General features: G+C 42.3%; 1 protein-coding gene across 5 annotated transcripts; it reads right to left on the reverse strand.

The window, feature by feature from the left end:
- Positions 1 to 3902: 3902 nt before the first annotated feature.
- On the reverse strand, positions 3903 to 79724 carry LOC106578301 (liprin-alpha-3). Of its 5 annotated transcripts, none has more exons than XM_082965570.1 (32): positions 79458 to 79723; positions 77329 to 77563; positions 74856 to 76094; positions 65406 to 65507; positions 64719 to 64883; positions 64484 to 64558; positions 64299 to 64358; positions 63992 to 64117; positions 61058 to 61150; positions 59585 to 59637; positions 59043 to 59136; positions 58626 to 58760; positions 58315 to 58398; positions 46545 to 46676; positions 46349 to 46411; positions 45775 to 45854; positions 40708 to 40852; positions 36035 to 36228; positions 35501 to 35558; positions 34528 to 34667; positions 32371 to 32492; positions 31553 to 31731; positions 20845 to 21045; positions 20614 to 20676; positions 20102 to 20128; positions 18012 to 18187; positions 14210 to 14307; positions 13825 to 14000; positions 9811 to 9879; positions 6382 to 6544; positions 6167 to 6234; positions 3903 to 5023 (listed from the first exon to the last, which is right to left on the reverse strand). In XM_082965570.1, exons 3-31 carry the CDS (start codon positions 75180 to 75182, stop codon positions 6182 to 6184), a joined length of 3453 nt encoding a protein of 1150 aa, XP_082821696.1. In that variant the 5' UTR covers positions 75183 to 76094; positions 77329 to 77563; positions 79458 to 79723; the 3' UTR covers positions 3903 to 5023; positions 6167 to 6181. The 5 variants fall into 5 exon arrangements, with proteins under 5 accessions (XP_082821696.1, XP_082821695.1, XP_045557947.1 ...); XM_082965569.1 differs by having other exon boundaries at positions 3903 to 4850; positions 35312 to 35558; XM_045701991.2 differs by having other exon boundaries at positions 35312 to 35558.
- Between the last annotated feature and the right edge of the window lie 64455 nt (positions 79725 to 144179).

The following is a 144179-nucleotide window of genomic DNA, read 5'->3' on the forward strand; positions in this document are numbered from 1 at the left end:
TGATTTGGATAGAAAACACGCTAAAGTTTCTAAAACTGTTTGAATGGTGTCTGTGAGTATAACAGAACTCATATGGCAGGCCAAAACCTGAGACGATTCCAAACAGGAAGCGCCCTCTCTGACCATTTCTTGGCCTTCTTTGTCATCTCCATCCAAAACAAAGGATCTCTGCTGTAACGTGACACTTTCTAAGGCTCCCATAGGTTCTCAGAAGGCGCCAGAACGTTGAATAATGACTCTGCAGTTACTGGCTGAAAAACAGTAGCGCATTTGGTAAGTGGTCGATCTGAGAACAATGAGACGGGCGCGCGCATGCACGAGTCCATTTTACTCTCTGTCTTTGAACGAAAACAACGACTCCCGGTCGGAATATTATCGCTATTTTACGAGAAAAATCGCATCAAAATTGATTTTAAACAGCGTTTGACATGCTTCGAAGTACGGTAATGGAATATTTTGATTTTTTTTGTCACGAAACGTTTGAGAAATTGAAGTAATAGCATTTCTAAGGTATTTGAATATCGCGCCACAGGATTCCACTGGCTGACTAGGGTGGGACGCAAACGTCCCACCTAGCACAGAGAGGTTAAACACTCAATTAGTATTTGGTAGCATTGCCTTTAAATTGTTTAACCTCTATGAATTCGTCCCACCTACGTAACAGCCACCTGAATTCAGTGGCGCGATTTTTGAATCGTTTGAAATACTATTACTTCAATTTCTCAAACATATGACTATTTTACAGCTATTTAAAGACAAGACTCTCCTTAATCTAACCACACTGTCCGATTTCAAAAAGGCTTTACAACGAAAACAAAACATTAGATTATGTCAGGAGAGTGCCCAGCCAGAAATAATCAGACACCCATTTTTCAAGCTAGCATATAATGTCACAAAAACCCAAACCACAGCTAAATGCAGCACTAACCTTTTATGATCTTCATCAGATGACACACCTAGGACATTATGTTATACAATACATGCATGTCTGTTCAATCAAGTTCATATTTATATCAAAAAACAGCTTTTTACATTAGCATGTGACGTTCAGAAAAAGCATACCCCCCGCAAACTTCCGGGGAATTTACTAACAGTTTGCTAAATTACTCACGATAAACGTTCACAAAAAGCATAACAATTATTTTAAGAATTATAGATACATTACTCCTCTATATTCTAAGTACATAGCCCAGCCATCACAGCTAGCTATTTAGACACCCGTCAAGATTAGCCTTCACCAAAATCCTATTTCCTATAAGAAAAATGTTCTTACCTTTCCTGTTCTTCGTCAGAATGCACTCCCAGGACTTCTACTTCAATAACAAATGTAGGTTTGGTCCCAAATAATCCATCGTTATATCCAAATATCCTCTGTTTTGTTCGTGCGTTCTAGACACTATACGAATGGTAAATAACGGTCGTGCGCATGGCGCATGGCGTAACAAAAAATGTCTAAATATTCCATTACCGTACTTCGAAGCATGTCAATCGCTGTTTAAAACCAATTTTTATGCCATTTATCTCGTAGAAAAGCGATAATATTCCGACCGGGAATCTGCAATAAGCTAAACAGCCGAATGAAATTTCTCCACGGGGGCGAATCGTGCACGCGCCTCATTCAATGGTCCTCTGATCGGCCACTTGGATAAGGCGATAATCTGTTTCAGCCAGAGGCTGCCTCGTCATCGTTCAGGTTTTTCCCGGGTTCTGAGAGCCTATTGGAAACCTGGGAATTGTCACGTTACAGCTAAGATCCTTACTCTTCAATAAACAGATGCAAGACGCACGACTCCTTGTCAGACAGGCCACTTCCTGCATGAAACCTTGTCAGGTTTTTGCCTGCCATAGGAGTTCTGTTATACTCACAGACACCATTCAAACAGTTTTAGAAACTTTAGGGTGTTTTCTATCCAAACCTGAACAATAATATGCATATTCTAGCTTCTGAGTTGGTGTAGGAGGCAGTTAAAAATGGGCACATATTTCTTCCAAAATTCTCAATACTGCCCCCTAGCCCAAACAGGTTAACTTGGGACAAATGTTTTGGGTAGCCATCCACAAGCTTACCACAATAAGTTGGGTGAATTTTGGCCCATTCCTTCTGACAGAGCCGGTGTAACTGAGTCAGGTTTGTAGGCCTCCTTGCTCGAACACGCTTTTTCAGTTCTGCCCACAAATTTTCTATGGGATTGAGGTTAGGACTTTGTGATGGTCACTCCAATACCTTGACTTTGTCCTTAAGCATTTTGCAACAACTTTGGAAGTATGCTTGGGGTCATCGTCCATTTGGAAGACCCATTTGCGACCAAGCTTTAACTTCCTGACTGATGTCTTGATGTTGCTTCTGTGTGGCTCAGTTGGTAGAGCATGGTGTTTGCAACGCCAGGGTTGTGGGTTTGATTCCCACGGGGGGCCAGTACGGAAGAAAAAAAAAAATGTATGAAATGTATGCATTCACTACTGTAAGTCGCTCTGGATAAGAGTATCTGCTAAAATGTAAATATCATATCTATGTCATTTTCCTAGCTCATGATGCCATCGATTTTGTAAAGTGTACCAGTCCCTCCTGCAGCAAAGCACCCCCACAACATGATGCTGCCACCCCCGTGCTTCACGATTGGGATGGTGTTCTTCGGCTTGCAAGCATCCCCCTTTTTTCCTCCAAACATAACGATGGTCATTATGGCCAAACAGTTCTATTTTTGTTTCATCAGACCAGAGGACATTTCTCCAAAAAGTACGATCTTTGTCTCCATGTGCAGTTGCAAACCGTAGTCTGGCTTTTTTTATGGCGGTTTTGGAGCAATGGCTTCTTCCTTGCTGAGCGGCCTTTCAGGTTATGTCAATGTAGGAGTCTTTTTACTGTGGATATAGATCATTTTGTACCTGTTTCCTCCAGCATCTTCACAAGGTCCTTTGCTGTTGTTCTGGCATTAATTTGCACTTTTCGCACCAAAGTACGTTTATCTTTAGGAGACAGAACGCGTCTACTTCAAGTCTGGTTCATCCACCAAACTTGTGGAGGTCTTGGCTGATTTCCTTTGATTTTCCCATGATGTCAAGCAAAGAGTCATGGAGTTAAAAGGTAGGCCTTGAAATATATCCACAGGTACACCTCCAATTGACTCAAATGATGTCAATTAGCCTATCAGAAGCTTCTAAAGCCATGACATAATTTTCTGAAATTTTCCAAGCTGTTTGAAGGTACAATCAACTTAGTGTATGTAACTTCTGACCCACCGGAATTGTGATACAGTGAATTATAAGTTAAATAATCTGACTGTAAACAATTGTTGGAAAAATTACTTGTGTCATGCACAAAGTAGATGTCCTAACCGACTTGCCAAAACTATAGTTTGTTAACAAGAAATTTGTGGAGTGGTTCAAAAAGGAGTTTTAATGATTCCAACCTAAGTGTATGTAAACTTCCGACTTTAACTGTAGATCAATTCTCTAGTAGGAGGTGCTGCCCAGCCTATAGTTTGTTTCTGCTAGTGGATATAACGTTGAAGATTTGACCTTTCTAAAAGGTAATAATTCAACATACTAATTCATTTTGACCTTTCAAAAAGGTACTAATTCAACATATTTTATACAAGGTTTGTCTATGATGAAAACTGGTTACAATGATGACATAATCCTGTGATTGAAAAAACTGTTTACGTTAACTTTTTTAAATCCAATGTATTTTCCATGTAGATTCCATGTCACAATATGTTGACAAATTACGTTGATTCAACCAATTTGTGCCCAGTGGGAACCTGATACAAGGGAAGGATAAAAAAAATAAAAAATCAAGAACACATCAAGTTCCTGTTGACCTTCCATAGGAAGGATTACATAACCTTATTTGGAAGAGGAATTATAATGCAGAACAAAAAATTAAACACTTAGTTTCCATCCATTTTTACAGGTATTTTTTAATTACAGCTTTTACAATCATTATTGTTATAATATTTTCAATTATCATCACTACTCTTCATTAATTTAAATCATAAGTTGTTTTAAAAATGTACATATACTTGTATATCTTAAATGTCCATAATTTAAAACACATTTACTTTAAACAAAAATTACAGTCTTAACTAAGTATTAAATGAACATACAGTTCAGACACACACCATTAAAAAAATTACACAAATAAAACACACATTTTACAAATTACCCGTACCCACGCTTTCATGTCATTACATGATTGATATCATTAATCTCACTCTAAAATGTTTTTGTTTTGGCATGCATATTAACAAACTTTTTTGTTGTTGGAACAGGATTTTGTCATAACGCACTTCACTCATTGTCCATTGTGCACCTCATGGTGTATGTTATGGCTTAAGAACATGATTCCATTCCCTCATATACTCTCCCTTCATAACTGTTTATAACCCTTATAACTTATTTCGTAACCTCCCTCTCCCTCTGTCCTAACACAGTGTTCCTCAACCTCTGGTCCATGGACCGACCAGTTCCTTGGATGATGCTGACTGGTCCCTCAGATGGTTAGCTGTACCTGATTTAGTCAGTTCTCAAGTGCTTGTTTTAATGTAAATGGTTCCCCAAGAGAGAAGGACCATAACTTGTGGGTCCTTAGGAAAGACCTTATCTTGCCTGTCCATGTTACAAAAAGGTTGAGAAACACGATCCCAATACTATGTTCTGAGATTTTAACAAATAGGGTATGCATGTTCTCTAGACAGTCCCAAAAAATCTGGGTCATCATTCTGTTGATCAGAATAGGAATGCAGTTTTACATCTCAAAGAAAGAGTCATTATGTCAGTCATTTCACACTCACAACTGAAGATGGGCGATGGAGTCACTTTCTACAGCATCAAACAGCTTCATGCCACAACTGTAGAGAGAGAGACATGGACATTCACTCTATTTTCACATCTTTTCATTCTCTCACATTGTCCTTGTTTCTTGAAGGATTCCAATTGAATTCTTGTTGTATGTGTTCTATTCTCCATTTTGTTGATGATCTTCATCTTATTGTTCTTAAACTGGGTAGATTTGTTTTGGACCCTAAAACAAAGACATGGTTGATAAATAATGAAGCAACCAAAAAATAACTACATTTCAGTATGGGTCGGCTCTTTTCTGAAATGTGTTTGGATGACGGAGAAGACTGAAATGACAAATGTGTTCTGATGACAGGACTGAAATATTTTTGGATGATGGCTCACTGAAATTAGTGGAATGTTTTTGGATAACTGATCTTTTTTTATTTTACTAGGCAGGTCAGTTAAGAACAAATTCTTATTTTCAATGACGGCCTAGGAACAGTGGGTTAACTGCCTTGTTCAGGGGCAGAACGACAGATTTGTACCTTGTCAGCTTGGGGATTTGAATTTGCAACCTTTCGATTGCTAATCCAACTGTAATTTCTGAAATTACATGTTTAGGTGATTGAAATTCAGACACTTACAGAAGGTGACACAAGCACCATTCTAAATGTAAAAAAGTTGATGCTTTGTTGAGCCAGGAATGACCATTGACTACTTTACAACCAGTGGTGGAAAAAGTACCCAATTGTCATACTTGAGTAAAAATAAAGATGCCTTAATAGAAAATGACTCAACTAAAAGTGTAAGACACCCAGTAAAATCCTACTTGAGTAAAAGTCTAAAAGTATTTGGTTTTAAATATACTTAGGTATATTTTTACAATTACATTAAATGTTATACTTAAGTATCAAAAGTAAAAGTTGGAATCATTTCACATTCCTTATATTAAGCAATCCAGATGGCACCATGTGCTTGTTTTTATAATTGACAGATAGCCAGGGGCACGCTCCAACACGCAGACATAATTTACAAACAAAGCATGTGTTAAGTGAGTCCGCCAGATCAGGGGCAGTAGGGATGACCAGGGATGTTCTCTTGATAAGTGTGTGAATTAGACCATTTTCCTGTCCTGCTAATAAGCATTCCAAATGTAGCAAGTACTTTCAGGTGTCAGGGAAAACATACGGAGTAAAAAGTACATACTTTCGATAAGAATGTAGTGAAATAAAAGTTGTCAAAAATATAAATAGTAAAGTACAGATACCCCAAAAAATGACTTAAGTAGTACTTTCAAGTATTTTTACTTCAGTACTTTACACCACTGTTTACAACTTTTTGTACACGTTTATGATATTATTTGGCAATTAAGTATTTTTCTCACCTGGTGTGCTTATCTCTAGCAGGAATATGTTCTCACTGACCCTGACTCACCCCTGGGCCCGGAGTTCACTGAAACAGATAGCATTACGATTTTAAATACCAGTCAATGACACGAGATTTCCAGTCAATAACACTGAAATGATTGGTAAGCATGGAACCAATGACTCAAATAGCAGGTACCCAGGGGGAAGGAGATGAAAGAGACGACCACCTCACCTTCACTTTGGACTTTCCTCAGGGTGACGGAGGGCGTGGAGATGGCGGAGGCACGGAAGTTGGCGGGTAACGTTTCCGAGGAATCAGAGGTCACGCCCCGGAGGTCCTTCTCTCTGAACATCTTTCTCCACGAGGGTGAACGAGTGAACGTCTTAGTGCCATCCTGTCAACGAGACAATATTGTATGATGATACAAGATTTACCAAGTGCTAGTCAGAAGTTTACATACACCTTAGCCAAAAACATTTAAACTCAGTTTTTCACAATTCCTGACATTTAATCCAAGTAAAACATTCCCTGTCTTAGGTCAGTTAGGATCACCACTTTATTTTAAGAATGTGAAATGTCAGAATATTAGAGAATTATTTATTTCAGCTTCTATTTCTTTCATCACATTCCCAGTGGGTCAGAAGTTTACATGCACTCAATTAGTATTTGGTAGCATTGTCTTTAAATTGTTTAACCCCTGTGCGGCCTCCGTCCCGTATGCGGGACAGACATCCAGCGAAAAATCCTATCTCCATTAGCATAACAACATTTAATAATTAAAAAAATAAAAATAAAAATTCAAATTATATCGTTTTATAGATACACCTCTCCTGAATCGAACCACGTTGTCCGATTTCAAAAAGGCTTTACAGCAAAAGCAAAACATTAGATTATGTTAGAGGAGTATATCGTAAAAGTAGCCACATAGCCATTTTCCGACCAACCACATGCATCACAAATAACCAAAAAACAGCTAAATGCAGCACTAACCTTTGACAATCTTCATCAGATGACACACCTAGGACATCATGTTACACAATACATGCATTCTTTTGTTCGATAAAGTTCATATTTATATATAAAAACAGCATTTTACATCGGTGCGTAACGTTGACTAACTATTTTCCCTCAAATGCATCCGATGAAACAGAGCTACAATTTACTAAATTACTATTCGAAAACATTTTTAAAATGTAATATTGTCATTCTAATATTTATAGATGAATATCTCTTGAAAGCACCTGTAATGCCAGATTTAAAAATAACTTTACTGGGTAATCATACTTTGCGATGAAAGGGGATGCGATACTCTGAAAAATAGGCTAACGTTACAGGTCAGCGCCATCTTGGAACAATCGCATATCACATCTAGTCTTGTATACTATTGTCAATAATCCCTTACCTTTGGTTGTCTTCATCAGAAAGCACTTCCAGGAATCCCAGGTCCACAACAAATGTATTTTCGTTCGAAAAAGTTAATCCATTATGTTCCATTAGCTTGTTCTTGTTAGCGCGTCTGAAGGCTGATCCAAATCCTCCGTCGGTCACGGGCCAGCCATTTCGACAAAAAGCATTTTTTCCCCATTTAGGTTCGTTCAAACATGTCAAACGTTGTATAACACATCTTCAGGGCGTTTTTCAACTAGAGAGCCAATAACATTCGAGGTGGACGATTGCATTGTTTCAAAACGTTTCGAAAGGGGAGGGTAACCAGGGGCGCCGGCGTCATAATGGTGATGGCCCTCTCCGTGTGACCACGTTCCACAGCGTCTCATTCATTCAGTTTTCACAGTAGGAGTCTCAAATCACTTTGTAAAGACTGGGGACATCTAGTGGAAGCAATAGGAAGTGCTCAATGAACCATAGCTCACGGTGTGATTAATAGGCAACGTGATGAAGTTGAGTTCGCTATTCAGAATTCCACTTCCTGTTTCGATCTGTCTCAGGGTTTTGACTGCCATATGAGTTCTGTTATACACAGACACCATTCAAACAGTTTTAGAAACTTTAGGGTGTTTTCTATCCACAAGTATTAATTCTATGCATATCCTAGCTTCTGAGTTTGAATAGGAGGCCGTTTAAAATGGGCACGATTTTTTAAAAAAAAATCGCTTTAGCGCCCCCCATCCTAGGGGAACGCCAAGAGGTTTTAACTTGGGTCAGACGTTTTGGGTAGCCTTCCACAAGCTTCCCACAATAAGTTGGGTGACTTTTGGCCCATTCCTCCTGAGAGAGCTGGTGTAACCGAGTCAGGCATGTAGGCCTCCTTGCTCACACGCACTTTTTCAGTTCTGCCCACAAATTTTCTATAGGGTTGAAGTCAGGGCTTTGTGATGGCCACTTGAATACCTTGACTTTGTTGTCCTTAAGCCATTTTGCCACAAGTTTGGAAGTATGCTTGGGGTCATCGTCCATTTGGAAGACCCATTTGAAACCAAGCTTTAACTTCCTGACTGATGTCTTGAGATGTTGCTTCAATATATACACATAATTGTCCTGCCTCATGATGCCATCTATTTTGTGAAGTGCACCAGTCCCTCCTGCAGCAAAGCACCCCAACAACATGATGCTGCCACCCCTGTGCTTCACAGTTGGGATGGTGTTCTTCGGCTTGCAAGCATCCCCCTTTTTCCTCCAAACATAATGATGGTCATTATGGCCAAACAGTTCTATTTTTGTTTCATCTGACCAGAGGACATTTCTCCAAAAAGTACAATCTTTGTCCCCATGTGCAGTTGCAAACCGTAGTCTGGCTTTTTTAATGGCAGTTTTGGAGCAGTGGCTTCTTCCTTGCTGAGTGGCCTTTCAGGTTATGTCGATATAGGGCTCGTTTTACTGTGGATATTAGATCATTTTGTACCTGTTTCCTCCAGCATCTTCACAAGGTCCTTTGCTGTTGTTCTGGGATTGATTTGCACTTTTTGCACCAAAGTACATTCATCTCTAGGAGACAGAACGCGTCTCCTTCCTGAGCGGTATGACGGCTGCGTGGTCCCATGGTGTTAATACTTGCATACTATTGTTTGTACAGATGAACGTGGTACCTTCAGGCGTTTGGAAATTGCTCCCAAGGATGAACCTGACTTGTGGAGGTCTACAATTTTGTTTCTGAGGTCTTGGCTGATTTCCTTTTGATTTTCACCTGATGTCAAGCAAAAGGGGCACTGAGTTTGATGGGAGGCCTTGAAATACATCCACAGGTACACCTCCAATTGCCTAACATGATGTCAATTAGCCTAACATGATGTCAATTAGCCTATCAGAAGCTTCTAAAGCCATTAGAATTTTCTGGAATTTTCCAAGCTGTTTAAAGGCACAGTCAACTTAGTGTATGTCAACTTCTGACCCACTGGAATTGTGATACAGAGAATTATAAGTGAAATAATCTGTCTGTAAACAACTGTTGGAAAAATGACTTTGTCATGCACAAAGTAGATATCCTAACCAACTTGCCAACAGCATGTGGGGAGAAATACAAGCACATGGTTCCCAGTTAATGTTGGTAGAAACAAAATGCCTTTCTTCATGAGCAATAGCCTTCGGCAGGCAACTATCCATCTACCATTTCATAAAGATTGTAACGCTTGCTTGTATGAGTCATTAACATTGAGCAAAACTTTATTGATGTTTTCATTGGCATTCTTTTATTATTATTTTTACCTCATCTGGTCTTCTCTCAGTTCCAATGGAGATGAGAGCATTGTACTCCTTCTCCAGCATCTGCCTCGCCTGGGAGAGAAAGAATGAGTGTTAAGATTATCAAGGGAATTTATTGATTACATTGAATTACAAAACAGTTGTAAATGAAGTAGGTTGGTGATTGTGGTGAACGATGGTTGTTCTGATTAGACTACGATAGTAGAATGGGGAATGCCTGTGCTCTGATTGGATAGCGGTCAGCCCGTCGGCATGGCTGGATTTTAGAGAACATTTTAGAGGACCCCATCTTGGCTGTGTAGAGACTTTTTTTTAAATTTAAGGACATTTTCTGCAATTCTACAAGTTTCTCAATGGAGTTGAAAGAAACTGTGTCAGTTTTAAAGGTGTGATATGCAGAAATCGCATCACCATTTCCTGGTTAAAAAAATTCTTATAGTTTGCCTAATTTCAATTTGTGTGACAAAATAAGCAACAAAAACAAATATATGAATCATTGTACCATTTAAATTGCTGTGAAAAATATTTTAACTAAAAACATTGTATTTTCAGCTTGTTTGAAGCTGGTGTACAAAAGTACCAAAGTACGAGAGTAAAAGATGCAAAAACTAAACATAAGAATGGTAAGCATAGAATATGCACAATGAACACATCTACCGCTTCTTAGACTTGCTTTCAATGAGAATGACAGATCTATAACTCACATTTCTATATGAATTGAAAGGTGAAATGAAAGGTCACCCAAAAAGTTACATATTGCAGCTTTAAAGTAAATGCCTTAGCTTTTATTTTGGTGATTGTTAGTTCTTAAACATATTATTAAAATATATATTTTATTATCTTTGTCTGGTTTTAGTCATTTAAGTTTACACTGAAAGCATTTTTCCATCATAAAATAAATATGAAAACTTCGACGGCCCGTCCAAGGATTTCCATGGCAGAAAAATCTCTGGTGGTGAGTACTTGCATGTTCTGATTGGACTACTGTACACACATGCTGGGTTGTTTGTATGATCCAACTGCTGGGTTGCAGGCATTGGGCCACTTAGTTGGGTTGTTTACTTTAAAAAGAGCAAGGTTGGGTTATTGATGCTGATAGACCGTAGGCGTGGCTTAGCAGGGGCGTGGCTTTCAGGAAGTTTTTGGCCACACATGAGTGCAAATGTGATTCCGGTTAATCTGAACACTAATGCTTTTATAGCTTTAAGGGTTACACAAGTGTATGAGTCAAAAGCCTATGCATATCCGAATGTTGGGATAGTTACCACTTTGTTACAATATTAAAATACTATTGATATTAATTTCATATTAGAATATGGAAAGATTAAAAATATTCAAGGAAAATTGAAATTTGCAGTGTACAAACTTAACATGATGAACAGGACTAACATTTACTCTCACGGGTGGGCAAAAATAACTGCCTGAAAGCCACGCCTGCAAATTACCTATGGATTAGAATAAAAAAGGGTTTGTGCTATCCTTGGGATGTCCCTACCCTAACCTTAACGATTTTAAATTTCAACTGCCATGGGGTGACGTCAGCGTTGGGACGTCCCAAGGATTCCTGATAGCAAAGACCAATAAAAATGTGAATAGCAGCAGTCTTACCCCTAACCAATTCTGCCATAGTTTTTTTTACGCTGTTCTTAATTTTTTTTGTACATAATGTCTTCACCATCATTTCCTATGACCAAAAACAGCTTACTCATTCACTGTATTTATTCCTCGAGTCTATTTTAATTTTCTATTTTTTATCCTTAACTCTGCATTGTAGGAAAATAACCATAAGTAAGCATTTTACTGTTAGTCTACATCTGTTGTTTACGAAGCTTGTGACAAATACAATTTGAATGGATAAAGCCATCGATAACGGGACACCATTCATTCCTATGTGAAGACTCAATAGTGCATTGAAGCCAAATGAAGTCGGTTAAGATGGCGTCTCATGGAGACATACCATGCACAGTTTGAGCTACTCCAGGAAGTGATGTGGCAGGCTAGCTCAGTGCTTCACCTCTCACTGAGTAACTCAAGTTGAAGGCTGACCGGGGTACTGCAGGCTGCCATTAGCAACTAAATTATAACTTCTTCTGTGTGCGATTTTAAAATAATAACTTAAAGGACATAGGCCAGTTTATTAAGTACACCATCCACGGTCACGGAAATTATTATTTCTACAGACAGTGAGTCACGTGGCTGTGCCTTGCTATACAAAGCAGGCAGACAGGCATCAAGGCATTCAGTTACCATTCGATTGAATGGGCAAAATGAGTGACCTAAGCGACTTTGAGCGTGGTATGATCGATGGTGCCAGGCGTGCTGGATCCAGTATCTCAGAAACAGCCACCCTCCTGGGCTTTTCACACACGAGTGTCTAGGGTTTACAGAGAATGGTGTGACAAAAAATAAATAATCATCCAGTCAGCGGCAGTCCTGTGGGCGAAAACAGCTCATTGATGAGTGAGGTCGAAAGAGAATGGCAAGAATTGTGCAAGCTAACAGGTGGGCCACGAACAGGCAGGCAAATAAATGCGCAGTACAACAGTGGTTTGCAGAACGACATCTCAGAACGCACAACTGGTCGATCCTTTCTATGGATCAGCTATTGCGGCAGACGACCACAACGGGTTCCACCACTATCAGCTAAAAACAAGAAGTGGCTCCAGTGGGCACACGATCACCAACACTGGACAATTGGACGGTTTCTGTTGTGTCATGTTGATGGCAGAGTCATGATTTGGCGTAAGCAGCATGAGTCCATGGTGTACTGGTGTGGGGAATGTTTTCATGGCAGACATTAGGTCCCTTGATACCAATTGAGCAACGAATGTTTTCAACACCTTGTAGAATCCATGCACCGAAGATTTCAGGCTATCTGGAGGCAAAAGGTGGTCTGACCCGGAAGAAGACGGGTGTACTTAATACACTGTCAGGTGACTGTACATCTGGTGTATTAGAAGCTATTATTGGTACCATGACTGTGTTCAAAAACTTTACACAAACATTTACCACGAAGTTTGAAATTTTTCCATTCACTATAACGGGATCCTGTTTTCTGCTAACGATTCCTGCAGTACCGCGGTTGGCTTTGAACTTCCGTGGCTTCAATGAGAGGGGGCAGTCATTCACCCCTGGGTCAACCCAGCATGAAAGTGATGGTTAAATTAGCCTATGTTTGTGTAATCCAAACATATTGGGTTATTCACACAACACAACTGGCTAGGTCAAAATAACCCAGTGTGTGTTCTGTCCAATATTTACCCGAATATCCGAACAGAGATTATTCCATTACTTGTGAGAGTATATCTTTTTTTATTTCAAAAATGTATTATACTTTTTATTTTTATTAAAAGGCTTTGACTAAAATTGTATTATCTATGTGACATTGCTACATGCAAGGAAAGACCATGACATTGCAAAATGTTTATAAAACAGTTTTGATGACAGTTTTTATGAGTGTGCCCATAAAAAAAGACTTACCGGCAGCCTACACACTTTTCACGCGTGTAGCTTGTTATTGTCAGTCAATCAAAACAGCTTTACTGTCAGAGGCTCTATGTGTAGCAGTGAATGATCATCCAATAGGTAGGCTGTTGTTTAATATGAATGGAGTTGTTGGCCGGGGAGCGCAGCAAAATAGCCTCAATTAGCCTTGCTAGCTAGCTGGCTAACTTAGCTGGCTAGTGTAGCTAGCTAGCTTCTTTACTTCAATTTGATGCAGTCAAGACAGACACTACCAGATGAGATGATAAACTTGTTGCTGCAATAGGTTGTCTAACTTGCGCGAGTTGGTTTGGCTACTTTCTCTCTCCGTTCTGTGCTGAAATAAGCAGAGTACACCTCTTGAGTCGCACGAGCAAGTCCCCATTGAAGTTTAAAATGTATTTAGACTATCCGGATATCATGATATTATTCGAATAGTGAAATTATTTCAAAAGCCCATCCCTAGCATTGGGTTAGCAAACTGGGTCGTTTTTAACCCAGCATTTTTTGGAGTGTAGCAGGAAGGGAAGGTACCTGTGTGTTCTGATTGGGCATCTGGAGGAGCAGGGCTAGGTCGGTGTAATCAAACGTGTCATCCAGGGCTAGGAGGGCCCCATGGACCCCACTCTCTGTGAGATTATCTGCAAACTCCTTTAGCCCAATGGCCTGGACCCAACACATCACTCGATCATTGGACCATACCATCACATCTAGGAGGCGAACAGAAAGAGGCAGCTACTGTAGTACAATAACAATCAAGTGGGGTTACAAATACAGTGAACATTTGCATTTGAGAGACAAAGAATATGGCGACGTTATAGCCCAAGTTACCCGTTTTATTTGCAAGACAACAATCATTGGCAATATCAGACGAGCCCCCAAATACGTTATGGTTCAAGATACCTGTACGTATGCTCACCTTGGTTCTGATGTTGGTTCTCATCCCTCCTCCTTTCAAGCTCCTTCCTGTCATAGTTCAAACGCTTCAAGCACATGATGCCATAATGCAGACTGACCCTGAGAGAGAGAAAGAGAGGGAGAAAGAGAGCGAAAAGAGCATTATTGTTGATGTCCTCACAACCAAACACACAAACACATTAAAAACCCTGATGCAGAGAATCTGGAGAAAAGAAAAAACGTGAGAAGGGGAGACCAGGGTTGGTTGTCACAGTGCTAATTACTCCCAATCTAAATGTCACTCAATATTTTTAAGGTTAAAATATGTAAATTCTTTGAAAGAACTCAAGACACCTGGTCAATTCATGTCAACATGACATGCATCCAGTAACTAGCATCTTAATTAGCATGGGGGGGTAGTGGTTGGGGATGGTTGTCACACGGAATATGGGGTTGGTTGTCACTATCAACTCCATTATAGTAAATCCAAAGCTCTTTTGTGCATGTGCTATAAAGAGCTCCCTTTGTTGCCCCTCTCTCACACATTTGTTTCTGTCACACACCCACATGTGCAAAGACACGCATACACTCACACATTTACTAAAAAGGTAATTTGTTATTCTCACAGCCTAAAATGATGAATTTTGTTAGCCTTTCTTTGATCGAATGATATTCCTATTTTTTTTGTATGCTATATTGCTTTATTTCCTGTAACAAAAGGTATACGCTTCTAGCAAAAACCAACCCCATACTGTGTGACATCCTCCCACAATGGGGCTGGTTGTCACAAGTGGACAGTGTTTGATGGCTTATGGAATAAGATATGAGGATAAAAATGGTCCCCCGTTTCAAATCAAGTCCTTGGTCTTTCTCCTGATATTGAAAAAAATTATTGTAAGATTCACTACATAACCAAAAATATGTGGACACCTGCTCGTCGATCATCTCATAATATCATTCCACTAGATGTTGGAACATTGTTGCAGGGACTTGCTTCAATTTAGCCACAAGAGCATTAGTGAGGTCACGCACTGATGTTGGGTGATTAGGCCTGGCTTGCAGTTGGCGTTCCAATTCATCCCAAAGGTATTCGAGGGGGTTGAGGTCAGGGCTCTGTGCAGGCCAGTCAAGTTCTTCCACACCGATCTCAACAAACCATTTCTATATGGACCTCGCTTAGTGCACGGGGGCATTGTCATGCTGAAACGGGACTGGGCCTTCCCCAAACTGTTGGCACAAAGATGGAAGCACAGAATCGTCTAGAATGTCATTGTATGCTGTAGCGTTAAGATTTCCCTTCAATGGAACTAAGGTGCCTAGGCCGAAATATGAAAAATAGCTGCTCCAGAGTCCAATGGCGACAAGCTTTACACAACTCCAGCCGACGCTTGGCATTGTGCATGGTGAGGCTTTTTCATGAAAACCCATTTCATGACGCTCCCGACGGACAGTTCTTGTGCTGACGTTCCAAACTGCCTCTGGAAGCAACTTGGTAGTGAGTGTTGCAACCGAGGACAGACCATTTAAACGCGTTATGCACTTCAGCAGTCCCGTCCTGTGAGCTTGTCTGGCTATCACTTCTCGGCAAAGCCGTTGATGCTCCTAGACGTTTCCATTTCACAATAACAGCACTTACAGTTGACCGGGGCAGCTCTGGCAGAGCAGAAATTTGACGAACTCACTTGTTGGAAAGGTGGCATCCTATGACGGTGCCACGTTGAAAGTCAATGAGCTCTTCAGTAAGGCCATTCTACTGCCAATGTTTGTCTATGGAGATTGCATGGCAGTGTGCTCAATTTTATACACCTGTCAGCAAAAGGTGAGGCTGAAGTAGCCGAATCCACTAATTTGAAGAGGTGTCCACATACGTTTGTATATATAGTGCATACTGGTGCTAAGAAATACACACAAGAGTAAAACGTGTGACAACCAACCCCTTCTCCTCTAGAGAAGAGGAACAAAAGAGATGATGATAAGAAATACATGTAAAAACCATTGAAATATGTACATTGAGGGAAAAAAGTATTTGATCCCCTGCTGATTTTGTACGTTTGCCCACTGACAAAGAAATGATCAGTCTATAATTTTAATGGTAGGTTTATTTGAACAGTGAGAGACAGAATAACAACAACAAAAAATCCAGAAAAACGCATGTCAAAAATGTTATAAATTGATTTGCATTTTAATGAGGGAAATAAGTATTTGACCCCCTCTCAATCAGAAAGATTTCTGGCTCCCAGGTGTGTTCTATACAGGTAACGAGCTGAGATTAGGAGCACACTCTTAAAGGGAGTGCTCCTAATCTCAGCGTGTTACCAGTATAAAAGACACCTGTCCACAGAAGCAATCAATCAATCAGGTTCCAAACTCTCCACCATGGCCAAGACCAAAGACCTCTAAGGATGTCAGGGACAAGATTGTAGACCTACACAAGGCTGGAATGGGTTACAAGACCATCGCCAAGGAGCTTGGTGAGAAGGTGACAACAGTTGGTGCATTTATTCGCAAATGGAATCTCCCTCGGCCTGGGGCTCCATGCAAGATCTCACCTCGTGGAGTTGCAATGATCATGAGAACTGTGAGAAATCAGCCCAGAACTACACGGGAGGATCTTGTCAATGATCTCAAGGCAGCTGGGACCATAGTCACCAAGAAAACAATTGGTAACACACTACGCCGTGAAGGACTGAAATCCTGCAGCGCCCGCAAGGTCCCCCTGCTCAAGAAAGCACATATACATGCCCGTCTGAAGTTTGCCAATGAACATCTGAATAATTCAGAGGACAACTGGGTGAAAGTGTTGTGGTCAGATGAGACCAAAATGGAGGTTTTTGGCATCAACTCAACTCGCTGTGTTTGGAGGAGGAGGAATGCTGCCTATGACCCCAAGAACACCATCCCCACCGTCAAACATGGAGATGGAAACATTATGCTTTGGGGGTGTTTTTCTGCTAAGGGGACAGGACAACTTCACCGCATCAAAGGGACGATGGACGGGTCCATGTACCGTCAAATCTTGGGTGAGAACCTCCTTCCCTCAGCCAGGGCATTGAAAATGGGTCGTGGATGGGTATTCCAGCATGACAATGACCCAAAACACACGGCCAAGGCAACAAAGGAGTGGCTCAAGAAGAAGCACATTAAGGTCCTGGAGTGGCCTAGCCAGTCTCCAGACCTTAATCCCATAGAAAATCTTTGGAGGGAGCTGATGGTTCGAGTTGCCAAACGTCAGCCTTGAAACCTTAATGACTTGGAGAAGATCTGCAAAGAGGAGTGGGACAAAATCCCTCCTGAGATGTGTGCAAACCTGGTGGCCAACTACAAGAAACATTGACCAACGTGATTGCCAACAAGGGTTTTGCCGCCAAGTACTAAGTCATGTTTTGCAGAGGGGTCAAATACTTAGTTCCCTCATTAAAATGCAAATCATTTTATAACATTTTTGACATGAGTTTTTCTGGATTTTTTGTTGTTATTCTGTCTCTCACTGTTCAAATAAACCTACCATTAAAATTATAGACTGATCATTTCTTTGTCAGTGGGCAAATGTACAAAATCAGCAGGGGATCAAATACTTTTTACCCCTCACTGTTAACTAAGCAGAGGACACTAGATAAGATGCCCTTTGGTATTGTACATTTATTATTCCCATCCCACTACTCGTCTTTGCTGTTGATGATCAGAATTGTATTTGTTTTCACGCAGCACATAAATTAAGGAAGCAGATGTGCCAAATCAATACCAAGATTTTGGCATGAATCTGCTTCCATACATGGAATGCCCTTCGATGACAGCAAAGATTTATTGAAACTATTTGAACCAACCTGTGGAAGCTGTCCACCATTTTAAGCTGTCCTCTAAGCTCCTTCTTGGTGAGGTGGTCCAGCATGCGAGCGTCCACCAGAGACTCCATGAAGTAGGAACGGTACTGGGGCAGACCCAGGCTGGGCAACCACTCATTCCCTACCCACTCATGATTCATGTCCCCGTAGGCCAGGATCTAGGGGGGGGGAGAGAAAAGGGGTGTTGGGATACAAAACATAGGAGGGGAAAGAGGGAGGTGGGATAAGAAAAAGTGGGTAAGAGAGAGCACCAGACAGTGAGAATCGATGTCCTCTGAGAGACAATTTATTTAAATTTACTAAATTTCCTTCCAAAATCTTATCTGAGAATAGATAAAAGAATTTAAAGGAACATTTGGATTTGGGATATACAGTTGAAGTCAGAGGTTTACATACACTTAGGTTGGAGTCATTAAAACTCATTTGTCAACCACTCCACAAATTTCTTGTTAACAAACTATAGTTTTGCAACTCTACTTTGTGCATGACAAGTAATTTTCCCAACAATTGTTTACAGACAGATTATTTCACTTATAATTCACTGTATCACAATTCCAGTGGGTGAGAAGTTTACATACACTAAATTGACTGTGCCTTTAAACAGCTTGGAAAAATCCAGAAAATAATGTCATGGCTTTGGAAGCTTCTGATAGGCCTTGAAATACATCCACAGGTACACCTCCAATTGACTCAAATTATGTCAATTAGCCTATCTTCAAATTCAGTGCCTCTTTGCTTGACATTATGGGAAAATCAAAAGAAATCAGCCAGGACCTCAGAAAAAACAATTGTAGACCTCCACAAGTATGGTTCATCCATGGGAGCAATTTCCAAACGCCTGAAGGTACCACGTTCATCTGTACAAACAATAGTACGCAAGTATAAACACCATGGGACCACGCAGGTCATTCCGCTCAGGAAGGAGACACGTTCTGTCTCCTAGAGATGAATGTACTTTGGTGTGAAAAGTGCAAATCAATCCCAGAACAACAGCAAAGGATCTGGTGAAGATGCTGGAGGAAACAGGTACAAAAGTATCTATATCCACAGTAAAACGAGTCCTATATCGACATAACCTGAAATGCCGGTCAGCAAGGAAGAAGCCACTGCTCCAAAACCGCCATAAAAAAAGCCAGACTACGGTTTGCAACTGCACATGGGGACAAAGATTGTACTTTTTGGAGAAATGTCCTCTGGTCTGATGAAACAAAAATAGAACTGTTTGGCCATAATGACCATCGTTTTGTTTGGAGGAAAAAGGGGGATGCTTGCAAGCTGAAGAACACCATCCCAACCGTGAAGCATGGGGGTGGAAGCATCATGTTGTGGGGGTGCTTTGCTGCAGGAGGGACTGGTGCACTTCACAAAATAGATGGCATCATGAGCTAGGAAAATTATGTGGATATATTGAAGCAACAGCAAGACATCAGTCAGGAAGTTAAAGCTTGGTCGCAAATGGGTCTTCCAAATGGACAATGACCCCAAGCATACTTCCAAAGTTGTGGCAAAATGGCTTAAGGACAACCAAGTCAAGGTATTGGAGTGGCCATCACAAAGCCCTGACCTCAATCCTATAGAAAATGTGTGGGCAGAACTGAAAAAGCATGTGCGAGCAAGGAGGCTTACAAACCTGACTCAGTTACACCAGCTCTGTCAGGAGGAATGGACCAAAATTCACCCAACTTCCTGTGGGAAGCTTATGGAAGGCTACCCGAAACGTTTGACCCAAGTTAAATAATTTAAAGGCAATGCTACCAAATACTAATTGAGTGTATGTAAACTTCTGACCCACTGGGAATGTGATGAAAGAAATAAAAGCTGAAAGAAATAATTCTCTCTACTATTATTCTGACATTTCACATTCTTAAAATAAAGTGGTGATCCTAACTGACCTAAGACAGGGAATGTTTTACTTGGATTAAATGTCAGGAATTGTGAAAAACTGAGTTTAAATGTATTTGCCAAGGTGTATGTAAACTTCCGACTTCAGCTGTATGGTCTGTTTGCAATGTGATATAATCAATATAGTTTTGCTGATCCTAACAATGATATTAACGACAAAAACAACTCACCTGGTCCCAGCTGAACTCCTTCACTTCCTTCAGTGGAGGCAAAGGAAAGAGAAAAAAAGGATAGATATGGAGGGAGAGGGAGGGAGAAGGAACGATTGCCAGAATGGTAAATGGCAGGAGGCATTATGGAGAGGAGAAGATATAAGGAAGGAGGGGCGGAAGGAGGAATAGTTTGTTAGTGAAGGAAAATTAGTTGGACAAACACTAAATTCAAAGAGAAATTGGGGGAGTAGTGGGGGAAAGGTGCAGCAATACATGCCTAATCAGAGACAAAGACAAAGAAAACAAATGATAAATGGCATTTCATTCAGCATAGTCTCAAGTTGCCTGATGATTTTAAGCCAGTTAAATGTGTACCATACAATCTTATACAGTTTCAAATTAATACACTATCGTTAGATAATTGAGTTGAACGAAATGTCTTCATTTGTTGAACATAGATTTAATCACTTTTGAAATAAGATACTTTCTAGGAGAATTTAAAGCAAATACAAAAATACAAAACAGCTTACTGGTTTTATGGCAGCGGTCAGTGACTCCATTTCTGCATGAGTCATCCAGATATTACTGGTCGACTGTGATGTCATTGAGGACAATTTGAGATTGAGATTGGAAAAGAATAAATGATTACAGTTTGAATACATTTTCACTCAGACATATTCAAACTACTGGATGTGTAGCAAGTATGTTACTGAACATATGCTAATGTTTGTGTGCAGGGTATTACGTATTGTATCACTTACAGAGTGTGTGCTGGCCGGTGCCGAGGGGCTGGTGAGGGACACCATCTCCTGAATTGCCAGGCGCAGTTTAAGGCGGTGCAGGGGGTTACTGATGCCAATCTCCCGCTGGATCTCTGTGTCCGACAGGTTGGACATAATGGCACCGCTCTTCACATTGGCACGACACGCAGCCACATACCAGGCGGGCATGCCCACCCACAACTAAGACGAGGGAGACAGAAAATGGGAATATTTACACACATAACCTGCCGATAAGGCTGAATTGAATTAAATAATATGTTCATCATCATGTACAATAACAGTAAAGAAGTTGACACACCTACTCATTCAATGGTTTTTCTTTATTTTTACTATTCCCTACACTGCAGAATTATAATGAAGACATCAAAACTATGAAATAACAAATATGGGATCATCTGGTAACCTAAAAGGCGTTAAACATATCAAAATACATTTTATATTTGAGATTCTTCAAATAGCCACTCTTTGCCTTGATGACAGCTTTGCACACTCTTGGCATTCTCTCAACCAGCTTCATGAGGTAGTCACCTGGAATGCATTTCAATTAACAGGCGGGCCTTGTTAAAAGTTAATTGGTGGAATTTCTTTCCTTCTTAATGCCTTTGAGCCAATCAGTTGTGTTGTGACAAGGTAGGGGTGGTATACAGAAGATAGCCCTATTTGGTAAAAGACCAAGTTCATATTATGGCAAGAACAGCTCAAATAAGCAAAGAGAAACGACAGTCCATCATTACTTTAGGACATGAAGGTCAGTCAACACTGGCTCTCCAGAGTTACCTCTGCTGCAGAGGATAAGCTCATTAAAGTTAACTGCAACTCAGATTGCAGCCCAAATAAATGCTTCACAGAGTTCGAGTAACAGACATCACTTAATGCAAGATGGCGCCAACAGAGATGGTCGCCTCGCTTCAGGTCCTTAGGAAACTATGCAGTTATGTTTTTATAATGTATTAGTTTATGCATTATTTCTTACATTGTTAGCCCAGGAAATCTCAAGTGTTATTACATACAGCCGGGAAGAACTATTGGATATAAAAGCGATGACAACTTACCAACATTACGACCAGGAATAAGTCTTTCCTGAAGCGGATCCTTTGTTCGGAACCTTCACCCTGGACATGGAATCTTATCCCAGAAGCTGACCCAAAACAACGCGGTCGCCGCAGGAGAGGCAGACGGAGCGGCCTACTGGTCAGACTCAGAAAGCGAGCACACCATCCACTGCTCCCAAGCATATTACTCGGCAATGTCCCAATCTCTAGATAACAAGGTAGACGAATTTAGGACGCAAGTTGCCTTCCAGAGAGACATCAGTGATTGTAACATTCTCTGTTTCACGGAAATATGGCTCACTCGGGATATGTTGTCAGAGTCGCTACAGTCACCCGGTTTCTTCATGCATCGCGCAGACAGAAACAAACATCTCTCTGGTAAGAAGAAGTGCAGGGGTGTATGCCTTATGATTATCGACTCATGGTGTAATCACAACAACATACAGGAACTTAAGTCATTTTGTTCACCTGACCTAGACCTTACAATCAAATGCCGACCGCATTATCTTCCAAGAGAATGCTCTTCGATTTCGATTATAGTCACAGCCGTGTATAGCCCCCCCCCCAAAGCAGATACCTCGTCGGCCCTGAAAGAACTTCACTAGACTCTATGTAAACTGGAAACCATACATCCTGAGGCTGCATTTATTGTAGCCGGGGATTTTAACAAAGCTAACCTGAGAACGAGACTTCCTAAATTCTATCAGCATATCGAATTCGTGACACGAGCTGGTATCATTCTGGATCATTGCTAGTCTAACTTCTGTGATGCATACAAAGCCTTCCCCTGCCCTGCCTTCGGCAAATCTGACCATGACTCCATTTTGTTGCTCCCATCCTATAGACAGAAACTAAAACAGGAAATGCCCATGCTCAGGTCCGTCCAACGCTGGTCTGACCAATAGGATTCCACGCTTCAGGATTGCTTCGATCACATGGACTGGGATATGTTCTGGATAGCCTCAGACAACAACATTGATGTATACGCTGACTCGGTGGGCGAGTTTATTTGCAAGTGCATCGGAGATGTCATACCCACTGTGCCTATTAAAACATGTCCTAACCAAAAACCGTGGATTGATGGCAGCATTTGCGCAAAACTGAAAGTTCGAAGCCCCGCTTTTAATCATGGCAAGGCAACTGGAAACATGACCGAATACAAACAGTGCAGCTATTCCCTCCGCAAGGCAATCAAACAAGCAAAGCGTCAGTATAGAGACAAAGAGTCACAATTCAACGGCTTAATCACGGGGCGTATGTTGCAGGGTCTACAGTCAATCATTGATTACAAAAAGAAAACCAGCCCCGTCACAGACATCGACGTCTTGCTCCCAGACAAATTAAACAACTTCTTTGTTCGCTTTGAGGACAATACAGTGCCACTGACATGGCCCGCTACCAAAGCCTGTGGGCTCTCCTTCTCCGTGGCCAATGTGAATAAAACATTTAAACGGGATAACCCTGGCAAGCCTGCCGGCCCAGACGGCATCCCTAGCCGCGTCCTCAGAGCATGCGCGTTTACGGACATATTCAATCAATCTCTATCCCAGTCTGTTGTCCCCACATGCTTAAAGACGGCCACCATTGTTCCTGTTTCCAAGAAAGCTGAGGTAACTGAACTAAATCACAATCGCCCCGTAGCACTCACTTCTGTCATCATGAAGTGCTTTGAGAGACTAGTCAAGGAGCATATCACCTCCACCCTACCTGATACCCTAGACCCACTCCAATTTGCTTACCGCCCCAATAGGTCCACTGACGATGCAATCGCCATAACACTGCCCTAACCCATCTGGACAAGAGGAATACCTCTGTAAGAATGCTGTTCGTTGACTACAGCTCAGCATTTAATACCATAGTACCCTCCAAACTCGTCATTAAGCTTGAGACCCTGGGTCTCGACCCCGCCCAGTGCAACTGGGTCCTGGACTTTCTGATGGGCCGCCCGCGAGTGGTGAAGGTAGGAAACATCTCCACCCCGCTGATCCTCAACACTGGGGTCCCACAAGGGTGCGTTCTAAGTCCTCTCCTGTACGCCCTGTTCACCCATGACTGCGTGGCCATGCATGCTTCCAACTCAATCATCAAGTTTGCAGATGACACTATAGTGGTAGGCTTGATTACCAACAACGACGAGACGGCCTACAGGGAGGAGGTGAGGGCCCTCGGAGTGTGGTGTCAGGAAAATAACCTCTCACTCAACGTCAACAAAACAAAGGAGATGATCGTGGACTTCAGGAACTCCCCCATCGATGGGACAGTAGTGGAGAAGGAGAAAAGCTTCAAGTTTCTCGGCGTACTGACAATCTGAATGTTCCACCCACACAGACAGTATGGTGAAGAAGGTGTAACAGCACCTCTTCAACCTCAGGAGGCTGAAGAAATTCGGCTTGTCACCTAAAACACACACATTTTTACAGATGCACAATCGAGAGCATCCTGTTGGGCTGTATCACCGTCTGGTACGGAAACTGCACCACCCTCAACTGCAGGCTCTCCAGAGGGTGGTGCGGTCTGCACAACGCATCACCGGGGGCAAACTACCTGCCCTCCATGACACCTACAGCACCTAAGGTCACAGGAAGGCCAAAAAGATCATCAAGGACAACAACCACCCGATCCACTGCATGTTCACCACGTTATCATCCAGAAGGTAGGTCAGTACAGGTGCATCAAAGCTGGGACCGAGAGACTGAAAAACAGCTTCTATCTCAAGGCCATCAGACTGTTAAACAGCAATCGCTAACATAGAGAGGCTGCTGTCAACATACAGACTCAAATCTCTGGCCACTTTAATAAATGGACTTAATAAAAGGTATCACTAGTCACCTTAAATAAGGCCACTTCAATGAAGTTTACATATCCTACATTACTCATCTCATATGTATATACTGTTCTGTACCATCTACTGCATCTTGCCTATGCCTATTAGTCAATTTAAATAATGCCACTTTAATAATGCTTACATATCCTACATCACTCATCTCATATGTATATACTGCTCTATACCATCTACTGCATCTTGCCTATGCCGCACAGCCATCGCTCATCCATATATTATATGTACATATTGTTATTCATCCCTTACGTGTGTGTGTGTATAAGGTAGTTGTTGTGAATTTGTTAGATTACTTGTTAGATATTACTGCATTGTCGGAACTAGAAGCACAAGCATTTCGCTACCCTCGCATTAACTTGTTAGGGACCCCTTTTCTCCATTTCCGCATGAATGACATGCCCATAGCAAACTGCCTGTTGCTCAGGCCCTGAAGCCAGGATATGCATATTATTGGTATCAGTTGAAAGTAAACACGTTGAAGTTTGTAGAAATGTTAAAATAATGTAGGAGAATATAACAATAGATATGCTAGGAGAAAATCCAAAGAGAGACCATCAACTTAGAAATGCAAGAGAAAGCTCATATTGTAAAATGTCTCCCTGGGAGCCATACAAAATATTTATTGGCATTTCTTTTTTTACAAAACACCATGCTACATGGGGGCACATCATGGGGGCACATTGTTAACCTGTTTGGGATAGGGGGCAGTATTTTCACGGCCGGATAAAAAACATACCCGATTTAATCTGGTTACTACTCCTGCCCAGAAACTAGAATATGCATATAATTTGTAGATTTGGATAGAAAACACTCTAAAGTTTCTAACACTGTTTGAATGGTGTCTGTGAGTATAACTGAACTCATATGGCAGGCCAAAACCTAAGAAGATTCCATACAGGAAATGCCCTGTCTGACAATTTATTGTCCTTCTATAGCATCTCTATCGAAAATACAGCATCTGTGCTGTAACGTGACATTTTCTAAGGCTTCCATTGGCTCTCAGAAGGTGCCAGAAAGTGTAATGGGGTGTCTGCAGTCTCTGGGCGAAGAACAGCAGGAGTATTTGTTAGTGGTCAGGCTGGGAACAGTGACACTGGAGATGCGTGTCCATGAGACTACTGCATTTTTTTCTTTCAGCCTTTGAATGAATACGTCGCCCGGTTGGAATATTATCACTATTTTACGAAAAAAATTGCATAAAAAATTGATTTTAAACAGCGTTTGACATCCTTCGAAGTACGGTAATGGAATATTTTGAATTTCTTTGTCACGAAATGCGCTCGCGCATCACCCTTCGGATAGTGACCTCAACGCACGAACAAAACGGAGCTATTTGAATATAACTATGGATTATTTGGAACCAAAACAACATTTGTTGTTGAAGTAGAAGTCCTGGGAGTGCATTCTGACGAAGAACAGCAAAGGTAATACAATTTTTCTTATAGTAATTCTGAGTTTAGTGAGCACCAAACTTGGTGGGTGTCAAATTAGCTAGCCTGTGATGGCCGAGCTATCTACTCAGAATATTGCAAAATGTGCTTTCGCCGAAAAGCTATTTTAAAATCTGACACCGCGATTGCATATGGGAGTTCTGTATCTATAATTCTTAAAATAATTGTTATGTTTTTTGTGAACGTTTATCATGAGTAATTTAGTAAATTCACCGGAAGTTTGCGGTGGGTATGCTAGTTCTGAACATCACATGCTAATGTAAAAAGCTGTTTTTTGATATAAATATGAACTTTATTGAGCAAAAAATGCATGTATTGTATAACATAATGTCCTAGGAGTGTCATCTGATGAAGATCATCAAAGGTTAGTGCTGCATTTAGCTGTGGTTTTGGTTTTTGTGACATATATGCTTGCTTTGAAAATGGCTGTGTGATTATTTTTGGCAGGGTACTCTCCTGACATAATCTAATGTTTTGCTTTCGCTGTAAAGCCTTTTTGAAATCGGACAATGTGGTTAGATTAACGAGAGTCTTGTCTTTAAAATGGTGTAAAAATAGTCATATGCATCTAATGAAGCCGCAACTACAAATTCTTGGTCATTCGCTACATAATGCATGATATTAAATAATCTTCTGATATTATCAGGAGATGAGCGGTTTCTTACAAAGCCTGTTTGGTCCATATCAACCAAGTCCGGAAGAACCTTATCCAGTCTAAGAGTTATGAATTTCACAATAATCTTATATGAAGTGTTCAATAGAGATATTGGTCTATACGACCCACAAAGCAGAGGATCTTTCCCAGGTTTTAACAAAACTGTGATCAGTGCCTGTTCAAGTGTGTTTGGGGGCTTTTCTGTCTCTATGGCATAATTAAACATACTGCAAAGAGGCTCAATTAGTTTGGGTAAAAAGGATCGATAGAATTAAATAGGGAATCCGTCTAACCCTGGTGATTTTCCCTCAGCAGTGTTGAAAATGATTCCCTAATTTCCTTTGATGTAATCTCTTTCTCCAAGTGCTCTCTATCCTCATCAGTTAAAGTTTGTAAATTTAGTTTGTTAAAAAAAAAAAAAAAAGCATTTTGGCAGGGGCCATCCCATTCAGACTTGTACAATGTTTCATAAAACTAATTTCCTCAGGACTGTGAACTGTGTTATTGGGTATCTTAATAGAGTGAATAACTCTACTAGCATCCTCTCGTCTTATCTGCCAAGCAAGCAACTTTCCCGCTTTAGCTCCATGTTCGTAGTAGTTTTGTTTTCCTAAGAGCATTTTCCGCTTTGTGTCGTCAGGGTGTTATATTCCAATCACTTTGAGTCTAATTTTTGTAGAGTTGAGTCGTCAAATGTTATACTATGTTAATTTTACAGATCTCTAATTTCATTCTCCAACGAATCTATGATTTGCCCCCTCAGATATGCAAGGAGAGCTTCCCATAAAATTAGGGGGAGTCAGAGTTGTTATTGGTGCTAAAAAATATATGTCTACATGAGTGTTCAGAAATGTTACAAATGTGGGATTATTTAGTAAGTATGTGCCAAATCTTCTTGAGGGTGGTTGTGTTGTACTGATTGGTACTGAAGCCAGCAGGGCAGAATGATCTGATATACATCTTGGTAAGTACATACACCCAGTAGTTAAACATCCTTTGGCTGCAGGAATAAGAAATAAGTACATTCTAGAGTAACTTATGGACAGGGGACTAAAATGAGTATTCTTTAACCTTTTAGTTGTGAAATCTCCATAAGTCTACAAGTCAAAAATGTTTCATTTCTGCCTTTAACATTTTAGCTGCCTGTATGAGGTTGATACTACTAGAGGAAGATCTATCACTGGAAGGGTCCAGTACCAAGTTAAAATCCCCTGCCATTATTATCTCTGATGGTGGGCACATTAACTTCAAAAAGATGTCTTGGTAAAATTTAGGATCATCATGGTTAGGCCCATACACATTCACAATGGTAATGGGCTCAGCGTTGATGAAACCTTGAATGATCACAAACCTACCCACCTTGTCTTCAATCTGAGATTGTATCTGAAAGGGGCAATGCTTATTAATGAGTATGGCCACCCCTCTTGCCCGAGAGGGGAAAGATGAATAGTACACTTGACCCACCCACTCTCTCTTTAGTTTATCACGCTCAGTCAGGTGTGTCTCCTGAAGAAGAGCTATATCAACCTTATGCTGCTTTAGATCATTCAGAATGCGTTTGCACTTGACTGGGCATTTAGTACCCCTAATGTTAAGTGGCATAAATGTATAGTTATTAGATGCCGACATCTTTAAAGAAAATAAGAAATAGGGAAAAGGAAAGAAACAAAATTGCGTTGAGTGTATACAACTTGTACAAAATGAAAGTATAGAGTGGTAAACATCTCATGAACTAATAGCCTGACCCTACCACAAACCCACCCAACCCCCTCCCCAACTGAGGGAGTTAAAGAACCCATATCCTTAGACGCTAGTCTTTAAGCTAGATGTACTGTACCTGCTATGCATAGCATCGCTCGAATTAGGTTAATTCTAAATTATATGTATATGGAATTACAAGTACATTGACTGTTCCTTGTAGCATGAAAATATTGTTAGTCAAGTAACAAAATACAATTTGATAACAACAATAATGACCGGACTATTTAGCCCCACTTGAGCATGTCTCAACAACAACAAAAACCTCCGGTGCATCCATAGTCACCAACAGAGCCTACCCGCACACCCCAATGTCAACCAATCGGCATTCCCCAATGTCAACCAATCGGCAGAAATAATGGGGTGCAAAGGAGCAAAATAAATAAATAAATAAATACAGTACAAGCCAGCAAACGTAATAGTAGCTAAAATTCCCTGAAGTAATATAAACAACATAGTTAGGCTTGAAACCCAGTCAAAAGCCACATAACTATTTAACCAAACCCGACCTCTGCTTAAAATAAAAGTATACAGCAAAAATGTAACTACCTGGCATAGTGTGGATGTATAGTAGCTACACCGTTGTAAACTTAGCGAGCTGGCTAAATAGCACAGCCAACATTAGCTATGATCCAACGTTACCTCGCCAGTCATTATCGCACTAGCCATCTAGCCAGCCGTTTCCCGGAGGGGGTAGATCCAGAATTTTGGGAATCCATTCCTGTAGAAAGGAGATTGCGTCTCTTCCCTCCACGGCCTCCGGGAAACCTTGAAGTCTCGTAATAATAACATTTATCCTCGAGTTTAGAGATGGCGTCTTCCAACTTCTTGTAGTTTTGGTCCACTTCCTCGCGGAAGTCCAGGATAGCAGCCTGGTGGTCAGCATGGTCTTTTTCTAACTTTGTCACTCGTCCCTTTGTGACTTTCTGGTCTTCGTGGAGTTTATCGATCAGTACATACATTTTGCTGAGGCGTTCAGAAAGTGTCTCTTGGATTTTTGTTATACCCTTGTCCATCTCCATTCTGAACCATGCTGGTGCTTTTTCCGAGCTAGCATCCTCCGAGGCTGAAGAAGGGCTGTCATAGAAGGGCATTTTTCCATGCCTCGAGGCTTTGACATATTGGGCATCTTTTGCTTTGGCGATCCAATAGATGTTTTAACTTCCAACTCACTATTAACGAACAGGTAAACCGTGTCAAAATGCCTTCATTTTTCAAAAGTTCGAGGATGCTACGCAGACGCGTCTTGTTAGAGCGTCGCCATTGCCAGAAGTCTCATGAAGACACTGTCTTGAAAATCTGTATCATCACGCGCCATGATGAAGTTGCGCACCTGATAAAATCGGTTTCCTATTGAACATACTTCTTTCCGAAAGATATATTATAGTTTGATTACATTTTAGGATGTCTGAGGAGTAAATACAAATGTATTTTGACTTGTTGAAACTAAGTTTAGGGGTAGATTTTTGCATTTCTTTCTCTGCAAGTTGAACGAGTGGATTACTCAAATCGATGGCGCCAACTATACGGACTTTTTCGAATATCATTTTTTTTTTATCTAACAAAACGACACTACATGTTATCTCTGGGACCTTTTGGATGACAAATCAGAGGAAGATTTTCAAAAAGTAAGTGTATTTAATCTTTATATGTGAATGTATGAAACCTGTGCCAGTGGAATTTTTTGTGGGGCGCCATCCTCAAACAATCACATGGCATGTTTTCGCTGTAATAGCTACTGTAAATTGAACAGTACAGTTAGATTAACAAAAATGTAAGCTTTCAGCCTATATAAGACACTTATGTACCTAAATGTTTAACCGCTACAATAAAGCTATTAGAATTTATTTGAATTACCGCGCTCCAGTTTGACCGGAAATTGTACCGCCAGTGGTACACTGATCTCGAACAGGTTTTAACATCTGCTAACCATGTGTATGTGACCAATAACATTTTATTTTATTTGACATTAACTGTTCAGAGGAGACTGCATAAATCAGGCCATAATGGTCAAATTGCTGCAACAACAAAAAAAAAAATACTAAAGGACACCAATAATAATAAGATACTTCTTCTTAATCCGTCTTTGGTCTGATGAGTCCAAATTTGAGATTGTTGGTTCCAACCGCCATGTCTTAGTGAGATGCAGAGTAGGTGAACGGATGATCTCTGCATGTGTGGTTCCCACCGTGAAGCATGGAGGAGGTGGTGTGATGGTGTGGGGGTGCTTTGCTGCTGACACTGTCTGTGATTTATTTAGAATTCAAGGCACACTTAACCAGCATGGCTACCACAGCATTCTGCAGTGATATGCCATCCCATCTGGTTTGCACTTAGTGGGACTATCATTTGTTTTTCAACAGGACAATGACCCAAAACACACCTCCAGGCTGTGCAATGGTTCTTTGAACAAGAAGGAGAGTGATGGAGTGCTGCATCAGATGACCTGGCCTCCACAATCACCCAACCTCAACCCAATTGAGATGGTTTGGGATGAGTTGGACCTCAGAGTGAAGGAAAAGCATCCAACAAGTGCTCAGCATATGTGGGAACTGCTTCAAGATTGTTGGAAAAGCATTCCTCATGAAGCTAGTTGAGAGAATGCCAAGTGTGCGAAGCTGTCATCAAGGCAAAGGGAGGCTACTTTAAAGAATCTCAAGCATAAAATATATTTTGATTTGTTTAACTGTTTTGGTTACCACATGATCCCATATGTGTTATTTCATAGTTTGATGTCTTCACTATTATTCTACAATGTAGAAAATAGTAAAAAAAATAAAGAAAAATCCTTGACTGAAAAGGTGTGTCCAAACTTTTGACTGGTACTGTACGTTATTCAGATTCGCTCATAATTAAATGGAGCACCTTCAGGTAAAACACTGCACATCATTCATGATTTCCTCCCAGATAGTTAACCAATGAGACAACGTACCTCAAGCCATGTGACCACGGTGGGGCCATCCCATGAGGCAAAGGGAAGACCCTGACGACAGGCTTCTTCTAGCAGGTCTTGCTTCTTCTTGCTGCGGCGATCTTTCTCCACCGTGCCAGTTCCCATCTTGGCCAGGCCCAGGGGGTCGGCTGATCCCAGGTCATCAGAGGGCGTGGAGGCTGAGGTCAAAGGTCACTGCTTAAACCACAGGTGTCAAACTCATTCCACAGAGGGCAGAGTGTCTGGGTTTTCACTCCTCCCTTGTACTTGATTGATAAATTAAGGTCACTAATTAGTAAGGAACTCCCCACACCTGGTTGTCTAGGGCTCAGTTGAAAGGAAAAAACAAAAACCTGCAGACACTAGGCCCTCCATTGAATGAATTAGTTTGACACTGGCTTAAACCACCTCTGTCTAGGACAGGGTTCGCCATCCCTGTTCCTGGAGAGCTACCCTCCTGTAGGTTTTCGCTCCAACCCCAGTTGTAACTCACCTGATTCAGCTCATCAACCAGCTAATTATTAGAATCAGGTGTGCTATATTAGGGTGGAGTGAAAACCTACAGGACCGTAGCTCTCCAGGAACAAGGTTGGTGAGCCCTTGTCTAGGAATACTCCACATGATTACTGGAAAATCGGTTTGCCATCGGTTTATCTTCTTAAAACTGTGAAAGTAGCTGACCTTGTTGTATTTGTCTTTAGGGTAAATTATATTACTGTTATATTGCAAATAATAGTGTATACTGTATAAGTGTGCAGGCAACCTTACATTGTTTCTAACCCTCATACCACACACATGGTTAACACACATTGACTTACCCAGAGAGGCAGACTGACTCCCAGGTCCTCCAATCCTCCCTTTCTCCTTCTTTCCAAACAGGCGTCCAATGGAGGACTTGATGCTCTTCTTCTTGCTGGCTTTGTGGAGAGAGTCCTGACTACTGGTGGTTGCACCATCAGCAGACAGACTGACAAATTAATCTCAGAACATCACTGGTGAAAAATCATTACATCATTACATGAATCTTCCCTGTGGCTCAGTTGGTTGAGCATGGTGTTTGCAACGCCAGCATGGTGTGTGCAACGCCAGGGTTGTGGGTTCGATTCCCACGGGGGGCCAGTAAATAAAATAAAAATTAAATGCATGAAATGGTATGAAATGTATGCATTCACTACTGTAAGTAGCTCTGGATAAGAGCGTCTGCTAACTTACTAAAATGTAATGTAAATGTACATGAGGGTCACTGATCTAGTTGGTATTCTATTGGCTAGCTATTTTATATATTATACACTGCTCAAAAAAATAAAGGGAACACTAAAATAACACATCCTAGATCTGAATGAATGAAATAATCTTATTAAATACTTTTTTCTTTACATAGTTGAATGTGTTGACAACAAAATCACACAAAAATAATCAATGGAAATCCAATTTATCAACCCATGGAGGTCTGGATTTGGAGTCACACTCAAAATTAAAGTGGAAAACCACACTACAGGCTGATCCAACTTTGATGTAATGTCCTTAAAACAAGTCAAAATGAGGCTCAGTAGTGTGTGTGGCCTCCACGTGCCTGTATGACCTCCCTACAATGCCAGGGCATGCTCCTGATGAGGTGGCGGATGGTCTCCTGAGGGATCTCCACCTGGTCTAAAAGATCCGCCAACTCCTGGACAGTCTGTGGTGCAAGGTGACGTTGGTGGATGGAGCGAGACATGATGTCCCAGATGTGCTCAATTGGATTCAGGTCTGGGGAACGTGCGGGCCAGTCCATAGCATCAATGCCTTCCTCTTGCAGGAACTGCTGACACACTCCAGCCACATGAGGTCTAGCATTGTCTTGCATTAGGAGGAACCCAGGGCCAACCGGAGCAGCATATGGTCTCACAAAGGGTATGAGGATCTCATCTCGGTACCTAATGGCAGTCAGGCTACCTCTGGCGAGCACATGGAGGGCTGTGCGGCCCCCCAAAGAAATGCCACCCCACACCATGACTGACCCACCGCCAAACCGGTCATGCTGGAGGATGTTGCAGGCAGCAGAACGTTCTCCACGGCGTCTCCAGACTCTGTCACGTCTGTCACATGTGCTCAGTGTGAACCTGCTTTCATCTGTGAAGAGCACAGGGCGCCAGTGGCGAATGTCCCAATCTTGGTGTTCCCTGGCAAATGCCAAACGTCCTGCACGGTGTTGGGCTGTAAGCACAACCCCCACCTGTGGACGTTGGGCCCTCATACCACCCTCATGGAGTCTGTTTCTGACCGTTTGAGCAGACACATGCACATTTGTGGCCTGCTGGACGTCATTTTGCAGGGCTCTGGCAGTGCTCCTCATGCTCCTCCTTGCACAAAGGCGAAGGTAGCGGTCTTGCTGCTGGGTTGTTGCCCTCCTACGGCCTCCTCCACGTCTCCTGATGTACTGGCCTGTCTCCTGGTAGCGCCTCCATGCTCTGGACACTACGCTGACAGACACAGCAAACCTTCTTGCCACAGCTCGCATTGATGTGCCATCCTGGATGAGCTGCACTACCTGAGCCACTTGTGTGGTTGTAGACTCCGTCTCATGCTACCACTAGAGTGAAAGCACCGCCAGCATTCAAAAGTGACCAAAACATCAGCCAGGAAGCATAGGAACTGAGAAGTGGTCTGTGGTCACCACCTGCAGAACCAGTCCTTTATTGGGGGTGTCTTGCTAATTGCCTATAATTTCCACCTGTTGTCTATTCCATTTGCACAACAGCATGTGAAATTTATTGTCAATCAGTGTTGCTTCCTAAGTGGACAGTTTGATTTCACAGAAGTGTGATTGACTTGGAGTTACATTGTGTTGTTTAAGTGTTCCCTTTATTTTTTTGAGCAGTGTATATATTATATAGTTATATATATTATTTTTTCTTTATTTCAACAGGAAGTCAATTATATTACCTAGCTTCCTAACAAACACCAAACAATGTAGACTAAAGTCATTTCTGTACCTGCGGAATTCGCGGTGATCATCCAGCCCCGCCCCTGGGTGTGTGTGAGTCATTCTGTCTAATCGCAGAGCGCGAGGAACTGGAGGATGGGTAGAGTCAATCAGGGCTAGCGCCCGGCAGTCGTCGCTCTCTTTGCTGTTCTGTATTGACAGAGAATCAGTTCAATTGAGTCACTGTAGACAACTCTTTTAATACATTTTAATTGCCGTAGGAATATGTGTTCATTCAAGTAACTGTGCTAGTTTAATTCATTTGGAACCCTATAAACAGTTCCACCCATTTAAATCACAATAGAAAACTATATTTATTTGTTGTACTGTAAACAATTCAGCTTGTTTAAGTCACAGCACACTTGAGACTTGCAGCAACAATAAAACCAGATTGGCATAATTGTTTTTCTCGCGCAGCTACATGAGAATATATTTAGAAGACCAAACACACAAACACAATCAAACACAGTGTAGGCATAAAGAAGAAGCTCCTTTACCCGGCGGGTAAAACATTACATTACATTTACATTTAAGTCATTTAGCAGACGCTGTTATCCAGAGCGACTTACAAATTGGTGCATTCACCTTATGATATCCAGTGGAACAACCACTTACAATAGTGCATCTAAAACTATTGAAATGTTACAACTAGGTTATAACCAGTTCTGATTGTAAACTGACATATGATGTCCTTTCAACTAGCCTTACCCGTTGGGTAGCAACAACCAAGAAGCGCACGTTGAAATGCTAGATGTGTCCAAACACAGACAGCCACCAGCAGTACGGTACTGTACCTGTCTGTCTGACTCTCGGGCAGGGGAATGTGACAGTCGGGGGGTGGAATGTCCAGAGCTAGGGGGAGACGGGGAGGCCAAGGTGGAGGAAGTGAGGGAGGGGGTCATGTAGCCCCTCCCCACACTCTCCCTGCCCCCGCCCAGCGAGGAGGGGGGGAGAGGGTTGGAGTCCAAGGCCACGCTGCTCACCCGGCTCTCGATCTCCTCCGCCCTCAGCTCAGTGTTCTCCTTCTCCTCCTGGATCAGCCTGAGAGGAGAGTGTCGAAGAGAGGAGAAAGGGGAGGAAAGGAAGAGTGATGAGACAGAAAGGGGCAAGTGAAGGGCATTGGATAAGTGAGGAAATGAGAAAAGAGGAAAAGAAAGAGAAGGGAGAAAAATAGGAAAATTACTCCTGAGGATAGCCGCAAAGAGATGTTTGCGGTATCACTATTTTATAATATGCATGTGCAGTAAACCTCTGGCTTGAGTAAAGCAAATGAGTGTGAGTTCTTCTATCTGTATCGGTGTTATTATTCACTCCTGGTTTGGACAAAGCAGAGTAGAAAGTCAAAGAGAGGTCGATTTTTAGATATTGTTGGGGTTTTGACCTCTGGATCACCCATTGAATGGGACAGAGGATATAGTAAGAGTGTAGTTTATTGACATATTTCTGAGGCAATTTTAGGTCCATTAGGAATTCAGTCAAACCCACCATTCCTGTTTGCGTTGTACCAGAAGACTTACTTGATCTCCTTGTTGATGGCCTCCAGTTGCTCCTGTAGCATGATGGCGAGGGTCTGCACGTCTGTCTGTCCGCTGGGCGAGAGCAGCTCAGAGCCAAACAGGGTCTCCCTGTCCTCCTCGTTGTCCGAGCAGCCCCCCTCAGCTCCCCCCTCAAACCTGGGACCCAGCATGGTGCCACTGTCCCACTCTCCATACTGCAGAGAGACAGAGGAGGAGAAAGAAAGAAAGAAAGAAAGAAAGAAAGAAAGAAAGAAAGAAAGAAAGAAAGAAAGAAAGAAAGAAAGAAAGAAAGAAAGAAAGAAAGAAAGAAAGAAAGAGAAAAGAAGAGAAGAGACATGACTTGGAATTCTGTTAGCTACACTGTTAAACATTTCTTGTAAAATGTACAGTAAGACAGGGTTTCCCAAACAAAGCTTGATGATGAGTTGGTTATTTGAAAACCGCTGTGTAGCGCAAGGACAAAAACTACAATGTGCACCCAATGGGAGGCACCATGACCGAGTTTAGGAAACCCTGCAGTAACATACTGGCAGCAATTGGCCACTAATCCATTTTAGGGATTCACAAATATTACTGTAATCTAATTTACAATACCAAGTCAGTTACTGTAAACAAATTTACAGTACCAATGACAATTACATCATATTACTGTAATTACCCAGTGACATATTAACCAGTGTTCTTTGCAGGTTCATAAAAAAAAACAGCCATAGCAAGTAAAAGGTTTCTGTAACCGTTACTGAAAATGTAGTTAAGGATTCACTGATCTTCAGAATAACTGTTATTCATACGAGATATCTTATGATATACTGTATCTCTGGATAGTGATAATACATTACTGAGATATTCATGGTAATTTGATTCAGGCTTCTTGTAAATTACTATAATGTCCAAAGCAATGAAAAACAGTACAAAACAGCTATTTTTACAATATTTTACTGTACTTACAAGGGATTGTATCAAGCAAGTTGACCACTAGACCATTACAGCATATTAATGAATACTTGGTGTTTCATATAGTGATGTTACATTTGATACCGGAGCTACGATACATGCATCAAAATTACTAAGCCGTTCGCTTTGAAACAGTGTGCCAATGCTTATATCCCTTCATCAGAAGCATGTGATCAATGACGTCCGAAGCATCGTTTTGTCAAACCGCCACCTGATTGCTTTGGTATTGGTTTTGGTAGAAGACAAAAGGCTACCATGCACACGCACTATGGCGTGTGCGAAGTCATCTATTGTAATTTTGCTGTTCTAAATTATTTTGACCAGCAGGTGCCATTAGTGTACACTGTGTTGATCAAAGCCTTGCGTAATGAACAGTTTCGACCCAATTTGATGAAAATGTACTATGCTTCAGGAAGCTTTGTTTCCACATCACTAGTTTTATATCACTTGTAATTCTAGAGGGCTAAACAAAGGCTTCTGAACTGGCTGTGATTATAGGGCAAAATAGATCAAATGGATATGGTTAAATATTCAACCATTAAAGGTTTAAAACCTATTGCCACTGATCTGTCCCCTATATAAATTTGTTGAGGAACTACTACCACGTTTCACTTAAATTGGCACAGGACTCTCACTAATGGGTACAACAAATATAGCCACTTCAAGGCATGCCTTAAAATATGTTAATGAGCCAGCGATTATTTCCCCTCCCACAATGCACCATAATTTACATTACGCTACATTAAATATACAGCAAAACAGTACTTCATTGTTGAATTGTATTGAAAAACTATTCATAAATTGCTGATGGTGAATATGTAATTATATATTACAGCATGCCATGTTTTATATCGCTTGCACTTTAGGCCTCAACAATGGCTTCTAAACTGAAAAGTGAGTACAGGGCAAAACAGATCAAAAGGACATGGCTAGCCAATCAACCATTAACGGTTTGAGACTAGACGCCACACTGATCTGTCCCCTATATTACTTCAATTACTAGGGACCCACTACCACATATCAGCTAAATTCGTACAGCATTCTCACTAACAGTTACAACAAATATAGCCTCTTACAAGACACACCTCAAAATATGTTAATGAGTCAGAAACAACAATACTATGCACCCACTAGTGTTCAAAAGGTTTTTGGAGCTTCAAAAATAAAGTATGATACTGTATTCTGAATTATTGTAACGAATATGTTTGGAGAAGTATCGGAGTCAGGCGCAGGACACAGGGATGAGTGCAAACAAAACGTGTTTACTCAAAAACACAATAAACTTCTCCCACAGCAAAATAACAGGGTTGGGAGAAACACCTCCAACAACCACAAAACATGAACAATCACAGACAAGACAAACAGGGAAGCCAGAGGGTTAAATAATGAACATAATCAGGGAATCATAAACAGGTGTGTATAATTAAGACAAAACAAAACGAACAGGGAAACATCGATCGGTGATGACTAGTAAGCCGGTGACGTCGACCGCCGCCCGAACAAGGAGAGGGGCCGACTTCAGCGGAAGTCGTGACAATTCTAGTAAATTACTGGCAGAAAATAGTCAGTAAGTTACTGCAGAGGAAAATATTTGTAGAAATTCTTCTAATACAGTATATTACTGTATTCTGTGGGGGTACAGCGTTCCCATAATTAATTCTGTAAAACACATTTATGGTATTTTACTGTGCATTCAACAGCGTTTTACTGTTGAAATTAGAGAAATGTCTTAGTGTACTTTTATCCTTGCATGTCAAATCAAGACTCAAACGAAATGGCCCCAATGTGTAGGACTGACAGGTCACTCAGTCAATCATAAAACATTAAAACACAAAATTAGGCGCCACCCAGAGAGCTAGACTGGTCCAAGACTGTACATTGTGGGACAGGAGTTGAAACCCTTACAAAGGCAGCAAAGCTGTTAAAATGTTGGTATTTATTCAATTGCATCGGAACCACATACAGTGCCTTCGGAAAGTATTCAGACCCCTTGACTTTTTCCACATTTTATTACGTTAAAGCCTTATTCTGAAATGTATTAAATTGTTTTTTTTCCCTCATCAATCTACACACAATAGCCAATAGTGACAAAGCAAAAACCAATATTTTTAAACATTTTTGCTAATTAATATTTTTTTATTTTAAATATGAAATATATAATTTACACAAGTATTCAGACCCTTTATTCAGTACTTGTTGAATCACCTTTGGCAGCGATTATAGCATTGAGTCTTCTTGGGTATGACGCTACAAGCTTGGTACACCTTGGGGAGTTTCTTCCATTCTTCTCTGAAAATCCTCTCAAGCTTTGTCACAGCTGCTGCACAGCTATTTTAAGGTCTCTCCAGAGATGTTCGATCAGGTTCAAGTGCAGGCTCTGGCTTGGGCCACTCAAGGCATTCAGAGACTTGTCCCAAAGCCACTCCTGCATTGTCTTGGCTGTTTGCTTAGGGTCATTGTCCTGTTGGAGGGTGAACCGTCACCCCAGTTTGAGGCCCTGAGCACTTTGGAGCAGGTTTTCATGAAAGATCTCTTTGTACTTTGCTCCGTTCATCTTTGCCTCGATGCTTACTAGTCTCCCAGTCCCTGAAAAACATCCCCACAGCATGTTGCTGTCACTACCATGCTTCACCATAGGGATGGTGCCAGGTCTCTTCCAGATGTGACGCTTGGCATTCAGGCCAAAGAGTTCAATCTTGATTTCATCAGACCAGAGAATCTTGTTTCTCATTATTGACTGTATGTTTTGTTTATTCCATGTGTAACTCTGCGTTGTTGTATGTGTCGAATTGCTATGCTTTATCTTGGCCAAATGAGAACTTGTTCTCAACTAGCCTACCTGTTTAAATAAAGGTGAAATAAAAATTAAAAAATAAAATGGGCTGAGAGTCCTTTAGGTGCCTTTTGGCAAACTCCAAGCGGGCTGTCATGTGCCTTTTACTGAAAAGTGGCTTCTGTCTGGCCACTCTACCATAAAGGCCTGATTGGTGGAGTGCTGCAGAGATGGTTGTCCTTCTGGAAGGTTCTCCCATCTCCACAGAGGGCGGCCAGCTCTAGAAAGAGTCTTGGTGGTTCCAAACGTCTTCCATTCAAGAATGATGGAGGCCACACTGTGTTCTTGTGTACCTTCAATGCTACAGAAATATTTTGGTACCCTTCCCCAGATCTGTGCCTCAACTCAATCTAGTCTCAGGGCTCTACGGACAATGCCTTTGACCTCATGGCTTGGTTTTTGCTCTGACTTGCACTGTCAACTGTGGGACCTTATATAGACAGATGTGTGCCTTTCCAAATCATGTCCAGTCAATTGAATTGACCACAGGTGGACTCCAATCAAGTTGTAGAAACATCTCAAGGATGATCAACGGAAACAGGATGCATCTGAGCTCAATTTCGAGTCTCATAGCAAAGGGTGTAAATACTTATGTAAATAAGGTGTTTCTGTTTTTTATTTTGCAAAAATGTAAAAAATAAAACTGTTTTCGCTTTGTTATTATGGGGTATTGTGTGTAGATTGCTGAGAATTGTTATTTATTTAATCCATTTTAGAATAAGGCTGTAATGTAACAAAATGTGGAAATAGTCAAGAGGTCTGAATACTTTACGAAGGCACTGTAAATGCGCAGCCTTTCTTTTCTAGGAGTTGGCTATAGCCAATACGTTATGGGACCAGGCTACCAGGGAGCTACAGTACTGTAGATAGTCCATGAGATCCTCACCTTGTTGCTTTCATCCCTAGGGGAAGCCCATCGGCCGTGGTGTGCCCTCCGGACTACCACGGCACAGGAGGAGCTGCCATAGCCGGCTGGGAGGGAGCCACCACCCTGGGGGTAACGGAGCTCTGAGGCACTCCCTGAAAGAGATCTTCAAAATAGGTTGGAGGGAAGTGAGCTCACATTGCTCGCCCTGCAGCATTGGTGACAGTCGATCGTGATAGAATGGTCGATCTCCAAGTCATTCCTAGTTAATTGAGAAACATTTCTATAATAAAGCCTTGCATTCCTACTTTTTTCTGTCTTGCGTTGTTGGCCGTAGGTGCATTTGTTTCAGCTGCCCTGAACACCGGGTAGGTGAAGTATTCCCATTTTGAACCATTTCATGTGTCTGAAGGTACAAACTCTGCCTTCTCGGCGTGCTCGGAGAGCAAATCAAGTGCACCTATAGACTTTCTCGTTGATACTGTGATTCCAAAATATCTAAAACCATGACTAGAGAGAGACTGCCAACAAATACAGCAGTGCTGTTTTTATGAGTGAGTTTATGTTTAAGTTTCATTCAGCACAGTCAATACTTTTTATTCAACACTTTATAAGCCATGAAAGGCGCTGCTCCACTTGCGCTGCAACCAGCACTGCAGATTCAATGAATGAGTAGCAAAGTGTATCGATAGGCTTGCGTAGTTATTATTAGCGGCTGTGTTTTTTAATATCGTGGAATATTTAACTTTCTCTAGTCATAGGAGTAACAACATGAATTTGTGTATGAGGCAGAAATGATGCGGTGTGACTCGTTTCACCATCAGCTCGAAGACAGTTTCCCCTTTATGGTCAGTCTTAGCGGATGGGGGAGAGCTGAGGGACGGTCCAACGATGAGAGGCAGAACCTCTGATGTTATCCCTCCGCTGAGACTGACCATCAGATGCAGGCACCATCAGTCCAGTAAAATGTAGAAAGCAAATAATTTAAATGTATGCTCACTTAGCTGTGTCTCACAAGTAATACAACAAATGATGATCTATTTCCAGTGTGATCATATACATCAAGTTTTTAAATACAATTTGATAATGGTTTGAGAGGAACAACATTGGCAGGGCAATTCAATCATAGCCAATATGCAGTGATAATATATTGGGCCTATAGCATACTGCACAAACCTCATTGATACAAAACTGTTTTTAATAGGTTAGTGTTGCATAGTCTTACGTTTTTTAAGTCATGTAAAAACATTTAAAAAAAACATCTGTACTGTAGATCTCAGCCTGCATCGGGCAGTGGTCACCAAAAAAGAGTTTGTCATATTTTGTGAGATGAGAAAATAAAAATATTTTATTCGTTATAGCACATCTTTCAGAATGTATTTCACTAATTTCCTGAAAAGAAAAGTTATGCATTTCTTCAGGATCGGTGGGTCCCCGACTTGACGGTTGAGCTAACATAGGCTAATGCGATTAGCATGAGGTTGTAAGTAACCATAAAATTTCCCAGGACAAAGACACATTTGATATTGGCAGAAAGCTTAAATTCTTGTTATTAATCTAACTGCACTGTCCAATTTACAGTAGCTATTACAGTGAAATAATACCATGCTATTGTTTGAGGAGAGTGCACAGTTCTGAACTTGAAAAGTTATGAATAAACCAATTAGGCACATTTGGGCAGACTTGATACAACATTTTGAACAGAAATGCAATGGTTCATTGGATCAGTCTTAAACTTTGCATATACACTGATGCCATCTAGTAGCCAAAATCTAAATTGTGTCTGGACTGGAATAATACATTATGGCCTTTTCTCTTGCATTTCAAAGATGGTACAAAAAATAATAAAAAAAATTTTTTATTTTTTTTTTATATATATTTTATTTTACCAGATCTAATGTGTTATATTCTCCTACATTCATTTCACATTTCCACAAACTTCAAAGTGTTTCCTTTCAAATGATATCACGAATATGCATATCCTTTCTTCAATGCCTGAGCTACAGGCAGTTAGTTTTGGGTATGTCATTTTAGGTGAAAATTGAAAAAAAGGGGCGGATCCTTAAGAGGTTTTAATGAAAAAAGTTAACATTTGTAAATTGAGTGAAATTGTGACATTTTATCCTGAATCACAATATATGCTTTATTTTTTACACTACATTAGAAAGAAATCTAATGCTACCTCAACTAACAGAAAGTGAGAAGAACAACGTAAACTTAAAGGTCCGGAACAGTCATTCTGATTCCTATGTTTTTTTTTGAGTGACTAAAGCATCACCTATAATATGTTTTATGGATAAAAATGCTACAAATGTTTTTTTTCTCTCATGTCAAACTACCAGGAAGTCTGAAAAGACAGATTGAGTGGGCGGGAGCTAGTAGGATGTTTGGGTGGGGGGGGAGCTCACCTTGACTGGCGATTCTTTGAAAACACCTACAGTACAGTACCAGTCAAAAGTTTGGACACACCCACTCATTCAAGGGTTTCTCTTATTTGTACTATTTTTTACATTGTAGAATAATAGTGAAGACATCAAAACTATGAAATAACACACATGGAGTCATGTAGTAACCAAAAAAGTGTTAAACAAATCAAAATATATTTGATATTTGTGACCCGATTCAGGAAACTAGGTGTATGTCGCAAGTCACAACTACACAGGAGAGCCAGTTGATGGTAAAAAATATATTTTTATCAAAATAATTTTTTGGGGCAGAAATGCCTTCTCGAACATGTGAACTTTCATGTGCCTTAAAAAACGTGTATGCCATCTGTAAATACGAATAAAATTGTTAAATTATGAGCCTTGTTGGTTAAGCCACATAAAAAGATAGCAACTTTCCCACTAGCCATGATTGGCTGAGATAATGAGTGGGCTGAACATGCCGAGAGAGGAGTTCGGATTGGTCTGCCATATTCAAGGCTTATGTCTACTTGAGCTCATCAGTCTGTGTTGGTAATCCGGTTGAACACGGCATTTAAAAAAATATATTGTGTAGTGGAGCTGCATAAGTGTTGTTCTCCACTTTCTGTAGGATCAAGTTTTGAAATCAGTGGAATTTGAGTATGATAGCTAAAGAGATGGCGAAAACACCTGTCTCCGGATTATATCTTCAAACTAAGGGCAACCATGGTATGGCATTCCTGACAGGGAGACGTCCATCATGCATAATGATGTATACAGGTAAGATAGTCTAGCGTTAGCTAGCTACATTTTCACATATTACACATTTCTAATTTTGACAGAAAGTGGTTTCATTTCAAGCTAAAGTGTACTGTTAGCTAGCTAGCTAATGTTAGCTGGCTGGCTCCCAAGCTGACATTATTATTTGTTTCCCAGAGCCGTTTGCTTTTCTAGTTTGAGCCTAATGTTAGCTAGCTAACATTGAACCTGGTTGGTTAGCTCCCAGCACCGTGGCATTGTTGTAACGTTGTTAATTGTTGTTTAACTAGATAATGTTAGCTGGCTGACTCGTTAGCTAACGTTACGTGACGTGTGATCTTAAATGTTGTTTACCTTGCTAGGTTCATTGTTTACCTAGCTAGCTATATGTCTTAAGCTGAAGTGTACTGTTAGCTACCTAGTTAACATTAGCTGGCTGGCTCCTTAGTGGAGGTTATTATTTGTTTTTCAGAGCTGCTTGCTTTTCTAGTTAGAGCCTAACGTTAGGCATTGTTGGAACTTTGTTCATTGTCGTTTAACTAGCTAACGTTAGCTGGCTGGCTCGTTAGCTAATGATACGTGACGTGTGTACAACACCCGTTGAATATTGCTGGTGTCAGTAAATGTCTTTAGGTTTTTTTCATGTTATCCAGAGGTAAACAAATCGTCAGCCAGAGCGTCAACTGTGCACTCCGAGAGCGAAACGAGATGGGTGGGGCTAAAGCTTAAGAGTGTGTGAATGATGCTGAATGGGTGTAGATAAAGAAAAGCTCTTCACTTGATACCAAAACATTCAAATGCAATTCTCTCAAAACTGAGTTTACAAGTTGATCAACTTTCAAAGCACAGTTACTTTCCCATTGTTCCTCAAATGCAGTGCATGATATGCCATTTTGTAGCTCTGAGTCTCTACTTTTATCCAATATAAAAAACAACATTTCCCATTTTGCTTCATTAGACTGAATCCAAGTTGTAGAAACATCTCAAGGATGATCAATGGAAACAAGATGCACCTGAGCTCAATTTTGAGTCTCATAGCAAAGGGTCCGAATACTTATGTAAATAAGGTGTTTCTGTTTTTTTTTTTAATTACACATTTGCAAACATTTCTAAAAAACAGTTTTTTGCTTTGACATTAAGGGGTATTGTGTGTGTGTGTGTGTGTGTGTGTGTGTGTGTGTGTGTGTGTGTGTGTGTGTGTGTGTGTGTGTGTGTGTGTGTGTGTGTGCGTGTGTGTGTGTGTATATTGATGAGGACAATAATTAATTTAATACATTTTAGAATAAAGCCGTAACGGTACAAATACTTTCCGAATAGCTTGTATGTAAACCATGCCCCTCAGCAAACCTTTCTCCTGCGATGTTGGTTACAAGGTGCAACTTATTTAAATTCGGTAAGAGAATAAGATTTTACCATTGATGTATTCAAATTACTACTTTTGTGATGTCACAAAAAGCCCTTAATAATCTTGCCTCCATCCAGCCTCCTGAATCCAAGTGTTTGACATGGGGGAGGGGACCAGTAACTTTATGATACAATTTTATGAATGTAGAAGCAACAGTCATTTTTCATATTTTGGTAGTCCTACTTTGATCTGGTTTCATCCAATTATCATCCAATTTCATGAAAAACATGATTTTGACTGTTCAGGACCTTTAAAATCAGTGACTTGTCACCAACCATTATTTTTGTTGGTTTTGAGGGTATTAGGGCAAAACATATTGATAATATCTCTGCTCTAGTCGTCTTAGCAAAATAGAAAACAAACATTTAGAAAGTCTATCATTTAGGAGTGGTTAAAGTGTTCATAACATGATCCTCAGACAAGGGGTGGATTACTTTTCCCTCGAGAGAACAAATGTGTTTATTTTATGCTTTTATCAAATGTATTTATAAATACCCTTGCAGCTCAATTGTGGCTAACCTGGAATAGGAAGAGCCAGGCCTCCCCCTCAGTTGATCCACCTCCAGCTGAATCCTCTCCAGCTCGACTATGAGCTGGTCCTGGGAGAGAGAGATGGGAGTACAGTACAGGATAACATTATATTCCTGTAAAGAAAAGTGCCTACTTGTTTACATGCATCTATTTCCATACTAAAATAACAAAACAAAGAACACATATAAGAATAACTAAAGAACAGACAGAACTGACAACTACAAGATCACAGAAGTCTTTGTCTGTTGGCAAAACTAACATCAGTGCAAAGCAGTGTGACTTGTCTCCAGTTCTCGCAGCGAAACAGACAAACCCTTGCGATGATAGATTCAATTGCATATTGAGACTGGGGAGGGAAAACTATCCACACTAGTATCCCAAAAAGGGTTTGCAAAAGTCAGTGTATAGCCCTAAAAACAACCGGTGAGAAAGACCAGAGTCCAAAGTTATAAATCAATATAAAGTACTGCTGATGTCCTCATTCCATGTATCGACAGAAGTACAACAACAATGTACATATTAAAATCTGATCAACTGGATACAATAAGGGGAAGATATGTACCTTGTTTGCTATAAGATCATCTTGGATTTTCTTCATGTTTGCTAACTCCTCTGACAGTGCATTCTAGAAGAGTAGAGGAGTGATTATGCCAAGTTTACTCATGTTTGACATTGATTGTGTTGATAAAAAAATACTTATGATTATTGATGGCAATATTAGCTTAATTTAGCATATGGTTAACAATGCTTTATAGTACCTTCTCTTCTAGGGCAGCCATTCTCTCTTTGAGGTGAAGCTGCAGTCGCTCGTTGGACTCAGACAGTAGCTTGTTCACCGTATCCGAGAGGCGTTTGTTGTGTTCGTCATTCATTTTCTCTCGCTGCCTTGCCTGAAACAGATGAAATTACGTAGTGAGGGTCAAGGTAGAGAAAAGAAAAAGCTGAAGAAACCATGAGCTTTTGGGTAAGTATAAGAGCTCATACAGTTCATAAAGACAGGATTGGGTTTAAATTGATTGGCCAAAATGCAGGGTAAGGAACACATTGTAACACATGACCACTTTAGCAGGTAAAGTATAGCAGGTATAATGCTTTGTAACTTGTTATAAGCATGTATGAGACTTTATAATAGACCACTGTAAACCCCAAGGCATTTTTGTATCAAATAATTATAGTAAGTTGACCTCAAAGTCAAGTTATGATAACAAATTAACTTTTTTCCCAGCTTGTTCTACTGTAGGTGAATTTTCTAAAATAGTTTTTAATACCTGTGTTTTGCATGTACATTGAGTGATTGATTAATCTTATGCTACACTAAAAATAATAACATACATTTTTCTAAAAAAAATCCAGTCATTTAGTTAGAATTTTTGCACCCTTGACTGAAATGTATGTTCCAGTTTAAAAGGCTTATGCAAACTCCTCTCACTGTTTCTAACCCTGGCAGTCATTATGAATGCAGGTTGCTGGTGAATAACTGATATCAACTGATATCCTAACTCTGGCTGAATTCCAATAGGAATTGCACATCAGTTTGCAAGCCATCATAATGTGACCTGCAGGTAGTGTTGTAGTGATGGGAAACTAACGTTTTCTGAAGGCTTCGGTGCTTTCACCAAATTGTGCCAAAAAAACGTCTCATTACTCAGAGCTTCATTATCTATTCACAATGCACATAAGTGACATCTGCTGGTTAGCAATAAAAAGCTGCGTGTGATTATACGATAGTCGTTTTTCTCTCCACTGTTTTCATCTAAGCGTCTTGATGCAATGGTAAGTCGCTGGCTATAATAGCCTATAATCAGTTGGAATAACAGGTATGCATGTTACATCATGCTTCCTTGTTTTTCCTTCAAGTTTTACTATCTTTCAAAAACTATCTATGGCATTATTTAGGATTCTTAACACAGACGCACAGTCACGTCCTGACCAGTAATAGGGGTTACTTGTTATTGTAGTTTGGTCAGGACGTGGCAGGGGGTATTTGTTTTATGTGGTTCGGGCTGGTTGTGTTAGTAGTAGGGTGTTTGATTTATTATTCCGGGTTTTGGGCACTGTTCTATGTTAATGTATTTCTATGTTCAGTCTAGTCATTTGTATTTCTATGTTTAGTTAATTGGGGATGACTCTCAAATGGAGGCAGGTGTTTTCTCGTTGCCTCTGATTGAGGGTCCTATAAATAGGTATGTGTTTGTGTTAGTATTTTGTGGGAGATTGTTCTTGTTTAGCTGTGTGTGTGCCTGACAAGACTGTCAAGTTCGTTTGTGTTTTTGTATACATGTTTATCTTGTGTTTTCCTTCTTCACCAAATAAAAAGAAGATGAGTGTACATTTTCCCGCTGCGTCTTGGTCTCTACCCTACGACAACCGTGACAGAATCTCCCACCAACCAAGGACCAAGCAGCAGGGTAAGGAGCAACGCAGGAACTATATGGACTATCAGGGGAATTGGACATGGGAGGAGATTCTGGACGGGGCTGGACCATGGCACAAGGCTGGGGACTACGTTCTCCCACCGGAGGAGATAGAAGCACCGAAGGCTGAGCGGCGCTGGTATGAAGCTATATACGAGCCGATAAAGCACGAGTGAGACGGCCTACAGTCCGGCACCGAGCGAGACGGCCTACAGTCCGGCACCGAGCGAGACGGCCTACAGTCCGGCACCGAGCGAGACGGCCTACAGTCCGGCACCGAGCGAGACGGCCTACAGTCCGGCACCGAGCGAGACGGCCTACAGTCCGGCACCGAGCGAGACGGCCTACAGTCCGGCACCGAGCGAGACTGCCTACAGTCCGGAACCGAGTGAGTCTGCCTACAGTCCAGAGCTCCTAGAGTCATCCTACAGTCCAGAGCTCCTAGAGTCATCCTACAGTCCAGAGCTCATAGAGTACAGTACAGGGTCTACAGTGACATGTGTCAGGTCGAGGTATTTGGGAGGAGTGGACTGGTCAGGGGGTGGTCTTAGGTCCGAGCCTAAGCCACCTCCACTGTAGGAGGTTTTGGGGAGGGGGGTGTATGCACGAGTGCCGTCGGTGACGGCAGCCACCCTCCCTTCCCCCCCTTTAGTTTAGGGGATTTCTTTTTGTTTTGGGGTGATTTTTGTTTATTTGTGTGAGGTGCAACCGGGGTCTGCACCTTTGGGGGGGTACTGTCACGTCCTGACCAGTAATAGGGGTTATTTGTTGTTGTAGTTTGGTCAGGACGTGGCAGGGGGTGTTTGTTTTATGTGGTTCGGGCTGGTTGTGTTAGTAGTAGGGTGTTTGATTTATTATTCCGGGTTTTGGACACTGTTCTATGTTATTGTATTTCTATGTTCAGTCTAGTCATTTGCTTTTCTATGTTTAGTTAATTGGGGGTTGGACTCTCAATTGGAGGCAGGTGTTTTCTCGTTGCCTCTGATTGAGGGTCCTATAAATAGGTATGTGTTTGTGTTAGTATTTTGTGGGAGATTGTGCTTGTTTAGCTGTGTGCCTGACAAGACTGTCCAGTTCGTTTGTGTTTTGTATACGTTTATTGTGTTTTCCTTCTTCACCAAATAAAAAGATGAGTATATATTTTCCCGCTGCGTCTTGGTCTCTACCCTACGACAACCGTGACATGCACACTATACTAAATAGAAAAACAAATATTTTAACAACAGTGCAGAAATTGTGGTTTCACATAAATCAAATCAAATTTTATTGGTTACATACACGTGTTTAGCAGATGTTATTGCCAGTGTAGCGAAATGCTTGTGTAGTGAAATTCAACTTCATTCGACCTCATACCCCTCACATCCCTGACTGTTCCATAGTTCACTACTCTACCTGCTAAGCTACTGGTCAGGTGAAACATTTTGTTCAAAATCCTTACTACTCTGAACAAAAATATAAATGCAACAATTTCAAAGATTTTACTGAGTTACAGTTCATATAAGGAAATCAGTCAATTGAAATAAAGTCATTAGGCCCTAATCTATGGATTTCACATGACTGGGAATACAGATATGCATCTGTTGGTCACGATACATTACATGGCCAAACGTATGTGGTCACCTGCTCGTCGAACATCTCATTCCAAAATCATGGGCATTAATATGGAGTTGGTCCCCCCCATTTGCTGCTACACCAGCCTCCACTCTTCTGTGAAGGGGACTTGCTTCCATTCAGTCACGAGCATTAGTTAGATCGGGCACTTATGGGCAATTAGGCCTGGCTTGCAGTTGCCGTTCCAATGCATCCCAAAGGTTTTCGATGTGGTTGAGGGCAGGGCTCTTTGCAGGCCAGTCAAGTTCTTCCACACCAATCTCAACAAAACATTTCTGTATGGACCTCGCTTTGTGCACGGGGACATTGTCATGCCGAAACAGGAAAGGGCATTCCCCAAACTGTTAGCATAAAGCGGAAGCACAGAATCATCTACAATGTCATTGTATGCTGGAGCGTTAAGATTTCACTTCACTGGAACTAAAAGGCCTAGGCCGAACCATGAAAAACAGCCTGTACAGTTGCCACTATGCATTCGGGTAGGTAGCGTTCTCATGGTATCCGCCAAACCCAGATTCGTCCGTTGCACTGCAAGATGGTGAAGCCGACTCTTTGTATTGCGCATGGTGATCTTAGGCTTGTGGGCTGCTCGGCCAATAGAAACCCATTTCATGAAGCTCCCGATGAACAGTTATGTTGACATTGCTTTCAGAGCAGTTTGGAACTCAGTGAGTGTTGCAACCGAAGACAGATGATATTACGCGCTAGCGCTTCAGGTCCCGTTCTCTGAGCTTATCAAATCCAATGTTATTTATTGCATGCGCCGTATACAACAGGTGTAACGGTCGTCGTACATAGTGGACCAAGGCGCAGCGGGTTGAGTGCTCATAGTGACTTTAAAAAACACTGACCAAACAAAACAAGAAAACGATCGAATGAACAGGATTGCAGGCTAAACACACAGCTATGCAACAACAACTTCCCACAAAGGGACAAGTGAAAACAGGCTACCTAAGTATGACTCTCAATCAGCAACAACGATGTACAGCTGTTCCTGATTGAGAGCCATACCAGGCCAACAAAGAAATACACAACATAGACAGAGTATAGAAATACGAAATAAAGAACATAACCCAAAAACCCCGGAATTCTCTAACCAAACACCCCTCTTACATATATACATATACTAACAAACCCCGAACCACATAAAACAAATACCCCCTGCCACGTCCTGACCAAACTATAATAACAAATAACCCCTTTACTGGTCAGGACGTGACAACAGGTGTAGACCTTACAGTGAAATGCTTACTTACAAGCCCTTAACCAACAATGCAGTTTTAAGGAAAAAAGTTAAGTATTTACTAAAATAAACTGATGTAAAAAATACAAAACACAATTAAAAATAACAAATAATTAAGGAGCAACAATAAAATAACAGTAGCGAGGTTATATACAGGGGGTACCGGTACAGAGTCAATGTGCGGGGGCAATGGTTAGTGGAGATAATTGAGGCAATATGTACAGTACCAGTCAAAAGTTTGGAAAGGCCAACTCATTCAATGTTTTTTCTTTATTTTTACTATTTTCTACATTGTAGAATAATAGTGAAGACATCAAAACTATAAAATAGCATATGGAATCATGTAGTAACCAAACAATTGTTAAACAAATCAAAATATATTTGAGATTCTTCAAAGTAGCCACCCTTTTCCTTGATGACAGCTTTGCACACATTTGGCATTCTCTCAATGAGCTTCCCCTGGAATGCTTTTCCTACAATCTTGAAGGAGTTCCCACATATGCTGATTGCTTGTTGGCTGCTTTTCCTTCACTCTGCGGTCCAACTCATCTCAAACCATCTCAATTGGGTTGAGATTGGGTGATTGTGGAGGCCAGGTCATCTGATGCAGCACTTCACCACTCTCCTTCTTGGTCAAATAGCCCTTACACAGCCTGGAGGTGTGTTGGGTCATTGTCCTGTTGAAAAACAAATGATAGTCCCATTAAGAGCAAACCAGATGGGATGGCGTATCGCTGCAGAATGCTGTGGTAGCCATGCTGGTTAAGTGTGCCTTGAATTCGAAATAAATCACAGACAGTGTCACCAGCAAAGCAGCCCCACACCATCACACCTCTTCCTCCAAAATTTGGACTCATCAGACCAAAGGACAGCTTTCCGGCAGCCCAATGTCCATTGCTCGTGTTTCTTGACCCAAGAAAGTCTCTTCTTATTATTTGCTAGTGGTTTCTTTGCAGCAATTCCACCATGAAGGCCTGATTCACGCAGTCTCCTCAACAGTTGATGTTGAGATGTCTCTGTAAAGCATTTTTTTGGGCTGCAATCTGAGGTGCAGTTCATTCTAATGAACTTATCCTCTGCAGCAGAGGTAACTCTGGGTCTTCCTTTCCTGTGGCGGTCCTCATGAGAGCCAGTTTCATCATAGCGCTTGATGGTTTTTGCGACTGCACTTCAAGAAACTTCTTAAGATCTTGAAAAATGTTCTGCATTGACTTGTTTTTCTTTGCTTATTTGAGCTGTTCTTGACTGTTGTTTCTCTTTGCTTATTTGAGCTGTTCTTGCCATAATATGGACTTGGTCTTTTACCAAATAGGGCTATCTTCTGTATACCACCCATACCTTGTCACAATACAACTGAAATTCCACAAATTAACTTTTAACAAGGCACTGTTCATTGAAATGCATTCCAGATGACTACCTCATGACGCTGGTTGAGAGAATACCAATAGTGTACAAAGTTGTCATCAAGGCAAAGGGTGTCTACCTTGAAGAATCTCAAATACAAAATATATTTTGATTTGGTAAACACTTTCTTGGTTACTACATGATTCCATATGTGTTATTTCATAGTTATGATGTCTTCACAGTTATTCTACAATGTAGAAAATAGTAAAAATTAAGAAAAACCCTGGAATGAGTAAGTGTGTACAAACTTTTGACTGGGACTGTACATGTATGTAGAGGGGCGGCAGGTAGCCTAGTGGTTAGAGCATTGGGCCAGTAACCGAAAGGTTGCTAGTTCTAAATCCCCAAGCTGACAAGGTAAAAATCTGTCATTCTGCCTCTGTTCCTAGGCCGTCATTGTAAATAAGAATTTGTTCTTAAATGCCTTACCTAGTTAAATAAAAAAACAAAAAATAAATAGAGGTAAAGTGACTATGCATGTATAATAAACACAGAGTAGCAGCAGTGTAAAAATGTGGGGTGGGGACAAAGTAAATACTCCAAATTGCCATTTGATTAGCTGTTCAGGAGTCTTATGGCTTGGGGTTAAAAGCTGTTAAGAAGCCTTTTGGACATAGACTTGGCGCTCTGGTACCGCTTGCCGGGCGTTAGCAGAGAACAGTCTATGACTAGGATGGCTGGAGTCGTTGGCAAATTTTGGAGCCGTCCTCTGGCACCGCCTGGTATAGAGGCCGTACGCACTACCCTCTGTAGTGCCTTGTAGTTGGAGGCCGAGCATTTGCCATACCAGGCGGTGATGCAACCAGTCAGGATGCTCTCGATGGTGCAGCTGCAGAACTTTATGAAGATCTGAGGACCAGGGCCAAATATGTTCACTCTCCTGAGGGGGAAGAGGCAATATCGTGCCCTCTTCACGACTGTCTTGCTGTGTTTGGACCATGATAGTTTGTTGGTGATGTGGACACCAAGGAATTTGAAGCTCTCAACCTGCTCCACTACAGCCCAGTCGATGAGAAAGGGGGCGTGCTTGGTCGTCCTTTGACTGTAGTCCACAATCATCTCCTTAGTATTGATCACGTTGAGGGAGAGGTTGTTATCCTGGCACCGCACTGCCTGGTCTATGACCTTCTCCCTATCGTTGTCTGTGATCAGGCTTACCACTGTCGTGTCTTCAGAAAACTTAATGCTGGTGTTGGAGTCATGCCTGACCATGCAGTCATGGGTGAACAGGGTGTACAGGAGGGGACTGAGCACGCACTCCCGAGGGTCCCCTGTGTTGGGGATCAGAGTGGCAGATGTGTTGTTACCTACCCTTACCACCTGACGGCGGCCCTTCAGGATGTCCAGGATCCAGTTGCAGAGGGAGGTGTTTAGTCCCAGGGTCCTTAGCTTAGTGATGAGCTTTGAGCGCACTATGGTGTTGAACGCTGAGCTGTAGTCAATGAATAACATTCTCACGTGGGTGTTCCTTTTGTCCAGGTGGGAAAGGGCAGTGTGGAGTGCAATAGAGATTGCATCATCTGTGGACCTGTTGGGGATGGTATGCAAATTGGAGTGGGTCTAGGGTTTCTGGGATAATGGTGTTGATGTGAGCTATAACCAGCCTTTCAAAGCACTTCCTGTCTACTGACGTGAGCGCTACGTGTCGGTAGTCATTTAGGCAGGTTACCTTGGTGTTCTTGGGCAAAAGGACTATGGTGGTCTGCTTGAAACATGTTGGTATTACAGACTCGGTCAGGGATAAGTTGAAAATGTCAGTGAAGACACTTTCCAGTTGGTAAGCGCATGCTCGGAGTGCGGCCTTGTGAATGTTGACCTGTTTAAAGGTCTTACTCACATCGGCTACGGAGAGCGTGATCACACAGTCGTCCAGAACAGCTGATCCTCTCATGCATGCTTCAGTGTTGCTTGCCTCGAAGTGAGCCTATAAGTAATTTAGCTCTGGTAGGCTCGTGTCACTGGTTAGCTCGTGGCTGTGCTAGTTAAATAGATTTTGTGCACCAGCTGTTATTGACAAATAGACACAGACTGCCACCCCATGTCTTACCGGAGGCAGCTGTTCTATCTTGCCGATGGACCGAAAACCCCGCCAGCTGTATGTTATCCATGTCGTTGTTCAGCCACAACTCGGTGAAACATAAGATATTACAGTTTTTAATGTCCTGTTAGTAGGATAGCCTTGATCTGAGGTTATCCATTTTGTTATTCAATAATTGTACGTTGGCTAATAGGACTGACGGTAGAGGGGGATTACTCACTCGCCGTTGGATCCTTACAAGGCCCCCCGACTTGTTCGAAAGGTTGCATCCTATGACGGTGCAACGTTGAATGTCACTGAGCTCTTCAGTACGGGCCATTCTACTGCCAATGTTTGTCTATGGAGATCGCATGGCTGTTTGCTCGATTGTATACACCTGTCAGAGACGGATGTGGCTGAAATAGCCAAATCCACTAATTTGAAGGACTTTTGGCCATGTAGTGTACATAAAAAAAAGTAGGGGCGCGGATCAGAAAACCAGTCAGTATCTGGTGTGACCACCATTTGCCTCATGCAGCTCGACACATCTTCTTCACATAGAGTTGATCAGGCTGTTGATTGTGGCCTGTGGAATGTTGTCCCACTCCTCTTCAATGGCTGTGCGAAGTAGCTGGATATTGGCATGAACTCGAACACGCTGTCGATCCAGAGCATCCTAACCATGATCTGTCTGGTAAGTATTCAGGCCATGGCAGAACTGGGAAATTTTTAGCTTCCAGGAATTGTGTACAGATCCTTGCACATGGGGCAGTGAATTATCATGCTGAAACATGAGGTGATGCGGTGGATGAATGGCATGACAATGGGCCTCAGGATTTAGTAATTTTTGAGAAATAAGATATTTAATTTTTTATTTAACCTTTATTTAACTAGGCAAGTCAGTTATTAAGAACAGATTATTATTTACAATGACGGTCTAGCCCAGACAAACCCTAACCTGGACGACGCTGGGCCAATTGTGCGCCACCCTATGGGACTCCCAATCACGGCCGGTTGTGATAATGCCTGGAATCGAACCAGGGTCTGTAGTAACGCCTCTAGCACTGAAATGCAGTGCCTTAGACCGCCACTTGGGAGCCCCCCTTTCAGCTTATTTCAGCTCATGAAGCATGAGACCAACACTTTACATGTTGCGCTTATATTTTTGTTCTGTGTATATTTGTAAGTACGGTGTCCATTGGAGGTCTGTGTTTGAAAGTAGCCTGGAATCGAAGAAAGCACCAGAACCAAGGCAAAATCAGTTGGATCTCACAGTTTGCAACACATGGTTTGAAAAAGCACGTGATCAAATTAAGCTTCAGACGTCATTGATGATGTACTTCTGATAAAGTGATACATGCATCGGCAAACTACTTCGAAGTTAGCTGATTAGCGATTGCTACGCATGCCTCTGAGCTCTGGTATCAAACGTAACATCATTAGTACATTTCCCTGGTTTTCCAGAAATCCCAGTTGGAAGATTCCAGGAAACCCCTCAAACAGTATTTTTTCTTTTTTTATCTGGGAATTTTAGTAAAGTTACCAGAGTTTTGCAACCCTACTTGCAGGTCTGATGTAGCCGGTAAACAATGATTTTCAGGCCATTCTATTAGGGTAAAGCTAGACCTTATGAGATATGTATTATCATAAAGAGTTATAACATTCACCTAAGAACTCTCTTGGTGAAAGCCACAGGTCTAAAATGAACGAATTCAACAACCGTGGGCTCCCGAGTGGCACAGCTGTCTAAGGCACTGAATCTCAGTGCTAGAGGCGTCACTACAGACACCCTGGTTTGAATCCAAGCTGTATCACAACCGGCTGTGATTGGGAGTCCCATAGGGTGGCGCACAATTGGCAAGGCGTCGTCCGGGTTTGGCAGCTGTAGGCTGTCATTGTAAATAAGAATTTGTTCTTAACCTGTCTGGGCTAGGTGGGACGTCAGCGTCCCACTCTATTCAACAGCCAGTGGTAGACCGTGGCGCGAAATACAAAAACCTTAAAAATGCTATAACTTCAATTTCTCAAACATATGACATTTTTACACCATTTGAAAGATAAGACTCTCATTAATCCAACCACATTGTCCGATTTCAAAAAGGCTTTACAGCGAAAGCAAAACATTAGATTATGTCAGGAGAGTACCCAGCCAGAAATAATCACACAGCCATTTTCAAAGCAAGCACATATGTCACAAAAACACAAACCACAGCTAAATGCAGCACTAACCTTTGATGATCTTCATCAGAAGACACTCCTTGGACATTATGTTATACAATACATGCATGTTTTGTTCAATCAAGTTTATATTTATATCAAAAACCAGCTTTTAACATTAGCATGTGATGTTCAGAACTAGCATACCCACCCAAAACTTCCGGTGAATTTACTAAATTACTCATGATAAACGTTTACAAAATACATTACAATTATTTTAAGAATTATAGATACAGACCTCCTTTATGCAATCGCGGTGTCCGATTTTAAATTGCTTTTCGGCGAAAGCACATTTTGTAATATTCTGAGTACATACCTCGGCCATCAAGGCTAGCTATTCAGACACCCGCCAAGGTCGAGGCTCAGTAAACTCAGAATTACTATTAGAAAAATTGGATTACCTTTGCTGTTCTTCATCAGAATGCACTCCCAGGACTTCTACTTCAACAACAAATGTTGTTTTGGTTCCAAATAATCCATAGTTAATATCCAAATACCTCTGTTTTGTTTGTGCGTTCAGGTCACTATCCAAATGGTAACGCGCAGGCACATTTCGTGACAAAAAAAATCAAAATGTTTCTTTACCGTACTTAGAAGCATGTCAAACGCTGTTAAAAATCAATTTTTATGCGATTTTCCTCATAAAATAGCGATAATATTCCAACCGGACAACCTTGTATTCATTCAAACAGGTGAAGAAAAAAATTGCCAATTCTCGTGAATGCGCATCTCCTGTCTCTGAGCCACCAGGCAGGCCACTGACAAACAGTGCTCCTGTACTTTGCCCAGAGACAGGAGACGCCCCAATCCACTTTCTGGCGGCTTTAGAGAGCCAATGGAAGCCTTAGAAAGTGTTACGTAACAGCAGAGATACTGTAATTTTGATAGAGATGCAACAGAAGGACCACAAATTGTCAGACAGGCCACTTCCTGCTTGTCATCTTCTCAGGTTTTTGGCTGCCATATGAGTTCTGTTATACTCACAGACACCATTCAAACAGTTTTAGAAACTTTATAGTGTTTTCTATCCAAATCTACTAATGATATGCATATTCTCGTTTCTGGGCAAGAGTAGTAACCAGTTTAAATCGGGTACGTTTTTTATCCGGCCGTGAAAATACTGCCCCCTAGCCCAGACAGGTTAACTGACTTGCCTAGTTAAATAAAGGTTAAATAAAATAAATAAAATGTCTGTCACTAACAATTACAGTCATAAGTGGTAATTCTGCAATTCACTCGAAAAGGCAAGCTGATACCGTCCAACTCAAATCTGGATCCCCCTATAGCATGTGTCAAACTCATTCCACGGCGAGTCGAGTGTAGATGAATTACTTGGCTGATGAACTAAGGTCACTAATTAGTAAGAAACCTACCCCACCTGGTTCTCTAGGTCTTACCTGAAAGTAAAAAACAAAAATCAGCAAACACTAGGCCTTTCATGGAATGAGTTTGACACCCCTGCCCTATAGGGTCACATCGACTCTATCGATTTGAGTAATGACTCCAAAATCACTTTAAGTAACTGTACTCAGATATATTTAGTGCAACAGGTTTCCTAAAAATGTTTGAATAATGACAGCACATTGGGGTTTACAGTGTACAAACAAATACTGCATTATTACCCTTTGCAACTCCTGATTCTTCTCTTCAAGTTGTGCCTCGATCTGTCGTAGTCGCTCCTCAAAGTTTCCATGGCGTTCCTCTGCCTAAATAGAAAAGATAGTGTCTGTATATGAGATCAAATATAAACTCAGACTAACACACGGACAGATAGTTGGGTTGCCAATAGGAGGACAACTCAGGTCATACAGATGGACGGACGGTAGAAAGTGGACAGACAGACAGACACAACCAAGCAGTTTCACAGACAGTCAGAAATATCCACATGAGTAAACAGAACAAACAGAGTGAATTTAGACATCCAGTACAGTACCTTGTTGAGGGCAGCCACTCTCTGGGCGAGCTGGGCCTCAATCTCGGGCAGTGTTTCGGCCCGCTGCAGGGTCTGCTGGAGCTTCTGCTTGGCGTCCTCCAGACGCTCCTGGAACTGCCTGTTCTTCTCCTCACTCTGACAGCACACAGGACGAGGAAGAGAGCAGATGAAGTCAGGGATATTTTTATACAATCCACGTCTGAGCCCGAGGGCCGATTTTCTGGACTCAGATTAAGCCTAGTCCTGGACTAACACACACTTTTAATGGAGATACTCCATTGAGAATGACTTAAATCTAGGTACAGGAAATTGGCTGTAAGAATCTGTCCCTAAGTTTAAAAGACAATGCTACTCTGGATATAACCTACTCATTTTTACAGGGTTATTGTACATGTAAGCCACCCTTGTAGTCATTACCTGTCTGTGCAGTGACTCTTTGCTGGCCAGCTCATTCTCCAGCTTGTCTTTGATGTCATGTAGAGAGGTTGCTTCCCTCTGAGCACTAAGGTACCTGCAAACAACATGGACACATTGTGATGTGATGGTAAGAAAGGTGGATAACACCAACGGTGAACGTTGGTCGGGCCGATGACCGGCAGCGAGTAATGTCAATGTTAACGCTAACAAAGCTTATTTGGCACAATAGGAGTGTAAACGTTTTCTAAACAAAGTTTATGTGCATTTATGCTCCACTACATCCCTGACCATTAGTTATGAACGTCCGCTCTTCACTGTATGTACAGTATGCAGACACAAGCCAACTATTACAGTGTGCTGTAACGATTGAAAATACCCAGGCATTGAGATAAAGACGAAAGGTACATGTATTGTGACACCTTGGTGACAGCTTTTCAGATAATGAAGGAAAAACCTGGTAGTTTGGCACCATTGTACTGGGTGTAAAAAAGGGGAAATGAATAAATACACAAGCCAGTATCATTCTGCAAATAGAGGGTTACCTGCGTTCTAATGTAGTAATCCTCTCCTCCATATCCTCCCTCTGGCACAGAGCCTGAACGATGCAGAAACGTAGTGAAGCATGGTTAATCATCCAAATAAACATATGATTATACATTACACATTGTGAATATCACAAACTGTATAAAATGGTAACCTAAACATTTGACAGAGAAATGTGCACATTTATATGAATTGACTATTCATTATCACATTTGTTCAGTCATTTAATATCTGCACAGCTCCTCTAGTCTTTTTTGTCACCTAGGGCTCGTCGACTCTTTCTTTCATATTCAATATTAATTTACATGCTTAATAATATTATAATATATATATATTCTTAGGGATAGCCCCCTTTATTTCAATTTTCGCCTAAATGACATACCCAAATCTAACTGCCTGTAGCTCAGGCCCTGAAGCAAGGATATGCATATTATTGGTACCATTTGAAAGTAAACACTTTGAAGTTTGTGGAAATGTGAATTGAATGTAGGAGAATATAACACAGGAGGATGCATGACTCGACCTTCACCTCTAACGAGCCAATTGGGGAGTTGCAGCGATGAGCCAAGCATGCTTGTGGCCATACCACCCTGAACATGTCTGATCTTGGTAACTAAGCAGGGTCGGGCCTGGTGAGTACTTGGATGGGAGACAGCCTTGGAATACCAGGTGCTGTAAGCTCAATTTTAACTAACAAAAAATAATTATACATCATTAATCATTTACTACATTTTTGGACTTTAACATTTATATTTGTAACCATTATTTAACTAGGCAAGTCAGTTAAGAACAAATTCTTATTTACAATGACGGCCTACCCTAGCCAAACCCTAACCCAGACAATGCTGGGCCAATTGTGCACCGCCCTATGGGACTCCCAATCACGGCCGATTGTGATACAGCCTGGAATCGAACCAGGGTCTGTAGTGACGCCTCTAGCACTGAGATGCAGTGCCTTAGACCGCTGTGCCACTTAGGAGCCACTCGGGAGCTATATGATATATTGCCACTAATCCATGATGAATATAACTCATTAATGCATCTTTTCCCGTAATTCATTCTAGGCATTCTTATGCTCTGTGCTTTGAGATATTTTGGATTGGATGCACATAATGGGATAGAAAAGCAGCTTGAACAGAGAAGCTTCGGGAACTGATAGAATGTAAGGCATGGGGTGGGCAGCCTATTTACTTTTTTTTTGTGTGTGTGTGTGTAAAAATCGATGCTCCTGGCCTTACTTGAGCGTCTAAAACTAGATAGGAAGTACTGTATGTAGAAATTATAATTGACCTATTTCAAAATGATATAACGGTTCTTTTTCTGTCATGCAAATTGATTTTGACAAACAAAAGGTTAAAAAAAATAACTTCAGCCCTCCGTTGAATTTCATAATACCGATGTGGCCCTCGAGCTAAAAAGGTTTCCCACCCCTGCCCAAAGGCCTTGGCCAGGAACAGATTGACCTGACTGACCTCCTTCACGTCCCTCTGGAGCTTCTGATTGGCCTCCTCCGACTTTGTCACCTCCCTCCTGGCGGCTGCAAGCTGTTCCTCTATTTCCCCAACCTGAAATGTCATGAGGAAGAGCAATAAGATGATAATGGACAATAAAGGACTATAACAGGATAGAGGGCCTTTATGTGTGAAGCCGTGAAGCACTGGTTTGGGTAGAGGCAGGTTTTTGGCAATTATATAGAAAAGAGTGTCATGTACAATGATCAGGCTGTGTGGGTTTTGTCAAACAGATGAAATGTTATGACTGTCCACAAGAAGGAAGAAGGGAACTGGTTTTAAGAATCTTCATACCCCCCTCCCCAACCCTAATCAATTTTTCTTTATATTTCTTCTCTTTTCTCTCTCTTTCACTTTTTCTCTTTCACACTCTCTCACACAATAGTGTTGGGAATGGTTCATAACAGTAACAGTATAGGTTGCATTAAGCTCATATTATTCAACGGGTGGGTCTAATCCTGAATGCTGATTGGTTAAAAACGTGTGTCTATTCCACAAATTACCACCTGCTAAATCCATGACGTTAAAATGTATATTTACTCTGTTCCATCTGACTGTGCAATCCACTGTCTCATCAGCCCAGACAGATAGACAGATAAACTTGATCTCCACTATAAAAAGCATCAAGACATTATCTCACATTTCTTTTAGACTAACATTTCATTTTCAACAGCAGAGATTTGTATAAACCTTAAGACATTTGCAACATTGTTTCAATATTAAAATATTCAACTGTCCCATGGTAATGAACGTGTAGGGATCGGGAGTCAGGACGAGAGAGAGGCAGGCAGCGTTTCTCAGACAGTCAATCATGAATCAGCTGGCATTTTTATGGATATATACAAAGAAATGTCAATTGAAAAAGGGTAAAACGAAACGAAGTGCAGGTAGCTTGCGGTCTTTCCAGCTTTAGTTTGTAGTTATTGTGTTAGCTGTGTTGTTGGCTAGCTCCTCTAAATGTCCTAACAAGAGAGCAAATGTTCTATGCCAGGTGAAATCGTACCTCATTAGCTCATTGTTATGGATGTCTCCAAATAAATGTCACCAGAAAACAGCTTTAACAAATGCAGCTACAGTTGTTATTCTGTCTACACTGTTTGACGTGACCGTAAGTTAGCCGTAGTTGGCTAGCTAGCAAGCAAAGCATAAGAACGTTGCCAGCCAGTATGGCTATGGAACATTTAGAACGAACGACTGGGTCGTGTCCATAGATACAGAACAAAAAGACTGAACGACTCGGTCGCGTCTCTGGCAACCGAACCAATAAAACGAATGACCAGCCGTCTTGGGTAGCAACCCTAGATTTGTTTCGGGACTATATCTTGTGGAAGGATGAAATAGTATGAATACATTCATCAAAATAACGTTTTTAATGAAAATATGTAAATTATTATTTGAATATGTTGGTAACCCGTTGTATAAAAGTGATAATGCCCTTGAAGGGCATTATATATCATCCAAACACCGGCTTCTCGGGCATTATCACTTAAATAAACTACACTGTAAAACTTTTAATGTAAATTTACAATAACATACTGGCAGCAATTGGCCAGTAAGTCACTTTAATTTATTTTACAGTACAGCTACTGTAATCCATTTTACGGTACCACAAATATGACTAATCTAATTTACAGTACCAATTACAATTACAGAATATTACTGTAATTACCCAGTGACATATTAACCAGTGGTCCAGTATTTCAGAAACGGCCAGCCTCCTGGGCTTTTCACGTACGACAGTGTCTAGGGTTTATCGAGAATGGTGCTACAAACAAAAAACATCCAGTCAGTGGCAGTCCTGTGGGTGAAAACAGCTCGTTGATGAGAGGTCGAAGGAGAATGACTAGTATTGTGCAAGCTAACAGGTGGGGCACAAATGGCACAGTACAACCGTGGTGTGTAGAACAGCATCTCAGAATGCACAACTTGTCGGTTCTTGTCACGAAAGGGCAATTGCAGGAAACGACTACACCGGGTTCCACTCCTATCAGCTAAAAACAAGAAGAAGCGGCTCCAGTGGGCAAGCGATCACCAACACTGGACAATTGAGGAGTGGGAAAAAATGGCCAGGTCTGACGAATCCAGGTTCCTGTTGTGTCATGCTGATGGCAGAGTCAGGATTTGGCATAAGCAGCATGAGTCCATGGCTCCATCCGGCCTGGTGTCAACGGTACAGGCTGGTAGCGGTAATAGTGTGGGGAATGTTTTCCTGAAACACGTTAGGTTCCTTAATACCAATTCAGCAACGTTTCCATGCACCAAATAATTCAGGCTGTTCTGGAGGCAAAGGGGTGTCCGACTCAGTACTAGATGGGTTTACTTTCCAGCACACTAACTGATATTTGGTGTTTTATATCACTTGCACTCTGATCTGTTCCCTACATACATTTAATTGTTAGGGAACCACTACCACATATTAGCTAAATTTGTACAGTATTCTCACTAACAGGTGCAACAAATATAACCTCTTACAGGACACCCCTCAGAATATATTAATGAGACACTAGTCTTCAAATGGTTTTCGTCGCTCAAAAAATACAGTATTGTACTGTGTTCTGAATTACAGAAAATTACTAACAGTGATATTCAGGACAAGGTTTGTAGAAATCCTTAAAATACAGTATATTACTGTTTTCTGTTGGGGTACAGCATTCTCACGGATGCAACAAATATAGCCTCTTACAAGGCACGTCTTAAAATACATTAATGAGCCAGAGACTCTTTCACCGCCCACAACATTTTCCCACAATGCACACATTTAAGGTATTTTACTGTGCATTTTAAAAATGTTTACTGTTGAAATTACTGAAACATCTTACAGTGTAGGCAATGCATACATGTACCAAAACATGTAGGGTAGGCTACATTCTCTCACTCTCTTGCTCTCTAACCCACCTGTCGACACATCAGGGCCAGTCTCTCTTTCAGCTGGGAGAGCTCAGCTCTTAGGCGCTCTATCTCCGTTTCTCTCTGTCTGTCGATCTCACCGTCCAATCCAGAAGACGGTCCATTGGGTAGGCGCTGATGTCACCGGCGACGATGGATTTCGAGAAAGGAGAGCGACGGGAAATTAGATCAATTAGACCCATGTTGAATATCAAAGAGACACATCATAATACCCCATATACTGTAGTACTGTTATTAACTTTTGGACGCTAACAAACTTAAATACTGGAACCAACGTGCATAAATCCCGCCTTACATCTTTCCCGCCGTCCATCCCTTGTTGCCGTCTTTTAATTTGGTCTCTTAAAGAGATTACCTGCAAGAGAGGTAAATGACAAAAAATAGAGTGAATACATTTGTATCTTTCTTATTGTCAAGAAATTGAGATATGCTCTAATAAACATGCTCTAATAAAACATTTGTATCCCGTATGGCTTTTACCTCTTGTGCTGTTGCTTGTAGTTGATCCTCCAAAAGAGTCACTCTCTCAAGGGCCACCCGGAGTCGCTCTCGAACCTTAGGGCCAAAAATGAGAAATTAATGAGAAACGCTGAGAAATGTGTCTGTCTGGATCCCTTCATCAAAACAATAAAGCGACTGTTGAGAGAAAGCTACAGTAGCTGCTTATGAGTGGGATGGAGACCCAAAATGGGAGCCTGGTGGCCTGGTTGCCCACCTTCTCATCCAAAGCCTTGTGGTGTTCAAACAGGGACTTGAGGGCCTTGAGGACCTCCACTTCACTGGAGACCCCTGCTGGGGACTGGGCCTGTCTCTTCACCACCGTCATCCTCAGACTGCGCTCGTGACGGGACACAAGACACTCCAGGTGTTCTAGTAACAACTATATATGGGAAGGGAGAGGGAAAGATGGAAAGAGAGAAGGGGGGAAGAGAGTAGGAGAAAGAGACAGACAGAAAGAGGCATATAAAGAGATTGAGGGAGAAAGAGAGAGAGGCAGAAGAGTTAGCGACGCACGGAAGGAGATGGAAAGGAGAGAAAGACAGGCAGAGTAGCAGGTGGAGAAAAATAAAGTGGAGAGGAAGAAGGAAAAAGGAGGACAGAGAAGGTAAGAGAGGCAGAGGAGGAGAGAGAGAGAGAGAGAGAGAGACAAGGTGGCAGAATGACAGAGTTTAGAGGGAGTAGACAAGAGTGGAAGAGCATAAGGTAGCAGAAAGAGAAGGGGGAGAAACATGGAGAAAAAGGAGAGGGCAGAGGGACGGTAGGAGAAAAAGTGAAAGTGTGTACTAGGGAGGAGAAGAGGGAGTAATAGAATTAATCAATACCACAACTACAATGGGTGAGAAAGAACAAACACAACTGCTGGGAAAGTGCTAGTGAGTAAAATGGCTCTTAAACGTCTTACACGTGTGTTGTTTCTCTCCGCCTTGAGCTCAGAAATCTCCTCTTCCCTCTCCAGTAGCTGCTCCCGGCAAACATTCAGCTCTTTAGTCAGCACAGCAAACTCCTGCAGTACCCCCAAGCAACATAACATTCATGAACAATATGGACGACTTGTAACATGCTCACATATACTCAATCAATATAGACGCAATATTACTGGAAATATACTGTAATCAGCAAGGTGTGCAACCAACTCTGAAAACACACACACGCATATACAGTACACACATACGCATGTACACACGCATGCACACACACAGACAGACAGACAAACAGACACGCACGCACGCACATACACACACACACGTGCAGACATTGAAGCAGTAAGCAAGCATAATAATCATGTACTGATTCACTGACACAGATTACGCTGCGGTGACACTGTCAACTGGCCTTCAAGGATTAAATCACTGAGTTACACAATGATACTGCACTGAAATGCACTGGAAAGGTGAGAAACACAGCATTGATATATCACTTACAATACTAACTGGAAACACTGTCAACAACAGTGTGAGTAAAATATCTTGCCATCTGAAGGTAATACAGCATGCAACACTTTTATAATTATTCCTTACCCTTCCAAATAAAGTGAAAATGATCCCTATTATTTGGAAGAAAAAGGAAACCCACAAATGAAGCTTGGTTTTGGCAGCACAAGCTTTATAATGTTCATTTTGGAGGCACAAGCTTAGAACCTTTTTACTTGACTACCTTCAGACTGGAGGACTACAATGACAATGTATATGCTGCAATGTAAGCTGTCATCAACATGGCCTAAGACACAAAGAAACATACAGCATGAAATGCAATGCAACAGCGATGGGAGTCAGAGATAAGAGAAGGAGAGTATGCAGATGGTGACACAGTAGGATTGTTGGCACTCTGCTTTCTGGGGTTGGTCCTTGTTTGGATAAGGGTCAGAATTTCACTTGGCATCTCTGGTCATTTATTTTAATTCCATCTCTCTCATTCTCACTGTCTGTATGATCATTGAGAGACTTTGGGCTCCATTCAGTAGAACTCTTATTTAAAGAGTAGCATACACTTTATCACACAGTCCAATTAGTAGTTCTGAGCTATATACTGTACTGTTCACGTATGCTTTGTTTATTGTACAGAGTGTGTGTTGTGTACTTGTATGTACACTTACTAGTTCTAATTAAAAAAAAACACAGAATGGTACTGGGGTACCGTTCAGAAATCTTGTTTTCAGAATAAGCTGTGTGTGTGTGCAGTTGAGGCTCCGTAAACCAAGCATACATTTATTAAACTACATAATAATAAAAACAAAAACATAACATAAACTGTAGATGTCTGTAGGATCAGTAGTTTATGCAGTGTGTGGATGAGTGGAGAGGTTGTTGTATGGTGAAAACAGACAAAAAAAACAAAGGTGGTGGAAGCCAGCCTGCCAGTCAGGGAAGACAGAGTGTATTGGCTGATGTGGCCACCCTTTATAGCCTGCAGGCCAAGCCTGCCCAGGTGCACCACATCAGCTGACGATCCTCCCAGCTCTGCCCACTGGCCTCCTGCAACAAGTAAACTACCACACAGGAGATCCCAGCAGACAGAGTGGGAGGGATGTCACAAGCGCATAGATACCATAAGGAATCATACAACAAGCAAAGTGATGATGCTGTTTGTATGTGGCTGCTATGAAAGTGAACTGTGTGTGCGGCACAGGAGATTGGTGGCACCTTAATTGGGGAGAACGGGCTCATGGTAATGGCTGGAGCGGAATTCGTGGAATGGTATCAAATGTTTTCCAGATGTCTGATGCCATTCCATTCACTCCGTTCCAGCCATTATTATGAACCATCCTCCCCTCAGCAGCCTCCACTGGGGTTCGGGTGATCAGGGGTGTATTCATTCCACCAATTCTGTTGAAAAACGTTTCTTAAAAGGAAGCAAACAGAATGAAATGGGAAAAAGCCTACCTGAACTCTCATTTGCAACTGTTTGGACTAATGATTACACCTTAGATCAGCTAGATCAGGTGTGCCCCACCTTCTTTGACGTGAGATCTACTTTTTCATTTGCCAGCCTTATGAGATCTACCAGTCTCTAAATCTAAACCAACCAACAAAATGTATTAAACGCAACACACCACTGAGTGTGGACCTGCTGCTATGATACCTATTTGATACCCAAATATAATGTGGACCAATAACATGTTTTCCACAAATAAGTGCAACTCATTTCATTTCCTACCTTAGTGTGACTTTTGGCATAGGGTGGAGGCAAGTCGTTTTTCATAGTCAGGGCTGTAGCAGCTTGTTGCAAGTCTCATGCAGGCCACAAGGTGGTCATCAGTCATAACAGATCTGTACTTGGACTTTATCTTCATGTGAGAAAATGCAGACTCAGAGGTAGGTTGATCCAAAAAGGGCTGATAAGTTGAGAGCACATCTTCTTATGTTGGGATACTTCTCCTCTAGCAGTAGCTCCCAGAACTCTTCCTTCATCTCAGTGGTTGCCCTGGATTTCAGCTGAATGTCATTTTGAAGGGTGACAATTTCAGTTTCTGATATAGTTGTGTCCAACTGAAAAAGTGATCCCATTTTGGAGGCAATGACTTCCACATTTATGTCTGTGCCAAACGGAAAGCACATATAAGTGGCAATAGGCTCAAGGGATGCAAAGTCAGTGAAACGACTGTCAAACTCAGATAAGACGCTCTGGACGTGCTCCACGTAAGGTGCACTGTCAAGCTGTGCTGTATCCTTTCCCTGACGTTCAGGTTCTGAATGCATGTGTTGACAGAAGTGCAGGTCCTTACGTTGAAGCTTTCTTGTGAGCAGTTGTAGTTTGCATTTAATAGTGTGCACAGGGCTGATAATGTCGATTACATGTTTGCCTTCTCCTTTCCGCTCTACATTCAATTCATTAAGCATATAAGTTAGGTTAGTGAGAAAAGCTAAATCCAGGAGCCACTGTGTGTCCTCTAGCAGTGCATATTCTGCATGTTTGGAGACCTTGAGAAACTCCTTGATTTCACTGAATCTCCCTAAAAAGGTCCTTCGGCTCAGCCACCGCACATCCGTGTGCAGCAGCAGGTCTGTGTGCTCCGCTTCAGTCTTGTAACAGCTGTCTTCAGAAATGGACCAAGGCGCAGCGGGAATGTGGATACTCATAGTTTTTTAATAAACAAAAGTAAAGCATCCACAGGGAAACAACAATAACTGATACTCACGACAGGAACAGTCTTGCAGGCACACAAAACGCAATGCAAGAACAACTACCCACAACCCCAAAGAAAAACACACACTCCTATATAGGACTCCCAATCAACGGCAACTCAACACACCTGCCTTCAATTGGGAGTCCCAATCACCAACACAACCATTCACACACACAAAACCCCTGCCACATCCTGACCAAAACTAACACTATTATGCCCTCTGCTGGTCAGGACGTGACAGTACCCCCCCCCTCAAGGTGCAGACCCCGGAATGCACCTAAAAGAAAAAACAAACCCCCAAACAACAAAAAATATCCCCCTAAAGAATAAGGGAGGGAAGGGAGGGTGGCTGAGGTGTTACCCAACTCTTCCACCTAGGCACCTACAAGTTCCTTGACATTTCTGGGGGGAATGGCCCTAGACCTTACCCTCAGATCCAACAGTTCCCAGATGTGCTCAATGGGATTGAGACCCGGGCTCTTCGCTGGCCATGGCAGAACACTGACATTCCTGTCTGGCAGAAAATCACGCACAGAAGGAGCAGTATGGCTGGTGGTATTGCCATGCTGGAGGGTCATGTCAGGATGAGCCTTCAGGTAGAGTACCGCATGAGGGAGGAGGATGTCTTCCCTGTAATGCACAGCATTGAGATGACCTGCAATGACAACAAGCTCAGTCCGATGATGCTGTGACACACCGCCCCAGACCATGACGGACCCCCCCACCTCCAAATCGATCCCACTCCAGAGTACAGGCCTCGGTGTAATGCTCATTCCTTCGATGATAAACGCAAATCCGACCATCACCCCTGGTGAGACAAAACCGCGACTCGTCAGTGAAGATCACTTTTTACCAGTCCTGTCTGGTCCAGCGACGGTGGGTTTGTGCCCATAGGCGACGTTGTTGCCGGTGATGTCTGGTGAGGATCTGCCTTATAACAGGCCTACAAGCCCTCAGTCCAGCCTCTCTCAGCCTATTGCGGACAGTCTGAACACTGATGGAGGGATTGTGCGTTCCTGGCGTAACACGGGCAGTTGTTGTTGCTATCCTGTACCTGTCCCGCAGGTGTGATGTTCGGATGTACCGATCCTGTGCAGGTGTTGTTACACGTGGTCTGCCACTGCGAGGACGATCAGCTGTCCGTCCTGTCTCCCTGTAGCGCTGTCTTAGGCGTCTCACAGTACGGACATTGCAATTTATTGCCCTGGCCACATCTGCAGTCCTCATGCCTCCTTGCTGCATGCCTAAGGCACGTTCCCGCAGATGCGCAGGGACCCTGGGCATATTTCTTTTGGTGTTTTTCAGAGTCAGTAGAAAGGCCTCTTTAGTGTCCTAAGTTTTCATAACTGTGACCTTAATTGCCTACCATCTGTAAGCTGTTAGTGTCTTAACGACCGTTCCACAGGTGCATGTTCATTAACCTGTTTGGGCTAGGGGGCAGTATTGAGAATTTTGGAAAAAATATGTGCCATTTTTAACTGCCTCCTACACCAACTCAGAAGCTAGAATATGCATATTATTGTTCAGGTATGGATAGAAAACACCCTAAAGTTTGTAAAACTGTTTGAATGGTGTCTGTGAGTATAACAGAACTCCTATGGCAGGCAAAAACCTGACAAGGTTTCATGCAGGAAGTGGCCTGTCTGACAAGGAGTCGTGCGTCTTGCATCTGTTTATTGAAGAGTAAGGATCTTAGCTGTAACGTGACAATTCCCAGGGCTCCAATAGGCTCTCAGAACCCGGGAAAAACCTGAACGATGACGAGGCAGCCTCTGGCTGAAACAGATTATCGCCTTATCCAAGTGGTCGATCAGAGGACCATTGAATGAGGCGCGTGCACGATTCGCCCCCGTGGAGAAATTTCATTCGGCTGTTTAGCTTATTGCAGATTCCCGGTCGGAATATTATCGCTTTTCTATGGGATAAATGGCATAAAAATTGGTTTTAACCTCTATGGGCTAGGTGGGACGCTAGCGTCCCACCCGTGGTGCACTCCATCAACAGCAGGTGCATTTCAAGAGCGGCAAATTTGAATCCAAATAAATGTCAAAATTCAAATTTTTCAAACATACAACTATTTTACACCCTTTGAAAGATAAACATCTCCTTAATCTAACCACGTTTTACGATTTCAAAAAGGTTTTACGGCGAAAGCATAAATTTAGAGTATGTTAGGACAGTACATTTACAAGAGTTGTGTGTAATGTTTTGTCAATTCAAAGACAGGGTCACCAAAACCATAAAACCAGCTAAAATGATGCACTAACCTTTTACAATCTCCATCAGATGACACTCCTAGGACATTATGTTAGACAATGCATGCATTTTTAGTTCTATCAAGTTCATATTTATATCCAAAAACAGCGTTTTACTATGGCATTGATGTTGAGGAAATCGTTTCCCTCCAATAACCGGCAGTCAAGTCAACACCACAAATTAAATAATTAAAATTAGAAAACATTGGTAAAATATTATATTGTCATTTAAAGAATTATAGATTTACATCTCTTGAACGCAATCAACTTGCCAGATTTAAAAATAACCTTACTGGGAAATCACACTTTGCAATAATCTGAGCACTGCGCCCAGAAAAATACGCGTTGCGATACAGACTAGACGTCATGTTGGGGAGATCTAAAATCGAAAATACTATGTAAATAATCCATTACCTTTGATTCTCTTCATCAGATGTAACTTCCAGGAATCACAGGTCCATAACGAATGTAGTTTTGTTCAAAAAAGCTCATCATTTATGTCCAAAAATCTCCGTCTTGTTAGCACATGATCTAAGCCAGCCGGACTTCTCGTCACGAACGAGGGGAAAAAATATATTTACGTTCGTTCAAACATGTCAAACGTTGTATAGCATAAATCATTAGGGCCTTTTTTAACCAGAACATGAATAATATTCAAGGTGGACGAATGCATACTCTTTTATAACGTATTGGAACGAGGGTACCCAACATGAACTCGCGCGCCAGGTGTCTAATGGGACATCATCGTTCCATGGCTCTTGTTCGGTCAGATCTCCCTCCAGAAGACTCAAAACACTTTGTAAAGGCTGGTGACATCTAGTGGAAGCAATAGGAAGTGCCAAAATATTCCTCAGCCCCTGTGTTTTTCAATGGGATAGGTTTAAAGGTAATACAACACATCAGGTATCCACTTCCTGTCAGAAAATGTCTCAGGGTTTTGCCTGCCAAATGAGTTCTGTTATACTCACAGACACCAGCCCGAGTGGCCCGCCTGTCATTGTTGTAAAAGACTTTACAACAAAAGCAAAACATTAGATTATGTCAGCAGAGTACCCAGCCAGAAATAATCAGACACCCATTTTTCAAGCTAGCATATAATGTCACATAAACCCAAACCACAGCTAAATGCAGCACTAACCTTTGATGATCTTCATCAGATGACATGCCTAGGACATTATGTTATACAATACATGCATGTTTTGTTCAATCAAGTTCATATTTATATCAAAAACCAGCTTTTTACATTAGCATGTGACGTTCAGAACTAGCATACCCCCCGCAAACTTCCGGTGAATTTACTAAATTACTCACGATAAACGTTCACAAAAAACATAACAATTATTTTAAGAATTATAGATACAGAACTCCTTTGTGCAATCGAGATGTCCGATTTTAAAATAGCTTTTCGGTGAAAGCACATTTTGCAATATTCTGAGTAGATAGCCCAGCCATCACGGCTAGCTATTTAGACACCCACCAAGTTTAGCCCTAACCAAACTCCGATTTACTATTAGAAAAGTTTGATTACCTTTGGTGTTCTTCGTCAGAATGCACTCCCAGGACTGCTACTTCAATAACAAATGTTTTAGTACAAAGAGAGAGAAAATAAAAACACGGGGTCACCTTGTGCACGCGCCTCAGTCTCATTGTCCTCTGATAAACCACTTACCAAAGGCGCTAATGTTTTTCAGCCAGGGGCTGCCTCGACATCATTCAGCTTTTTCCCGGGTTCTGAGAGCCTATGGGAGCCGTAGGAAGTGTCACGTTACAGCAAAGATCCTAAGTTTTCAATAAAAAGAGTCAAGAAGCCCAAGGAATGGTCAGAGAGGGCACTTCCTGTACAGAATCTTCTCAGGTTTTTGCCTGCCATATGAGTTCTGTTATACTCACAGACACCATTCAAACAGTTTTAGACACTTTAGGGTGTTTTCTATCCAAAGCCAATAATTATATGCATATTCTAGTTTCTGGGCAGTAGTAATAACCAGATTAAATCGGGTACGTTTTTTATCCGGCCTTGTAAATACTGCCCCCTAGCCCTAACAGGTTAATGAAGGAAACTCCAATTCCCTTTGGAGTTTAACTAAATCAGAGGACCACCCATGAGCACAGTTATGGTCTGGCGTCATGGGACAGGCCCTTTTCTGCTCTTCCGAATAAAACCCCCACCTAGGTTTTCTATCACCAGACCAGTTTACCTCGATAACGAGAGGGCCAAGGTTTGAGACCATGCATTTCTCTTGATGAACTTTTAACCATACTACGTGGTTAAACTCTTAGACTATCGATACCGACAGAATAAGAACAAGTCTTTGATATTAATTACTAGTCTGCAGCTAGGAATTCGGTATCATTGAACACGAAGACCGACAACTGCCAAAACCGCTATTCTATAACGACATGAATGAATGTTACTCTGAACTATCCATTCTAACCACGACAGAGGGGAGAGAGAGAGAGAGAGCGGACAGACTCTCCAACACAAACAAACTTTTCAACAGAGATCCCGACGACACACTGAGCGTAAATATATATATTGATTGCAATTGTTCCCAAATGAGTGAGTGTACATGTGCAAAGGATTAGCATTTCAATTGTTATAATATTCAACTCTGGAGTGTCTCCTCAGATGATCCCCCACTCCCCTTTTGTCTAACAAGCCGCCATGCCGGTTTAGCCCACTAGGGCACATTCTCCTATCATTTCCTTGTAAACATATCTACTGTTTGTTATGCATTTCTGTGAATTACCTAGTTAGTAATTAAAAGATTTTAAGACTATTGATGTATGGATGACTCATAGTGAAGACTGGGTTCGTGCAGATAACCAACAATTTATGACGTTTGGAATGAGACTAACGTGAGGTAAATAATAATTCATTAATTCGAAGACTAATTGATCAGATATTAAAATATCTGAAAGTTATATTAGGAAAATTATAACTGTGTAATCTGAAGATTTTCCTTGGTGCCCCGACTTCCTAGTTAATTACTGTTACATGATTAATCAGTTTAATCGCGTAATAATAATTACAGAGAGTTATTTGATAAATACGTCTTCAGTTTAATGATGCCAAAGACACGACAACACGATGTCACTTGGTCCTTTTGTGGCAGGGCTGAAATGCAGTGGACATTTTTTGGGGGGATACCGTTCATTTGCATGACAAAGAGGGACTTTGCAATTAATTGCAATTCATCTGATCACTCTTCATAACATTCTGGGAGTATATGCAAATTGCCATCATACAAATTGAGGCAGCAGACTTTGTGAAAATTAATATTTGTGTCATTCTCAAAACCTTTGGCCATGTCTGTACAAAGTTAGTATATATGCCCACTGAAGTAGATTAGCCTTCACCTACTGTGGCCATGAAGGTCAATCTAATGAAAAATATGAACACAGTACTACTGTATAATGTCCTATCAGATCCATAGGCTATTACACCTATTACCAATGACTGTATGGTAATTACAGTGCTAAAAACAAACAAATGTTTCCCTCAATCTGAGATGAAAAATAGCTAAAAGAAAATGTCGACAGTAACGGAGCAAAGAGACAAAAGGGAACACAAGCACAAATCCTCTCCATGTGTAAGTACAATACCGGTTATTCTAAAGAGGCAGGAGTGGAATTAATTGATGTCCCTCTCTACAGTTGATCGTTTTTCTCTATATAGGGGAGCACCCAGATCTGCCACTGCAGGGATTTATTGTGAGCCAGCTTTGCTCTGCAACTGACGCATACACAGACAAGTATGCGCATGCATGAACACACGCGCACACATATGCAGTCGCACACCCGCACCACACACAAACACACACACACACACATGCACGCACAAACACACAAATACACACTCAGACATACCAATCACACCCACATACTCACTCACATGAAAATACATTGATTGTACCCCCACTCATACATACTGTACCCCCCCACGCACGCGCACACACACACACTACTGTACCTGTGGCAGGGCGATGGACAACTGTCTCGAGAGGGAGTCCTTCTCATGGCCTAGCTCTCTGAGGCGTAGCTGGGCCGTCCCAAGGCTGTCCTGGGTCTCCCTCAGGCTCTCCAGCAGCCTCTCCCTCTCGGTCAGCATGTTGACCATCAGGGACTCCAGGTTCCCTGTGCTGCCTCCCTCATCACCCCCAGCCCTTGATTCTCCTCGGCCACCGTAGCCCCCTCCCCCTATGGCCCCACCAGGGCCCCCAGCCCCGACCCCAGGAGAGGAGGGGCCTCCACCGCGCCCGTCCTCCGAAATGGTGGGCATCACTTCGCACATCATCATGAGACTGGAGAGTGTGTGGCGGGTTCTGAGAGAAAACGTCTATGTTGGGAGTTTGTGTTTACCCAAAAGTCCTGTGTGCAGGTGGGTCAAAGTGTGTGTACGTGTGATTCGTTGACGGAATGTCTGTTACTGGAACGAGATCTTCTGTTTGAGTCTGTTCATCTCTGACTGAAATGACAGTGTACAAAAAAGATAAATTGTTCCTTTATTTCTTTGTAAAAAATAGCTTTTAATCATGTTTGACGCTTCCATTTCACTCCTTCTGCTTCCATCTATTGCATTACTTCTTCTCTCCAAAACAACACTAACAAATAGGCCTAGTGCACTTTTCTCTCTCGCTGCTTTTTTCTTACTGTGCAACAACCTGGGTTTTGTTTACCAGGAAGGAACTATGTCAGGGTTCCCCTGTGGGGCCGGGACAAATTTGGCCCACTGGTGATATTATTTGGCCCCCCCAAGTTTGCCGAGCAAAAATATTTATTTATTTATTTATTTTTGGACATAAATGACTGTAAAAACGCCAGCAAATCAGCTACAAGTGATTTTAATTTTGAAAATCTGTTCCAAAGTATTCTCATGCATAATAGAGAGATATATGTGATCATATACAAATGTAACAAAGATTTGAAATTATTATGTTTTAGTCCAATGTTATATCTGCTTGGGCTTCTTGCGGTCAGTTCCGCCCCCCTGACCATCCGCTCAAGAAAAAAATCAGCCCGCGGTTGAATCTAGTTGATAATCCCTGATCTATGTGCTCTTGAATGACCGAAGGAGGAAGTTTCTATGTGAAACTGGGCTGTGGTGGGAGTCTAGCTTTGGCTGAGGAAAGGGAGGGGAGGAATGGATAGTGGAAGGCCCACCTTCCGACTGGATCCACAGGTTGGGTCTTCACAACACCCGGAGCGATAGCTGAAAGAAATAAAGATAGACAAAGCGTCACACTAGGCCCACCTCAGTTAATGCACTGTATACAACATAGGAAAAGACAAGCTAGGCCAGTACTACAACTACTGTAAGACAATTCCACAACATAAACCTGTAGTGTAACTTGATGTACTGTAAGTGTAGTAATCTCAAGCATCTCTCAAACATGGACAGATAATGATACGAAATATGTAATGAAATATAGGTGCGGGACCTGGGTCGTGTTCAGCAGGGCACGTGTTTGCAAATGTTTTACACTGGAAAACAAAACAATCTGTGTTCTTATTGGTAGTACCTCCCCATTTCTACATGTTTTCTCCCTACTGAACATGACCCAGATATTGACCACATCTAGTGTGTTATACATATTAGTGTATTCTCTGGGATTAAACAAACAAAGCGTGTGCAAGCTTTTTTTCTTGCAGCCCAGCACTAATACACCTGATTCAGCTAACCAAGTTCTGAAAAAATTGCTGATTATTTGATTCAATCCTGGTCCTGGGGAGACACAGAGTGTGCAGGCTTTTGAGACCACACAGACTTATGTAACCTAATCTAAATGCTGAAGACATGCCCAGTTCCAGACCCTCCCCTCTCCAGATTGGGGAGCAGACCAGGAAATAGTGGCTCTGTAGTCTTTTCGAGAGAGACTACTAGTGGTACAGTAACAACAAAGGGCTGCCCGGGAAGCCTACAACTCCCAGCCTGTGTCCCAATACTTTACAAACCCTTCCTTCCCTTATATTTATCTAATGATCACAGATCAATAAGGTGACTGGATGAGGTTAAAAGCTTGTTTCCCACACCTGTCCAGTTTAGGTTTGTGAACAGAGAGGATAGGCCTAAAATAGAGATCTAAAGAAAGATCAATGTTTTTCTTCAAGCCTGGTCCTGGGCACCCACAGGCTGTGCAGGCATTTATCCCTGCCCCCTGTTAACACATACTTGATTTAATAAATCGGGGTCTGGAAACTGGTGTGTTAGTGCTGTAATAGATGAAAAGCCTGCACACCCTGTGAGTCCCCAGTCAGGACCAGTAAGGAATAACACTGGTCTAGGACCATTGTTACATTTTATTACATGATGTGGTGGCTGTAGATAGGGCAAGTCAGGCCATCAGAACCATGAGTCAGTCTGGGTAACCACTATAGCATTCCCTCCATGACCTGCCAGGAAGAGGATGTCTGGCAAACTGTAACCCACCCAGCACCTACTGCACCTGGGTTACTCCTGCTGCTATATCAGCATCTTCCATCTCATCCAGGAGAGCTAAGGAGGACCACCAAGACTGTCTCTCATGCCATCCTTCTACTGGTACGGGCAGTGGTCTCCAACCCTGGTCCTGAAGAGCTACTAGGTGTGCAGGCTTTTGTTCCAGCCCAGCACTGACACACCTGATTCAGCTCTGAGGTAGGGGTACTTAGTGATGGCCAGTGCACTGCCTGTACAGGGGACTAGAGAGACAGAGGACTAGAGATATTTACAGAAACACATTCAAAAGCAATGCAGAACACTGCCATATGATCAAAGCACAAACAGACTGGACAACCAGGCAATGTGACCCTTTAGCCCCTGCACTTCAGGACAAGTACTAGATGTGGCCCAAGTCTTTCCACCAAATATAATACCAATAGTAATGTAGTAGTATTTTCATTATCTTTGTGAGGTAGGCTATTCAAACATGTTAATGACAATACAAACAGTTGACACGAGGATACAAAGGTGACAAAGCTCTCAAGACAAACAAAGTCCCAAATTATGGACAAATTATTATATAAAGTCAAAGATGATTGGGATTGTGATACCAGTTCCATCATTTTTCATGGCAAGAATAGGACTATAGGGGCAGCTGATTTTAAGCGTACTCAGCTTATGAACGCTAGTTGGTCGTCTAGCACCATGTCTTCTTTGTACCTGACACACTGACTAATATGCAATGTCGACTAATACTGCATCATTGAACAGCTACAAAATGATCTCTGTATACTATTTATCATCCTACTTGCCATCCCCCTCATCATCTCTGTCACCACCCCATAGCTGTCACATTCCTAGCATGGTTGTGGTTGCTCTTTCCAGCCCAGAGTAGTAGGCTATCTCATGGTTGCTCTCTATATGGCCAATTAGGAGCAGGCCTCAATCTTGTACAGTATTAGGTTACTAAAATAGCAGCTATCCACGAATGGGGGACTAATAAGGAAAATATGAAACGTTTGAGAGAGAGAGAGAGATATATTGATGAGGAAGGAAGGAGCAAGGCAGCCTACACAGCGCTGTTCACCAGACATTGGGGCGGAGAGGGGAGTGTGGCCAAGCCTTTCGCTATTACCGACATTGGAAGAAAGTGGGGCATGATCTGTTCAACATAAATGTTGTCTTATATAGGCTACTCAGCATTTACGCACACATTAAATTATTTACTTGACATTTTTTACACATGAATGATGACTGAGAAAGCGGCGGTTTGTCCTGTGCCACAACCAGCCTATTTAAATCCATCTCATATCACGAAACGCATCATTGAAATCAATAACGGATTGTCGGCAGCTGGGCAGAGTGAGACAGAATCAAAGGAAGGAAAGCCAGTCAAACATGCCTTTAATCGCATCCCCAACAGTGTTTCAGTGCTGAAAATGAGGCGTTTGGAGATGACAGCTATAGACTACTTCCATGTTTTAATGTATGGGGGAAAAAAGATCACTTGATAAAACACACACACACACAGCCCCACACAACTACAGACATTCCTGAATGTTCATAAAAACATCCACAGTTTGCAGGAAGATATCTCGATGGTTAACTCTCATCATGCCATAGGATATAGGCAACTCATTTTATGGAGAACAACACGTCAGAAATACACTGTACGGGATCCAAAATACATGTCACACATTTTGGATACAATTTACTCCAGAGACAAACGAGAGAAAAGCACTAAAATAATGGTTATTCTTGGAAATCGTTACTTAATAACGGTAGTTTATATACTAGTGTATTAGTTTATTATAGGCTTATAAGAACTTGGCAATGCATAGGCTACATATAACGTTATTTGTAGGCTACATTCTCTCTCGCTCTCTCTCTCTCTCTTGTGAGCGCCCTAAATACATCGAGGTGTGTGTTGCTAACGCACCTGTAGGTTAAGTACAGTACAGGTGCCTCATTTATTTTATTGCATCGTTTATTGTATTTATTTTCCTCCCTCCTATATTCCCCTCCCTTCCTGACAACACAATAAACATAGGCTAACTGGTTATCGGCTACACACAAACGCACACATTTTCACAGACTCTTCTCGTTTCATGCCATAAAATGGGTTGCGAGGGGCGGTGGAAGTTACATCCTTACCACAGTCATCGCGCGATGCTCATACTGTCCAAATCTGACGTTAAATATTTTTCGGACACATCTCAGCGGATTATGCCTCCGTGCCTGTGCTGCTTTGAAATACCCAGATATATGGTTCCCCCTGTCTCTCTCCTTTGCACATGTAAACGGCATAGGGGAGCGGGGAGCGGCGCCACACCACCTTATCATAGCCTCCCCCTCTGTCGGATTGGAAGGTAATGGGTCTTAAAGAAACATCCTCTCAGCATTCTCCACATCTCTCTGTGATTTCCGCGCGCACACACACACAGAACACACACACTGAGGCCCGCCAAACACGTGATTAATTACAAGTTCTCCTGACTGCGGCGTGCAATTCAGGGCCAGCTCGATGTGGGCGGAGTCAAACGACTGACCACAACCACTGGTTTTTGTCCATCTGAGGTTTGACAGTCACACACTGCATACAGTCACACACCGAACCGCATACAGTCACACACTGCATACAGACACCGAATACAGTCACACACCGCATACAGTCACACACCGCATACAGACACCGAATTCAGTCACACACCGCATACAGACACACACGTTTGCGCAAGGCACACGTTGAATACAAACTTATTTCTTTGTGGAAGATACTAAGACATATTATATAAATGTGGTACCAGCAGATTTACATTTACATGTACATTTTAGTCATTTAGCAGACGCTCTTATCCAGAGCAACTTACAGTAGTCAATACATACATTTCATTTCATGCATTTTGTTTTTGTACTGGCCCCCCGTGGGAATCGAACCCACAACCCTGGCGTTGCACACACCATGCTGGCGTTGCAAACACCATGCTCTACCAACTGAGCCACAGGGAAGACCATGCGGAAGACACATTTCAGTTGAAGGTATTCAGTTGTACAACTGACTAGGTATCCCCTTTCCAGCATTGGGGAACATCCGGCGCCTCGTTGTGCATGTTGCATCTATTTCTATGGGCACAAGCACTGTTCATGACACAAACTGTTCACACCCCTCTTGTTGGTGGAGAGAATTTTTCAGGGTTAAAGCTTATTTCCTGCATCTCTGCACATTTTGTCATGGGGTGAAAAGAACATTTTGCAGTTTTAAAGCTCATTTTCTTGCAATTGATTGACAGGGGATTGACCTCTAACTAAGATGTGTTGTAACACTTTTTGCTTCCTGCTATATTTGAGACAAGCTACAGATATTGTTGCAGTGAACAGACTTGTTATGTGTAATGCTCGGGCGTCGTGGGTGAGGAATCAAACGCAGGAAGCAGCGAATACAGGGTAGTGGCTTTTAATGGGCCAAATGGCGAAAAACACCAGCCACCCCAAACAGCGATGAGAGCGCACACAAAACAAAGTGCCCCAAACACAGGGGAAAACACAGTCGGCGCAAAACCAACGCACTAGCGCAAAAACACAACCATCGTGTACACAAGCATACAACAGATAAACAATCCCGCACAAAGAGCAGGCGGGCAGCTAGCTCATATAGCCCCGCTAATCACCCCCACTAAGAACAGGTGCAAACAATAACAGAAAGGGGGAAAACAAAAAGGGAATCAGTGGCAGCTAGCGGGCCGGTGACGACGACCGCCGAGCGCCACCCGAGCAGGAGGGGGTGCCACCTTCAGTGGGAATCGTGTCAGTACCCCCCCCCGACGCGCGGCTCCTGCAGCGCGCCGACACCGGCCTCGAGGATGACCCAGAGGGCGAGGCGCAGGGCGATCCGGACGGAGGCGATGGAAATCCTTCAACATGGATGGGTCCAAGACGTCCTCCGCCGGCACCCAACACCTCTCCTCCGGACCGTACCCCTCCCAGTCTACAAGGTACTGCAGGCCCCTCACCCGGCGTCTCGAGTCCAGAATGGCCCGTATGCTGTACGCCGGGGACCCCCCGATGTCCAGAGGGGGCGCAGGGACCTCCGGCACCTCATCTTCCTGTAGGGGACCAGCTACCACCGGCCTGAGGAGAGACACATGAAACGAGGGGTTAATACGGTAATGCATAGGCTAACCGATAACACACCTCGTTTATCCTCCTCAGGACTTTGAAGGGCCCCACACACTGCGGCCCCAGCTTCCGGCAGGGCATGGGGAGGGGCAGGTTCCGGGTCGAGAGCCAGACCCTGTCCCCCGGTACGAACACGGGTGCCTCACTGCGGTGGCGGTCAGCACTCTTCTTCTGCCGTCCACTGGCCTCCTTCAGGGATTCCTGGACGGCTCTCCAGGTCTTGGAGCGCTGTACCCATTCCTCCACCGCAGGACCGGTTGGTAATTTGGTCACCTTCTTTTTACAAAAAGCGATCGCCAAATCGGCGTATTCAGGGGGAATGCGCACGGTGGACACCTGGTCTGGACTCTCCACCGACGTGGCACCTATGGAAACTCCTAGACACCTCCCTGAACACTCCTCTGACCACCCCTGGAGAACCCCCTGTTTCCACGAAATCCGGGGATTGTGATCAGCCAGCCAGGTGACCCCCAGCACCACCGGAAACGCAGGCGAATCGATTAGAAAGAAACTAATCCGTTACTTATGATTCCCCTGCGTTACCATGTCCAGTGGAACCATAGACTCCCTGACTAGCCCTGACCCTAATGGCCGGCTGTCTAGGGAGTGCACGGGGAAGGGGGAATCTATCGGCACTCGCGGAATGCCCAGCTTAATGGCGAGTCCGCGATCCATAAAGTTCCCAGCTACGCCTGAATCGACTAGCGCCCTATGCTGGGAAGAGGGGAAAAAATCTGAAAACAAAATGAATAAGAAAACGTGACCAACGGGGGTTATGGGTGAATTTGGTGCTGACTCACCTGGGGTGACCGAGAAGTGTTCTGCCTGCCCTCTCGACTCCCAGACTGACTCCTCCAGTACCGGTCGGCCGTGTGTTCTCTCCAACCACAGCTGGTGCAGGATGAGCCACCTCCTCCGGTGCCCCTTGGCACAACCCCCCCTAACTCCAAAGGAGTAGGGGCGGGGGTGCACGGAGGTGAAACGGACAGGACCCTTTCCGAATGCCCGCGGGCAGCCAGCAGATTGTCCAGTCGGATAGACATATCAATGAGCTCATCAAGAGAAAGAGCTCCCTGCGGACGTCCGCCCGGAGACTACACCGGTAATGGTCTATGAGGGCCCTGTCGTTCCACCCTGCCACAGCAGCCAAGGTCCTGAACTCCAGCGCGAAGTCCTGCGCGCTCCTCATCTCCTGCCTGAGGTGGAACAGCCGCTCACCCGCCGCTCTTCCTTCCGGAGGGTGGTCGAACACGGCCCGAAAGCGGCGGGTGAACTCTGGGTAGTGGTCCCTTCGCCGAGTCCGGACCATTCCAGAGAGCATTGGCCCACTCCAGAGCTCGGCCTGTCAGGCAGGAAACGAGGGCACTCACGCTCTCCTCTCCCGAGGGAGCAGGTCTGATGGTGGCAAGGTACAGCTCGAGCTGGAGCAGAAATCCCTGGCACCCAGCCGTCACTCCATCATACTCCCTCGGGAGCACCAGACGAAGCGTGCCAGAGCCAGATGCAGTGGGAGGCGGAGGTGGCTGCGTCGGAGGAGCCGGAGGTGGAGAGAGGAGACCACTCCTCTCCCATCGGTCCATCCTCTCCATCATCTGATCCATCGCGGATCCGATTCGGTGGAGGACGGATGTATGGTGGAGCACATGTTCCTCCATCGAGGGAAGTGGGTTGGCTGCTGCTCCTGCTGACTCCATAGTCGTGGTGCAGGATTCTGTAATACTCGGGTGTCGTGGGTGAGGAATCAAACGCAGGAAGCAGCGAATACAGGGTAGTGGCTTTTAATGGGCCAAATAGCAAAAAACACAAGCCACCCCAAACAGCGATGAGAGCGCACACAAAACAAAGTGCCCCAAACACAGGGGAAACACAGTCGGCGCAAAACCAACGCACTAGCGCAACAATCAAATCAAATCAAATGTATTTATATAGCCCTTCTTACATCAGCTGATATCTCAAAGTGCTGTACAGAAACCCAGCCTAAAACCCCAAACAGCAAGCAATGCAGGTGTAGAAGCACGGTGGCTAGGAAAAACTCCCTAGAAAGGCCAAAACCTAGGAAGAAACCTAGAGAGGAACCAGGCTATGAGGGGTGGCCAGTCCTCTTTTGGCTGTGCCGGGTGGAGATTATAACAGCACATGGCCAAGATGTTCAAATGTTCATAAATGACCAGCATGGTCAAATAATAATATTCACAGTTGTTGAGGGTGTAACAAGTCAGCACCTCAAGAGTAAATGTCAGTTGGCTTTTCATATCCGATCATTGAGAGTATCTCTACCGCTCCTGCTGTCTCTAGAGAGTTGAAAACAGCAGGTCTGGGAAAGGTAGCACGTCCGGTGAACAGGTCAGGGTTCCATAGCCGCAGGCAGAACAATTGAAAATGGAGCAGCAGCACGGCCAGGTGGACTGGGGACAGCAAGGAGTCATTATGTCAGGTAGTCCTGAGGCATGGTCCTAGGGCTCAGGTCCTCTGAGAGAGAGAAAGAGAGAATTAGAGAGAGCATGCTTAAATTCACACAGGACACCGGATAAGACAAGAGAAATACTCCAGATATAACAGACTGACCCTACCCCCCGGCATAAATACTGGAGGCTGAGACAGGGGGGGTCAGGATACACTGTGGCCCCATCCGACGATACCCCCGGACAGGGCCAAACAGGAAGGATATAACCCCACCCACTTTGCCAGAGCACAGCCCCAACACCACTAGAGGGATATCTTCAACCACCAACTTGCCGTCCTGAGACAAGGCCGAGTATAGCCCACAAAGATCTCCGCCACGGCACAACCCAAGGGGGGGCGCCAACCCAGACAGGAAGACCACGTCAGTGACACAACCCACTCAAATTACGCACCCCTCCTAGGGACGGCATGGAAGAACACCAATAAGCCAGTGACTCAGCCCCTGTAATAGGGTTAGAGGCAGAGAATCCCAGTGGAGAGAGGGGAACCGGCCAGGCAGAGACAGCAAGGGCGGTTTGTTGCTCCAGAGCCTTTCCGTTCACCTTCACACTCCTGGGCCAGACTACACTCAATCATAGGACCTACTGAAGAGATGAGTCTTCAGTAAAGACTTAAAGGTTGAGACCGAGTCTGCATCTCTCACATGGGTAGGCAGACTATTCAATAAAAACAGAGCTCTATAGGAGAAAGACCTGCCTCCAGCTGTTTGCTTAGAAATTCTAGGGACAATTAGGAGGCCTGCGTCTTGTGACCGTAGCGTACGTGTAGGTATGTACGGCAGGACCAAATCGGAAAGATAGGTAGGAGCAAGCCCATGAAATGCTTTGTAGGTTAGCAGTAAGACCTTGAAATCAGCCCTTGCCTTAACAGGAAGCCAGTGTAGGGAGGCTAACACTGGAGTAATATGATCACATTTTTTGGTTCTAGTCAGGATTCTAGCAGCCGTATTTAGCACTAACTGAAGTTTATTTACTGCTTTATCTGGGTAGCCGGAAAGTAGAGCATTGCAGTAGTCCAACCTAGAAGTAACAAAAGCATGGATACATTTTTCTGCATCGTTTGTGGACAGAAAGTTTCAGATTTTTGCAATGTTACGTAGATAGAAAAAAGCTGCCCTTGAAACAGTCTTGATATGTTCTTCAAAAGAGAGATCAGGGTCCAGAGTAACGTCGAGGTCCTTCACAGTTTTATTTGAGACGACTGTACAACCATCAAGATTAATTGTCAGATTTAACAGAAGATCTCTTTGTTTCTTTGGACCTAGAACAAGCATCTCTGTTTTGTCCGAGATTAAAAGTAGAACATTTGCTGCCATCCACTTCCTTATGTCTGAAACACAGGCTTCTAGTGAGGGCAATTTTGGAGCTCCAGCATGTTTCATTGAAATGTACAGCTGTGTGTACATTCCAGCATAGCAGTGAAATTTAACATTGTGTTTTCGAATGACATCCCCAAGAGGTAAAATATATAGTGAAAACAATAGTGGTCCTAAAACGGAACCTTGAGGAACACCGAAATTTACAGTTGATTTGTCAGAGGACAAACCATTCACAGAGACAAACTGATATCTTTCTGACAGATAAGATCTAAACCAGGCCAGAACTTGTCCGTGTAGACCAATTTGGGTTTCCAATCTCTCCAAAAGAATGTGGTGATCGATGGTATCAAAAGCAGGACTAAGATCTAGGAGCACGAGGACAGCTGCAGAGCCTCGGTCTGACATCATTAAAAGGTAATTTACCACCTTCACAAGTACAGTCTCAGTGCTATGATGGGGTCTAAAACCAGACTGAAGCGTTTCGTATACATTGTTTGTCTTCAGGAAGGCAGTGAGTTGCTGCGCAACAGCTTTTTCAAACATTTTTGAGAGGAATGGAAGATTCGATATAGGCCGATAGTTTTTTATATTTTCTGGGTCAAGGTTTGGCTTTTTCAAGAGAGGCTTTATTACTGCCACTTTTAGTGAGTTTGGTACACATCCTGTGGATAGAGAGCCGTTTATTATGTTCAACATAAGAGGGCCAAGCACAGGAAGCAGCTCTTTCAGTAGTTTAGTTGGAATAGGGTCCAGTATGCAGCTTGAAGGTTTAGAGGCCATGATTATTTTCATCATTGTGTCAAGAGATATAGTACTAAAACACTTGAGTGTCTCCCTTGATCCTAGGTCCTGGCAGAGTTGTGCAGACTCAGGACAACGGAGCTTTGTAGGAATACGCAGATTTAAAGAGGAGTCCGTAATTTGCTTTCTAATGATCATGATCTTTTCCTCAAAGAAGTTCATGAATTTATTACTGCTGAAGTGAAAGCCATCCTCTCTTGGAGAATGCTGCTTTTTAGTTAGCTTTGCGACAGTATCAAAAAGACATTTCGGATTGTTCTTATTTTCCTCAATTAAGTTGGAAAAATAGGATGATCGAGCAGCAGTGAGGGCTCTTCGATACTGCACGATACTGTCTTTCCAAGCTAATCGGAAGACTTCCAGTTTGGTGTGGCGTCATTTCCGTTCCAATTTTCTGAAAGCTTGTTTCAGAGCTCGTGTATTTTCTGTATACCAGGGAGCTAGTTTCTTATGACAAATGTTTTTCGTTTTTAGGGGTGCAACTGCATCTAGGGTATTGCGCAAAGTTAAATTGAGTTCCTCAGTTAGGTGGTTAACTGATTTTTGTCCTCTGATGTCCTTGGGTAGGCAGAGGGAGGCTGGAAGGGCATCAAGGAATCTTTGGGTTGTCTGACAATTTATAGCACGACTTTTGATGCTCCTATCCTGATTTATAATGCAATTTACTTTCCTCATGAGAATGAACACAGACTATACCATATAGACATCCTGACAAGCTGAATTAAAATATATATATATATATAATTTCACCATTATTTAACCAGGTAGGCTAGTTGAGAACAAGTTCTCATTTACAACTGCGACCTGGCCAAGATAAAGCAAAGCAGTCTGACACAAACAACAACACAGAGTTTCACATGGAAAAAACAAACATACAGTCAATAATACAATAGAGAAAGTCTATATACTGTGTGTGCAAATGAGGTAGGATAAGGGGGGTGAGGCAATAAATAGGCCATAGTGGCGAAATTATTACAGTATGGCAAATTAAACACTGGGGTGATAGATGTGCAAAAGATGAGTGTGCAAGTAGCGATACTGGGGTGCAAAGGAGCAAAATAAATAAAATAAATAACAATATGGTGATGAGGTAGTTGGATTGGCTATGTACAGGTGCAGGGATCTGTGAGCTGCTCTGACAGCTGGTGCTTAAAGCTAGTGAGGGAGATATGAGTCTCCAGCTCCAGTGATTTTTGCAGTTCGTTCCAGTCATTGGCAGCAGACAACTGGAAGGAAAGGCATCCGAAGGAGGAATTGGATTTGGGGGTGACCAGTAAAATATACCTGCTGGAGCGCGCGCTGCGGGTGGGCGGTGTTATGGTGACCAGTGAGCTGAGATAAGGCGGGGCTTTACCTAGCAATGACTTATAGATGACCTTGAGCCAGTGGGTTTTGCGACGGATATGAAGCGAGGGCCAGCCAACGAGAGCGTACAGGTCGCAATGGTGGGTAGTATATGGGGCTTTGGTGACAAAACGGATGGCACTGTGATAGACTGCATCCAATTTGCTGAGTAGAGTGTTGGAGGCTATTTTGTAAATGATATCGCTGATGTCAAGGATTGGTAGGATAGTCAGTTTTACTAGGGTATGTTTGGCAGCGTGAGTGAAGGATGCTTTGTTGCGAAATAGGAAGCCGATTCTAGATTTAATTTTGGATTGGAGATGCTTAATGTGAGTCTGGAAGGAGAGTTTACAGTCTAACCAGACACCTAGGTATTTGTAGTTGTCTACATATTCTAAGTCAGAACTGTCCAGAGTAGTGATGCTGGACGGGTGGGTAGGTGTGGGCAGCAATCGGTTGAAGAGCGTGCATTTAGTTTTGCTTGCATTTAAGAGCAGTTGGATGCCACGGAAGGAGAGTTGTATGGCATTGAAGCTCGTCTGGAGGTTTTTTGACACAGTGTCCAAAGAAGGGTCAGAAGTATACAGAATGGTGTCGTCTGCGTAGAGGTGGATCAGAGAATCACCAGAAGCAAGAGCAACATCATTGATGTATACAGAGAAAAGAGTCTGCCCGAGGATTGAACCCTGTGGCACCCCCATAGAGACCTCCAGAGGTCCGGACAACAGGCCCTCCGATTTGACACAATGAACTCTGTCAGAGAAGTAGTTGGTGAACCAGGCTAGGCAGTCATTTGAGAAACCAAGGCTGTTGAGTCTGCCGATAAGAATGTGGTGATTGACAGAGTCAAAAGCCTTGGCCAGGTCGATGAATACAGCTGCACAGTATTGTCTCTTATCGATGGCGGTTATGATATCGTTTAGGACCTTGAACATGGCTGAGGTGCACCCATGACCAGCTCTGAAACCAGATTGCATAGTGGAGAAGGTACGGTTGGATTCGAAATGGTCGGTGATCTGTTTGTTAACTTGGCTTTTGAAGACCTTAGAAAGGCAGGGTAGGATAGATATAGGTCTGTAGCAGTTTGGGTCTAGAGTGTCTCCCACTTTGAAGAGGGGGATGACCGCAGCAGCTTTCCACTCTTTGGGGATCTCAGACGATACGAAAGAGAGGTTGAACAAGCTAGTAATAGGGGTTGCAACAATTTCGGCTGATAATTTTAGGAAGAGAGGGTCCAGATTTTCTAGCCATGCTGATTTGTAGGGGTCCAGATTTTGTAGCTCTTTCAGAACATCAGCTATCTGGATTTCGGTGAAGGAGAAATGGGGGAGGCTTGTGCAAGTTGCAGTGAGGGGTGTGGAGCTGTTGACCGGGGTCGGGGTAGCCAGCTGGAAAGCATGGCCAGCCGTAGAAAAATGCTTATTGACATTCTCAGTTATCGCGGATTTATCGGTGGTGACAGTGTTTCCTAGCCTCAGTGCAGTGGGCAGCTGGGAGGAGGTGCTCTTATTTTCCATGGACTTCACAGTGTCCCAGAACTTTTTGGAATTAGTGCTACAGGATGTAAAAATTTGTTTGAAAAAGCTAGCCTTTGCTTTCCTAACTGCCTGTGTATATTGGTTCTTAACTTCCCTTAAAAGTTGCATACCGCGGGGGCTATTCAATGCTAATGCAGTACGCCTAAGGATATTTTTGTGCTGGTCAAGGGCAGTCAGGTCTGGAGTGAACCAAGGGCTATATCAGTTCCTGGTTCTACATTTTGTGAATGGGGCTTTTTTTACCTTTATTTAACTAGGCAAGTCAGTTAAGAACAAATTCCTATTTTTATTGACGGCCTAGGAACAGTGGGTTAACTGCCTTATTCAGGGGCAGAACGACAGATTTGTACCTTGACAGCTCAGGGATTCAAACTTGCAACCTTTCGGTTACTAGCCCAGCGCTCTAACCACTAGGCTACCCTGCCGCCCCAATGCGGTCAATATCCTTCCAGGATACCCGGGTCAGGTCGATTAGAAAGGCCTGCTCACTGAAGTTTTTTAGGGAGCGTTTGACAGTGATGAGGGGTGGTCGCTTGACCGCAGACCCATTACGAACGCAGGCAATGAGGCAGTGATCGCTGAGATCCTGGTTGAAGACAGCAGAGGTGTATTTGGAGGGCAGGTTGGTTAGAATGATATCTATGAGGGTGCCCGTGTTTACAGGTTTGGGGTTGTACCTGGTGGGTTCATTGATAATTTGTGTGAGATTGAGAGCATCAAACTTAGATTGTAGGATGGCCAGGGTGTTAAGCATGTCCCAGTTTAGGTCACCTAGCAGCACGAGCTCTGAAGACAGATGGAGGGCAATACATTTGCATATGGTGTCCAGCGCACAGCTGGGGGCAGTTGGTGGTCTATAGCAAGCGGCAACGGTAAGAGACTTGTTTCTGGTGAGGTGGATTTTTAAAAGTAGAATCTCAAATTGTTTGGGCACAGACCTGGATAGTAAGACAGAACTTTCCAGGCTATCTCTGCAGTAGATTGCAACTCTGCCCCCTTTGACAGTTCTATCTTGTCGGAAAAAGTTATAGTTAGGGATGGAAATTTCAGGGGTTTTGGTGGTCTTCCTAAGCCAGGATTCAGACACGGCTAGGACATCCAGGTTGGCAGAGTGTGCTAGGGCAGTGAATAAAACAAACTTTGGGAGGAGGCTTCTAATGTTAACAACCATGAAACCAAGGCTTTTTCTGTTACAGAAGTCAACAAATGAGAGCGCCTGGGGAATGGGAGTGGAGCTAGGCACTGCAGGGCCTGGATTACCCTCTACATCACCAGAGGAACAGAGGAGGAGTAGGTTAAGGGTACGGCTAAAGGCTATAAGAACTGGTCGTCTAGTATGTTCAGAACAGAGAGTAAAAGGAGCAGATTTCTGGGCACGGTAGAATAGATTCAAGGCATAATATACAGACAAGGGTATGGTAGGATGTGAATACAGTGGGGGTAAACCTGTGCATAGAGTGACGATGAAAGAGATATTGTCTCTGGAAATATCATTTAAACCAGGTGATGTCACCGCATGTGTGGAAGGTGGAACCAAAGTGTTAACTAAGGCGTATTGAGCAGGGCTAGAGGCTCTACAGTGAAATAAGGCAATAATTACTAACCAAAACAGCAATGGACAAGGCATATTGACGTTAGGGAGAGGCATGCGTAGCCGAGTGATCATAGGAGTCCAGTGAGTGGCTTCAGGCAGCTAGCAGGCCGGGGCTAGCAAGCTAGCAGAAAGGCCTTTGAGGGACGTTGCGACGGAAGAAAGTCTGTTGTGGCCCCCTCATGCTGTTACGTCGGCACACAGATCAACAGGGCTCCGTGTGGTAAACCAGGCCAATTGGCAAAATAGGTAGAGTGGCCAAAGAATTTGTCCGATGGGCCTCTAAAGCTAGCAGTCCGATGTGCTCTAGACAGCTAGTGTAATGTAAGGGAATGTGTATACAATGTGCTTTGTACATTAAGTTATACCAGCTCCAGTAAAGAGATCAGAGACTCGGTGACTTCTACATCATCTTTACTAAACACAATTAACAATTAACAATTGAAGCAATTAACACAGCAGACAAAAACAAGGTTTGACCTCTCCTCAAAAATGGCTTCACTCCTGCTCCTCAAAAGAGGCAAAGACAGTTATTTTCTTGTTGTCAACTGCCTCCACATAGAACATCTCATAATCTCTCTGTAACATGAATGGTTACTTGAGGAGAATATGTTCCTCTTCATCCAGGCCATCATACCACCGTAGTTCTTTAAGGGTTGTAATGCGGTCTACCCCGTCCATCCGAATTACACTAGGGAGGGAAACAGTGCCTTTAAATGTTTGGAGTTCGCCACACCTTGCTGCTTCTAGGGTATCCCTGGGAAGAACATCTGCTTCCTTGAAGAAAAAGGAAGAATAAATATTAAGAGTATTGCCTCATTGGGTGATTAAGTCAAATTACACCCCACTTTCACAATACCACCATGCAAACAAAATACACTATTACTAAAGAGGTTTTCAGTGATATCTATAACTACTCAACAAGTCATCACAAGTAGTATATCTTGCCATTCATCAAGCTTTCAGCATTACACACAGTAGATTACATACCCAGTTTACAGCTCCCAGTTCGCCTTGCATTTTGTTTTCAGTATCGTCTAGAAAGAAAAGATTGTGGTCATTAAATAATGTAAGGGAAGCTCTAGGGACGTGTGTACAAGAATGCACCTTACTTTAGCTAATAGCCTATACAGTACCTGACTTCTTGGGGGGGACGTCTTCGACATCATCCTGAAATATACTGGAGGGGGGGGGGGGGGGTTAAGTCTTTAAACATTGGTTTGAGACTATACCACTCATCATGTGACACCTGCCGTTTTCGATCTTTCAACCTCTCTTCTTCAGACCTTAGTGAATGAATGACATGCATTCAACATGAAAATATATTCAGGTCAGTCTGGCTACAGTGAAACAAGTGATTTTAAGGATGCATATGAAAAGTTTTTATAATGTTCATGTAACGTCTCTCTACGAGAGATGGGTGTAGGAGTCAGGCGCAGGAGAGAAGATAATTCCAATCACAAGAGTTTAATAAAGTCCATCAAAATACATACAGGCGCTGAAACCAAAAATACACAGTCCAGCAATGACCAAAAGAACGAAATCCAAAGGACATAACCTGAATGAAAAATGATGAACAAAATAACGTCACCCAACATAAAACAGGGAAACTGAAATAAACCCGCACGACACAAAGCGGGTAGAGAGAAAATAAATACCCACACTAATCAACCCAAACAAGGAACAGGTGCACAACCAAAACAGACAAGACTAAACGAAAAAGAAAAAAGGATCAGTGGCAGCTAGTAGACCGGCGACGACGACCACCGAGCACCACCCGAACAGGGAGAGGAGCCACCTTCGATGGAAGTCGTGACAGTTCAAGACTTACGGCATGGGAAAGTTCTGCAGGAGAACTAGGCACCACCGTCGCCTAATTTGCTGCATGTTATCCTTTGAAAAAGAAAATCACACAATCGGATGAGTATCCAAAAAACATTATATCCACTAGTGATGAGAATTTCATAATTTATACATACCTCAGTGAAATCACACTGTGCTTCCATTCCAATGTACAGAGTGTACTGTAAGTTAAGAAATAGTAGGTTGTTAAGTTTGATAGTTATGATAACAATAATAGTAAATAATAATAATAATAATAATAATAATAATATATTTCATAGTAAATCATAATAATAATGATAATATATTTCAGGATGTAGAAGACCCCCCCCCCGCTCCCCCCTCAAGAAGTCACAGCATGTCACATCATCATCCAGGAGTTTGATGTATGAATTGTGTATGTAGTGTAAAAACAGTAGGAAATAGATCCCCAAAAGTGTCAAGAATAATAAACAAGAAAAAGTATGAGCAATAACAATAGTGTGGTTTGATTGCTGCAAGCACAGAAATAATAATAACTTTTCATATGTTATAACAGAAAATAGGACTAATATAATATACTGAATAGCCAGCATCTTACCATCAGAACAAACACGCCATAATTGATTGAGAAACCTTGCTTTGGTAGGCCCTGTGGTGCGAACAAGGACCAATTTTCAATAAAGGAATGGCAATCAAATGGTACAATTCAGTGGAATAATTTAAAGGAATATCTAACCTGAACATCATCCACACCAAAAGTCCTCAAAGGTCCAGGGGACACGATCCAAGCAATGTTTCTGTGAACACAGTGTATGTGAAAGTAATGGAAAAAGTAAAATTCAACAGCTTTTTATACTTCAGCATGTATAACAGTTTTGAACACAGTTGTAACTGAATTAGCCCAAGTATTTTTCACAACATGTGTTGCTAGACCAGAAAATGTATTTTCAATTGCAAACACACCATTTCTCACATCAATGCACTCACATGCCAAAAACCGTTCCTCGGACACTGTTTCAAAGCAATGTGTATGCTTTCTTTGTAAATGTGTTTTGAAGTTTTTCTTATTTAACTTCAGTTTGCAGTGTGGACAAGTTTCAATGACTTTTCTTGACTTGACATGTATGTTGGGACCAGGTGATTTCATTATTGTATATACTATGTGTAGGCTATGTAGTCTCACTATGTGTAACTAAGGGAATGGCATCAACGATACACATTTAAAGCCAGCCAAACACAACAAGACATACATTGAAGAAACACAGAAAATCAACGATCAAATTGATTACATAACTGTACATGTAAACCCAGGCTTACTGCTCAAGTAGGCAAATTTGTCCAAATAAGATTCCCTCATTGTGAGCAATTAGCTAGCTCACGTGGAAATGGGTGCTAATTAACGCTATGCTAACATTGGTGCGGTAGTTGGTCATATAAAAATATACCACTGCACTGGTATAACATGAATATTACAAAGTACATTATGCATAATGACAGTCTCACTTATTTCCATGGTTTATATTTTTATCCATGTAGATTAGGTTCGATTAAGATTCGCTTTCGTTGATGGTGATACCTTAGACGTTTACCTCAACTTGGGTGACCTTGAAGGAGATGGGAAGGGTTCGGGTTAAACGCGTTTGACTCCGCCCATATTGAGCCCGGCCCTGACGTTTGACTCGGCCAACATTGAGCCCGGCCCCGAACTGCAGTCTGAGGTCAGGAGCTTCTCTGAGAGACAGCTAGGCCATGTTGACAGACAGACAGACATACTTAACCATCACACCATGCATAATGCATGTTTCTGTAATTTCAACAGTAAAACACTGTAAAATGACCTTAAATGAGTTTGATAGAATTAATGATGGTGCATTGAGTAAAATGTTGTGGGCGGGAAAAGTATCTTGCTCATTAACATATTTTGAGGTGTGCCTTGTAAGAGTATATTTGTTGCACCCGTGAGTAAGAATGCTGTACCCCCACAGAATACAGGAAAATACAGTAATACAGCTCAGAGTGGCAGCAAGTCTCACACCTGAGTGGCTAGTCATGTCCTTTTGATCTGTTTTGTCTTGTCAGTTTAGGAGCCTTTGTTGAGGCCTAAAGTGCAAGTGATATAAAACACCAAATATCAGTTGGTATGATGTACTATATAATTACATACTCACTATTAGCAGTTGATGAATCATTTTTCAATACAATAACAAAGTACTGTATTATTTTACTAGGCAAGTCAGTTAAGAACAAATTCTTATTATTAATGACAGCCTAGGAACAGTGGGTTAACTGCCTTGTTCAGGGGCAGAACAACAGATTATTATTTTATTTTCTTTTTTTTTACCTTGTCAGCTCAGGGATTCGATCTTGCAACCTTTTGGTTATAAGTCCAACGCTCTAACCACTAGGCTACCTGCCGCCCCATATTATGGTGCATTGTGGAAAAGTATTGTGGGGGGGTAAATAATCACTGTCTCATTAACATATTTTAAGGTGTGCCTATAGCCGTGGGAAAATCTTGCTGTTTTGGGGTGGGGGTACTGTGATCTTTTTTTGCTGACGGGAAGTTTGGAAGCCTTTGTTTAGGCCTCTAGAAGAGCAAGTAATATAACACTACTAGTATTAATTAATATGCTGTAATATACAGTACAAATGCCTAGCATCCAACCTGCTTGCTTCAATCCCTTGAAATGTCTGTAAAATACTGTCAAAATATCTATCATACAATTTATTAGTCACTTCTACAGTATTGTACTGTTTTTAATTGCTTTGGATATTGTATTCATTTACAGGACGCTGGCATCAAGTTACTGTGAATAGCTTAATACTGTATTGGCACTATCCAGAGATATATATTCTGAAGACCAGTGTATGCTTAACTACAGCATTTTCAGTAATGGTTACAGAAATATTTTACTTGCTATGACTGATGTGTGTTTTTTAACAACCTTACTGTAAGTTGCTAAGGACAAGAGTGTCCACTAAATGACCAAAATGTAAAGGAAAATGTAAAAATAAAAACTTGCAAAGAACACTGGGTAATATGTCACTGGGTCATTACAGTAATATGCTGTAATTATAATTGGTACTGTAAATTAGATTACAGTAACTGACTCGGTAATGTAAAGTAGATTACAGTAATATGTGTGGTAACGTAAAATTTTACAGTGGCTTTACTGTAAAATAAATGACAGTAACTTACTGGAAAATGAATGCCAGTATGTTACTGTACATTTACAGGAAATGTTTTACAGTGAATAACATGATAAGAACCTAACAAACAAAAAGTGAATATAGTGTGCTTTAGGCTAGTTTGAATATAATCTCAGCAAAAAAAGAAACGTCCCTTTTTAAGGACCGTGTCATTCAAATATAATTCTTAAAAATCCAAACAACTTCACAGATCTTCATTGTAAAGGGTTTAAACACTGTTTTCCATGCTTGTTCAATGAACCATAAACAATTAATGAACATGCACCTGTGGAACGGTCGTTAAGACACTAACAGCTTACAGACGGTAGGCAATTAAGGTCACAGTTATGAAAACTTAGGAAACTAAAGAGGCCTTTCTACTGACTCTGAAAAACACCAAAAGAAAGATACCCAGGGTCCCTGCTCATCTGCGTGAACGTGCCTTAGGCATGCTGCAATGAGGCATGAGGACTGCAGATGTGGCCAGGGCAATAAATTGCAATATCCATACTGTGAGACGCCTAAGACAGCGCTACAGGGAGACAGAATGGCAGACCACGTGTAACAACACCTGCACAGGATCGGTACATCCGAACATCACACCTGCGGGACAGGTACAGGATGGCAACAACAACTGCCAGAGTTACACCAGGAACGCACAATCCCTCCATCAGTGCTCAGACTGTCCGCAATAGGCTGAGCGAGGCTGTACTGAGGGCTTGTAGGCCTATTGTTAGGCAGGTCCTCACCAGACATCACCGGCAACAACGTCTCCTATGGGCACAAACCCACCGTCGCTGGACCAGACAGGACTGGCAAAAAGTGCTCTTCACTGACGAGTCACAGTTTTGTCTCACCAGGGGTGATGGTCGGATTTGCATTTATCGTCGAAGGAATGAGTGTTACACCGAGGCCTGTACTCTGGAGCGGGATTGATTTGGAGGTGGGTGGGGGGGTCCGTCACGGTCTGGGGCAGTGTGTCACAGCATCATCGGACTGAGCTTGTTGTCATTGCAGGCAATCTCAATGCTGTGCGTTATAAGGAAGACATCCTCCTCCCTCATGTGGTACCCTTCCTGCAGGCTCATCCTGACATGACCCTCCAGCATGACAATGCCACCAGCCATACTGCTCGTTCTGTGCATGATTTCCTGCCAGACAGGAATGTCAGTGTTCTGCCATGGCCAGCGAAGAGCCCGGATCTCAATCCCATTGAGCACGTCTGGGACCTGTTGGATCGGAGGGTGAGGGATAGGGCCATTCCCCCCAGAAATGTCAAGGAACTTGCAGGTGCCTTGGTGGAAGAGTGGGGTAACATCTCACAGCAAGAATTGTCAAATCTGGTGTAGTCCATGAGGAGGAGATGCACAGCAGTACTTAATGCAGCTTGTGGCCACACCAGATACTGACTGTTACTTTTGATTTTGACCTTACAGTGAAGTGCTTACTTACAAGCCCTTAACCAACAATGCAGTTTTAAGAAAAATACCTAAAAAATAAGAAATGAAAGTAATAATAATTAATGAGCAGCAGTAACAATAGCGAGGCTATATACTGGGGGTACTGGTACAGATTCAATGTGAGGGGTGCACCGGTTAGTCACGGTAATTCAAGGTAATATATACATATGAGCAGAATTATTAAAGTGACTTATGCATAGATAATAATAGAGAGAGTAGCAGCAGCGTAAAAGAGGGGGGAGGAGGGGATGCAAATAGTCTGGGTAGCCATTTGATTAGATGTACAGTAGTCTTATGGCTTGGGGGTAGCAGCTGTTTAGAAGCCTCTTGGACCTAGACTTTGGTAGCAGAGAGAACAGTCTATGACTAGGGTGGCTGGAGTCTTTGACAATTTTTAGGGCCTTCCTCTGACACTGCCTGGTATAGACATCCTGGATGGCAGGAAGCTTGGCCCCAGTGATGTACTGGGCCGTATGCACTACCCTCTGTAGTGCCTTGTGGTCGGAGCAACAGAAAATGTAAATTATTATGTGGATTATAATTAATGGAATTTTTTTTGTCGGGGTTGAAAAATGTTTTGTTACGGCAAATGAAGTCTGATATTTAAAAGTGAAAATTACACACTTTAGAAGCCTTTTTAAACCTCAAATACACTACACGTTTGCATTTCCTGCTATGCAGGAAAATTCTCAGCAACAAAAGAGTTATCAAATTAAGATAATACATCCTACACCTTTTATGTTACTCTATTATAATGCAGGAGCCTTTTTTCTTTTAAGAAATACATGACATAAAAGTAGGCTAAGCTATCCATTCCGGCCTGAGTACGGTATTGTATTGACCATTATAGTCAATACAATATGACAATAATATTATTATATGTTTATTACATGAATTAGTGTGCAGTTTGTAAATGTAGTTGTCATGTTGTATTCTGAATATGTTGATGTGTGAGTAGTAGACCATGTACATACCGTATACTAGCCTATATTCAATTCTATTGCATTGAATGTTCTTTAAAATAAATAAACTAACAACATTGTTTGATATAAATGTAGTTTCGATATAAAATATACCGATATTGATAGCATATCTCAGGTAAACAGATAAGCTTGTTGAGTTTGGTACAGTCAATTCAGAAGGTAGGGCTGTTTTTAAGCTGCAAGAGAGCCCAGCAAGTGGTGATGTAATGTGTTCTCAGACAATGATGTCATTGACTGAGACACAGCACGGATTTAAAGTGACAAAGGCGTTTAAAAAAATACCAGCACAATTCTGCATTAGGCCTGGTCAGAGAAGAGTTAATCAGAGGGAGTAGGAATCTAGAAGACCAGTGTTGAAGGAAAGAAAGCACTATTGATGAAACAAGAGCAAATATACATGCATTACTCCCACATATGTCATTTATGTTCCTAATTTTATAATATACTGCTCAAAAAAATAAAGGGAACACTTAAACAACACACCCTAGATCTGAATGAAAGAAATAATCTTATTAAATACTTTTTTTCTTTACATAGTTGAATGTGCTGACAACAAAATCACACAAAAAAAATCTATCAACCCATGGAGGTCTGGATTTGGAGTCACACTAAAAATTAAAGTGGAAAACCACACTACAGGCTGATCCAACTTTGATGTAATGTCCTTAAAACAAGTCAAAATGAGGCTCAGTAGTGTGTGTGGCCTCCACGTGCCTGTATGGCCTCCCTACAACGCCTGGGCATGCTCCTGATGAGGTGGCAGATGGTCTCCTGAGGGATCTCCTCCCAGACCTGGACTAAAGCATCCGCCAACTCCTGGACAGTCTGTGGTGCAACATGGCGTTGGTGGATGGAGCGAGACATGATGTCCCAGATGTGCTCAATTGGATTCAGGTCTGGGAAACGGGTGGGCCAGTCCATAGCATCAATGCCTTCCTCTTGCAGGAACTGCTGACACACTCCAGCCACATGAGGTCTAGCATTGTCTTGCATTAGGAGGAACCCAGGGCCAACCGCACCAGCATATGGTCTCACAAGGGGTCTGAGGATCTCATCTCGGTTCCTAATGGGCAGTCAGGCTACCTCTGGTGAGCACATGGAGGGCTGTGCGGCCCCCCAAAGAAATGCCACCTCACACCATGACTGACACACCGCCAAACCGGTCATGCTGGAGAATGTTGCAGGCAGCAGAATGTTCTCCACGGCGTCTCCAGACTCTGTCACGTCTGTCACGTGCTCAGTGTGAACCTGCTTTCATCTGTGAAGAGCACAGGGCGCCAGTGGCGAATTTGCCAATCTTGGTGTTCTCTGGCAAATGCCAAACGTCCTGCACGGTGTTGGGCTGTAAGCACAACCCCCACCTGTGGACGTCGGGCCCTCATACCACCCTCATGGAGTCTGTTTCTGACCGTTTGAGCAGACACATGCACATTTGTGGCCTGCTGGACGTCATTTTGCAGGGCTCTGGCAGTGCTTCTCTTGCTCCTCCTTGCACAAAGGCGGAGGTAGCGGTCCTGCTGCTGGGTTGTTGCCCTCCTACGGCCTCCTCCACGTCTCCTGATGTACTGGCCTGTCTCCTGGTAGCGCCTCCATGCTCTGGACACTACGCTGACAGCCACAGCAAACCTTCTTGCCACAGCTCGCATTGATGTGCCATCCTGGATGAGCTGCACTACCTGAGCTACTTGTGTGGGTTGTAGACTCCGTCTCATGCTACCACTAGAGTGAAAGCACCGCCAGCATTCAAAAGTGACCAAAACATCAGCCAGGAAGCATAGGAACTGAGAAGTGGTCTGTGGTCCCCACCTGCAGAACCACTCCTTTATTGGGGGTGTCTTGCTAATTGCCTATAATTTCCACCTGTTGTCTATTCCATTTGCACAACAGCATGTGAAATTTATTATCTATCAGTGTTGCTTCCTAAGTGGACAGTTTGATTTCACAGAAGTGTGATTGACTTGGAGTTACATTGTGTTGTTTAAGTGTTCCCTTTATTTTTTTGAGCAGTGTAGTTTCAGTGCAACACATGGTAATGGCAAATATATGTTTATTAATTAAGACATTTGAGATACAAAACACAAGCACAATTAATGTTAAACAGTAAAAATAATAATAAGTGATTTGTGAATAATGAACCCCCATCCAGCTGTGATACGTGTGTATTTGCTGGGTGGAATGACTCTGTAACCTCAGACATTTGACATGTAGATTAGTTTATTGCTAGTACTTTAGCTTAAATTATATTCATACTACAAATGATCACAATGTATACGAGTTGACTAACAAATAGCCTACCAAAATGTCGGAAATTATAAGCAGAAACATATCTAAATCAGGGAACAACAAAAAATTCTACACCCTGTCAAACAAATATTTCTCTTGCAGGTGAATTCCATGTATGTATTTTTCTGTTGGTAGCATATCCTGATCATAGATTTATTTTCTGATAGTCAATTTTTCCAGGATATAACATAAAAAATAACTTTAGATGTTTAACTGTTTTTATTGGTAACCATCAATATCTCTCCCTGAAACGGGATCCTATTGCATCATTCTCCTATTCTGATAACAGTCCCATTCCCCCAAATTCTCTCTTCTCTTCTCCTCAATACACTATTTCCCTCTATCATTTTTATACTTCGCCCCATCTTTCTCACTACTCTAGTCTCTATTGTACTACATATGTTTTGTCATCCTCAATTTTTGTGGTCTCTCTATAAACTTGTCCGCAGTACTGTTACTCTCCCTCTTCCAAACGAGGCACTTCGATCCACGCTTTCACCCTCATATAGGCCTAAAGATTTGGTTTTGGATAGGCTACCTCTTTTTTGGACCGCCTCTTCACTCTCTCCACCTAAACTGATATTGCCCACATTCAACTCTGAAGATCCCTCCTGTTCTACCTTCATATCTACTGTCTCAACTATTCCACAATTACCTTCTCCTGTTTTTGCCCTTCGACATGTATCCATAGAGGGAGCCTGTTCTGATTCAGGATTACCCAACGATTCGGGATTAGGTTTCCTTGATTCCTTACTTTTCTTGATTTTCCCTTGACTCTCTTGACTGGGTTCCTCCGTTGCTTTGGACAAGGCGTCATTGTCCGGTATCTCTTCATAGATGCATAGGTCATGTACTGGTTTGGTTGATGCACATGATGTTTGATTACCAGATAGTGTTAGTTGTGCGCTCAGGTCCATAGATGTTGAGTCTTGCTGCTCATTGGTTGTAGCGATGTCTCCACTATCGTCTGTGGCTGTACCATGACTTGTGGAGGATTCTGAAGGGTGGTAACCTTCGATTTGTTGATATGTTGGTCTTACCACACTATAGGTCACTTCATCTGCTCTTGAAATCTCACTGATTGCCCCTCCATCTTCTCTCCCTGATTGGATACTGATTGTCCATCAGTCAGTCTGTGTCTGATAGATTGATGTCATTTGTGATTCTATAGAAGAGGGCATGATTCTCCAACATTTTCTCTAAACTTTCACTGACAGAAAATGTGTCGCCATTGGAATCAGTTCCTGCATCATGAGATATTGGATAATTGTCCACATTCAAGGTTTCCTCATGCCACAACGACTCTTTTCCGTGGACTCGTAAAGGTATGAACTCTTGCCACTGATTGATTAAGAGGAACCATTCTGCTCTCCGATTGGTGGACAGAGAACTGCTTTCACCATGATTGGCTGAGAGTTCTTCTTGGTCCTGCTCTTGTTCTTCCTCCTCGCACCTCCTCTTGAATCGCCGGCCTCCATCGGTCTGGTATACAGTCATTGAGGATATCTGATTGGAAGAAGTGGACGTTTCTTTACTTTTTTATGTTTCATGATACCCTTTCTTTCACTCTGACCTTCGTGTTGTGTTTTGTTCCCAATATGACGTTCATGGTCTTTCATATGTCCCTTTCCCTCATCTGCATAAAGTAGTGTCTCTCCAGGGGTGGGAGGTTCTACTGTCCTGTTCCTACGTAGAACTGCTCCGTCACTATGGCATCAGCCTCCGCATACATCCTCATAAGGTCCAGAAACTTAAAAGTACAAAAAGTTCTGGAATTGGTGTGATTCTCTGAATGTAGTAAAGTGTAGACTGTATATTAACGAGAGTAATGTAGCAGAAAGGACAAACTTTCAGCATACATTTCTAAAAATAACTGATTGAATGTTTGTACCTAAGCATTATGGCTAAATGAGTACCTGACATCTCCCTGCTATTTCTGGCCTTGTCATAGGTTTGTGTAGAAGGGGTGTTGTGGAGCTCCTGTTTCTCCCTCCTGGTCAGTGGATGGCCGGTCGCCACGGCACTCTCTCTGACTGCACTGAGAGAGAGCGCGAGCGAGAGAGCTAGACATAGGGAGGAAGAGCAGAAAGAGGAGGTGGAAGAAAAGCCCTGAGATTAAAGCTAGATTTGTAGATGCATGCAAACGCATAAGAAAAACACATAACAAGAACATATAGCAAGACAGAGACAGGTCTATGGACATGGGAGTTAGAGTAATTGATTGCCCTTCTAAGTGTCTCTCTACATAGTGAAACATATTGAGCTGTCAGAGAAGACCCAGCTATCTGAATGACACACACACACACACACACACACACACACACACACACACACACACACACACACACACACACACACACACACACACACACACACACACACACACACACACACACACACACACACACACACACACACACACACACCTCTGGATGACTCTCTCCCTGATCCTCTCCACACGTCTCAGTTTGGCCTCTCTCTGCTCAGGGGTGAGGCAAAGGTTAGGGTCTGGGGCAGGGGTTTTAAGAGAGTAGCATGTCCCTCAACCTGTAACATGAAGGAGTCTTTGTCTGTGTTTCATGAGGCATTCATAAGTTGTATCTTTCGGAATCAATGGATGTATATCATTCATCGAAATGGCAGTTGAATAGAAGGACATCTACCAGATTGTGACTTTTATATATGTGGCATGCTTAATTGTACTAGAGTAAAAGGCCAGGTAAAACTGTGATAAGACCTAACGTGTTACAGTTGATTGGCGATCAGTAGCTAATTAGCTTGTAAAAAGCCTTTATTCGAATATCACGTTTTATAACTGAATTAAGAGATGAGATGAAATGACCTGTAGTGAACAACAAGTCCACATCAACATCTCATCTTCTGTTCCTCCTTATGACCTCCTCCCAACACTCTTCTTGTAGTCATGACTCCCATCCTCCTGTCTTACCCTGGGAACAGAAGCCACACACTCATTTTCCACCATGGCCCAGTCACAAGCCTGATGGGGCTTCAGGGCCTCCGCAGCAGTCTCCGCCTTTGTCCAGGGGTCGTCTCTGGAGGACTTGGTGGTGACATTGTGGCTCTGCTGGGCCATAGTTGCATTGAGCCCAATGGAGTTTTGTTCCTGCCTCTCTGAAGCTATCTCCTGTAGAACCTTAGCCAACCGTTGGGCTGGTGTCTGCTCCTGGCTCATCTCCCTTATCTCTGCCTTGGAATTTTGATCAGGCGTCTCGAATAACTACCTGGTCTCGAATAACAAAGCACCCCATGGTGGTTTCTGGATTATTTTCTTGCTCTTCTCTGTCAATCTGTGTTTCATCCCTGAAAGAATCTGCTCAGGCAGCGGAGTGGCCAGATCATGAAGAGGCTCCTCCATAGAAATGGGTCGGGCAATCAGAGAGGGGGCGAGATTTCCCCTGAATGATTCATTCACATGTATAGGCCTGCATGTATGCAAATACAGGTAACTACCAAAATAAAGGAAACACGCGAGTAAATGATGGCTAAAAAGTATAATGAAAGCATGCGCTTCACACAGGTGTGGTTACTGAGTTAATTAAGCAATTAACATCCCATCATGCTGAGGGTCATGAATAAAAATGCCCAGTTGTCCATTATTGTGGCTACCATGGCTCAGTGACTTTGAAAGAGAGGTCTCAAAGGAAAATAGGGGGGTTAAAGTTGTATGTATGTATGTATGTATGTATGTATGCATGTATATACAGTTGAAGTCGGAAGTTTACAGACACCTTAGCCAAATACATTTAAACTCAGTTTTTCACAATTCCTGACATATAATCCAAGTAGAAATTCCCTGTCTTAGGTCAGTTAGGATCACCACTTTATTTTAAGAATGTGAAATGTCAGAATAATAGTAGAGAATGATCTATTTCAGCTTTTATTTCTTTCATCACATTCCCAGTGGGTCAGAAGTTTACATACACTCAATTAGTATTTGGTAGCATTGCCTAAAACTTGTTTAACTTGGGTAGAAACATTTCTGGTAGCCTTCCACAAGCTTCCCACAATAAGTTGGGTGAATTTTGGCCCATTCCTCCTGACAGAGCTGGTGTAACTAAGTCAGGTTAGCAGGCCTCCTTGCTTGCACACATGCTTTTTCAGTTCTGCCCACAAATTTTCCATGGGATTGAGGTCAGGGCTTTGTGATGGCCACTCCAAAACCTTGACTTTGTTGTCCTTAAGCCATTTTGCCACAACTTTGGAAGTATGCTTGGGGTCATTGTCCATTTGGAAGACCCATTTGCAACCAAGCTTTAACTTCCTGACTGATGTTGCTTCAATATATCCACATAATTTTCCTTCCTCGTGATGCCATCTATTTTGTCAAGTGCACCAGTCCCTCCTGCAGCAAAGCACCCCAACAACATGATGCTGCCACCCCCGTGCTTCACGGTTGGGATGGTGCTCTTCGGCTTGCAAGCTTCCCCCTTTTTCCTCCAAACATAATGATGGTCATTATGGTCAAACAGTTCTATTTTTGTTTCATCAAACCAGAGGACATTTTTCCAAAAAGTATGATCTTGTTGGTCAGCTCATGCTCGGAGTACACGTCCTGGAAATCCGTCTGGCCCTGCGGCCTTGTGAATGTTGACCTGTTTAAAGGGTCTTACTCACATTGGCTACGGAGAGCATGATCACACAGTCGTCCAGAACAGCTGGTGCTCTCATGCATGTTTCAGTGTTACTTGCCTCGAAGCGAGCATAGAAGCAAGCCCTTCCACATCTGACGAGGATCGGAGCTGGTGTAGTACGATTCAATCTTAGTCCTGTATTGACGCTTTGCCTGTTTGATGGTTCGTCGGATAGTATAGCGGGATATCTTACAGTATAAGCGTCCGGGTTAGAGTCCCGCTCTTTGAAAGCGGCAGCTCAACCCTTTAGCTCAGTGCAGATGTTGCCTGTAATCCATGGCTTCTGGTTGGTGTATGTACGTACGGTCACTGTGGGGACGACGTCATCGATGCACTTATTGATGAAGCCAGTGACTGATGTGATGTACTCCTCAATGCCATCGGAAAAATCCCGAACATATTCCAGTCTGTGCTAGCAAAACAGTAGCTTAGCATCTGCTTCACTTATTGGAGATTCTGGAGTGGCACCTGAGAGACCATGTTTTCCACCACCATCAACAACGCAAGAAGATGGAATTTCTCATGGAAGAATGACACAATGACACATTCCTCCAATAGAGTTCCAGATACTTGTAGAACCTATGCCAAGGCGCATTGAAGCTGTTCTGGTGGCTCGTGGTGGCCCAACACCCTATCAAGACCCCTTATTTTGGTGTTTCCTCTATTTTGGCTCTTACCTGTACGTAGATATATGTTTGCATATACACTATGTATATATCCATACAATGTTGGATCATATATTAATATATACATGGATCGTATGGAAATCCATTACACACTCATCCTCCCGAGTGGTGCAGACGTCTAAGGCACTGCATTTCAGAGGCGTCACTACAGTCCCTGGTTCGAATCCAGGCTGAATCACATCCGGCCGTGATTGGGAGTCCCATAGCGCGGCGCACAATTGGCCCTGCGTCTTCCAGGTTTGGCTGAGGTAGGCCGTCATTGTAAATAAGAATTTGTTCTTAACTAACTTGCCTAGTTAAATTAAAAAAATTTTTTAACCAACCTCTTCTTTTGGATCGAACTTTGACACTGGGTTTGGGTCGTGAGACCCGGGAATGGGCAGTTTCCTCCAATTGGCTAGCCTTTCCTGATGTCTCTTCATCCTCTCTATCTGCTACTCTTCACTCATCCTCTCCTTATGAGGAAAAGTTGATGCTTTAGTACAACGTGTATGACTCCAATGCACAGAATGAATGGAAGTCATGGATGTTGTGTGTGAAAAAAGGGAATGGTAGCAGGAAAGCTTGAGAATGCCAAAGTAGTAATAGTGCCAATAAAAATGTATGATATTGTGTGTGTGTGTGTGTGTTTGTGTGTGTTTGGTTTTACTATCCTTGTGGGGACCATAAGTCCTCACAATGATAGTAAAACAAGGAACATTCGGATAAGTGGGGACATTTCGCTCGTCCCCACAAGGAAAAGGGCAATTTTAGGCTTAGGGTTTAGGTTACACTTAGAGACATACAGTATTTCCCTCAGATTATACAGATCCACAAAGAATTAAAAAACAAATCCAATTTTGATAAACTACCATATCTATTAGGTGACATAGCACAGTGTGCCATCACAGCAGCAAGATTTGTGACCTGTTGCCACAAGAAAAGGGCAACCGGTGAAGAACAAACACCATTGTAAGTACAACCCATATTTATTTTTCCTTTTGCAATTTAACTATTTGCAAATTGTTACAACACTGTACATAGCCATGGTATGACATTTGAAATGTCTATTCCTTTGAAACTTCTGTTGCAGTTTGTTGTAAACAGTAATGTTTACTGTTCGTATTTGATTGCGTATTTCACTTTCGTTTATTGTCTATTTCACTTGATTTGGCAATGTAAATATATGTTTCCCATGCCAATAAAGCCCTTTGAATTGAATTAAGAGAGAGAAAGAGAGAGAGGGGTTTGGGTGTAACTACATCGAGAATCATAGAGCCATGTGTCTCTGTTTCCCTCTGTTGACTGTCAGAGATATTGCAACTTGACCTAGTTGTAAGGAATCAGATGAGAATCAAAACATTTGAATTTGGCTTTGATTGAAAGAAAACATCATTTTTAAAAATCTGTCAGTTATTTGTATTCCATCAAGTGATTTACATTTTAACAAGGTGCAGATTATGGAAACTGTAATTCATTTGACAATTGTGGACCATCTAGAACTAGACTGAGATTCTGAGGATGACAGAGATAGAGGGAAAATAAGTGTATAAGAAAGAGCAATTGATAACATGAAAACCTGACAAGGACAATATTGTACAGTATAACACCAGCAGAAGAGACATTTGCTATAGTTATATCATACCCATATTTGCTCAACTCTGGAAATCGATGATACCAAGGTGGTTAATGTACACGATTGTCTTGGGCATAGTCAAAAACTCCATATCATACTAGCTACCTGATGTCTCTCTCTGTGTTCTGTCACCATGGATATCGGACTGTCTGTTTCCTCTTCTGTCCAATGGATATACTGGGCCACTGTAGTACATACTGGAGTACATACTGTACATTAACAGAGATCATGGAAGCAACAGAGATGTTTACTGTGTCATTGTTGAGGATTCAAAGTGGTATTATCAGTATGGTTGCCTCCTGATTCTCTACCCTTCTCACAAAGTGTGCGCTTGCACACTACCTGTCATGGATTTGAAACATTGCATTGGTGTAAGCATTGGCTGGAGTTTCCACGATTGCTAAATCAATGATAAGAAGTGTACACTTCGAGAAAAGGGTAGAGAATCAGAATGCAACCTACTGTGTCTCTCAGTACTCACCTCGTAGTTTGGATCTATCCACACATGCCCCTGGTCTCTTCCCTGATTGGTGTCTTGGAGCTCCTGAGGTAAAGGGGGGCGGGCCGAAGGCTCTGATTCCACCCCCTAACAAAATCATACCCATCATTAACCAGTCAAAGCTTATTGTTCAGTTCATTACATCAAACAGCACCCTTATAAGAACATTGTCTTACATGCCCTTTCCAATATCCCTTTGGATATATGATAGAGTGCTGGGACCCCACTCTGAATTGGTATTCCACAGCACTATGGTAACCAACTAGGTCACTGGTATTGTAGTATGGTAGTCGTACCATTGGCAATCCTTTCGGCATCCTCTCTGTTGAAGATCCTGGTGTCCCCGGGTGGGAGGATGACTTCTGGAAAACTCCTTTGGGAACTTAGAAAAGACACAGAGGTGAAGAGAATAAATTGCTACAAGAGCCATACTGTATATTGTATTTCTATATACAGTACTAGTCAAAAGTTTCGACAAGCCTACTCATTCAAGGGTTTTTCTTTATTTTTACTATTTTCTACATTGTAGAATAATAGTGAAGACATCAAAACTATGAAATAACACATATCGAATCATGTAGTAACCAAAAAAAAGTGTTAAAACAAATCTAAATATATTTTATTTTTTTGATTCTTCAAAGTAGCCACCCTTTTCCTTGATGACAGCTTTGCACACTCTTGGAATTCTCTCAACCAGCTTCATGAGGTAGTCACCTGAAATGTATTTCAATTAACAGGTGTGCCTTTTTAAAAGTTCATTTGTGGAATTTCTTTCCTTCTTGTGTTTGAGCCAATCAATTGTGTTGTGAAAAGGTAGGGGTGGTATACAGAAGATAGCCCTATTTGGTAAAAGACCAAGTCTATATTATGGTTAGAACAGCTCAAATAAGCAAAGAGAAACAACAGTCCATCATTACTTGAAGACATGAAGGTCAGTGAATCCGGTACATTTCAAGAACTTTGAAAGTTTCTTTAAGTGCAGTCGCAAAAACCATAAAGCGCTGCAGAGGATGAGTTCGTTGGAGTTACCAGCCTCAGAAATTGCACCCCAAATAAAATGCTTCACAGAGTTCAAGTAACAGACACATCTCAACATGAACTGTTCAGAGGACACTACGTGAATCATGCCTTCATAGTCGAATTGCTGCAAAGAAACCACTACTAAAGGACACCAACAAGAAGAAGAGACTTGCTTGGGCCAAGAAACATGAGCAATGGACATTAGAAATCTGTCCTTTGGTCTGATGAGTCCAAATTTGAGATTTTCGGTACCAACCGCCGTGTCTTTGTGAGACGCAGAGTAGGTGAACGGATGATCTCCGCATGTGTGGTTCCCACCGTGAAGCATGGAGGAGGAGGTCTGATGGTTACATTGTCAGTGACACTGTCAGTGATTTATTTAGAATTCAAGGCACAATTGACCAGCATGTTTACCACAGTTTTCTGTAACGATACACCATCTCATCTGGTTTGCTAGTTATCTTGGAGAAATTACAAGATTATGTTAATAATACTAATATTGCATCAAATGGTTGTTTTATGCAACACAATAGGGTTCTTAGAACTCTATTGTGTCTGTGTGAACTGAGAGGAGCTTCTGAGATTTAACTCTAGCAACTGATTTATGATGGTCTTGTCTTCTCTCGGAGCCCGCATCCATAGAATGAGTTGGTGTTTGTGTGCCAGGAGGTACCAGGGTGGAGATCGCTCCGGTATGGATAATTATGAGAGGAACTTTGTTTTGGGGGCCAGACCCTGGTTTCTATACAATGAGAACAGTCTTTACAGCAGATACTGTCTGCTGTGAATTATTAGTATCTTTTATACAAATCCTAACCTTGTGACCCATTCCATACATCTGTTGTTTGTCATGAACATTCAGGAGGATGTACTTTGCTATTAAATGCTGTGGCTCAAATCCGCTCGTTGGGCTCTCAACAAATCATCTAGGGGTGATTCGTCGACCAGCTTCATTATTGCAATAATTAATCCATGTTATTAATACGTTTTGAATAATATAATATCCTAATTGGAGATTGGATTGACATTGTCTCTCCTCATTTTTGATTAGAATTTCCACAACAGCTCAGTGGGACTATTATTTATTTTTCAAGAGTACAATGACGGAATGGGTCACAAGGTTAGGATTTGTATAAAAGATACTAATAATTCACAGCAGACAGTATCTGCTGTAAAGACTGTTCTCATTGTATAGAAACCAGGGTCTGGCCCCCAAAACAAAGTTCCTCTCATCATTATCCATACCGAAGCGATCTCCACCCTGGTACCTCCCGGCACACAAACACCAACTCATTCTATGGATGCGGGCTCCGAACACCTGCAGGCTGTTTAAGGGTTATTTGACCAAGAAGGAGAGTGATGGAGTGCTGCATCAGAAGACCTGGCCCCCACAATCACCCAACCTCAACCCAATTGAGATGGTTTAGGATGAGTTGGACCGTAGAGTGAAGGAAAAGCAGCCAAGAAGTGCTCAGCATATGTGGGAACTCCAAGACTGTTGGAAAAGCATTCCAGGTGAAGCTGGTTGAGATAATGCCAAGACTGGTCAAAGCTGTCATCAAGGCAAAGGGTGGCTACTTTTAATCTGGATACTACTCCTGCCCAGTAACTAGAATATGCATATAATTATTGGCTTTGGATAGAAAATACCCTAAAGTTTCTAAAACTGTCTGAATGGTGTCTGTGAGTATAACAGAACTCATATGGCAGGCAGAAACCTGAGAAGATTTCATGCAGGAAGTGGCCTGTCTGACAAGGTGTCGTTCTTCTTGTCTCTGTTTATTGAAGAGTGAGGATCTTAGCTGTAACGTGACACTTCGTACGGCTGCCATAGGGTCTCAGAAGGCGGCAAAATGCTGAATCGTGGCTTTGCAGGCTCTGGCTGAAAAAAAGTAGCGCGTTTGGGTAGTGGCTGGTTACAGTACTGTGAGACTCAGGCTCGTGCCCGCGTCGACCGAAAGCTTTGTTTCCTTTCCTCTGTTTAGCTAAATGGAGATTCCCGGTCGGAATATTATCTTTTTTTTACGAGAAAAATGGCATAAAAATGGATTTTAAACAGCGGTTGACATGCTTCGAAGTACGGTAATGGAATATTTAGATTTTTTTTGTCACGAATTGCGCCATAGCGAATAGCGTGCGACCCTGAATTACCATTTCGGATAGTTTCTGGAACGCACAAACAAAACGCCGCTATTCGGATATAACGATGGATTATTTTGGACCAAACCAAAATTTGTTATTGAAGTAGCAGTCCTGGGAGTGCATTCTGACGAAGACAACAAAAGGTAATCAAACTTTTGTAATAGTAAATCTGATTTTGGTGAAGGCTAAACTTGCCGGGTGTCTAAATAGCTAGCCCGTGATGGCTGGGCTATGTACTTAGAATATTGCAAAATGTGCTTTCACCAAAAAGCTATTTTAAAATCAGACATATCGAGTGCATAGAGGAGTTCTGTATCTATAATTTTTTTAATAATTGTTATGCTTTTTGTGAACTTTTATCGTGAGTAATTTAGTAAATTGTTAGTAAATTCCCCGGAAGTTTGCGGGGGGTATGCTAGTTCTGAACGTCACATGCCAATGTAAAAAGCTGGTTTTTGATATAAATATGAACTTGATTGAACAAAACATGCATGTATTGTATAACATAATGTCCTAGGGTTGTCATCTGATGAAGATCATCAAAGGTTAGTGCTGCATTTAGCTGTGGTTTGGGTTTTTGTGACATTATATGCTAGCTTGAAAAATGGGTGTCTCTGCTGACATAATCTAATGTTTTGCTTTCGTTGTAAAGCCTTTTTGAAATCGGACAGTGTGGTTAGATTAACGAGAGACTTGTCTTTAAATAGCTGTAAAATAGTCATATGTGTGAGAAATTGAAGTAATAGTATTTCTAAGGTATTTGAAAATCGCGCCACTGGATTAGACTGGCTGTTGCGTAGGTGGGACGAATTCGTCCCGCCTAGACCAGAGAGGTTAATCAGCAATCCCAAAGTATTATTTATAAACCACACATGATAATGGTAAATCCACTTTCCTTAATCCAATTATTAAATGTTTGTTTTAACCCCTGTGCGGCCTCCGTCCCGCATCCAGCGAAAAATCATATTGCCATTAGCATAAGAAAATGTAATAATTAAAAAATAATTAAAAAAAATTCTAATTATATCGTTTTATAGATACACCTCTCCTGAATCGAACTACGTTGTCCGATTTCAAAAAGGCTTTACAGCAAAAGCAAAACATTAGATTATGTTAGAGGAGTATATCGTAAAAGTAGCCACATAGCCATTTTCCAGACCAACCACATGCATCACAAATAACCAAAAAACAGCTAAATGCAGCACTAACCTTTGACAATCTTCATCAGATGACACACCTAGGACATCATGTTACACAATACATGCATTCTTTTGTTCGATAAAGTTCATATTTATATATAAAAACAGCATTTTACATCGGTGCGTAACGTTCACTAACTATTTTCCCTCAAATGCATCCGATGAAACAGAGCTACAATTTACTAAATTACTATTCGAAAACATTTTTAAAATGTAATATTGTCATTCTAACATTTATAGATGAATATCTCTTGAAAGCACCTGTAATGCTAGATTTAAAAATAACTTTACTGGGTAATCACACTTTGCGATAAAAGGGGATGCGATACTCAGAACAATAGGCTAGCAATAGCAATAGGCTAGCCATCTTGGAACAATCGCATATCACATCTAGTCTTGTATACTATTGTCAATAATCCCTTACCTTTGGTTGTCTTCATCATAAAGCACTTCCAGGATTCCCAGGTCCACAACAAATGTATTTTCGTTCGAAAAAATGACTCCTTTATGTTCCAAGAGCTTGTTCTTGTTAGCGCGTCTGAAGGCTGCTCCAAAACTTCCGTCTGCGACGGGACAGCCATTTAGAGAAAATGCATTTTTTCCCCATTTAGGTTCGTTCAAACATGTCAAACGTTGTATAACATAAATCTTCAGGGCGTTTTTCAACAAGAGAGCCAATAAGATTCGAGAGGGACAATTGCATTGTGTTTCAAAACGTTTCGAAAGGAGAGGGTAACCAGGGGCGCCGGCGTCATAATGGTGATGGCCCTCTCCGTGTGACCACGTTCCACAGCGTCTCATTCATTCAATTTTAACAGTAGAAGGCTCAAACCAATTTGTGAAGACTGGGGACATCTAGTGGAAGCAATAGGAAGTGCTCAATGAACCATAGCTCACGGTGTGATTAATAGGCAACGTGATGAAGTTGAGTTCGCAATTCAGAATTCCACTTCCTGTTTCCATCTGTCTCGGGGTTTTGACTGCCATATGAGTTCTGTTATACTCACAGACACCATTCAAACAGTTTTAGAAACTTTAGGGTGTTTTCCATCCACAAGTATTAATTATATGCATATCCTAGCTTCTGAGTTTGAGTAGGAGGCCGTTTAAAATGGGCACTAATTTTTTTCAATAATCGCTTTAGTGCCCCCTATCCTAGGGGAACGCCAAGAGGTTAATCCACCCCGTTCTTTATTTAACATGTATTACACAATTCACTCCCATGTGGTGTTTATATGATTGGTCTCTCTCTTCCATAACCATGTACAATTATCCTGGTATCGTTAATAGACCAATGTCCAATCAACATATATAATAGCTGATTCACCTTTCACCTTTCTAAATGTAATACTTTTTCCTGTCACAAATGTAGTCATTTTCTCAGCTTAAGGAATCAGTGGTATTTGATCCCAGGCATCTAATAAAAAGTTGTTTGAGACACGGTCTCCTGTCTCCCTTAATTACCATACATACTGTATTGGACTTCCATCAGTCCTGGAAGCAAGAATCCTATTCAAGACACATCAGATAATAGTGTTCCATTAACTTCTTATAGGACGGAAGCGTCCCACCTGACCAACATCGGGTGATATTGCAGAGCGCGAAATTCAAAAATACTAAATTCAAATATTTAACATTCTTGAAAATATACGTGTTATACATCAAAATAAAGCTTAACTTCTTGTTAATCCAGCCGCTGTGTCAGACTTCAAAAAGGCTTTACGGCGAAAGCAAACCATGTGATTATCTGAGGACAGCGCCCCGCATACAAACAAAAGTCAGAAATAGCGATATAATTAATGCCTTAACTTTGAAGATCTTCTTCTGTTGGCACTCCAAAATGTCCCAGAAACATCACAAATGGTCCTTTTGTTTGATAATGTCCTCTTTATGTCCCAAAAATGTCCATTTATTTGGTGCGTTTGATTCAGAAATACACTGGTTTCAACTCGCCCAACATGCCTACAATGTATCTAATAAGTTACCTGTAAAATTGGTCCAAACATTTCAAACAACGTTCCTAATCCAACCTCAGGTACCCTAAAACGTAAATAATCGATAAAATGTAAGATGGAATAAACTGTTTCTAATACCGGATAAAAACAACGTGACGCGCGTTCCAGTTCACATGCATCAAAACAGTAGAGTCCACCTGGAGTGACATATACAATGAATAGGACCACTTCTTCATTTCTCAAAAGAAAAACATTGAACAATTTCTAAAGACTGTTGACATCTAGTGGAAGCCATAGGAACTGCAAACAGGTTCCTAATAAGAAGGGTATCCCATAGAAAACAATTGGAAATCCTATGACCTCAATTTTTTTCCCCCTGGATGGTTTGTCCTCGGGGGTTTCACCTGCCATATCAGTTCTGTTATACTCACAGACATTATTGTAACAGTCTTAGAAGCTGTAGAGTGTTTCCTATCCAAATCTACCAATTATACGCATATCCTAACTTCTGGGCCTGAGTAACAGGCAGTTTACTTTGGGCATGCTTTTCATCCGAAAATACTGCCCCCTACCCAAGAGAGGTTAAGTGGAATTGACCCCATCTAAAATAAACAATCCCAGAGCCCCTTTCCAGTAATCCTATCAGTTTAGCCTGTTGCATTAGTTTAGTAAAATACAAAACTGTTGTTTAACAAATGTAGAACCTTCAAAAGTTGGTGCTGTCTTATCAGCTTGATAGTGAATACTTATTTCATTCTACTTTTATTACTGGGCACTGTTCCACATAATAGAAACATGTTATAATTTCTTGAATACATTAACTTCCTGCTCAAATTCACTGGTGTAACCTAACTATAAACCAAGCAACAATAATCAGAAACTGTCAAAGAATGTTTCTCATACCTCTACTTAAAATATCCCACTACCTGCTTGTTTTCAACTGCAACTAATCGTTTTCAATCTCAAGGCTCAATCCCTCTACTCATCATATAACCTTGTATTGAAACCTCAGCTTTTCAAATGACTACAATATCGCATCAATAGAGTGCTATAAAAAGACAATAACATATTACCATTCACATACTGTCAACACTCATTACGTTTACATCAATCCTCCTTATCAATATAACTATATTTTTATCACTAACCACTGCTTCACACTCATTAAACATCTATTATTTTAAGATGAACCTGTAATGCGCCAAATGTAGAAAATACATCAGTCAATTCTTAATCAATCCAAACAATTCAAATTCGAAATTCTTACTTTGCAATCTTACTTTCTCTTTTGTTACCTTCACTAGTCTACATCTCTTCCCTTAAACTCAGAAAGCTCTCTACAATCTCAACCATACTCTACCTGTCTTTCCGCTAACGTTTATGTTTTTTATTATTTATTTATTTAACTAGGCAAGTCAGTTAAGAATAAATTGTTATTTACAATGACGGCCTGGCAAAAGACCTCCTGCGGAGATGGGGGCTGGGATAAAAAAAAAACATATAACAAATACATATAGGACAAAACACACATCACGACAAGAGAGACAACACAACACTACATAAAGAGAGACCTATAAGACAACAACATAGCAAGGCAGCAACACATGACAACACAGCATGGTAGCAACACAACATGACAAAAACATTGTAGAAAAACAACATGGTAGCAGCACAAAACATGGTACAAACATTATTGGGCACAGACAACAGGACAAAGGGCAAGAAGGTAGAGACAACAATACATCACGCAAAGCAGCCACAACTGTCAGTAAGAGTGTCCATGATTGAGTCTTTGAATGAAGAGATTGAGATAAAACTGTGCAGTTTGAGTGTTTGTTGCAGTTCGTTCCAGTCGCTAGTTGCAGCGAACTGAAAAGAGGAGCGACCCAGAGATGTGTGTGCTTTGGGGATCTTTAACAGAATGTGACTGGCAGAATGGGTGTTGTATATGGAGGATGAGGGCTGCAGTAGATATCTCAGATAGGGGGAAGTGAGGCCTAAGAGGGTTTTATAAATAAGCATCAACCAGTGGGTCTTGCGATGGGTATACAGAGATGACCAGTTTACAGGAGGAGTATAGAGTGCAGTGATGTGTCCTATAAGGAGCATTGGTGGCAAATCTGATGGCCGAAATGATAAAGAATATCTAGCCGCTCGAGAGCACCCTTACCTGCTGATCTATAAATTATGTCTCTGTAATCTAGCATGTGTAGGATGGTCATCTGAATCAGAGTTAGTTTGGCAGCTGAGGTGAAAGAGGAGCGATTACGATAGAGGAAACCAAGTCTAGATTTAACTTTAACCTGCAAATTTGATATGTGCTGAGAGGAGGACAGTGTACTGTCTAGCCATACTCCCAATAACTTGTATGAGTACAAGCTCTAAACCCTCAGAGGTAGTAACGACACCTGTGGGGAGAGGGGCATTGTTCTTACCAAACCACATTACCTTTGTTGTGGTGTTCAGAACAAGGTTAGGGGTAGAGCATTTAACACAAAATCCGGGAAGAGGCCAGCTGAGTATAAGACTGTATCATCTGCATATAAATGGATGAGAGAGCTTCCTACTGCCTGAGCTATGTTGTTGATGTACATTGAGAAGAGCTTGGAGCCTCGGATTGAGCCTAGGCAGGCAGTAGCTGAGACAGCAGATTATCTGACTTTATACACTGCACTCTTTGAGAGAGGTAGTTAGCAAACCAGGCCAAAGACCCCTCAGAGACACCAATACTCCTTAGCCAGCCCACAAGAATGGAATGGGCTACCGTATCAAAAGCTTTGGCCATGTCAATAAAAATAGCAGCACAATATTGCTTAGAATCAAGGGCAATGGTGACATCATTGAGGACCTTTAAGGTTGCAGTGACACATCCATAACCTGAGCGGAAACCAGATTGCATACCAGAGAGAATACTATAGGCATCAAGAAAGCCAGTCAGTTGATTATTGACAAGTTATTCCAACACTTTTGATAAACAGGGCAAAAAAGAATAGCCCTATAACAGTTAGGATCAGCTTGATCTCCCCCTTTAAATAAATGACAAACCGTGGCTGCCTTCCAAGCAATGGGAACCTCCCAAGAAAGGAGAGACAGGTTAAAAAGGTCAGAGATAGGCTTGGTGATGATAGGGGCAGCAACCTTAAAGAAGAAAGGGTCTAAACCATCTGACCCAGATGTTTTTTGGGGTCAATTTTCAGGAGCTCCTCAGACTCAGTGACTGCCTGCAGGGAGAAACTTTGTAGCGGGACAGGGGAAAAAGAGGGAGAAGCTTCGGGGATAGTTGCATTGGAAGGGGTGGGAAATGAGGAAATGTTGAACGGGCAAGGAGGCATGTCTGAGTCAAATAGGAATCCTGACTTAATGAAGTGGTGATTAAAGAGCTCAGCCATGTGTTTCTTGTCAGTAACAACCACATCATCAACTTTAAGGGACATGGGCAGTTGTGAGGAGGAGGGTTTATTCTCCATGTCTTTAACGGTTTTCCAGAACTTCTTGGGGTTAGACCCACAGAGAGAGAACTGTTCCTTAAAGTAACTAAGTTTGGCCTTCCGGATAGCCTGAGTGCACTTATTTCTCATTTGCCTGAACGAGAGCCAGTAAGATTGAGTATGCGTGTGCCGAGCAAGATATACTGTTGCATGTTCAGTAGGTCTAGATTATTTATGGGTTGATTATATAAAAATATCAAATCATTATTTAAAAAACTCCAAAGCAATTGCCTGTTGATGGCGCAGTAGCCACTGACTTGCTGCCTTGTTCTATTATCAAGACACCTGGTGTTAACTCTTCACTGGTTAGGACAGTTCTCCTAGATATCTGTAGACTAGGTGGAGCTCTAATGACTTCATGCATAGCTTTTATTTTTACTGATAAGAGTAGGAGTAAAATGTCTATTCTCAGCACATATTTGACAAATTTTGAACTCTGAGACACTTTATAGATATGGGCCCAGCTCTTCGAGCCAATGATGGGCAACTTATTGGCTCGAAGCCAATGATGGGCAACTCAGGAAAAACTGCCGTGACTTCAGCAAGGTCATAAGACACCGTCCCTGGCTTTTGCCAGCCGCCACGATAATGCAGTCCGGCCTGAGAAACAGTTGGGAGCCAGCTAGATAGCATGGTCCCATTCCTGAAATATCTAGGTGATCCAACGACATTGAGGTCACAGGGAAATTTGGGGTCAGATATAAAATTCAACGACGATGCAGCCCATGTTTCACAGCCTCCTACATAATCCAATGATGACGAGTATACAGTGCCTTCAGAAAGTAGTCATTGTTTGTGTGTATCTGTAAGTTGTTTTTCGTATGTATAAGTTAGTATCTGGAATAAAAATAAAATTAAAATTAAAATATTATTAAAAAAAGCAAGTATCCATACCCCTTGACTTATTCCACATGTTGTTGTGTTACAGACTGAATTGAAAATTGATTAAATAGATTTTCTCTCCCATCTACACACAATACCCCATATTGACAAAGTGAAAACATGTTTTTAGAAACGTTTTCAAATGTATTGAAAATGAAATAAAGAAATCTAATTTACATATTTATTCACACTCCTTACTCAATACATGTTATAATCACCTTTTGCAGCGATTACAGCTGGGGCTGAAAGTATCTCACTGGGGAAAGTGAAACAAAACAGCACCCCCTCTGTCTCAGTATGTGTATCATATCTATCTGATGCTGTCTGGTCAGAAAGAGTATGACATTGTTGCCACCCGTAGAATTGCAAGTGAAGCCAGCGAGCATTTGGCCTCCCTTAATATATATATTTTTAAATAAGCTAAACTAAGTGAGCACAGCTGTGAATGGTTCTAGCGCACCAAAAAAAAAGTGTCATAGATTTGTCTTCAGACTAATCACATCACAAGTCAAACATCTTTATTGACAGAAAAAAACTTGAATTGTTGTATCTCGTTGTGTTGTTGTCCTCCGGTGGCTTGCTAGCTAAAATTGTACCTTTCTTAATTAAATTAGCCACGGATGGAGAGAGGGATTTGGACTTCTGCTTTTACTTAATTCTCCGTATTGGCCAATGATTAAAACGGCGATTCTGATCCAAGTATAAATTCACACATTGTGACCATGTCTTGAGAAGATACAAGTTTAGCATTTAGCTAGATGTAGTATGCTAATGTAAACTAGCTGGCCTGGCGTATCGTTACCCATGAAAGGAAGTTAGGCTAGTGAGCAAGTGTTTTAGCCAAGTAGCCTAGGACAACAAAAACTAAAAGTGTACTGTATGACAGAGTCATATACCGTTTAGGCAAGATGAAAGAGAAGGATGGCATTGGCGTTTCTCTACAAGTAGGGTGATGTTTTTCTACTTGCACGCGTGCATGCATACACTCACACACAGGAATCAGTACCATGGACATTCACATCATATTTAGCTTATGTTGATTGGACTAAGTCGTTTTTGGTACAGCATCTTTTAGTTGTCACTGTATTAGACTAAGCAGAGGTGATTCAATTATGTTGAAATATTGAAGTTGAAATGGTGCTGGAATATTGGAGGCAGCGACTGTTTTTTGTGTGACTTGTGGTAACTCTCTGTGGTTCTAAATCAATAGTTGTTTAGTAGTCTGAAAATGTCAAAAACATTGCCTTGCTTGACCATGCTGTAATCATTTAACTGTTTGTTACATGCAATATACTTTGTGGAATTCACCTATTCAGACGTTGCTCTCCGGTTTTGTAATGAAACAAAGGTGTGGTTGAATTTATTTTGCCACTGTGTCTTCTTATTTTCTTGGCCTTAGGCCTATACAGTATATCACGGTGTCAAGGAATATGAACTAACAAGTTATAGAGCAAACAATGCAATTAGCACAACACATAGGTTATAATATGGCTTTTCTTTCTCGATTGGCTTCCCTGTGATTTTACCCATACACCGCTACTGACTGTTTATTATCTATCCTGTTGCCTAGTCATTTTATCCCTACCTATCTGTACATATCTGCCTCAATTACCACTTACCCCTGCACATCGACTTAGTACTTGGGACCATGCATGTAGCCATGTTATCGTTACCCATTGTGTATTTATTCCTTGTTTTATTATTTTTCCAGTATGAAGGGAGTTATTGGTAGTTTCATGAGCCAACGCTATCTGGCGTTATCATAATGACTGGAAGTCTATGGGTATCTGCTAACATGAATCCCTAACTTCTTCTATACTGAACACAGAGACATGAAAATGTTATCCACGGGTTCATCTTGCTCTGACAGCCTCTGTCACGGCTGTCAGAATGAACTTGAAATAACGAAAACAACAAACCGTGACGCAGAGAGAAAACACACTACTCAAAATGAATCACCCACAAAAACAGGTGGGCCAAACATCAGCTTAAATATGACCTCCAATTAGAGACAACGACAAACAGCTGCCTCTAATTGGAGATCATACCAAACAAAACCAACATAGAAATACAAAACTAGAAACTGAACATAGAAATACAAAACAGACAAACACCCCCTGTCACGCCCTGACCTACTCTACCATAGAAAATAACAACTTACTATGGTCAGGACGTGACAGCCTCATTACCAAAATCCCGAAGTAACCCTTACCTTAACTGTTTTAAATAACGCCCCTGTCCTGAAGCTAGCACCAGTTAGCCATGAGCCAGGCGCATCTCCCGGCTAGCAAACTAAATTACTACAACCACAATACCTCTTTTGCCAACTGGCCTGGACCCGTTGTTGACACGAAGCCCTGCCATTCCACCACGACTGGTCTGCCGACATAACTCCATCCTCTGTTCCCCCAACCGGCCTTTTCCGGATGTTGGAGAAGGCGCTTCTACTAGCCCCAGCTTACTAACTTTAAATGCCGTGTCTCCCGCTTGCTAGGTAGTAACGAATACCCAGCGGCTTCCCTGTTTCATCTATTGCTGTTCACTGGACCTTATGATCACTTGGCTACATAGCTGATGCCTGCTGGACTGTTCATTAATCACGGTACTCCATTTTGTTTATTTTTTGTTTATCTGTCAGCCCCAGCCTCGAACTCAGGCCCTGTGTGTAGTTAACTGACCCTCTCTGCCCATTCATTGCCATTTTACCTGTTGTTGTCTTAGCTGATTAGCTGTTGTTGTCTTACCCGTTGTTGTCTTAGCTAGCTCTCCCAATCAACACCTGTGATTGCTTTATGCCTCGCTTTATGTCTCTCTCAAATGTCAATATGCCTTGTATATCGTTGTTTAGGATAGTTATCATTGTTTTAGTTTACTGCAGAGCCCCGAGTCCCACTCAACATGCCTCCTTTGTCCCACCTCCCACACATGCGGTGACCTCACCCAGCATAACTAGTACGTCCAGAGATGCAACCTCTCTTATCGTCACAAAATGCCTGCATTTACCTCCACTGTACCCGCACCCCACCATACCTATCTGTACATTATGCCCTGAATCTATTCTACCACGCCCAGAAATCTGGTCTTTTTATTCTCTGTCCCCAACGCACTAGACGACCAGTTTTGATATCCTTTAGCCGTACCCTCATCCTACTCCTCCTCTGTTCCCCGGGTGATGTAGAGGTTAACCCAGGCTCTGCGTGTCCCCAGGCACTCTCATTTGTTGACTTCTGTAACCGAAAAAGCCTTGGTTTCATGCATGTTAACATCAGAAGCCTCCTCCCTAAGTTTGCTTTACTCAATGCTTTAGCACACTCCGCCAATCCTGATGTCCTTGCCGTGTCTGAATCCTGGCTTAGGAAGGCCACCAGAAATTCTGAGATTTCCATCCACAACTACAACATTTTCTGTCAAGATAGAACTGCCAAAGGGGGAGGAGTTGCAATCTACTGCAAAGATAGCTTGCAAAGTTCTGTCATACTTTCCAAATCTATGCCCGAACAGTTTGAGCTTCTACTTAAAAAAAAAAAATCTCTCCAGAAATAAGTCTCTCACTGTTGCCGCCTGTTATAGACCACCCTCAGCTCCCAGCTATGTCCTGGACACCATATGTGAATTGATTGCCCCTCATCTATCTTCAGAGTTCATTCTGTTAGGTGACCTAAACTGGGATATGCTTAACACCCCGACACTCCTGCAATCTAAGCTAGATGCCCTCAATCTCACACAAATTATCAAGGAACCCACCAGGTACAACCCTAAATCCGTAAACATGGGCACCCTCATAGATATTATCCTGACCAACTTGCCCTCCAAATACACCTCTGCTGTTTTCAATCAGGATCTCAGCGATTGCTGCCTCATTGTCTGCATCCGCTAGGGGTCCGCGGTCAAACGACCACCCCTCATCACTGTCAAATGCTCCCTAAAACACTTCTGCGAGCAGGCCTTTCTAATCGACCTGGCCCGGGTATCCTGGAAGGATATTTACCTCATCCCGTCAGTCGAGGATGCCTGGTCATTCTTTAACCTGTTGGGGGTAGGGGGCAGTATTGACAAGGCCGGATAAAAAACGTACCCGATTTAATCTGGTTACTACTCCTGCCCAGTAACTAGAATATGCATATAATTATTGGCTTTGGATAGAAAACACCCTAAAGTTTCTAAAACTGTTTGAATGGTGTCTGTGAGTATAACAGAACTCATATGGCAGGCAAAAACCTGAGAAGATTCCATACAGGAAGTGGCCTGTCTGACAAGTTGTTGTTCATCTTGGCTCTTTTTATTGAAGACTGAGGATCTTTGCTGTAACGTGACACTTCCTACGGCTCCCATAGGCTCTCAGAGCCCGGGAAAAAGCTGAATGATATCGAGGCAGCCCCAGGCTGAAAAACATTTACGCTTTTGGCAAGTGGCCGATCAGAGGACAATGGGCTTAGGCGCCTGCCCGAGTCGACCCCATGCTTTATTTTCTTTCGTCTGTTTACCTAAATGCAGATTCCCGGTCGGAATATTATCACTTTTTTACGCGAAAAATTGCATAATGGATTTTAAACAGCGGTTGACATGCTTCGAAGTACGGTAATAGAATTTTTAGAATTTTTTTGTCACGAAATGCGCCATGCTCGTCACCCTTCTTTACCCTTTCGGATAGTGTCTTGAACGCACGAACAAAACGCCGCTATTTGGATATAACAATGGATTATTTTGGACCAAACCAACATTTGTTATTGAAGTAGAAGTCCTGGGAGTGCATTCTGACGAAGAACACCAAAGGTAATAAAAAATGTCTTATAGTAAATCTGACTTTGGTGAGTGCTAAACTTGCTGGGTGTCTAAATAGCTAGCCCTGTGATGCCGGGCTATCTACTTAGAATATTGCAAAATGTGCTTTCACCGAAAAGCTATTTTAAAATCGGACATATCAAGTGTATAGAGGAGTTCTGTATCTATAATTCTTAAAATAATTGTTATGCTTTTTGTGAACGATTATCGTGAGTAATTTAGTAAATTCACCGGAAGTTTGCGGGGGGTATGCTAGTTCTGAATGTCACATGCTAATGTAAAAATCTGGTTTTTGATATAAATATGAACTTGATTGAACATAACATGCATGTATTGTATAACATAATGTCCTAGGTGTGTCATCTGATGAAGATCATCAAAGGTTAGTGCTGCATTTAGCTGTGGTTTTGGTTTTTGTGACATTATATGCTAGCTTGAAAAATGGGTGTCTGATTATTTCTGGCTGGGTACTCTGCTGACATAATCTAATGTTTTGCTTTCGCTGTAAAGCCTTTTTGAAATCGGACAGTGTGGTTAGTTAATTGGGGCTCGGGGGCAGTATTGAGAAATTTTGAAAAAAATATGTGCCCATTTTTAACTGCCTCCTACACCAACTCAGAAGCTAGGATATGCATATTATTAACACATTCGGATAGAAAACACTCTGAATTTTCTAAAACAGTTTGAATGGTGTCTGTAAGTACAACAAAACTCATATTGCAGGCAAAAACCTGTGAAAAATAGATCAAAAAATTTTGTGAATTTTGTGACTGTACTATTTAGTGTCATTGTTTTATAGATACCATAGTGAGAAAGGATTCATTTCGCAACTCCTACGGCTTCCACTAGATGTCAACGATCTTTATAAAGTTGTTTGAAGCGTCTATGATGAACAGAGACCGGATGACAAGGAAGAGAAGTTGACCTCCCTGGGATGTCGTCACTTCATTATTGGCTGCACCTGCGCAATCATGTGATGCGATACATTTTTCAAAGACGTTTTTCAAGACACAGGAGAGGTCGGGTTGAAACATTACTGATGTTTCACGTTAAAAATGGCTCTAAAGATTGATGCTAAACAACGTTTGACATGTTTGAACAATGTAAATAGATTATTTTTTTTACTTTTCGCCGTGACTCCCCCCCCCCCGCGCTACTTTTTAGTAGCCTACCGAAGCGCTAACAACTTGGAGTTATTGGGACATCAATTATGAACTTTGTTGAAAGAAACCACATTTGCAGTGGACCTGGGATGCGTGGAATTGCCAATGGATGAAGAGAATCAAAGGTAAGGGAATATTGACAATAGTAATTTTGATATTACATGGTTACAAGATGGTGCTAACCTGTATAGCCTAGCCTATTGTTCTTAGCACAGCACCCGGTTTATTGCAAATTGTGATTTCCCAGTAAAGTTATTTTGAAATCTGGCATTGCAGTAGCATTTACGAAATGTTAAACTATGAATATTTGAATGACAATAATATAATTTACCAATGTTATCGAATAGTAATTTTGTGATTTGTAACGTTGTTCACCGGAAGCATTTGAGAGAAAAAAAAAATCTGATTTTCACCGCTTCGGTAAAATGCTGTTTTTGGATATAAATATGAACTTGATGGAACAAAAAATGCATGTATTGTGTAACATAATGTCTTAGGAGTGTCATCTGAGGAAGATTGTCAAAGGTTGGTGCATAATTCTAGCTGGTTATCCGCTTATGGTGACGCCTGTCTTTGAATTGACAAAACATTACACACAGCTATTTTCAATGTACTCTCCTAACATAACCTAACTTTATGCTTTCGCCGTAAAGCCTCTTTGAAATCGGACAATGTGGTTGGATTTAGGAGATGTTTATCTTTCAAATTGTGAGAAATAGTTGATTTTTTGAGAAATTAAAATTATTAGATTCTTGCAGTTTTTGAATTTCCCGCCATGGTCTCTTGACAATGAATCCCGATATCGGGATAAGATCCCCAACAGGATAAAGGAGAGTCTAGCGGCGTTTTGTTCGTGCGTCCCAGACACTATCTGAAATGGTAAATCAGGGTCGTGCGCATGGCGCAATTCGTGACAAAAAATATCTAAATATTCCATTACCGTACTTCGAAGCATGTCAACCGCTGTTTAAAATCATTTTTTATGCCCTTTTTCTCGTAAAAAAGCGATAATATTCCGACCGGGAATGTCCATTTAGCTAAACAGAGGAAAGTAAACAAAGCTTTCGGTCGACGCGGGCACGAGCCTGAGTCTCACAGTACTGTAAATAGCCACTACCCAAACGCGCTACTTTTTTTCAGCCAGAGCCTGCAAAGCCACGATTCAGCTTTTTACCGCCTTCTGAGACCCTATGGCAGCCGTAGGAAGTGTCACGGGACAGCTAAGATCCTCACTCTTCAATAAACAGAGACAAGAAGAACGACACCTTGTCAGACAGGCCACTTCCTGAATGAAACCTTCTCAGATTTTTGCCTGCCAAATGAGTTCTGTTATACTCACAGACACCATTCAAACAGTTTTTGAAACTTTAGGGTGTTTTCTATCCATATGTAATAAGTATATGCATATTCTAGTTACTGGGTAGGAGTGGTAACCAGATTAAATCGGGTACGTTTTTTATCCAGCCGTGTCAATACTGCCCCCTAGCCCTAACAGGCTATCTATCCATTTATCTTTCTCTTTCCCTCTCTCTAGGACTGGTTCAGTATTTATGAGCACAACAGAAGGACAAACTGCACAGCCTCAGACCTGATCATGGAGAACGAGTACATGTTCAGTGTCTTCAGTGAGAACCTCAGACGTCATACCTTAAAACAGCATGTACATGCTTACATACATTATATCAACAAGGCCTACAGTATGTGCTTCAGAGACATCCGTTACAGTATGAATTCATTACCACTCCATATTAATTCACTGTATAATAACCTCCTTTTCAATCAGGATTGGAGTACAACCCACCTCCATTCAAGGAGAAGGACATGCAAACTGCCCCCAAGTTCATAGTACAGCCCCTGCTTGACTGATCTGTGGTGGCAGGCTACAGTACCACCATCAGCTCTGCTGTCAGTGGCTTTTTTTGGGACAAACAGTCTGAATGCGCTAACTGTAGATGCAGGGGTGTAAATTGGGGCTCTGTGCCAAATGTCTCCAATTGCTTTGTCACCATCTTCATGGCCACTGACCTGAAAGGACGTGTAAACATATTCAGTTTTCTTTCTTCGTCATGAATGCACATTAGAGCAAATTAGATAACATGTTATGGCCAGGGGGCAGTATTTTCACGGCCGGGTGAAAATAACGTACCCGATTTAATCTGGTTACTACTCTTGCCCAGAAACTAGAATATGCATATAATTAGTATATTTGGATAGAAAACACTCTAAAGTTTCAAAAACTGTTTGAATGGTGTCTGTGAGTATAACAGAACTCATATGGCAGGCCAAAACCTGAGAAGATTCCATACAGGAAGTGGCCTGTCTGACAATTTCTGGCCCTTCTGTTGCCTCTCGATCGAAAATTCAGCATCTCTGCTGTAACGTGACAATTTCTAAGGCTTCCATAGGCTCTCTGAAGGCGCCAGAAAGTGGAATGGGATATCTGCTGTCTCTGAGCAAGGTTTAGGAGCTCTGTTTGTGAGTGGTCAGCCTAGTGGCTCAGAGCCTTGAGATGCGCGCGGTCACGAGAGTACTCCATGTTTTTCTTCACCTGTTTGAATGAATACAACATCGTCCGGTTGGAATATTATCGCTATTTTATGAGGAAAATCACATAAAATTTGATTTTAAACAGCGTTTGACATGCTTCTAAGTACCGGTAAAGGAACATTTTGACATTTTTTGTCACGAATGTGCCCGTGCGTCACCCTTCGGATAGTTACCTGAACGCACGAACAAAACGGAGCTATTTGAATATAACTATGGATTATTTGGGACCAAAACAACATTTGTTGTTGAAGTAGAAGTCCTGGGAGTGCATTCTGACGAAGAACAGCAAAGGTAATCCAATTTTTGTAATAGTAATTTTGAGTTTACTGAGACTCGAAGTTGGCGAGTGTCTGAATAGCTAGCCGTGATGGCCGAGCTATGTACTCAGAATATTGCAAAATGTGCTTTTGCCGAAAAGCTATTTTAAAATCTGACACCGCGATTGCATAAAGGAGTTCTGTATCTATAATTCTTAAAATAATTGTTATGTTTTTTGTGAACGTTTATCGTGAGTAATTTAGTAAATTCACCGGAAGTTTTCAGTGGGTATGCTAGTTCTGAACATCACATGCTAATGTAAAAAGCTGTTTTTTGATATAAATATGAACTTGATTGAACAAAACATGCATGTATTGTATAACATAATGTCCTAGGAGTGTCATCTGATGAAGATCATCAAAGGTTAGTGCTGCATTTAGCTGTGGTTTAGTTTTTTTGGGACATATATGCTTGCTTTATGGCTTTATTACTTCTGGCTGGGTACTCTCCTAACATAATCTAATGTTTTGCTTTCGCTGTAAAGCCTTTTTGAAATCGGACAATGTGCTTAGATTATCGAGAGTCATCTTTAAAATGGCGTAAAATAGTTGATTGTTTGAGAAAATTGAATTGTGGTATTTTAGTGGTATTTTAGTTGGTTTTGTATTTCGCACGGTGCGATGCCATTGGCTGTTGGCTAGGGGTTCCGCTAGCGGAACGTCTGTCCTTAACCTCTCTAGGGTATGTGGGACGAAATCATCCCACCTACTCAACAGGCAGTGGAATCCCGTGGCGCGATATTCAAGTACCTTAGAAATGCTATTACTTCAATTTCTCAAACATATGACTATTTTACACCATTGTCCGATTTTAAAATAGCTTTTCGGCAAAAGCACATTTTGCGATATTCTGAGTAGGTAGCTCGCCATCACGGGCTGGCTATTTTGACACCCACCAAGTTTGGCACTCACCAAACTCAGATTTACTATAAGAAAAATTGGATTACCTTTGCTGTTCTTCGTCAGAATGCACTCCCAGGACTTCTACTTCAATAACAAATGTTGGTTTGGTTCAAAATAATCCATAGTTATGTTCAAATATCCTCTGTTTTGTTCGTGCGTTCAAGACACTAGCCGAAGGGTAACGAAGGGTGACGCGCCGGCGCATATCGTTACAAAAAATCTCTAAATATTCCATTACCGTACTTCGAAGTATGTCAAACACTGTTTAAAATCAATTTTTATGCGATTTTTCTCGTAAAAAAGCGATAATTTTCTGACCGGGAAACCCTGTTTTCGTTCAAAGACTAAAAATCTAAAATGGACTCTTCTCGTGCATGCGCGCGCCAGTCTCATTGTTCTCTGATCGACCACTTACCAAATGCGCTACTGTTTTTCAGCCATGGCCTGCAAAGTCATCATTCAACGTTCTGCCGCCTTCTGAGAGCCTATGGGAGCCGTAGGAAGTGTCACGTTACAGCAGAGATCCTCAGTTTTCAATAAAGAGAGTGTAGAAGGCCAAGAAATGGTCAGAGAGGGCACTTCCTGTAAGGAATCTTCTCAGGTTTTTGCCTGCCATATGAGTTCTGTTATACTCACAGTCACCATTCAAACAGTTTTAGAAACTTTAGGGTGTTTTCTATCCAAATCAAACAATTATATGCATATTCTAGTTTCTGGGCAGTAGTAATAACCAGATTAAATCGGGTACGTTTCTTTATCCGGCCGTGCAAATACTTCCCCCTACCCTAGAGAGGTTAAGAAGTTAAAAACAATGTTTTACAACGTGAAAGAAACAGAAACAATTTCATATTGTCACGTCCTGACCAATATAATGGGAATTATTTGTATTATATTTGGTCAGGACGTGGCAGAGGTATATTTGTTTTCTATTGTGGGGTTTTGTGTGTGGTGTAGTGGGGTGTGTTAGTTTTGGTATAGGTTCTAGGTTTGTTTTTCTATGAGTGGTTTTGGGTGCTGGACTCTCAATTGGAGGCAGGTGTTTCTAGTTGCCTCTGATTGGGAGTCCTATAAGTAGGTGTGTGTTTGTTTGGTAGGTTGTGGGTAGTTGTATTTTGCACTGCGTTTATTCTGCCTGTGAAACTGTTTCTTGTTTTTTTCACGTGTTCACATTCATTTAATAAATTAAGATGATGAGCATTAACTCCTCTGCGTATTGGTCCACGTTCTCCGACGATGATTTCGCTATATCGTCTGACGACGAAGATTTCTGTGACATATATACTGTATGGTAAATTCATACATAAACATTTATGGTCATTCATAAAGGGATTTATATACGCATTTCTAAACATTTACAAGCATTTCCATGGGCTTATTCATGGGAAATGTAATACCATGTTACCAAATCTTTTCCCTGATTTGTATTAGGCCATTAAGGTCACATACTTGTCATGAAGTCTCTTTTGGGGTCTCTTTTGGGGTCCCTCTCAGCCTAAGCTCAAGTGGATGAGGAGAATCTGAGAATCCTAGGTTCCTGATGCAGAACATCCAGGGGGTGTTGACTCTGAATATCCGCAAGCCCAGCCAGTATGACAGGGGCAAGTTCACCTGCACGGCCATCAACACTCTGCTCGGACAAGGTATGGGGGAGGACATTGTGGAGTGCACTCTGCTCGTACAAGGTATGGATGGAGAGGGACGGAGGGGAAGGGAGGTGGAGAGAGAGGGGATGGATGGAGGAAAGGATTGAGGGAGAGAAGAGATGGAGATATGAGGTATGGAAAGAGGGGGAGGGTGAGGGGGTGGAGAGATATGAGGTGTAGTGCAAGCTAGAGATAGGAAGTATGGAGATGGGAGGGTGGAGGGAAGGATAGGAGTGGTGTGTGTAGGGCAGGAGAAAGGGATGGAGAGAGAAGAGATGGAATACAAGCTGGAGAGAGCGGGGAGGGAGGGGGTGGAGGGAAGGATGGACGAAGGAAGAGAGGTGGAGTGCAAGCTGGAGATAAAGTATGGAGAGAGGGAGGGATGGAGATGTGTTAGGACGAAAGGATGGGGAGAGTAAAACAGGGAGAGGAGAAAAATGCTTTGTAGCAACACAAGGTAAAAATATGCATATACTGTATTTGTACTGTATTTGTATATAATGATTGTCACTGTAATGGAAAAAACAGCATGGGTTCAAAAATAGTACTTTCATTATGATTGATTAAATGTATTAGTTTTAATGAAGCATTATGGTGTACATTATCTCAAGTATATTGACCATGCAGTATGAACAGCACCTGAATGTTCCATTTTCTTCTCTTCCCTAAGCTCTCAAGGAGGATAAAGAGGACAAGGAGGAAGGAGATCAGAATTGAGATGCAGAGTTTTTTTTCCTTTTAACCATGTTTTCTATTTTGTGGAATCAGAGTAGTACATTGCAAATTAATACACCACATTGCCAAAATTATGTGGACAACTGCTCGTCGAACGTTCCAAAATCATGGGCATTTATATGGAGTTGGTCCCCCCTTTGCTGCTATAGCAGCCTCCACTTTTCTGGGAAGGCTTTCCACTAAATGTTGGAACATTGCTGTTGGGACTTGATTCAATTCAGCCACAAGAGCATTAGTGAGGTCAGGCACTGATGTTGGGCGATTAGGCCTGGCTCGCAGACAGCAGTCCAATTCATGCCAAAGGTGTTCGATGGGGTTGAGGTCAGGGCTCTGTGCAGGCCAGTCAAGTTCTTCCACACTGATCTTGACAAACCATTTCTGTATAGACCTCGCTTTGTGCACGAGGGAATTGTCATGCTGAAACAGGATAGGGCCTTCCCCAAACTGTTGCCACAAAGTTGGAAGCACAGAATAATCTAGAATGTCATTGTATGCTGTAGCGTTAAGATTTCCCTTCACTAGAACCAAGGAAAACAGCCCCAGACCATTATTCCTCCTCCACCAAACGTTACAGTTGGCACTATGCATTGGGGCAGGTAGCGTTCTCCCAGCATCCACCAAACCCAGATTCGTCCATTGGACTGCCAGAGTGATTTATCACTCCAGAGAACGCATTTCCACTGCTCCAGAGTCCAATGACGGTGAGCTTTCCACCACTCCAGCCGACGCTTGGCATTACGCATGGTGATCTTAGGTTTGTGTGCGGCTGCTCGGCCAAGGAAAACCCATTTCATGAAGCTGCAGACGAACAGTTCTTGTGCTGACGTTGCTTCAAGAGGCAGTTTGGAACTCCCTAGTGAGTGTAATTGTAATTCGTAACATATCACCTTTGCCACAATATAATAGAATTACCTGTAGGCCTACTCTGCTACTCGTCCTTAAACCATGAACAGGAAAAACCGAAGAGGGCAAATGCAACATTTTATTTCATGCCGCAATATAATAACCTGTTCATATTTTCCCTATAAACAATGACTTTACTTACTTTTGATTTTAGCCTAATACAGTTAAAAACGTATTTTGTGAAGGTTTGGTGTGGTATGGCTATTATTAGTTTAAGCTACTGCAGGCCTATGAAGAGTGTGTGCTCCAATGGACTCTGACAGTTGCATTTAAGGTGAGTAAAAATGTTTTAGACCTACTAGAGTTACTGCTTCAATCTAGCAATATAATGCTTATCTTTATAAAAAATATTCTGATAGAAAATTATGAATTTGCCTCCTGTACGCTTATATCTGTATAGCAGTAGTAGCCTATCTGACAAGTATAAAGAAATTCATGTCAATGTCGGGACTGTTTGGGTCTGTTTTCCAAGGTCCTTTGCGGAACGGGTCTAACTGTCCTTGGGTCCATTCGGAACGGGTCTCCATTTAAATCATTTTTTATTTATGCATATTGGGTTGGGTGGGAAAGCCACGGATCCATTTCGGAACCGCAAGGAACTCTAGAGCCTGTGTGAACATGTTATGTGTGAGTGAGTGTGTGAATGTGTTGGAATATCAGTGTGAGTGTGTGGGCAGAGTCCAGTGTATGTGGATAGAGTCAAAAAGAGTTAGTAAAAAAATGGTCAATGCAAAAATGGTCAATGCAGATAGTCTGGTCAGCAGCAGGGGTTCAAACTGTAGAACCTAGTTCCTACATTTGAATATAAAAATGTATTGAATCAAAAAAAACTATGCTAAATTGTATTTATGGGACCCTCAGGATGACAAATCAGAGCAAGATTACTGAATGTAAGTACATTATTTACCTTCAGAGGTGAATATATCAAACCAGTTGCTGTGATAAGTGTTTTGTTCTTGTGCACTCTCCTCAAACAATAGCATGGTATTTTTTCACTGTAATAGCTACTGTAAATTGGGCACTGCAGTTAGATTAACAAGAATTTAAGCTTTCTGCCCATATAAGACAAGACAGGTCTATGTCCTGGAAAGTCCTGGAAAGTTGGCTGTTACTTACAATGTCATTCTAGTCACATTAGTGCACGTTAGGGATAACTTGGGTGGCTGGAGTCTGACCATTTCCCCCAGGGCTCAGTTCCATGCATCAAGTCACTTGGCTCTGTCATATCCTCACATGGCCTCTCCTATCATTGCTATGCAGATGGAACTCAACTACTTTTCTACTTCCCCCCCTTCTGCCACCCAGGTGGCGAGACGCATCTCTGCGTGCCTGGCAGACATCTCAGCTTGGATGTCTGCCCACCACCTCAAGCTCAACTTCGACAAAACAGAGCTGCTCTACCTCCCAGGGAAGGCCTGGCTGCTCCAAGACCTCTCCATCACGGTTGACAACTCCACGGTGTCCCCCTCCCAGAATGCAAATAACCTTGTCATCCTCTGCAAACATCAAAGCAGTGATTCAGTCCTGCAGGTTCATGCTCTTCAACATCTGTAGAGTACCTTTCCTCACACAGGAAGCGGGGCAGGTCCTAATCAAGGCACTTTTCATCTCCCGTCTAGACTACTGCAACTCTCTGTTGGCTGGGCTCCCCGCTTGTGCCATCAAACCCCTGCAACTTATCCAGAATGCTGCAGCCCCCTGGTGTTCAACCTTCCTAAATTCTCCAATATCACCCCACTCCTCCGCACACTCCACTGGCTTCCAGTAGAAGCTTGCATCACCTTGAAGACCCTGGTGCTTACCCACAGACCAGCAAGGGGAACTGCACCTCCTTACCTTCAGGCTATGCTCAAACCCTACATCCCAACCCGAGCACTCCGTTCTGCCACCTCTGGTCTTACGGGAGGGCAACTCCCGCTCAGCCCAGTCAAAGCTCTCCTCTGTCCTGGCACCCAAATGGTGGAAGTCAGGACAGTGGAGTACCTGCCAATCTTCTGAAAACTTATGAAACCCTTCCTCTTTGAAGAGTATCTTAAAGCCCCGACATAGCTAGGTGAGACTATCTTAATCCTTAAGAGTCTGTTGATGCACCCGTGTGTTAATCTAAGTAACATAATAAAAACATCCCCATCAAATTCTATCAGTTAAAGCTAGAGATATCAATTTTTTGCGTGGGCTGCGTCTCAATCCACCATATCCGCTTATTTCGGCCTTACGCATCTGTGGTGAAAGGTGGCTGAGCTACAGCTGTATTTGTCAGACCATAAAACATCCCGAAAATTGGTCTTCTCGTGAAAACGCTTGTAGCGTTCGAACCGTTTGAGCTACAAACTATTATGCCCACTCTATGGAAAGGGGACTCTCATGAACACGATGGTGTTCTCCGTTTTTCACCACCACAAGTGTCACAGAACTTGTCTGAAGGTAACTCATACAAACAAATGGAAGTATGGAGGTCATTTTGTGTCCCCCAAAATATTGGGTTAAATATGTGTCAAAAATATATATACCTTTACTGAGCTTCTTTATCTCCTAGATATAGGATAGACACTTCAAAGTCTCATTCCTCATGATTAATTTTTTTACTGTCTATGAATATCTTATTCAATACATTTCTATGGGCTATAGTAAAGGCAAAATTCTATACTTTATCAAAACATTTATTTATATTTTTGGGGGATACCTAAAGTGGTCCTATAATGTCAAATCAAAAAACTAAAGGATCCATGGTATGACCATCTTAAAACGATTCCATATGTTAGCTTAGTACCCACCCTCTCCCCAACGGCTTAGACTTTTAGAGGTTAAGATGAATGCACTAATTGTAAGTCGCTCTGGATAAGAGCGTTTATCTCCATGCCATGATGTTTTAGGAAAAGTTATTCAACCCTCGGAGAGCCCTACTTCCCATCCCTGGAGTATAGGTTTCTTCTCAGGTGGATCAACAACGCTATGCTGGCCAACAGTGCCACCAATAGGAAAGCCACTGCCACTACACGTGCCACAATGACACTTTGCAAAAGTCACGAGAGATGCAATGAAGTTTAGTAATCAGATTTAAGATTTCAGTCTTAAAGAGAGTCCTGTTTCAATGAGTTGTGACAGTTTCAGAGTAAACATTGTGATAACTTTTACTTATCTGTGGAAATATTTAGGGTTATTCTGTTGTATAGAATGACAGAACAATGAGCTCCTATAAGCCAAAGTAACAAAGCAAAACCTTTGAACCATTAGGAAGATATGGACTATCTCTCTTACCTGTGTTGGACCATGATGGTGTGAGCCCACACTCGGCCTCACAGTCCGTTGAGATGAAATCTTTAACCAGGTCATAAAATGAGGTGAGAGGGCTCTCACAGCCAGACACAGGGGTAATCTCACAGCCAGACACAGGGGTCATCTCACAGCCAGACACAAGGGTCTGGTAGGGACCACAGGATGAGTCATTACAGTAATGCAAGTCAAGAGAATAGGATCTGGAATAGTTCACACAGACTATGTAGGGGGATATTGTAATGGGAAATTTAAGAGGAATAAAGCACATATTCAGTTAAGTGATTACCACAATGAATAATACGTTTTGTTCCTTTAATACACATGATTCTGGTTGTGCAAGGTTGATGGTCACTAGGCTAGTATCTCCTATCTTCTGATAGTGTTGGCAACAGTCTAAAAGTGCCAGTTTCGAGGACAAACTGGTCATTCTTGTATTCTGTGTGATTCAATGCTTTTTGTTATGTGTTTACAGAACATACTGTATGTGATTAGGATATAAGGGTCTACTGTGAGAAGGTGAGGGGGAAATTTTTCGGTAACACTACTTGACACATTCAGCATCATAACACGTTATGAAACGGTAAAAACCTTGTGATAATATGTCATAACACTGTCATGACACAAATATTTAGACTGTTGTCTCTTATTTTATGTCTGGTTATGACACCTACAATTGAAGTCGGAAGTTTACATACACTTAGGTTTGAGTCATTAAAGCTTGTTTTTTAAACACTCCACAAATTTCTTGTTAACAAACTATAGTTTTGGCAAGTCGGTTAGGACATCTACTTTGTGCATGACACAAGTCATTTTTCCAACAATTGTTTACAGACAGATTATTTCACTTACAATGAATTATATCACAATTCCAGTGGGTCAGAAGTTTACATACACTAAGTTGACTGTGCCTTTAAACAGCTTGGAAAATTCCAGAAAATGATGTCATGGCTTTAGAAGCTTCTGATAGGCTAATTGACATCATTTGAGTCAATTGGAGGTGCACCTGTGGATGTATTTCAAGGCCTACCTTCAAACTCTGTGCCTCTTTGCTTAACATCATGGGAAAATCTGCAGAAATCAGCCAAGACGTCAGAAAAAAATTGTAGACCTCCATTAGTCTGGTTCATCCTTGGGAGCAATTTCCAAACGCCTGAAGGTACCAAGTTCATCTGTACAAACAATAGTACGCAAGTATAAACACCATGGGACCACGCAGCCGTCATAGCGCTCAGGAAGGAGACGCATTCTGTCTCCTAGAGATGAACGTACTTTGGTGAGAAAAGCGCAAATCAATCCCAGAACAACAGCAAAGGACCTTGTGAAGATGCTGGAGGAAACAGGTACAAAAGTATCTATGTCAACAGTAAAACGAGTCCTATATCGACATTTACATTTAAGTCATTTAGCAGATGCTCTTATCCAGAGCGACTTACAAATTGGTGCATTCACCTTATGATATCCAGTGGAACAACCACTTTACAATAGTGCATCTAAATCTTTTAAGGGGGGGGGGGTTAGAAGGATTACTTTATCCTATCCTAGGTATTCCTTAAAGAGGTGGGGTTTCAGGTGTCTCCGGAAGGTGGTGATTGACTCCGCTGTCCTGGCGTCGTGAGGGAGCTTGTTCCACCATTGGGGTGCCAGAGCAGCGAACAGTTTTGACTGGGCTGAGCGGGAACTGTGCTTCCTCAGAGGTAGGGAGGCGAGCAGGCCAGAGGTGGATGAACGCAGTGCCCTTGTTTGGGTGTAGGGCCTGATCAGAGCCTGAAGGTACGGAGGTGCCGTTCCCCTCACAGCTCCGTAGGCAATCACCATGGTCTTGTAGATGGATGCGAGCTTCAACTGGAAGCCAGTGGAGAGAGCGGAGGAGCGGGGTGACGTGAGAGAACTTGGGAAGGTTGAACACCAGATGGGCTGCGGCGTTCTGAATGAGTTGTAGGGGTGTAATGGCACAGGCAGGGAGCCCAGCCAACAGCGAGTTGCAGTAATCCAGACGGGAGATGACAAGTGCCTGGATTAGGACCTGCGCCGCTTCCTGTGTGAGGCAGGGTCGTACTCTGCGAATGTTGTAGAGCATGAACCTACAGGATCGGGTCACCGCCTTGATGTTAGTGGAGAACGACAGGGTGTTGTCCAGGGTCACGCCAAGGTTCTTAGCACTCTGGGAGGAGGACACAATGGAGTTGTCAACCGTGATGGCGAGATCATGGAACGGGCAGTCCTTCCCCGGGAGGAAGAGCAGCTCCGTCTTGCCGAGGTTCAGCTTGAGGTGGTGATCCGTCATCCACACTGATATGTCTGCCAGACATGCAGAGATGCGATTCGCCACCTGGTTATCAGAAGGGGGAAAGGAGAAGATTAATTGTGTGTTGTCTGCATAGCAATGATAGGAGAGACCATGTGAGGATATGACAGAGCCAAGTGACTTGGTGTATAGCGAGAATAGGAGAGGGCCTAGAACAGAGCCCTGGGGACACCAGTGGTGAGAGCATGTGGTGCGGAGACAGATTGTCGCCACGCCACCTGGTAGGAGCGACCTGTCAGGTAGGACGCAATCCAAGCGTGGGCCGCGCCGGAGATGCCCAACTCGGAGAGGGTGGAGAGGAGGATCTGATGGTTCACAGTATCAAAGGCAGCCGATAGGTCTAGAAGGATGAGAGCAGAGGAGAGAGAGTTAGCTTTAGCAGTGCGGAGCGCCTCCGTGACACAGAGAAGAGCAGTCTCAGTTGAATGACCAGTCTTGAAACCTGACTGATTTGGATCAAGAAGGTCATTTTGAGAGAGATAGCAGGAGAGCTGGCCAAGGACGGCACGTTCAAGAGTTTTGGAGAGAAAAGAAAGAAGGGATACTGGTCTGTAGTTGTTGACATCGGAGGGATCGAGTGTAGGTTTTTTCAGAAGGGGTGCAACTCTCGCTCTCTGGACGTAGCCAGCGGTCAAGGATGAGTTTATGAGCGAGGTGAGGTAAGGGAGAAGGTCTCCGGAAATGGTCTGGAGAAGAGAGGAGGGGATAAGGTCAAGCGGGCAGGTTGTTGGGCGGCCAGCCGTCACAAGACGCGAGATTTCATCTGGAGAGAGAGGGGAGAAAGAGGTAAAAGCACAGGGTAGGGCAGTGTGAGCAGGACCAGCGGTGTCGTTTGACTTAGCAATCGAGGATCGGATGTCGTCGACCTTCTTTTCAAAATGGTTGACAAAGTCATCCGCAGAGAGGGAGTAGGGGGGAGGGGGATTCAGGAGGGAGGAGAAGGTGGCAAAGAGCTTCCTAGGGTTAGAGGCAGATGCTTGGAATTTAGAGTGGTAGAAAGTGGCTTTAGCAGCAGAGACAGAAGAGGAAAATGTAGAGAGGAGGGAGTGAAAGGATGCCAGGTCCGCAGGGAGGCGAGTTTTCCTCCATTTCCGCTCGGCTGCCCAGAGCCCTGTTCTGTGAGCTCGCAATGAGTCGCCGAGCCACGGAGCAGGAGGGGAGGACCGAGCCGGCCTGGAGGATAGGGGACATAGAGAGTCAAAGGATGCAGAAAGGGAGGAGAGGAGGGTTGAGGAGGCAGAATCAGGAGATAGGTTGGAGAAGGTTTGAGCAGAGGGAAGAGATGATAGGATGGAAGAGGAGAGAGTAGCGGCGGAGAGAGAGCGAAGGTTGGGACGGCGCAATACCATCCGAGTAGGGGCAGAGTGAGAAGTGTTGGATGAGAGCGAGAGGGAAAAGGATACAATGTAGTGGTCAGAGACTTGGAGGGGAGTTGCAATGAGATTAGTGGAAGAACAGCATCTAGTAAAGATGAGGTCAAGCGTATTGCCTGCCTTGTGAGTAGGGGGGGGAGGTGAGAGGGTGAGGTCAAAAGAGGAGAGGAGTGGAAAGAAGGAGGCAGAGAGGAATGAGTCAAAGGTAGACGTGGGGAGGTTAAAGTCACCCAGAACTGTGAGAGGTGAGCCATCCTCAGGAAAGGAACTTATCAAGGCGTCAAGCTCATTGATGAACTCTACAAGGGAACCTGGAGGGCGATAAATGATAAGGATGTTAAGCTTGAAAGGGCTGGTAACTGTGACAGCATGGAATTCAAAGGAGGCGATAGACAGATGGGTCAGGGGAGAAAGAGAGTATGTCCACTTGGGAGAGATGAGGATCCCAGTGCCACCACCCCGCTGACCAGAAGCTCTCGGGGTGTGCGAGAACACGTGGGCAGACGAGGAGAGAGCAGTAGGAGTAGCAGTGTTATCTGTGGTAATCCATGTTTCCGTCAGCGCCAAGAAGTCGAGGGACTGGAGGGTAGCATAGGCTGAGATGAACTATGTCTTGTTGGCCGCAGACCTGGAACTCCACGTGGGTCGTGCGCGCTGGGACCACCAGGTTAGAGTGGCAGCGGCCACGCGGTGTGAAGCGTTTCTATGGCCTGTGCAGAGGGGAGAGAACAGGGATAGACAGACACATAGTTGACAGGCTACAGAAGAGGCTACGCTAATGCAAAGGAGATTGGAATGACAAGTGGACTACACGTCTCGAATGTTCAGAAAGTTAAGCTTACGTTGCAAAAATCTTATTGACTAAAATGATTAAAATGATACAGTACTGCTGGCTGGTGAAGTAGGCTAGCTAGCAGTGGCTGCGTTGTTGACTTTGTTTGAAAGTGTAGCTGGCTAGGTAACCTCGATAGTTTCAGTACTACACCTTATCATGATACAAAGACAACTATGTAGCTAGCTAACATAACACTAATCAAGACGTTCCTTTGTAATGTATTTAGTTTCTACAATGCTGAAAGGCCGCTCAGCAAGGAAGAAGCCACTGCTCCAAAACCGCCATAAAAAAGCCAGACTACGGTTTTCAACTGCACATGGGGACAAAGATTGTATTTTTTGGAGAAATGTCCTCTGGTCTGATGAAACAAAAATAGAACTGTTTGGCCATAATGACCATCGTTATGCTTGGAGGAAAAAGGGGGAGGCTTGCAAGCCAAAGAACATCCAAACCGTGAAGCACGGGGGTGGAAGCATCATGTTGTGGGGGTGCTTTGTTGCAGGAGGGACTGGTGCACTTCACAGAATAGATGGTATCATGAGGGAAGAAAATTATGTGGATATATTGAAGCAACATCTCAAGACAGTCAGGAAGTTAAAGCTTGGTCGCAAATGGGTCTTCCAAATGGACAATGACCCCAAGCATACTTCCAAAGTTGTGGCAAAATGTCTTAAGGACAACAAAGTCAAGGTATTGGAGTGACCATCACAAAGCCCTGACCTCAATCCTATAGAAAATTTGTGGACAGAAATGAAAAAGCGTGTGCGAGCAAGGAGGCCTACATTCCTCAGTCAGGAGGAATGGGACAAAATTCACCCAACTTGTTGTGGGAAGCTTGTAGAAGGCTACCCGAAACATTTGACCCAAGTTAAACAATTTAAAGGCAATGCTACCAAATACTAATTGAGTGTATGTAAATTTCTGACCCGCTGGGAATGTGATGAAAGAAATATACGCTGAAATAAATCATTCTCTCTACTATTATTCTGACATTTCACATTCTTAAAATAAAGTGGTGATCCTTACTGACCTAAGACTGGAAATTTCTACTAGGATTAAATGTCAGGAATTGTGAAAAACTGAGTTTAAATGTATTTGGCCAAGGTGTACGTAAACTTCCGACTTCAACTGTACATAAGATTGTAAAATCCCACAAAACCTACCATACAAGGCAAAACATTACATTACACCATAGCCTTTTTGTAAACAGTATGTTTATGTTGTATAATTGTTTTACCATAATGAATTATCATTGTAATTGCACACAAATTGATGGCAGACATGCACCTATCCCAATGCTCTGTTGCTGGTGACTGGGATGAACGCAGGAGCAGATTTCAAGAGCAGGACAAGACACCCTATTTTTGACTGATGACTGATATAAGTGCATGTATATGATAGGCCTATCTGGCTTATATAATTATGATGGTCATAATGATTTTTAACAGTATCATAAAGTGTATTTTCTACAAGTTATTTGAAATATGATGAAAAAAAAACATGACTGTAAAGAATTCATAACAACAAAGGATTTAAGAAACAAACTTTCAAACTAAAGGGAACTTCTTGGCAGGAAAAAAACGAATTAGAATAAATGTGGGTTTTGACACTCTTATGTAGGTGTCGTAGCCAGCCATAAAATAACTAAATATATGTCATAACAGGTATAAATATATGGGTCATGACAGTGTTATGACAATATTATGACAGGTTATGACAAGTTATGTCAGCTGTTATGACATTATGACATAGTTATGACTAGGGCTGTTACGGTGACCATATTACCACCACACCGGCGGTCACGAGTCATGATGGCAGTCAAATTCCACCTGACCTTTTAGTCACAGGAATTAGGCATTCCCAAGCTCTGATGCTGCTGATGGTCATTAGCAGCCTACCAAACTTGCTAACTGCCTGGTACTCCGCACTCTGTTGTCCCTCTAATCACTCTGACATTAATGTAAATGTAATCAAAAATCTAATCAAACACTTAATGAGAGCCCATGAGCTAATGTTGCGCAACATTTCTACAGGCTATGCAATTGATGGCCTCTATCAGATTTCTATAGGCTCGGCCTACTATATTTATTTCTCAACCTTCCTAATATTAAGCGCATTGCTTCTCTTTAAGACAGCAGTATAGCCTACCTGGCTGGCATGAAAATTAACCACAAAAAAAGCTTTGTCCATTCGCTATTTAAATGCATAGATTACTTCTTTTTTTTTTCCCTCGCTGGCCCAGTTGAGACCGTTGCATGAACACATTTCTCTCATTAATTATTTAGTATATGTAAAGACAAGATTAAATCAAGAATAGTGTGATGGCGACAATATTAGCCTATCACTTGTGAATGATATATTATCACTTGTGAATGACTAACGCAAAAAGCACATGATTTTCTTTGCAACTTTTTCAAATCATAGTCCCACACCACATGTAACCTAGCCCATAGGCCTATATATACTGCTAAAAAAAATAAAGGGAACACTTAAACAACACATCCTAGATCTGAATGAAAGAAATAATCTTATTAAATTCTTTTTTCTTTACATAGTTGAATGTGCTGACAACAAAATCACACAAAAATAATCAATGGAAATCCAATTTATTAACCCATGGAGGTCTGGATTTGGAGTCACACTCCAAATTAAAGTGGAAAACCACACTACAGGCTGATCCAACTTCGATGTAATGTCCTTAAAACAAGTCAAAATGAGGCTCAGTAGTGTGTGTGACCTCCACGTGCCTGTATGACCTCCCTACAACACCTGGGCATGCTCCTGATGAGGTGGCGGATGGTCTCCTGAGGGATCTCCTCCCAGATCTGGACTAAAGCATCCGCCAACTCCTGGACAGTCTGTGGTGCAACGTGGCGTTGGTGGATGGAGCGAGACATGATGTCCCAGATGTGCTCAATTGGATTCAGGTCTGGGGAACGGGCGGGCCAGTCCATAGCATCAACGCCTTCCTCTTGCAGGAACTGCTGACACCCTCCAGCCACATGAGGTCTAGCATTGTCTTGCATTAGGAGGAACCCAGGGCCAACCGCACCAGCATATGGTCTCACAAGGGGTCTGAGGATCTCATCTCGGTACCTAATGGCAGTCAGGCTACCTCTGGCGAGCACATGGAGGGCTGTGTGGCCCCCCAAAGAAATGCCACCCCACACCGTGACTGACCCACCGCCAAACCGGTCATGCTGGAGGATGTTGCAGGCAGCAGAACGTTCTCCAAATGCCACGGTGTTGGGCTGTAAGCACAACCCCCACCTGTGGACGTCGGGCCCTCATACCACCCTCATGGAGTCTGTTTCTGACCGTTTGAGCAGACACATGCACATTTGTGGCCTGCTGGAGGTCATTTTGCAGGGCTCTGGCAGTGCTTCTCCTGCTCCTCCTTGCACAAAGGCGGAGGTAGCGGTCCTGCTGCTGGGTTGTTGCCCTCCTACGGCCTCCTCCACGTCTCCTGATGTACTGGCCTGTCTCCTGGTAGCGCCTCCATGCTCTGGACACTACGCTGACAGACACAGCAAACCTTCTTGCCACAGCTCGCATTGATGTGCCATCCTGGATGAGCTGCACTACCTGAGCCACTTGTGTGGGTTGTAGACTCCCTCTCATGCTACCACTAGAGTGAAAGCACCGCCAGCATTCAAACGTGACCAAAACATCAGCCAGGAAGCATAGGAACTGAGAAGTGGTCTGTGGTCCCCACCTGCAGAACAACTCCTTTATTGGGGGTGTCTTGCTAATTGCCTATCATTTCCACCTGTTGTCTATTCCATTTGCACAACAGCATGTGAAATTTATTGTCAATCAGTGTTGCTTCCTAAGTGGACAGTTTGATTTCACAGAAGTGTGATTGACTTGGAGTTACATTGTGTTGTTTAAGTGTTCCCTTTATTTTTTTGAGCAGTGTATTTTGATAAGGTTTGTATCACAACTAAAGTGGCCAAATAACTTCTTAAAATGAAGCACATTAAACCTGTCACGTCCTGACCAGTAAAGGAGTTATTTGTTATTGTAGTTTGGTCAGGACGTGGCAGGGGGTGTTTGTTGGTTTATGTTCTATGTTAGTTATTTCTATGTTCTAGTCTAGTCCTTTTAGTTCTATGTTTAGGGTTTTGATGGACCTTCAATTGGAGGCAGCTGTTCCTCGTTGCCTCTGATTGAAGGTCCTATGTATAGGGGTGTTTTTGTATTGGGATTTGTGGGTAGTTGTCTCCTGTTTAGTGTCTGTTCGCCTGACAGGTCTGTTAGTGTCGTTCGTTACGTTTGTATACGTGTTTTGGTTGTTTTTTCCTTCTTTTTATTTAATAAAGAAGATGTGCATACACGTTCCCGCTGCACCTTGGTCCAATTCTTACGTCATCTATGACAAAACCGCTTTACAAGGGGTGTAGAGCCTAACTGGCATACATTCGCAGCACGTGAGTTTCAAGTTTGGGGAAGATCATTTTTACCATAAAAATGCACCTTTATAATAAAAGCATTACATGTATAATCACATTAATTTGTGATCACTTTTGAGAATAGCCCTCAGCCATATGGCATAACCAGATCAGGGCCTAACATAAGGATAATGCGGAGTATGCTATTCTGTTCTTCTGAAATATAAATTTTCTTCATATCATGTTTCTTTAGACCTGTCTAAAATAAATATTTAGATTTATTGTGATGGTGTAGACTAAATTACATGGATTTATTATCATTCTGTTTGAAGTGTAATCTTCCATAACATGAGTCACAACCAAGCCTATACCCATGTAATTACTGTGACTGCGTCACAAATGGCACCATATTCCCTTTGTGGTACGCAAATTTTGCCTGGGGCCCATTGGACTCATGGTCAAAAGTAGTATACTATATAAAGGTAATAGGGTGCTATTTGGGATGCAATCATGTATTTCATGGTTTATGTAAGTCTTTCCATTTATAGCCATCTCTAAAAATAAGAGATGTTGGATGTACACTTTGCACTATTGC

This window comes from Salmo salar, chromosome 19, assembly GCF_965601325.2.
Source record: "Salmo salar chromosome 19, fSalSal1, whole genome shotgun sequence".
Classification (NCBI taxonomy): domain Eukaryota; kingdom Metazoa; phylum Chordata; class Actinopteri; order Salmoniformes; family Salmonidae; genus Salmo; species Salmo salar.

Bases quoted from the DNA above. Each gene is read 5' to 3' on its own strand.
- LOC106578301 (XM_082965568.1), bottom strand. From the start codon at position 75,182: ATGATGATGTGCGAAGTGATGCCCACCATTTCGGAGGACGGGCGCGGT. The intron at 40,853-45,774 runs GTTAGCCACAAT...CCTATTTTGAAG, and splicing joins CCTGGCTCTTCCTATTCCAG to ATCTCTTTCAGGGAGTGCCT. The intron at 35,559-36,034 runs GTAAGTCTTCTG...CTCTCCTCTCAG, and splicing joins GCCATCAACAAGGAGATCAA to GCTGATCCAGGAGGAGAAGG.